The 106,999-nt window shown below is 42.7% G+C and overlaps 1 protein-coding gene across 1 annotated transcript; it reads right to left on the bottom strand.

The window, feature by feature from the left end:
- Window positions 1-12,105: 12,105 nt before the first annotated feature.
- On the bottom strand, window positions 12,106-100,534 carry COLEC12 (collectin subfamily member 12; the record flags this gene model as incomplete). The annotated part of the gene is made up of 10 exons (XM_082499220.1): window positions 12,106-12,589; window positions 13,857-14,002; window positions 15,696-15,805; window positions 16,570-16,706; window positions 17,154-17,642; window positions 19,066-20,112; window positions 22,681-22,779; window positions 29,494-29,616; window positions 99,483-99,533; window positions 100,426-100,534. 10 exons carry the CDS (start codon window positions 100,532-100,534, stop codon window positions 12,570-12,572), a joined length of 2,331 nt encoding a protein of 776 aa, XP_082355346.1. The 3' UTR covers window positions 12,106-12,569.
- Window positions 100,535-106,999: the final 6,465 nt, after the last annotated feature.

Below are 106,999 nucleotides of genomic sequence, written 5' to 3'. Positions count from 1 at the left end.
ACAGCAGCAGGGATGCGCAAGTAACGGTGTGGTTTCTAACCTGAAGATAAAATATCCAAATGACAAAAAAAATTATCTGACTACAGCTTTCTATCAATCACATCTTTTTGTGTTATATATAACTTACCTACTTAAATTTCACATGCAAATTACTTCTCTAGGGTACCCAGGGGAACAGTAATAATGAATCAAAGTGTTCACCTGAAGGTTCCTAAGATTATTCAGCTGTCTGTTAGGCTCTGGATAGATTAAATATAGCCACAGGGGAATCTTTCTTTAAAATCCAGTGCTGGAAGAGTAATTTCCGTTTCAGCTGCAGCCAGCAAGGCCACCCTCTTGCTGCATCTCTGGATCTAAAAATATTTTAAAACCTCTGTGTCTTCTTCACCTGAGAAAAGTGTAAATCAGGGAGAGAGGTGTTGCAAGAAAGTCCATCTTAAGCAGGACAAACAGTACACACAAGTCCTATCCCAGCTTTTTGAGCAGGGAGCATTTGGCACAAGGGAACTCAAAAGGCGCTGGTGAGATCACCCTTCCTGGAGTAGCAGTGATGCTGTTTGCAGCTAGTCAGTATTGCCATGTCTCACTACTCCTGTGGCCCTGTTTTCACAGGTAGAGGCTGGTAGACCTGGACTTTGTTCTACAGTATACATGGTAATAATGGAAGTTCATGGTTTTCTCGAGTTTTCTCTTTAGGTAGCATAATATTTGTGCTGCTTTTGCGAAAGGAGGGGTAAAGTCTACCTTAAAGAGTCCTTCTAAATCCAGCACCGTAACTTCTGTCTGCCCACTCAGGATAGGCTCTTCATTCATTGCCTTATTTAGGAAGACCTGTAATTGGTTTGGTCAGCTGCTGTCTGCTTGGCAAATAAGGCAAAGGGTAGTTTGAGTTAGTTGATTACAAATATCTGGTGAACTAGTGGAATTTTCTGGGTGTTTATATTTCTAGTCCATCTGCCAGCCAACTTTCTCAAAGTATTTTGTGGGTGTTCCTGCAGTAATACTCACAAAACCTTTCTTTGGTTGGCAAATTTCATCAGCATCTGTTGGGAATAGTGAGAGAAACTGGGCTGAAGAGTCATTTAGACATTGATCAATGGGACCAGTGATTTGTTTAAAGCCAAGCACAAATTTAAGTGATTTACTGCACCGGACCTTCAAATCGTTGCCAAGCGTCATCCACAAAATTGATGGTAGTAACCATATCTCCTACAGCTCTGCCAGGATCAGTCTTTAATTATTGTAGCAAACTACTGTTTAATTTAGTAAAAAAAAAAGAAAAATAATCTGATAAGATGGGAAGAAAAATGAACTGTTTTTTGATAGACCGCTGCACATGGAAATCTTGCATGACAGCAATACAAGGTAGGACTCAATCTGGTTGTCTCCCTTGGAGAAAGGACCGTAGAGATTGAGTGTGTTTGCAGAGAATCTGTGAAGTAGAGGGATGGATTTCTTCTGGGTAAATCCTCTGTTGTCAGGCTATAGAGTTTTTCAAATAAGAGGCAAATTTCACCTGATTTCCTGAAAGGCGAAAAACGTTCAGATATCTCTAGCTTCTGTTGCCTAAACCACAATGGCATTCAGTAATTCCCTATCAGGCATTGTTCAGTCTAATTTAAAACCAATACTTGGTTTCATTAAAGCATATTTTTTAATGCAAGGTTGCTCTACATTAGTTTGGAAGAAAGTAAAAGGTAAATGTCAATGAGCAGGACAAAAGAAGCCAATGTTCTTGGCAAGTTTTCTTTCCTGTGGCAGCCAGGGCTGTCCGCCCTACAAAGGGCAATGCAAACCTCAGAGTGGCCATGCTGCCTTCAGCTAGCTCAATCTGAATTAGTGCTAATGACGCCCTTAAATACCACAGTGCCTTTAGCTTTCTGAACGTGACTCTTGCCAGTTCAGGAGGCCCAGTCCTTGCTGTTAGGTTGGCTCGTCAAGAAACGATGGCCTAGGGGTCGGTCTGTGGGGTGTAAGTCTGGGTGCCTTTCCTTCCACGTACATCCCTCTAGTTACAAGGGTAACCTGGTCTCTCATTAATTAATAATAATTCTAATTAATAATTAATTAATTAATATATTTCATTAATTAATATAATTAATATAATTAATAAATAATTAATATAATTGATTAATATAATTCTCAATATAATTAATTATAATTCTTAATATAATTAATTAATATAATTAATTAATATAATTCTAAATCCTCCCTTTTTTCTTCTTTCTCAAAGGAAAAAAGGAACTTTCCCTGCTCACCCCATAGCACCTTTTAAGAGTACGGAGCACATTTTACCACTGTCATTTTTCCTGTACCGCTGCATGGTGGCACTCAGAATCACTCACAACCACAGTATGAGCAATACGAAAAACAACTGCTTCTCCCTTAAATTCAAGAGTTGAAGTTAAGTGTTACACTCATTGCAACGCTCTTCTCTATTTACATTTTTTTCTTCCCTCTCTGGTTGGCATGTAAATGACATAATTTGGCCTGTTATATTAATTGCAGGATCAGAAGCCAACTTGAAAATCCTTTAACTGATGTTTTTATTAATATTTTTTGAAGTGCCCACTTTTCATGCTCTAGAATTTAATCTATTTATGCTGTTATACTCTTATTATTATATGAACCGCACTAAACCAGGTCAAGGTTGTCTGTGGTGCTGCGTGGCCTCAGTGGCATGTTTGCTGAGCACCCCCTGATGTCACCTAACCACGGCTGCTGGATGCTGCAGGGTGGCTGAGAGGTTCACACAAGGGTGGCATATATGACACAGCCGGAGACCATACCCTTGGCAGCAGGAGAAGATGGCCCTGAGCACTAAGCACCTATGGGTAAGGGCCTGAGCAAATCCCTTGCTCTCTGGGTTTGTTTTCTCAAGCAGCGATCTCTTTTGAACAGAGGCAATGGGTCTGATTCTGCCCTCTCACAGGTATTATACCTTGTGACCCCTCAGACGTGTCATCTCATGTGGAGCAGAAGCGCATGGTGTGTGCTCCTTTCTAGTGCCTGTACAGCCCTGATCACACCAGCAATAAATAACAACAAATAATATATTTTCCTCAATAAATATTTTCCTTAAGTTCTACTTGTCACATATTTTGGCTAATGATTAAAGAATTGACCTGTTCTAGGGTTGGTTTTTTTTTTGCTGCAGAACTTAAGATCCTTCACCTGGTTTCTTCATCTTCCTTTTAATACATTCAAAAATTAGGGCTGAACCTTGCAAGCTGCTGCGTGTGCATTGCGAAATAGCTGACCCAGTGCTCTCTGGGGTCTCTGGGCATGGAAACACCTCTGGCTGCAGCATCAGCCATGGTGGGGGAGCTCCCCCCCAACAGTTGTGGTGCAAGAGCCATGCACTTCTCAGCCGGTGGTTAAACTGTCAAAAGAAGGCTCGCTTGGGCTCTGGGAAGCTTGTTCTTGGCTTTCCATGTGGAAGGACTGTCATCCCTCATCCTTTACCCATGAAGAGCACGGGGCCCAGAATGTGGCCAGAGTGCTGTGGGAGTCAGCTCCAGACAGGTTTGCGCAGCCTGTTACATAGCGTACGCTCTTTTTCACTCTCTCTGTGCTCGGAAAGAGAGCAGTATTCCTGGCTTTTTTTTGCCTGGTTTCACAGCCATATATTTGTACAGGGTTTTTACCCTGGCTGGTGTGATTACAAAGGAAATAGTGCAGTAGCCCCTCAAATTGAGGGAAAAGAGCAAATCAAAACACACATCAGTCTCCTTCGCCAGAGTGCCAACTACCACAGAGTTGGGGAAAATGCCGTGCACGTGATTTTGCTGCATGCGAAAGTGAAGGGAAGGGAAATGAAAAAATACACCACCATGTCATTTAAAAATGCGTACCTACAGAGTTGAAGCAACCACGAATGATGCTGTGCAGATGGTTTTTCTCTTGCCAGGGAGAAGTGTAGTGGGGCCAGAGTCTTTTAATCTGTCATATATATAACCTAAGATTTACAGTTGGAATCAGACTTGAAAATGTAAATGGATTTTCAATTGCAGAGTCTGCGCCATCATAATGGCTTTCATTCAGAGCTTTGTCTGGGTAGAACAACAGCTGTTCTGCCTGTGTTTTTTTTTCGTTTATTTTATTTTTAGCCTTTTCTCATATGTAAAATGCCAGGAGATGGACGCAGCCTGGGAGACCTCGTGGTGATGTCTGCTAAATAAATAAAGTGCTCCCAGTGATACTTGAGTGAAACTTATGTTGAAAATATTTTCTTCCTCATCTAACATTGCAAAACACACAGAAGGAGAGAGATGATTTCAGCTAGTGAAGAGCCCTGACCCAGACTTTTGACCACCTTCCCACTTCTAACATGGCTAATCTGGATAAAATAGGATGCAAAGATCTGATCTGACTTTGAAATTAGCTTTTTGCTTGAAATCACTAGCTAGTGACTGTTGAGAGTCCCCCGGAGGCTCCAGGTTTTGCCTCTTAAGGTTAAAAATTGGGGAAAGCTGGTGGTCACTCATTTAAAAATGCCACCTTTAAAATCCCTACCCAAGAAAAGCACTGGGGTATTTAAAGTTGAACTCTCCCTGTTCAAATTCAACAATTGTCTGTCTGGTTTTTTTAAACCAAATTACCTCCTTTTTGTTTCAATAAGTCCTCTTTTTCAACATCTGTATACTTCTGCTGCTGTTTATTACGATTATTTAAGATGCATGTTTGACTGTTCATAAAGTGCACCTGCTCAAATGCACATACCAATGAGAGTTCGGTACAGAAATAGGAATTACGAGTCCAAATACCGTTGTGGACCTATTTCCCATTGCAGACATTGTTTTGTTGCTTGGAGACCTGCTGTATGTTCTTGCTTTAATCTTTCTTCCAAAGTCGAGCTCTGTACTTCTAATACAGCTGGAAAACTTGAAAATATTCCGTGTTTCAAAACTTGTGTAGGAGGAAAAGGACATGTAGGAAAAAACAACCAACCACCAAAACAAAAGCCCCAACCCAGCTCCCTGGAGATCTGGAGCCACCAGGAATATTTGTTTGTGCTGGGAAAGTAGTGCATGACTTCAGGCACCAACTGAATGACATGCTTCTCTCGCAAGGCAAGGATGTATTCTTTTCACAACCGAGAATGGGATTTACGAGAACCACAACAGTGCCCTGTTATATTGTTTCTGAGAAGAGAGCTCCTCTGTGGTTGATCTTACTAGAAACCACAACGAGAACATCAGAGTTTATTTTCCTCCTCAGTCATTTTCCATCTATTTCTCTTCTCCTCCCTATCTATCCCTTTCTCTTTCTCTTTTTCTCTGTTCCCTTTCTGGCCTCAACTCTTCTCTCTTTACCTTTTTTGTCTCTTATCTCCCACAGTTTCTTTGAAACCCTGCAGGCATGCAGGGTTGCCCCTGTCCATCAGAAGATGGACCAGCGACAAGGCTGTACCTGCGGTTTAGTTGGCTTTCACAAGCAGATAGCACTAAGCTGTCTGGTGTTCAAATATCAGTTCATGCTGTTCTCACAGGCGTTAATCCAGGAACATTATTTGCCTGCTATAGTGGGATACTGCAATGCCAAGGGATATTTTGTCTGATTTCCACCTCCAGGCTTTTATTTTGACATTAAAAAAAAAGTGGACAAAAATATGTTGTTACCATTCAGAAAAATAATTCATCATCTGTTTTATATGAGTGTGGGTAATAGAGCTGGAATTAAGGAAATATCATCTTTGCAATATGCCCAGACTTCTGAATGAGAGGGATTCCCGAACAAACTTCTTCCAAAGTCACATTTCAGACTTGCAGCTTCCACCAGCAGGACCTCTGGCAAAGCTGGCAGGAGCACGACTGCGAATGCAGGGAGTTTGGAAGCAATTCTCAGAGTCTGGAACCACACTGATGCCTGAGCTGTGGATTTGTGCCTTGGCAGGACAGAGGGATCAGAAAAAGTAGAAGTCACATGCTAATCTGTGAATTGGAGATTTTAATGTCTTGAAGATCAAGGGCCTAAGTCTTACCTGCACGTAGATTCTGCTCTGGTGTAAAACCCGAATAAGTGTGCTTAAGCTCAAACCTACAGACTAATTTTTCAAATGCCTTATAAAACATGACACAACCTTACAAAAAGCCAAGCCCTTGTAACCTACTCTAATTCAGCAGGAAACCACCCTCTATACCCATTTTGTTGCTCCCTGTCCTCTAACAGTACTAACAAGAAAAGAGTATGGAAACTTCCACCGTTCAGCCAGAAGCCCGGCGTGTCCTCAGATAATCCCTTGTGGGGTTTGACACTGGGACCTGAGCCAGGCTTTGTCGTCAGGGCTCCCCGGCTGGTCAGATGGATGTGTTTGTTCCCAACCATCCCTTACTGTGTCTCAAGATGGATGGCTCCACACTGACCACTACAATTGCTTGATGGTCCCGGGAGAAATGCTTTTTAAGCTAAAGGACGGCACTGGAACAAGAACAAATCTAAACTGGATGTAATTGCATTCACGCTGATTATCAAAAGAAGGTTCCTAATAAAGTTTTTGAAGAGCAGCCAAAATGGTTAAAGGGGCAAAGAAACCCCTAATTATTTTTAAAGTAGAACTTGGTACGTATTTTTTTTGAAGATTTATTGAAGTTGGGCTGCAGAAGAGCCAATAGTCTCAGCAGGCCTTTAACCTTCTCTCTGATCAAGGGGTGTCCTGGTAATTTAGTGTCATTTGTTAACTCTTACCCGCACAATACATTTCTCTGAACTGGGCTGTTGATGCTCTGCTGTGATCAAACTGAGTTCCGCTCTCCAAAACAGCAGCAGAAACAGCCACCTCCCATACACATGGTGATGTGGGAGAGACACCATTCTGTTGAATTTAGTGTTGAAAGTCCACTCCCTTCACCAAGGTGTATGAAAGCTAATTTGCTCTACGCCAACGTTGGTTTCATTGGAAAAAATCACCTCCTCAACAGACGAAAACAAAATCCCCAAAACTGAGACCTTAAAATTAATCATATTCTTGAAAATCTCCTTTCTCCTCCAGTCACACAATGGGTCTGGCAATACTTACGTGCCTCCGGGAAGCCCTTTGGGTAAGAAAATCCTCATGGCATGCAAGATCTTCTCTAAAAAGAGCATTATTTGCCTAGTGATTTGCTTTTATTGTTCTGCTATTAAAAAAAAATATCTCTACACAAATTTTGGAGCGTTACACTGAGTTTATTTTGAAAAAGAAATCAAAGAATGTTTTTTTCATCTCTGAGCCAGATGGAAAGAAAAAACAAACGTATTCCACCCGAAGAAAGAAAACACATGAGAACTTTCAAAAATTTTTTTAGCCAAGTTTTTTTTTTTTTTTCTCCTTTTTCTTTTCACTGAACAGCGTGGAAAAAGTGTGGTGGAGATGATGAATGAACAAATGGGCTCTGGTTTTAGGAATGCCTGGTTTCTGGGGAACAAGGGTTTTGTCTCTACTTTCCCATCTATAGATACCCAACCTACCTAAAAGTGAGCGTGGGCAAGCACGGGAGCCCTACAGCTGCCTCCTCCTCCTCCCGCTCCTTCCCCGGGTGCTGGGAGGAGCGGGGTGTCCCAGTGCGGGGGAGTGCAAGGCATGGGTGGCTGTCCCGCTGCCAGTCCCTCGCCAGCACAGAGCCCGCTCCAGGGGTTGTTCACAGGGGAGAAAACATTTACAGGGAGCACAGAGACACCCCCAGAAGCAAAGGGGAAAAAAGCAAAGCAAGCCTGGAGGCTGGGGTTGGAGACATTTTGTTCCCTTTGGATGCTATGCCTGCATGAGCTGCTGTGCTTTTAACCAAGGAAGCTGCGCTGGGGAAAAGTGGGTTTGTTTTCTCACACGTGAATCGACTCGGCTGCCTTTCCCCTACTTGCTGGAGAGTGTTTTCCTTTGACAGCCAGCGGCCGCCCTCCGACCAGCTCCTCTCCTTGCCAGTGATCAGAGACCAGTTCCTGCTACTTGCTAAAAACAGAGGAGCTACTTGCCAGGAACAGAAAATTAAAAGAGGAGGTCAGCCATCTGAGAGAGAGAGAAATAGCAAGATCAGATTAGCCATTATAAACAGCCAATTTAAGCTCGATGCAATAATGGCTAAGCTAGGGACTGGTCCTGCTCTACTCGAGTCAAGACATCTTTCACTTGGGGGCCCTTCTGAGCTGCTTTGCGTGCTTCTGCTAGGGCAGAACTGCAAGAGGGAATTCTTGCTTCTTAAGACCTTAAAGGTCTTGTTCAGCTCAGACCTTTAAAACCAAGTTTCTAGTACCTAGGTGCTGCGAGAACAATACGCTAAAACTGCAATTAAGGGATAAAATAGCCACAATCATACTTAGAACTAGGATGGTGTAAGTGAGAAGAAAGGCTTCAATGAAAATAATTTTCATCAGTTTGATTTTTATTATCTACGAATGCTTCTGGCTCCACATGGCTCCACATGTCTCCAATATCCACATCTCTCTTGGTTACACAAGCACACACAGAGTAAACAACATTCACTTCCATGTCTCAGCTTAGTGCTTCCTTTATTGGAACATTTGCAGGTATCATGTATAGACATGAAAAGGGATGAGAGTTTGAGATTTATATGCTCTAATCAGCTGAAGGTATTTCCAAATAAATTAATGAAAGAAGTCAGAAATGACATTAAGAAACCCAGCACTGGATGTAAATCACAATGACTTTGCATCCCCTCTGCCTTCCCCTCCCCTTCCTGCAACAGTCCCAGTGCTTGCCGGGGTGTATGAACTTGCATTTAGTTTGATGTAAAACAAGAAAAAGGACGATGGAAATGTGTACTCGGTATGCCAAGTTACAGTATTTGTGCATAAGAAGGAAAGCCAAAACTTGAGCTGGGACAAAATAATTTCCTATCACTTAAAACTTTCCATACAACCTGTGTTATCACTCAAACCATACAGAAAGCAGATTTAACTGGGATGTTTTCCAGGCACCGTGTGGCAGCTCTGACTTTCATGACAATTTCTTGGCCCTTTCTTGGTGTCCTACTTGCATCCCTGCCAATCTCCTTTCTCTGACAGGTTCCTGAGCTGTCTTAACACTCTCCCGATCCTCCCAGTGATTTCAATCTTTGTTGCCATTTGACACCTCTGTTTCCCTCCTGCAGGAATACTGAAGGTCAGAAGGATGGTCTGTCTCAGCCCGCCTGGCTGCTCAGGCCAGATTTTAAGAATGACTGAACACACCAGGCACGCAACTACAGTATCCCTCTCCAGCCAGTTTTGCCTAACAGCTACACTCTTTGCTTCAAATGCGTGAACAGAGAGGTTGAGCCCAGGCACGTTTTGTTTCTCAGCTGAAAGTGGATTAACTAGAGCATCATTACAGAAAATTACAACCCAGCATTGAAATGCACTTTGAAATGCACATTTCATAGAATCATAGAATGGTGAGAGTTGGCAGGGACACCTTCCACTGGACCAGGCTGCTCAAAGCCCCATCCAACCTGGCCTTGAACACTTCCAGGGATGGGGCATCCACAACTTCCCTGAGCAACCCATTCCAGTGCCTTACCACCCTCACAGTAAAGAATTTCTTCCTAATATCTTGTCTAAATCTCCCCTCTTGCAGTCTGAAGCCATTCCGCCTCATCCTATCACTACATGCCCTTGTAAAAAGACCCTCTCCAGCTCTCCTGTAGGTCCCCTTTTGGTATTGGAAGGCTGCAATAAGGTCTCCCCAGAGCTTTCTCTTCTCCAGGATGAACAACTCCAGTTCTCTCAGCCTGTCTTCATAGGAGAGTTGCTCCAATTCATAAACATGGTGCATCCTTAAACTGCCCTAATTCAATGGTTATTTCCATGCTAAGGCCACCCAACTGCCCGTAGTTTAGCATAGCTGCTGCGCTTGTTTTCAACGAACTAAGCATCTATCACTGATAAACAGCCATTTCTGTAACCTTATACAGGCATAAGTGCAGCTATAGCTGTTGATCACCGCTGAGCTGAAAACCTCTTTAGAGGGACTGGAGGACACTAGATGACTCTTGGGTCATCTCATCTTGATATGTACCATTACTGCCGTCGCTGAAGGAAGAGAAGGATGAAATCGGGGCAAGAAAACAGTACGGCTGGGGATTACACAGAGGTTTCTCATTAACTTCTTTTGTCAACGGAAGTCTATCACATCAGCAAGAACAACTTCATTTAACGTGGCAGATGCTCAGAATGGGCTTATTTCACCTAAATAAGCCAACATCCAAAACAAAGGCAGCAGTGCTTCTCACTCAGTGTGGCTCTGCAAAGCTCCACTCACTAGGGTTTGTGAGGCTCTCTGGGTATGCAAAGGAATAGTTTTGTACCTCGTTATCCCAAATAAGCAGTTCAACATTATCTCCACAGATACCGTGTAAATATATATGTAAACACTACAGCGTGTCTCTACACACAACTCCTAGGTACAGCATGACAGGGAGTATGGCAGAATCATATTGTATTCAAAACCTAATGAAAAAGCCAAAAGAAAAGTCTGTGGAAATCCATCCAAGATGGCCACACATGGTTTCTGCAGCTGTAATACACAGACCTTTCACTTTAATTAAACACATGCAATTTTGATCTTGTTCCTGTCTCATCTCTAATATGCACCACAGGACAGATTCCCAAATGTAACATTTTGTGTATTTTCTCTAAGAAAATTATAGTCAAAATTAAAAGCCACCCTTCCCCCTGCCCCCAAATGAACACTGGAGGGAGTGTGGGATGTAGGAAAGCAGCAGGCTTTAATTGGTTGGTCTTAGGAGCAATATTTGAAAATCTGAAGTACAAGTTCTTGACTCTTTCCAACAGAGCTGGAGTATTTCAACAAACTTATCTGCGTTCAGCCAAGGTAAACGGCAGGTCAGGAGGCAACGGAAAAACAACTCTTCTTCCCAAGAAGCCAAAACAACTTACTCCGTGGTATAGCATGTGGCCATGGAGAGAGTACAGAAACTGGGAACTGAAACCAGGGTTTCTGCTAACAAACTTTAACTGGTTGCTAATTTTTTTTTAATTCCTGATAAGCAGCACTGCTGCCTAAACAATGGCTCATGGGACCGCAGAGGAAACTGGATGGGTGATGATATAATTTTATTAGCCACACTGCTTTCTGGTTTGCAGCATATTTTATTTTCTAGTTTGTTTGGGAGACAAGTACTGGTCCAAGAAAACAGATTGATTTACAAAGCACTTCGGAGAAGTGCAAATTGATTAGACTTTTCTGAGTATAGCATGTTTTTCTTACCAGATTTTGAAATGTATCTTAAAAAGAAACATATTTCAGCATGTGCAGCTCCTTCGTTTCTGTTTTCATAAAATCCTTCATCTGGGCTTGACTTGCAATGTGGGTAGCACCTACTGGGGTAGAATTCCTCATGAGAAGGGAGAAGGAATGAAAACATTTCAGAACTGTTCTAAAAATTCGGAGATTTACTTCTGTGGCATTTCTCATGAGTAGAAAGAAGGCAGGAAGGCAGGATGGCAGGCAGGCTGGAAAGAAGGAAGGTAGGCAGGCAGGAAGGCAGGCAGGCAGGCAAGAAGCCAGGCAGGCAGGCAAGAAGGAAGGCACGCAGGTAGGAAAGGAAGGAAGGAAGGAAGGAAGGAAGGAAGGAAGGAAGGAAGGAAGGAAGGAAGGAAGGAAGGAAGGAAGGAAGGAAGGAAGGAAGGAAGGAAGGAAGGAAGGAAGGAAGGAAGGAAGGAAGGAAGGAAGGAAGGAAGGAAGGAAGAAAAAGCTTTTATTAACATGGTCTTTGCATAGTACCCTGGTTGAACACTGGCTGTGATCAGAGCTATAATGAGTATCTAGTCCTTAGTCAACTTAATTGTTACACACGCAGACTAGACTGCATATAATAAGGAAAACACTATCTAAAATCGGCTTTAAAAGTTATTTAACCAGAACAAATCATCTGGGAAAGTACAAATATTTCTAACTGGAAAAATATTTCTCTATAGCTGAGCTAGGCCTGACAGCAAACCTTAATGAATTATTAGTACCTTTATTGTTTTCTTTGGCCCCTGTGCACTATATTTGTAAAAAAAGTCAGTAAAAAAGAGAACAATTGTAAAAAGCAAATATTTTGTACAAAAATACAAAGTTTTAAAAGCTCTTAAAAGTATATTCCATATTATTGATAAGAGTTGGACTATATATATATATTTATATAAAATCTATATATTCGTGTATCTGTATAATTTTCCTACATTTGGGATTTTAGCAAATGAAACATACTGTTTGCACAGTTGCTTTATATGTTTTTCTATATGAGTGACCAGCAGTCTTACTCAGATTGACAGAATGTCTTTTCTCAGAAGACAAAAGTTGCTTATGTATGTGGTTACTGGTTGGGAAGAAAATCTATAACAGAATTAGTCCAACAGTATTTCCTGATGTTGTGGGTTGAAAGGCCTCAAATAATTGCAGGATGCTGGAGAACAGTTGCTGCTGAATTCCTTTATGCATTTAAACCAGTTTTCAGTGCTTGCTTTTTTTTGTGTGTGGTTTTTTTTTTTTTCCCCAATTTTGGTAGGCAATGTTGCTCTCTCCCAGAATTTTCTTCTTTTTTAGGTAAATTTCCATAATAGGTAGGTATCTGTAAAGTCACAGCCTATTACACTCCAAATATTTGCCCTACAGTATGAGAGAAAAAAAGAAAAACAAAGAGAAAAAAATCATGTTAAAAACCTTGAAGATTAAATGCATTTCCAAAAAGAAAACTTACAGAGATCGAGGTATGTTAAAAATTTAAGTGGTTTCATATTCAGATCCTGTAAGTCCTGGAGGATAAATATTTGTAAACCATGAAGTTTTCCTAAAATAACAAATGTATGTATACAAATGTATGAAAACCAGGGCAAATTACATTGTTACTTACACATGGTCCTTTACTCTGGACACACAAACAGTTATACACACACAAAGCTTATTCCGCACTTTGGTTTGGTTTGGTTTAGGGGGGCATTTTTTATGGATGGGATGTAATTTTGGCTCTAGCTGACATTTCCAGCTGCCTTCACTGAAATTCAGCCTATATGCTTGCAGCTGGAACAGCCAAGCACCCTTGGCAAAGCCATGTTTAAATAAGTGGCGTTGAGGAGAGAATGTTTTGGGCAGAGCCCCACCATGAACACAAATACCGCCTAGCTCTGTGGTGATGGGGCCGGGCTCTAAGCAGCCATTAAGAATGACCTGCCCTCTGCCATTGCAGAAATGCCCATATAACCAGAAAGAAATGCCCCGTGGCGATCACCTGGGTGACTGCTCAGCCACTTTGGCATATGAGTCCTTCACACCAACTGCAACAGAAGAGTTGCTTATGGCCTGTGGACGCAGCTTCTCAGCCCTATGGGACATCTGGCAGGGGTGGAAATATTAAGACCTCCTTAGCAGTCACCAAGTGCCTCCTGTTGCACAAATGCTCAAAACATAGTCATTTTGGTTTTCAAAGGCTGGTCCCTGAGCTATCCTAAGGCCAGCTTTTCTCCCTGCAAGGCCATTGAGCCTATAAAAACAGCTTCTAGTGTGGCCAGGGTCTGGAGCACATGTGTCAAATCACGTTTGAAATTTTAGGCACGTTTGAAGTCTACAGGAGATGGTCAAGATGCAGAGCATGCTATGCCTACAACCAGCTTGAAGGCTGCTCTTTTCTTGTGGTGAAAGAGCACAAGGTTTATTGCAATAAATCCAGCATTTGCATTGTACAGTGTATTAGAAAAGCCCACACTGGGCTGGATCTGAGTAGAAGTGCTCCAAGTGTGATTCTCCTTCTTCCTCAACAAGGCACTGCTATAACATATAGCCTTATGCCTGGATCTTCTCCCCTATAGCTGTGGAAAATGTACTTGAATTTGTCCTCCTAGGGGTAGGGTGAAATAATCAAACCAAGTGCCTTGCTTACCTTTGTCCATGTCTTTTTCGCAAATGAAATTGTTAACATCTTCACAGTAAAAGTCATTCCAGAGCCCAGCATAGATTAACCCGGCACAATCCTCCCCTGGCCCGTGTCCATGGCTCCAGTTATCAGGTTGCCCAGTTTTCCAGTTTCTTTCAACCAAAAAGCAAGAGATACGATTGCACAACGCAGCACACATGACAGTTTTTCACCGCAAGAAATTAACGAAAACATCATGAGATCTGTTCTGAACGGGAAATACACGTTGAAACAAACAATACATGACTCTTGCTGAAAATGGAAAACAGATGTATTACAGAGAAGGGAATCTATTCGGCCTCAGGCTGCCAAAACTCAGAGACCTAAAATTAGACCGATGAACATTTTAGTTTCTGAATGTACATGCACATACAGTGGGAGTGCTCCAATCCTGCAAAGCCTGCGCGCTGCGTTCCTGCCGGCAGATGGGACTGAGAAGAGCCGGCAGGCTCACGATGGCTGCCCAGGATGGCAGCACCCTGCCATCGCTCACTGCAAAGGTGCTCAGCCCTTCAACAACACTGAGGCAGGCCTCTCGGGGGGCATAGTAAAGATTTATCTGTTTTACAGACCCACATTTGGATGGGAAGTGAATTTTTGGACTTATAAGGAATGTAAAAAGTGTATATATACGCATATCTTTTGAGATCATTAGCTTTGATGGTGAAACTTAATGCAGCATGTAAAAACCTTGCAGCAAGTGTTTCCTCGTCCTGTTTTTGTTTAACAAGTGAGAAACGCTTCCAACCTCGGGACTTAAAAGCTCCATTCTCCTGAAGAAACAGGTTGTTGAAGGGAGCTTGTGATTGCTGGCTGATACGGTCCGTGCTCAGCTAAAAAACATGCCTGCCTGACACAGAGCATCTGACCAGGCACCTGGGAGGACACACAGCTTTCCAGAAGTAATGAAATACTTTGAAAATCAGTAACTGACATCTCTGAGGTTACAACAGGGCACCTAAAACCACGGTGTAGTGAAAAACCTATTGAAAGCAGTGGCTGAAATGGGAATCAGTCACAGTGCTGCCATAAAGAGAAAGAAAGATGAAAACGGGGAGGGAGAAAAAGGGAAAAATATTACGGCTCATTTGAAATACATCTGACTTTTTCCATGTTTCTCATCAAAATGAACACCAATGAGATCACAGCTAATCATTTCGTAACATCTGACTGACTGTAGCCTGTTTTTCTGGAGCACAGCATGCTCAGCTCTATAAACTCTTCAGTCCACTCAGTATTAAAAATTTGGGTGGTTGCAATCTGTTCCATTTAGGACAAATTAGGTGTAGCCTTAGGATTCCTGGAGAGCTGCCAGTTCAGCTCTCAGCTGGCCAAAGCTTAGACACCCTCGTTTCATGCATTTTCCTTATGTTTAATGCTTTCCATTTGGATTTGGGCTTTATCTAAAGGCTGGTCATTTTTTATCAAAATGAGCGCTCTATTTATAGCCAGTTGTAATGCAAATAAGGAAAATTCAAACCAAGACAGCAAAACTGTCTGTGCTTTCTATCTCAACTTTGTAATAAAAGTCAGGAGCAAATGTTTTGGCAAGAAACACTGTGCTGTGTCGTTCTGGGATTCTTTCATTCAACATTCAGTTTTCTTCCTGGCAAGGAAAGAAAGCCTTGTGCATGGAGAAGGGAAAGAGAAAAAAACAGTTCAGCAGCACCCTCAGTAATGAATTATTTCATTGGCATCTACAACCCTCTGGATCCATTGGATAATTTCTAGATGCTGCTTTTAGAAGTGTCAGCAAGAGTGGTAGCATCTGCAGAAAATAAACACCATTGTTTTTTATTTACGTACGTGTAAACTGGTAAGGATCCATCCAGCCATCTCCATTCATTTTCCTTCTCTGAATCCGTTAGTCCAATCCAGAAGCTGCCTTTCCCCAAAATCTGCCTTTTTATCCATTGCTGTGGAAGAAAGATCATGGTCCATAGCAAACAAACACAACTGCCTGTGGAGCCAGTAAGCTACTCTGGTTTCATGAGTGTCTTTGTTATCAGAATAGGAAGGCCCAGAAATACTTTTCTAAGCTGAAGATACATTTCAGGAGTTGGTCTTGCAACCCCTTACCCACACTAGAATCCCCTGCAGTGTTTGCATGTGAGATAGAGAGCTAGGCATGACAATTAGGTTGATGTAAAGTCACAACCCACGTCTTATAGACACTAATTGAACAAAACCCAAAGAGTAAGCAGTTGTATGTTGACATCCCCACTGCTACGTAGCCATCAAATAATTATGTTGAACAGTAGTAAAAGTATAGCTAGATTTATAGTCAGATTAAAAATATTTTTGGGTCACCGTGGTCTTAGGCTGCATGTATTAAATCAGACAATTTAAAATTAAATTATATTCACCACTGCAAAAAATACATTCTGGATAATATGCAAGGCATAATGGACTCCATCGTTAAAGGTTCAAAACTCCTACAATTCTTGCCAGCCTTCCTGGCTGCTCTGTGCCCACCACCTGGCTGCTCACACTGCCCTTCTACACATGCAGAAGCTGATGAGCAGGCAGAGGGTAGACAAAATGCTAACTGGAGTCAGTCACTGTGTCCTCTTCACTATATGAATTCACGATGCTCTCAGCTTCCCACTTGCCTTGTGGCTTCCACATGTTAAATAACTTCAAACTCTCTCCTTGAAAAACAGAAAGAGAAGGTAATTACCTGCTCCTCTTTGTTGTTTATGATAACCAAACGTGATGCCTTCTCTTCACAGAATAACTTTGCCTCTTCAAAAATTTCTCTTTCAATTGAAAAGTAGTAGCACTTTTCTGTATAGTTCTTCCAATGAGGAGAACAACCTGTGATGTGAATTTTTTTGTGTTAAGTCAGTTACTGATAACTCAACAGGTCAGTGGTAGCTTTCTGCATAGAGCCAATAATAAAGTGGAGGATCCCTTACTCATCTACAGCATGCTGCCACCTAAATTACTTACAGTTTGGGAATTTACTTATTAGGATCCTGACTCTGTGAAACCAACGCTAAACTGTGTGGTCAAGGGGATTATTTATTACTCATACTACTGCTGCCTTTTCTTTAACTATAAACGTTAAGTTAAATCACTTTCCAGTCATCAGAAGGAAGACCAACAGGTATGGCTTCACATAACAGGGCTCTTGGTGATAAATCCCAGAGATTTAGTATAAGGTAGCAGAGGTTATTTGAACCAGTAACTAAGTGGTGAGCACCCTCCCCTACATATATTTGTATTTCAGTAAAAAATGCACATGGTATGTTGACAGCTTACCATTAGCCTCGGGCACCGACGTAGGTTCACTCTGTAATGCCATTGGCATCCCTGGACCTGGCGGCCCTGGTGGGCCAGGTGGGCCCTTTGGACCAGGCAGCCCAGGGACTCCAGGCAGCCCAGGTAGTCCTCGAGGTCCTGGTACCCCTGGCTCTCCCACAGTTCCTTGCAGGCCTTGAAATCCCGGTGGGCCTTGTGGCCCAGGTGGACCATCTTTGCCTTGTGGACCTGGTGGCCCTGGGTCTCCGCTTGGTCCAGGCAGACCCGTCTTGCCAGGAGAACCTCTCTGACCTTTGGAGCCAGGCGATCCTCTTGAACCTTTCCCTCCTTTTTCTCCTGGTGGCCCAGCTGGCCCAGGTGGGCCCTTTTCACCTGCAGGTCCTGGTGGTCCGGGCTCTCCTTTCTCTCCTTTTTGTCCTTTTAGGCCAGCGGGGCCAAGAGGACCTTGAGGGCCTCTGTCACCTTTAGGTCCTCTTGGACCAGGAGGGCCTGAAACAATGTAAGCATGCAAAGTGGGGATATGAACAGAAACCAAAACAAAGAGCCCATGTGGGGTCTTTGTTTAATATATCTCAGACCAGCAACACTGGATATTCAGCACTGTGAAAACCAGGCTAACAGCTACTTCGAGCAGTGCTTGTAAAAATATGTTTGCTTCTCAGGCACTATATACCGTTGCTCTTTCCTCAGCCCCCATGAAATACAGGATACAGAAGAAAATAATCTGATGCACCTTGTCCTGTGAACTGGACAGTGACACCATGCCTCAGGTGACCAGCCGAGGTGCCAGTCCCTGCAAGACACACTCCATGCTGCTGATGCACACTGTCCTGGGTGTTGATGCTCCCGTTCCCTCACTCTGCTATGCTCCCTTTTCCTTCTAGCCCCATCTCTCTGCTTTTAGACTACAGGACTCTTTCTCCTGCAATGACCCCGTTTGTTGCTCTGTCAATAATGGGTTGTCAAAAAGAGACAAAACAATGGATAGTGAGCAATAGGGCAACTGTGGGAAAGACCAGAAGTACTAGTTGCTAACTGGCCGGCTATAACAGGAAAGAGAACAATACCCACAACAGGAGACAGCAATATTGTGACAACAATAAACAAGAAAATAAATTTGGATTCTGATCGTGGATGAGCAAATGCCTTGCCAATACTCCCCCTCCCCATCCTGCATCATTTACATTCCTCCAGAGATAAATTCCTAACCTGGAGTCATTTAGGCCTGGCTGAAATGAGAAAGGTTAAGGTTGCTGACATATATCTTGGCTCTATATCAACCTTAGTTTATTTGGAGCAATGTATTTATATTTGTGATTAGAGTTTTAGGCCTGACTGGTTCACAGCAGGTTGGAAATATGAGCATTCTTTTCATTTGGGATAATACTTGGCTGGGATAAACCTCCTAAACTTGATGCTATTTATTTCTGGAGAAAATAAAATATCCCGGGATTAAAAACTAAGCAAAGTAGGATGTTTTCTGGCAGACTAACAACTGGCTTAAAGTGAAATAGCAACTTGTTTTTCAGTAAGGGTGGACCTTTCTGGGAATAGTCCAACGTATATTTTTTAGCCATTTCCTCCTTAGCAGGGATTGGTTTCTTGAGGTTCCACACCTTCACTAGCTTATTTTAGAAACTAAATCAAAAGCAGAACCAGTCAGTCAGTCACTCAGAATAAAATTTGCTAAGTCAGAACCTTCTTTCATAACATCCCCATTCTAGGTATGCAGAGAAGGCATAGCAAAAATAGTAAGGAACATCCAAGCTACATTTACATTTCCAAAGTTTAGGATTAGATAATGGAAAACTCTGTACCGGCATGCGCTAACTAACTTCCACAGAACAAAAGAAGTAATGCAAGCAGGCATTCAGCATAGACCATTATGGGCATCATTAGAGATGCTGCATACCTTGTAGGATAGTGAAGTTCTTGATGAGCTGGCCATGTTTGGAATCTACCAGCTTCATTTCTTCCATGATTACTGACAAATTGGCAACTTCAACATCTAACCTTGACCTCATCAAATCCTGTTGCACCTTGAGAGATGCAGAGTCTAAGCGAATATTGGCTAGTGTGCTGTTCATAAAAATCAGCTCATCTGAATGTTTACTTAAGGTGTCCGTACAAGTTGTCCTGACCTCATTGAGATTGCTAGTCAGTGTCCGTAGATGATGAGCAGTGTAGCTGATGTTGCTGATGATATTGACTATATCGGTTTCAAAGACTTGGAACCTCTCTTCTAGCTGGTTGAATTTGGCAGAAGTTCTGTTTTCATATTCTTTATGCTGTTCTTGGAGATCCTTTAGATTTTGTTCATTGGCTTGGGCAATTGTGGTGATATTCTCCATTTGCCCACTGAAGGAGCTGAGCTGATTGTTCATGTCTTCAAGTGTATCATTGTTAGCTTTTGCCAATGCTGAGTTGTTGGCAGCCAAAGTCTGCAAGTTTTGTACTTTCTCCTTAAGCCAGTCAGTGTCCTTCCGGGCTTGAAGGACAACCTGCTGCAGGTTTTGAAAGTCATTCTTGATTCTTAAAATAGCTAAGCTTGTATCTTCCATTGACTTCTGCAGGACACTGATAAGATTTCTTTGCTGTATTTGTGTCAGGTTTAAGTTGTTCAGGTTCATGATGACCACGTTATGAGAATGCACTTGGTTTTGCAAGTTTGTTTGAATATTACTTGTGTCTTGTTGAAGATTGTTGATATAGCCAGTATATGCCTGAAGAGTCTTATTGACACTGATGATCATGAAAGAGTTACTATCTAAGGCACTTCTCATTTGGCTCTGTCTATCATCTAATACATTTCCAGACTCTTGCAGCTTCTCCAGTGTATCTTTGTTTCTGGTAGTTTTCTCTGCAATGTCATGAAGCTGCTGACGAAGAGCCAGTATGTCAGATCTGAAGCTAGACAGTTCAGTGTTAGTATTCATGGCTTTTTGTCCAGCTTGGTCGTCTGTTGTACAGAAAAAAAAATTGAAAGGCTTTAGGATGATTTTTTTAAACCACAGTATAAAAAAGCATGGTCCATTTTAAATATAGTCAAAAAGTTCTGTCAAAAAAACTTCTATGCTATCTATTCTAGAAAAGAAAAACCGCTAAGGAAAGTTCTGACACTAGACAGAGAAAAAATCAGAGACGAAGACCTTCTGTCTTGTTGAGGAGGACAAAATGGTGATTCTGTTGTCATATACAGGAAAATCTGCCGTTAGAAACTGATGAATATACTCAGTCAAGTAGTGCTTGTATTCTCAGTGAAAACTGAATTGTAAGCAGAATTCAAAATATTAAAGAGGTATCAGTAAGTTATGTTTTGAAGTTACAACTGGCTATTGCTAAAAGCTCAGAGGTAAATTTTAGCTATTCATATTTTCTTCCTCCTTTTTTTGGCAGGTGGAATGTCTTCACTGTGATTTAGTACATATTGTTTTAATTTTTTTAAATCTTGTGTTTAGTTTTAAAAAGGTTCTATTACCTGTTTTAAAACAATCTGGCTTAGAGACAAAAGCTTTGCCAGCAGGCTAGTCCATATATGACAGGATATGATGTATTTCTGTTTCTCTCTCTAACATACTACTATTGCTTTTAATGTCATTTATTTTGCTATTATTGTTTCCTCATGTTCTGAGTTTCAGGAAGGCAAAACCTTTAATCTTAGAGGAACATCTCCGCTCTTGCTTACACTGCTCTACAGTATACTTCTGAGAGCTTGCCTGAGTGTGATTAAGCTTTTGAGGCTGCACAGCCTCATAGGACATAGAAATGTCCTATGGACATTTCTATGTCCTCACAGGACATAGAAACCAAGGAAATAAGCAGTCAACACTCACTCTCAGGGAAGATTCCCTTTCTTGACCTCAATCACTTCCCTCTCCTACACACGGTCCATATATTTTTGGCCTCATCTAAGTATAATAGCTATATTTATGAATTATGCAGTCTGAAGTCCATCAATTCTGATGACTCCAAGAGAGGGCAGAATGGCTTTCATAAACTACAGTGAATTACAGCTGTGTATGGAGCTTTCTTCCAGGGTATCTGAATGAGGCATGACGGCGACCATCAAATAGTGGCTTGTGAGACTTCAGTCTGAAGTGTTTATGTAGTCTTTCGTGAATGGACATCTTCCCAAGCACAGTTCCTCTCCCTGCCACTTGCCTTACTCCAGAATCTTCTCGGCTCAGACTCTGTTTACCTCTCGGTTATAGCTCAAATTATATTATGTTCCTCACACAGCTCTGACGACTGCCAGGTCCACATACAGCTAATCCCTGAAGGCCTGTCTTTCATTCACCACATGCTGTTACCCTTCTGGCCCTACAGCAGTTCTCTTACCTTTATGCCTCCCACACACATTGCCTCATAACGTTATTAACTTCCTCCATGGCACTTCCTCCACTTAAATGGGAACTGATGGTGCTGAGCATCTCACATCCATCCAGCAGCGTGCAAAAATGTGTGGGTTTGAATGACTCAAGGGTGCTCCAAGTTGTGAAAATTTAATCAGCATAATATAATAACCCAAATATAACCCAAAAGGTTGCATGTGCTTTCAAATGTAACATTTGCTTCTGTATATGTATCAGTAAAATACGTGCCACTGAATTACTCCATGTCCTTGAACTAAATGCAGTGTGAAAATACTTCAGAATCCAGCTATTTTTTTGAGGGGAAAAAGTTGTAAAAATGTATGATCAAGCTGCAAGCAAGTAAGTTTTCCTAGAAATGTACGTCTCAATATGTGGTTTATGAAGCTAAACAAAATTTATTTCAAGAAGCACATGCATGTATGTGCATATTAATATTTATCTAAGAACTAATTATATAAATTGTAAGTCTATGTATATATAAATTGATAATAAACAACTCTGGTTCCTTTCCAGACAAGGAACAAAGGTACAAATGTACACTTAGTAAGTAGAAGCCTTATCTATGATCTTTTTCCATCTTCCTGCAAATTGAGAATTGTGATAGCACTTGCGAGACGTGAACTCATAACAACTTTGTGTCCGGTATTGCCTGAGATAATTAAGAAACATTTTATGGAAGTAATCAACTTGCCTCAGGCATAAAAGTTTTGAACAGATGATTATTTGTGCATCCCTTAAAATGGCCTTCAGTTTTGAATCTTAATTGCTAAAACAGCATCAGGATGACTGGGTGACAGACTTTCATTTTATGCAGAATCTCTTGTGCTGTGGAACAGCTTCTGCTATGTTTTACATCTCTGCCTCACAGAAGACTCTCTCCCGAGGGCAATCTTTAAGTGTCTGTTTATTTTAATATAAATGATTTCAGAGTGACTTCAGTGGGAACTGTAAATACTGAAGTATGCTTAAAATGCTGTCCTAAGTAGAGGTGATCTTAACTATTTTTAAGTGCTTTCCCAAGCACTTGAGAAATTGGAATAGAAGTGCTGTATCTTGTCATAGCCAGAGATTTTTCAGACAAATTTCCTGCCGCTATCTGCCAGGAGAACACCCAAAGCCATAATACAAAGGGGCTTTGCTTGTGTGTAGATTACCTAATTTCTTCAGACCACTCTCCACCTCTGTGAGCTTTTCTGTATATCTTCTGTGGGATGTTTCCAGGCCACCTGTCACATTGTCCATTTTTTCTACAACTAGGGGAAAGAGAACAGTATGTTACAGAAAGAAGGAAAGTGAAATTATGAAAAAAGTCTAGTAAACAATAAAGCAAACCAAAAAACCAACACTACCATCAAACAAGAAAAAGAAACCACCTTGAAATTGCCTTGTTTGTCACTACGCTCTGCTATTGCTCTGTGACATGTTGGAAGGATGAGCTCCTCTCTGCTGGTGGGACCCAGAATTCCTCCAGTTCTTCAGTCTGCCAACTGTCCCCAAACATTTCTTTGCTTATGAGCAATCTCTCTCCTGAGTGAGGAAATCCCTTTTTGCGGGTTTTCCTCATGAACCAAGTCTTTTTCTTTTAATAGTATTTCCATGCTCCAAGCACAGTGCTGTGTGGCAAAGGCAGATTGATTGCTAAAGGTTCAGACGTATGAGAGAAGACTTCCTTTTATTTTGATATGAGCCATTTCTCCTTAAAATGAACATTTTTTTCCCTATGCCTTTTAATCATTAAAAATTGCCACCTGGCTAACAAACTTTGGTCTGAGATAGCACTTTGAAGATGCAATTACTAAATATTTTGGGGATCAGCTTTTAAACATCTTGATAATGGTACAGATCACTCAAAACGGTCTTGAAACCATTCTGCCTCATTAAGATTGAAAGGATGGTCATTCAGCAAGTGAAGATTTATGGCTGATGTGCTCTTTATTTTGTAATGTCTGAGTCATTTTCTTGTCACTGAGACAATCTGATTATTTGATGGAATTGATATGGAAACGGAAAAAGTGGAGCAACAAATAAAGAGCCTGGAGTGGCTTACAGTGATGAGAATCTGAAATGTTTACAAGGTTTTAGGCACCCTCCAGCTTCCACGCCAAACTTAGTCTAATGTGCTTTCACGTTCAAACCACAACCAGGGCAGAAATTTCTTCTCATCAGCAGATTATTTAGCCCTTTTGCTACACTGGGAGCAGAATGGATCTGCACCAACCCTGGGAGAGGCTACCTGAGTTATTGTGCCAGTTCCCCCTTTCAAAGAGAAGAAATAAGGCGTTTCCCATGTCTTGCGATAGTGAAGCCAATCCTGTAAACCTGTGTGGCGTAGGGGGTACAGCTAGCTCTTTCTGTCTGTGAGATAATCTGCAGCTAGGAAATAGCCTCATAGAAGTTGTTGCTACGTAAAGATTTGTTTTGTTACAAGAAGTGGAAATCTAGAGGATCTTTTGCTGCTTATGAGAAACCACAAGAATCCCAGAGCGTTAAAGCATAGTCCACGAAGTGCTCCTTCTTTATTAACTTTTGCCCTTCTTTTTCTGACTCTGGGTACCACAGTTACACAGCAGGCTTTCATTGCTTCCCCCAAACCAACAGGAGAAACAGCAGGCCAAGATTATCTTTGGTGCAACTGCACCGAGGTGAGTGGAGCTACGGCAGAGAAAAAGTTTTCAGAGGCCAGACACCTTTTGGTGAATTACCTGCCTGCTCCTTTCTACGCTGCTAACAAGCTAGTAAAACAGAGACTACTGTGTGCATAAAGATAGAGTCAGAGTGCATCTTTCTGTATTTGGGATGATGGCATATGGCTTGCTAAACACCACATCCAGCCTAAAATAATGGCTTTGCTTTTTCAGAGGGACCGTTGCTCAATACCTTCTGCTTTAGAAAGCACACCCCACCCCCAATATAGCACTAATGCTTCACTGGTTCTTCTGCCCATAAAAGTTATTTGTCAAAATGCTGTATGCCATTTTTCTTAAATGAAGCCAGTGTTGATTCTCTGTTTGTCCCTCTCAACTGTCTTGCCAGCTGCAGCCCAGATCAGCAAAGGTCTTTTAGTTGCTTCTCACACTCCACTGATGCATGCATACACCTATACATCACATGCAGTGTGCATGGGGACCATACTTGGCATTTCCTTCTGGCTAGCTCTAGGCGGCTCCTTGTTCAGTCTGTGGTGTTCTGCTTTGTTTCTGGGTAGTCACTGCGAAGGACATGGCTCACTGTCGGCATGTAGACAGGACCTCATGACAGCATCTGGATTTAAAAAGCAGGCCTATTCCAAGTGTTTCTGCTGGACTTGTGCCTTGACTAGCAATGTCACATCACCTATGGGTCTTGTTAATTCCGATTTAGTGCAATATTCACCTGTTTTCTCCAGTTATGCAATACACTTGAAGTTGGCAAATGAGTATATATTACCAATAATGAAAGGAAAATGTAGTTTCTTCCTTTTGCTGTTCAATCGAATGCCAGTTTGTACTTCAGATCTGCCTCTACTGGCAGTTAGATGAGATTGGATGCAATTAAAGATAAAACAATATATGGTATTTTGATTGCTAAAAGTAAAAAAAAAAACATTCCACACCAAAAAGACTGAAGCTAGTCTGTAGCTATGGACATTCTTTGTGTGGAACACCCCAAAAATTCATCAAAGCAGGACTTTAATTACAAGCCTTACTGGTATTATTGACAATTGGCCATGATATGTGGGTAAGACCATGCCTGGACTCTGCTCACTAATGAGCACTGTTAAAAAGTCTTTCAGTCCCCAGCAGTTTGCCTCCTACAGAAAGTAACAGCTTTTAATTCTAGTGTGTAACTGGATGTCAGACAGCAGCCCTGGATTGGGAGGGCTGACACGACACTTAGTGGGAAGATGCTGATTTAGAGAGGCTGGAAAGAGAAGGCTGTTTTCAAACACAGAAGGTATTGATTTTTGTCTATTTGACACTAAACTGGTGATGATTTACCCAGATTAACTGATGCAAAGTGCAGAATTAGCTATATCAGGCAAACCACTTCCTGTATTTTAATTCTGTTTCCCCTAAGCGGGCAAGTCAGTACTGTCGTGCGAAGTGTAGAGGAGAGAGGCCGGAGCCAAGTTCAAACCATGCAGCTCCAGCAGCAGAAACAGTAAAGGTCTCTGCAAATGTGAACTGCAGGGTTAGATCAAGGATTCCCTATGATGCAGTGATGCAGGCTAAGCTGAACTTTGTCATCCCGTAGACAAACCAAAGAATATATTTGCTTTATACAGGGGCAGGATCTTAGCCTCCGTGGTCAAACAAATGTTGGGCCTGGGGGACTTGATCTCATGCCCAAACTCTTTCCCCAAGCAAGTTGTAGCTTATTTATTTTCTTCCCTCTGCCCTGCGAGTGGAAAGGATGAAGTCTGGGGAGAACAAATAGAGAGCTGTGGCTAAAGTAAGTTTTGTTGCTCTTGCTGTCAAAAAGCGTCATATGGATGAATGTTCTATTATTGGGAATGCCTTTCCTTCTTCCCACCACCATCTCTGGATGGAGCCTTCAGTGGAAGGTGAGCATGTGGAGCACCCTCAGGATTGGAAGTCAACCTCTGGGAAGTGCCCCGGGCTTGAACAGCTGCTTCCCGTCTTCTCCAGAAACAGGCAAAGGCAAAACAGCCAGACCAGCTGTAACATCCCTTATGAAGATCGCTCTGCTCCTCCCAACAGTCTGCTGCTCTCAAAAATGAAAATTTGCCTTATTTTCTATTATGCCTATTGTCTATGCCTTAAGCTTGCTTTTGGATAGCTCCATCCTATTTCTCAGCTTGGTCAGATCTCTCTACATTACCATCTGACTTTCTGACAAGGTGACTGTGGAAAATATGGTAAAGACCCTCCAAAAGAAGCCAAACTTTCAAGTAGTTGCTGACTGGAACAGTAAGGACTGTCTGCATCTGAGCCACTATTTCAGAAGCAGGGACAAAATGTGCCATCTCACCAGGATGTGATGGCCCTAGGTAATGGCAGGCAAACTCTGTCTGGGAGACAGATAAAAGACGTAGAGGAAAGTCATGTTGGGCATTAGTCAAGAAACTTAAAAATAGGGACCTACCAGAGAATGAGTAGGCTAATCTGACACTGGCTGCTGCCAGTAAAATGATAACTTTGTATTTTGCATTTAATTTAAGAAAATATGCATAAAAAATTACAGATTGCTTTATTAATGTTTTAAACAATAACTTAGTATGTCTTCTTAAAGCAAACTAATAGTAAACTTGGCTTGTTATTCCTTCATGACCTTGATGTTTAATTCATGTTTTGGTGTCAGGTTTCTCCAGTCTACTATGTAATTTTTACCACCAGTTTGGACGTTTGTTCTATGTTGACTTTGCCTCCCATTGAGTTATTTTTTTGCCTACCATATTTAATCCACTGATTAGTAGTTTTAACATTTTAAATCACAAAGGATATCTAAATACCACGTAGGAAATGAAAGTTTTAAAAGTAGTTTGGGGCTTTATAAACAGAAGTGTGGGAGGCAAATTTAATGGAAACTTAGCTAAGAGACTGAAAGAATCCCTGATGCCAGCAGAATTCCTTCTTTCGGTGTAATATTGCAATAAAAAAGACAAGCCAAACTCTTATGCAGAGGGGAGAGTTCAAGAGCTCTATAAAATTTTATTTTGAGTTTTGTTCTTCCTTTAAGGCCTAATTCCTTCCCAATGATCAAAAATACTGCAGTAATTCCTTTGAATATGTACCACCAGCTGGGGTTTTGTCTAACTCATGTTTTCCCTGCAAATTAGTGCTCAGGCACTGTGGAGACGAAGCTCTTAAGCTGCAGGTAGAAAGGGCGAAAGTAATGCCTGATGTACAACCATTTGCTGTTTGGTGTTACGGAAGGGATACCTGGGATTAAAGAGGACTTTTCTCCAGCATATGTGTCTTTCCCTTGGCATTCAGGTGGAGCAGCCACCAAGTCCATGAGCGGCAGAGCAGTGCTAACCAAAATGTCTTAAGGTCTGTGAGGAAATGTGCATTATCCACCTTCCTATAATCGTTTTCCCTTTTTTTCTTTTTTTTTTTTTTTTTTTTTTTTTTTTCTGGGAGAGGAAATTCCTTTGTCCTCGCCCCAGATAGATGTGGCTTGGTACTGCTATGACAAAAAGACTAGTCCCTGGTCAGGCACCAATGACTACTTAGTACAAGAAGGAGGTTTAGAAATCAGAGTGAAGATGGGGCCTCAAAATGAGAGCAAAGTCTGGGGAAAAGATGGTGCTAGAGGCCCCCATAGAGAAAGAATCTTGAAAACTGTGGATTGAAACGAGGAAGAGAAACTCCTTGTCCCAAAGAGATCTTTTGGGCAGTTTCTGTATTGCTATTACTTCCTACACGCACATGAACAAACGTTTGGCAAGGCAAGATATAGAGCAATGGTCCCTCCAACTTCATATGCTGTTTCTGATGCCAAATGAGGTCTGTCTTCCAGTGAGCCCCACAACTGATGGCCTTGTATAAATCTCTCTTGAGGAAAATTCTGCTAAATCCCAGGCATTTAGTGGCTGGGTTATAGCCCAGAAGGATCCCATCCTCATCTTCTGTAAGCAGATCTCTGCAGATTTATATCTCCAAAAGGCCTAAGTTTGTCCTCCCCTAGTCCATATAACCAAATGATCTTATCTTTATAGATCAAGAACAAGTTTTTGGATGCTGGAAAAGCTTTTTTTTCCTCAGAATCTGACTTTCAGAGACCAGAACAATGTCTGACCAGCTATATATGTATTGCATTTCTTTACACTCGATTTTAATTTGCCACATTCTGTCTGCTTTATCATGAAAAAGGAACACCTATGTGTTTCTAGCTGTCCTTCACATTCTTTCATATCCCTGGCTAAATCTTCCATCTAAACCAAGAAGTTTTAATTTTCTTCCCACTCAAAACTGTACCAAATCCTCTTAAATAAGTATTTATCCCTTTCTATTTCTACAATTTCCTTTTCTTTCACTGGCAACAGACCAGAGGTGATGTCAGCTCTGCTATGAGTGCAGCTGTTGGAGGCACAGGACACACTGCATGCTAATCACATGAATATTTACCCAACTTCTTGGAGGGGTTTTGAAGCTACTCTCAGAGCCATACTCAAGCAGCTAGTTTAAAGCTAGCTTGGTTTTCTCCGCAACATGCTGCAATGTCCTGTTATAATACTCACAATGATGTTATCCACTTTCTTTTCCTTACCAGAAACTCAGGTTTTACTCATTTAACTTATTATAGCTGTGACTACACCTCAAGCAGACATTTACATCAAAACATTCATAAGAATACCTAAGTGGCTACAGTTAATTAGTGCTGAAGACCTATGGGAATTTTAAGCTGTGCTTTCCAATGTGCCCTACCCATGACTTGCACAAATGAAATTTTCTCCATTACGGGTTCGCCCAACTACCAGAACCTTTGAAATTACTGTCAAAAGCGTCTAAGCGTCTTTGTTCATCAAAATAACTGTAGATAACCCAATACATTGGCACCTCCTGAGTCAATCTTTCTTCCAGGTATTTCAAAGTAATACTGATCCTATATTTTGTTCCTGTGATAAATATTATTTAGTAAGACTATTCCTGACTCTCCCATTAAGAAGGACATTTATTCTGGAAAGGTGCAATGCACGTTAAAGAGCTCAGTGAAATCAAGGTATAGTACATGTTATAGAGCTTTGATTCTTCCAGTTAGTACTCCTTCATGGTGGAAGAATGATCATTTTGTTCTAACTTTTTTCTTTTCTTTCAAGTGTCTAATTTAGTTTCAAAACTTCCTAATTGTTTGAAAGTGAAAATCTAAGGTTGTAGTTTGTTGTTATATGTGTACAAAAAGCCACTGTTTTCAAGGTATTGATATTTAAGGTGAAATGTGATAAATTGCCTGTCTATCTAATATGTGAAAATGTGCTTGGATGCTTGGTTGAAAGTGAAATGTTGGGCTTGAAGCATACATACCTTTGTATCCCAGAATGGCTACTGTGATTGTTAACAGGGCACATAAAATATATAATAAGATGATGGAAAGCTTCAGTGCCCAGTTATTTTTACATTTGGTGCATTGAGTCCCCTCCTGAATACCTGCAAAAGAAGATTTTAAGAATTTTAAAACAACGGCAAAGAACACATTGCTGGTTTTATCTCCCCATTTCCTCTCCTCCATTTTCTAAAGAACAAATTATTTATGTGAGCAGGTGATATCTGGGTGCCTATTTGCCTATTCTGCCAGGATAGCCTCTACAGTGGTTAAAGCATCAGCTTAGTGATACAATCACTTTGAGATTTTAGCATGTGGAAGAGAGCAGGTTCTGCATCACTGGAAAACCCGTGGCTTTCCTTAGAGACAGGACTATTTTCTGATTGTGCTAACAAGACTATGGTGAGCTTTGGAAGTCAAATGTTTATTAGCATCCTCTTTGTTAGGCATCACACCGCAGCAGCTCGCTCTTAGTCTCCCTACAGGGGGAATAGGAGACAGTAAATGCTCCAGCAGAAGGACAATACAGAAACAAAACAGCACTGTGAAAACCTGGTAGGAGTACCGGTCCTGCTTTGCAATCATTACCACGAATGGTTACCATGTGAAGACTTTCTTTCCATAATGAGAGAGATTTTTTTTCTTATTTTTGGGGGGTTTGGAGAATACTGTTTCCACAGAAAAGAAGGGGTGCTATACTGGTAAAGCTAATGGTACATCTATACCAACAGAAATAGGCTGGTGAATTTCCCCTTGTGGACAAGTTTAAGAAGAAGGGCCTCAAGTTGATGAGAGAAAACAGGTCTTTACTATTTTGTATTTGAGCTTTTTGCAGAATGGTTTGGTATCACTGAGTCTATTAGGAAAGCAATATTCCTTTTCTCACTACGTGCCCCTTGGGAACAGCTCAACAATGTTGGAAGCATTGATTAAGTTACCAAGAAATTAATCGGAAACACAAACGCGCCAAAATGTGAAAACTGGACCACTGTGCTGGAATGAATGGGTGGGATTTATCCCTCCTGCCGATATGCAGGCCAGGATTAATGTAGCTTTCTGTGTCTGTCAGAAAATGCATTTCTTTGATATTTTACTTTATTTGTGTACTATTAGGGGAGTCCCACAGGAAAGCTTTAAGCTCTAATAAATTCTATGTACCAGATTACTTAACTAATCAAAACTTGCTCCCTTGCTTTTTATGAGTAACTTATATTTCCCCTGAGGCCTAACCCACAGCTGATTTTACTTTTCCCAACTCATGACCTTCTGCAGAGCTTTTTCATTTTTTAAGAGAAAAGCATGGGCCACTTCCCCTGGGTTCACAGAGGACGGGTGACCGACATATCAACTTATGTCAACTGTATTTCTCTCTCAAAGAACCGCATTTTGCAGTGAGATCCTTAAGCCCAGGGTAGTTAAAGGAGGGATTGCCATATTGGAGCAACTCAGGGAAAGGATTTATACAAAGTTTATTTGACAAGGCATTTTTTTCAATTCCCTCTGCACATATACTAGCTGTGGATGAGGCAGAAGTGCATCTCTCACAGGTCAGACCACTTTCCACATTATGTCATCTCATTTTTTTTCTGAAGTTTTCAGCTATGACATCACGTTCTGCTGATGAAAGTGATGTCATAGATTTGGTTTCCTTGGGGTTTAGGCATAATATCAGTCGGGAACATCCAGTTCTTTTTTCAGGAACAGGAACATTTGGGGAAAATGAGACAAACACTTGTAAGCATAGACCCGAGAACAGAAACTCCAGAGGGAAGAGGTTTCTCTCCTGCCTATGCAGGTGGGAGGGAAAGGAGCTGGCACAGAGATGAGCAGTTGCATAGCCCATTTATTGGTGACTTGAATTTGGAAGGCTGATACCTGCTACACCACAAAAGAAAAAGTGAAGAATCCACAATTCAATAGCTAAGTCTGCTTATGGATCCTGATGCATGGGCTGGTTTTCTTTGGTTGACAGTCTCAAGAAGTTTGCTAGAGGGGAAGCTCTGCTTGCTGAAAAAGCTGGAGAGGGAAAGTGCAGTTTTCTAAGGTTTTGCAGTAGGTATTCAGAGACTGAAATCATATCACAGGGGGAACTCATGGTATCTAGAGCACCATTTTGCTGCTCTTAGCTGGTACTAGCAGGTTCACTGAGCCCCTGTGTGCTGAATGCAAGGTTCCTCTGCCAAAGGGTTTAAAATTCGGATTCCGATCATGTAAGTCTTTGAACATCCCACATATCAAAAAACCTGAGAAGCCTGGGGCACAAAGCACATCACATTCACCTTCTAAATACACAGATAACAGAAAGCTTGATCTTATTTTAATGTTAATGGAAGCAGCGCCAGATCCATAACTGGGAAGACTGATAGACTGCAGAGATACAAAGCACAGAGAAAGGCAGAAATTAAAACAAAACCTTTGACAGCAACTGCACATAGAAAAGTTTCGCTTGATTATAGTCTCATATTAAGATTACTCATTTTATGACATGACCTGCTTTCTGTCACCATACTCCGGCTTCCTGTGTAGTGTAATGAGCTGAAACTTCGCTGATGTCACTGGATGTGCTGCAGTTCAGCATCCAGCATCATGTACATTCCAGTGCTTCATAAGGATCTTGTTTCACTTGCCTCAGTCCTCTCTATCACTGGTTCAATAAAACAGCACTTTGGCTTTTCGGAACTTTTACTTTCAGCCTATTTCAAACTGACATCAGAACCGCACCCCAACAAAAGCCAGACCTTTCTATCCTTTAACAGTCCACTGCTGTTGGTATCAATAACATAAACACAGCGTACTAAAGCGATCATACAGGCAGGAGTGATTCCATTAACTAAGCTGAGCTGGAACTGTGTATTGCATTGCCTGCTGGTGCTCTCTGCCTGTCAGCTTAAAACTGCATCTGACTGCCATCGAATCCCCGCTACCCTCATCTAACATGCCCCAGGTCCAGGGCTGGAGTAAAAACCCAGGGAGCTCTAACAGGCTCCTTTGTTTTCCTTTGCCTACAGATGGACACAATAAAAGCTTTTCAGAGGTATTACATTTACTCTTTATTGCAAATATGGCTGACTTTCTAGTTTACTAAACATATACAAATTACTAAAGATTACTAAAGAGATACCTTGAAGAAAAAATTTGGAAGACTCATTCTGATGTCTTTCTGTGCAGTTAAATAATCCAGGCTATGAGCAAAGGTAAAAGCCAGGAACACAGTCCTCTCTGTATAGGGATGAATTACAGCGTAACCAGGGCTCCACAACCTCCCCAAGCACAGAGTGGGGCTTCAGCTTGCCCTGTTGCTCTTCCCCGCTACCCTGATTAAGGACCAAGCCCAAATAAGATTGTTTTGATACAGGAGATGCATTTCGTCTATGCTGTGAGGACACTGGATTTTATTGAAGGGTTGCTCTGAAAAGACGTGATAGCCAAAACATGAAGCAACAACAGATGGGAGATGATTTCAAATGTTCACTGTGATTACAGAAAACCCAGCAGGTTGGCATAAAATTACACAGGTTTATCATAAACCTGGCACTCAAGACTTGGAAGCAGCCATGCTTGGGCTTTAATTTGACAAAAGTTCCCCAATTTTAGGCACTCGACTGCTTGCTTTCATGGCTTACACAAAATGCAGCGTTCTTCCAGGAGATGTGTAACCTCTCATCTGGAAAGCTGTAGAGTAAATGTACCGGGAAAGACCCTACACACGCATGCCATTGACAGAACATAGGTAAAACCTGCAAAAGGGGGTTCTTGGCTGAAGCCAACTCTTCTCCGTTTGTTGTTGTTGCTCCCAGTGCAGCACACTCCTCTCTGTGTCCTGTACACATGTTTTCAATGTTGGCCTGCTCCCAGACATTTGTCACTCACTTCCAAACCCAGGGAGCCAGGGTCACTTCCGCATGATGTGCATTTCTCACTGCTGATTCGATCAACGTTTAATAAATATCAGATGGGACACAATGTGCCTCGTTTCGCTGGACACATGCTTTTTTCCATTCCTTTCCCCGACTTATTTTAATAAGAGCTCTGGTTTTTCTATCTCACTGTTGGGAAGACATCTGGCCAAACAGACAGCAACCTAGTACAAAGGGATCCTGCTGGCTCACATGCTTTGGGGACCCCCTTCTCTGCAAACCAAGATGGTCACAAAAAAATATGCAAGTGAGACATCCCCCTGTTACCAGGCTTTGTAGTATTTGTTTTTATAGCATTGCATTCCAGTGACTGAAGACTTTGTTCTCAAGCAGGGGGTATACATCTGCAGATTCCTTTTGGGCTCCAGATAAGCAGAGGTTTTGCTGGAGGATGAGCTGGGTTTTTTGGTTGGTTTTTTGTTGTTGTTGTTGTTGTTATTTTTCCATGTTTCTTAATGGGAGACTAAGTATCTTTGCTCTTTGACATGGGGTAACCACCTTACAAAATGCCTGACTCCTCAACTATATTATGCTTCAGGAGCACATCTTTGAACACTTGAATATGATATGCACACACGTTTTTTTGCTGAATAATTCTTTTAGAAGTATTTGCCTCTGTGTCCTTTTCTTAGCCCTTGCTGCAGGATCTTAGGTGGCCTCATAATATTTCTGCTAGCAGATCAGTTTTGACAAAGATGCAAGGTTCGCTTTGTAACCCTGACAAAAATGTACTGATAAGATGATTGAAGAAATGTAGTGCAGGAAACGAAAGTACATACTTTAGTTAGGAGGGGTTTTCCACCGTGTGTTTCATTGAAAAGAGATAGCATCCCTTCAATTTCAGAAGGAAGACTGCAAGCCTAGTTTGCAGCCATCAAATGATAAGTTTCTCAAAGCTAATGTTTTCAAAACTGATGAGCAGTAGATCTAACAGTTATATTTAAAGGGACCTGAGCAAACTATGTACATCTAGTTCCAATCCCCCTGCCATGGGAAGGTATCCCTGCCGATGGCAGAGGGGTTGGAACTAGATGATCTTCAAGGTCCCCTCCAACCCAAACCATTCTATGATTCTATGATTCAACATGTAGGTAGGAATCAAATACTGAGAGGCACTTAACCATGCAGAATTGCAACAAGCTCCCAGTGGGTGCCTATCTCACTAGCAAAAGTAGATGATCCCATGAGGAACCCATCTCTAGGTTTAAATAACTAAATGCCTTGAAAACCCTGGCTGTAAGTGCTTGAATTCAGTCACCCAAGCGTAAAATGGTAGTTTTTTACTAATATGCATGACTAGCCATTAGGAAAGTAAGTCTGTCTCTTAGGACAGAGATGATTTTAAAATTCAGGTCTATAAGCATGTACATATATACATACATATATACACACATACATATTTATGTTCAGATATACATAAAATATATGTATGTATATGTTTTATACAGAGAAGCATTTGTACTGACACAAAAATAGCATATTACATTAGCACACGCAAATCAAAAGCAGACGCATCTTTGCCAGCAATAAACTTTGTATAGCTTTGAGATTTCTGGATCCATCCAGCCACAAAATTCAAAGTGAGATTTTTGTCTTCTCTTCTGTGTGGTGTTACAGGTTATTAATCTACCTTTCACAAAAACAGTTCCTGTGATCCTCCATGAATGGTTTTGTTGCAGTTAGCAAAACTGATGGTTCGACACCTCACTATGACTAACCTACCTGAGAAAGCAATCATTCTTTATAATGGTTATAAATAGCAAAAACTGAGACTGGTTTATGCTTTTTTAATTATTGTTTTGAGATAAATCACCTTCCTTCAGTTTAGAGTATGTTTTTACACTATAAAGGCTATAACTTGAGCTAGGTGTAAATAGACACCCTAAATTTTTCCTAGCTAATGTGTAAAGGTCCATTCCCACCCCCAAGTTACTGGATGGAAATTTATCATGAGGCTGCAGCCATAGGAAGCATAGCACGTACTGGGGCTCCTCCGCACAGCTGCCCCTCTAGCTGCTGCACGGTGTCCCAGCCCCTCTCCAGATCTGCGACTTAAATGCTGCTGGACAACCCCTCTTGGTAGGATAAGTGTGGCAAAAGAGCAGACATCATGGTTCTTGCGCTACTGGTCTGCAGGGGAGTGCCGAGCCCTTAGGTTGCAGTTATGAAGCACCTGGTTTGGGAGAGCCATGCTGCTGCCTTCATTCAAACTGAGCCATTCCTCACACTACAGCTCCCTCACATGTGCCAATCCATCCCCAGGGCTTGGTTGGGAAGAACTATCGACCAGGCAAACCAAGGCCCTTTCTTGTACATCTGTTGGGTTTGCATGGCTATGTTTTGGTAGCAGAGGGGCTACAGGGGTTGCTTCTGTGAGAAGCTACTAGAAGCTTCCCCCATGTCCAACAGAGCCAATGCCAGCCAGCTCCAAGACATACCCACTGCTAACCAAGGATGAGCCCATCAGCGATGGTGGTAGTGCCTCTGTGGGAACATATTTAAGAAGAGGAATAAAGTTGCACAAATGCAGCCAGAAAGAGAAGTGAGAATATGTGAGAGAAACCACTCTGCAGACACGAAGGTGAGTGAAGAAGGAAGGGGTGAAGGTGCTCAAGGCACCAGAGCAAAGGCTCCCCTGCAGCCCGTGGTGAAGACCATGGTGAGGCAGGCTGTCCCCCTGCAGCCAATGGAGGTTAATGGTGGAGCAGATATCCACCTGCAGCCCATGGAGGACTCCATGCCAGAGCAGGTGGATGCCTGAAAGAGGCTGTGGTCCCATGGAGAGCCCATGTTGGAGCAGGCTCCTGGCAGGACCTGGAACCCTGTGGAGAGAGGAACCCACACTGGAGCAGGTTTGCTGGCAGGACTTGTGACCCCGTGGGGGACTCCCACTGGAGCAGTCTGTTCCTGAAGGACTGCATGCTGTGGAAAGGACCCATGCTGGAGCAGTTTGTGAAGAACTGTAGCCCGTGGGAAGGACTCATGTTGGCAAAGTTCGTGGAGAACTGTCTCCCATGGGAGGGACCCCATGCTGGAGCAGGGGAAAGGTGAGGAGTCCTGCCCCTGAGGAGGAAGGACCAGCAGAGACAAGTGTAATGAACTGACCACAACGTGCATTCCCCATCCCCCTGTGCCGATCAGGGGAAGGAGGTAGAGAAAATTGGGAGTGAAGTTAAGCCCAGGAAGAAGGGAGGGGTGGGGAGAAGGTGTTTTAAGATTCAGTTTTTATTTCTCATTGCCCTACTCTGATTTGATTGGCAATAAATTAAATTAATTTCCCCGAGTCAAGTCTGTGTTGCCCATGACAGTAACTGGTGAGTGATCTCTCCCTGTCCTTATCTTGACCCATGAGCCTTTTGTTATATTTTCTCTCCCCTGTCCAGTTGAGGAGGGGAGTGATAGAGCGGCTTTGGTGGGCACCTGGCGTCCAGCCAGGGTCAACCCACCACAGGAACATCATAAACAGGGGTGATACTACCGAATTGTGTCCGCTGTCTGTTTCACTCCTCACTCAGCCTCTTGCCATGATTTCCTCTCCGCTTGGCCCTGAGGGGGCAAGTGAGTGCCAGCCTTCCTCCCACATCCACAGCCTCTGCAAACCCTGTCTCCACAATGGCAACGGTCCTGGTCACCCAGGTGGTGGAGTGCTGGCTTGTGGGCAGGTGGATTGCGACAGCCTGCTTAACTTCATTCTCAGATTTTTACAATGCCATTGGAAAAAATATTTAGCACAAAAATGCTGTCATTTGTTCCAGAATTTACTAGTTTTGCTTCTGGTTTTGTAATCAAATAGCGATTAATGCAAGCTATGCCTGTTTTGAAAAGGGTTCTAGTTATTTACTAGGAAGCAATTAAAGCAGCAAAGTTTGAAATCTAAGCAGTGGGTATGGACTCATCTAACTTGTGCCAGTTTTCCTATGCCAGGTGGAAAATCATGAAACATGGCAGCAAGACAGTGGCTGAAACAGCCACTCTGTATTTAAAGTAAACACTGCAAGACACAGAGCCTCTTTCTTCATAAATTAATAAATAAATGGCCCAACCCCAAACCACTCCATCCTCACAGGTTTCTACAGTGTCCTGCATAACCCGGTCGCCCTGTTACATAGCGGACAGCTTGCATGAGGAACCTCTGGAGAGGCAAAAACATACCTCAAAAGCCTGTTCTGAGAATTTTTGCCTCAAAAGAGCTGTGCAACTCCTGCTGGGGCCAGTAGTGGCAGTGCCCGTGATTTTACTCTGAGCTTCGCACTGTGGGACTTCTTTCCCACCCTGGTGCCCCTTTCTTGCAGCTACATCATGATGAGAGACTTTCAGCTTGCATTTTAGAACAGCACATGCCCAGACTGTTAAAAAAAAAGAACTGGGAGGAGGAGGCGTTCCTTAGGGCTGAAGGTCAGAAGACAATAGAATAATCCACCGTTGACTTTTTTTTTTCATAATCCTGCCCCTAAAGAGCCGCTGTCACCACTGAGGGGGCAATGCTGGGGCTGGAGCCAGCAGGGCTCACTATGTCCCTCGTCTCCTGAAACTGGAGGCAGACGCGAGGTGGGCACTTTTTCCTAAGAGCCCAGGGTACTTCAGTGGAAATGGGGGTTTTTCTTCTCTGGGACACCTTGGAAAAACCCTACCCTTGATGATCGTAGGTTGCAGCGTGAAGCAGGAGAGACCAGGAAAATTCTCCTCCACCAGACTGAGTCTGTCGGAGGCAGCGGCCACTTCTCGTAAATCCAAATCCCACATCTGACATAATAAAGAGCCTCAGAGGGCCAACACTGTTATCTCTGGAAAGCTTTCAGCCTAAGAAATACTTTATTCTATGCAATGTACACAAACCCTTTCATTAAAGGAGGGGAGAACCCTCATTTTCAGCCTGACCATCATCTCTCACTTATTTATATAACCCAGCCAGCATTTTCTCTCTGGCTTTGTTCTTCTTCACAGTAGACCAGAGATTCACAATGAATTGTCAGGAATCCTAATTATACACTTCAACAACCATCACCATTTAATTATATAGCATTACCAAACAATGGCCTACTGTGATTAAACACTAAATATCTTAATTGAAAGGATACAAAAAGCCCAACCACAACACAGGCTAAGCAAAGACTGCTGAGCATCTGAACTGTACGTTAGGCAAATATTATGAGCAGAACTGAAGGAGCAGCATGGTAAATTTTAAGAAAAAAATCATGGATTTGCAACAGTTTAAGGTCCAGCCGTAGCAATGCGGTAAGAATATCACACCACCAGAGGGTTCAACATCCCATAGACTATTAGATTTAAATACACGTCTAGAGCTTAACTCAAACCAGAACAAAAACCAGCAAGTGATGGTGCTTTTAAATAACTGTCTGGAACAAGAGAGATATGTCTGTCCTCAGTTACTGAAAATAAAGCAAGGGATCTCTCAGTGCACGTCTCTGGAACTAAACCCAAAAATCTAATTAGGATGCTCAGAAGATGAGAGAAAAACTAGAACAGTTAAAGGAAAATAAAAATCATATATGAAATTGAAGACCTGTTCAATGACAGGCAAGACTGCCATGATACATCACAGTAAAGAGCCTCTCGCAAACTGTATCCCAATCGAGAGGAATTTAGACTTACTCACAAGAAGATATATTAGCCAGATATATGGGGAGATCAAAGCCAGATCTTTAGTTTGTGCAACAGACCCCTAAGACAACCTGAGGATATTCCATCCAATGACTTAATTAAAACTAGACCGAACAAAGCATTAACAAAATCACAGAAGGGATCCCTCCTTCAGAGTTACGGCATTTGGCCGGATGGCAAAGTAATGCCATTTCCAAGTCCATGCCCTCCATTTTAAAATAAACAAGCTTTATAATGAAACATAGCTCCTAAATAAGATGGTATAATTCGATGATTAATGTACATGATTTTTAGTCTTAATTGAAATTACATTCAATTGAAAGGAGGAAAAAAGGTAACACACTCAAAGTGTGTATTTCCCCTAAAATTCTCTATTTTTACAACACAGATTTAGGTGTTAGTGACCATAGTAATGGTGTTACATCAACTGGTAGGTAGAAAAAAAAAAAGCTCTGCGCCTTGTGGCTTTTGAGATACATTTTGTTAAGAGGGCAACATGATCTTGTCTGGGGCTGAGTGTGGTAGTTGCCGATACTGTCAGCAGTGACACTTCTACTGCAGAGCGACTCACCGGGGACATGGTGAAGTAGTCCAGAGCCACTCTCTTCAGGGGAAAGTTTCACCTTCAGTTTTACTAACTTATTCTGGAACAAAGCTAAAAACATTGGATCACTGGTTTACAAACCAAAGAAAATCTCGCCCTTGCCAGATGAAGACTCCAGCCATGCACAACGAGGCAACATTTTGTATTCGCTGATGCTGCCACAAATGCTATTCCAGCTATCTACAGAAACAAATTTTTTTTTTGTGCCTGCACAGGTCTAACAGGAACACTCAGAGACCATCTGTTCTGTGGACATTTCCATGCAGGTACAGATGTGCACATCTAACATGGTTGAAGCAGGTTTTTCGTTTAAGGGTATTATAAAGTCCCATGTGTCTCTGTACAGTGTACTTTTAAACTCTTGTAACTCATATGAATCTACCCCAATTTTCACTAGGTAGTCAGAAGCACGCTGTATGCCCTTCTTGTTCATTTATTGTTTTTTTTTTTTTTCTCTCCTCCACTACATGGTGGAGTGGAACAAAGTAAAGTTTCAACCATATTTGATGGCATAAAAACTGTATTTCTCTTCTTCCGTTAAGGAAAAATACAAAGCTGCTTTTGATGAGGTTTTCAGCAGGAAAAAATAATTGCCTGCAGGCTATGAACAGGTATGCCCAACTTCATGCAGAAAAGCAAAAGTCTGAGGAAGTTACAAAGACTGTGATTTCTTAGCATTAAAAATACAGATGTATCTGTATCTACAGGCTTTATTACATTGTCCAGCTGGAATGCTGTGATGAAAAGATGACATTAACAGAACTGAAAAAGTTAGTCAATATTTGGTGCCTCAAATTAATATATAGACCTTTATCCACCATTTGCTGGACTTAGCGATAAGGCTTCTGTTGCCTTTTTTAGCAAGCATTCTAATATAAAAATTGCCTCTTTTCCAACTGAAAAGTATATCTGAGGATGTTACTTGGAATTTAAAAGACTTACATGCATGTAAAAGAAGAGGTGAAGTTGTTTCTGTTAGTGCCGGATACTTAAAAACAGGCACTTTATTTGGAACGTGACCATGTAAATGGTCTTACACCCAAAAAATGAAGAAGGCCATGAGGAAGAACACAGTAGGACCTCACTGAAAAAAAGTGAGGGCAGAAAACACAGCATGTCTACGGAAGCCCATTCTACTCATTTATTTAATTACGGCTGTGAATGCAAATTGTCACTTCTGACTGGCCTTGTCCATGATGATATCAAGAGTGCCTGGCTGAGGTACCATCATGGAACAGAGAAGAAAGGCTTCCTGCAGGCACTGCATCGAACGTAGCTTGTGGTCACAAATCCACAGGCTGTAAATTCACTCCTAATCTCCTGAGGCTACATGTTCAACTACAGGAGAGAAATTATGTCCAGGTATAAACACTGCTCCTCTGGAAATGTGCTGCCTTACTCCCCTCAGCCGAATCGAGACCACGGCTTTAAATCACCTCCAAAGGAGAGGGGCTGGCAGGGCTAGGATTTATTTCTCACCTCGCTGCCCTTCTAAAACCACTTTCTAAAGGTAGGGCTTTTTCTTAAGAAATATTGCAGGCTTGATGGCAGAGACAATAAATCCTGTTCCCATCCTCCAGCCTAACCAACCTCCCCCATCCCACCTCAGCCTCTGCTTCCTTTTCCTGAATATTATATTTTCAAAATAGATGTTTTCCCCTCTGAAGCTGGATTTCTAGGCTGAGAGGAAGAATTGTGACCCAGCACGGCTACCATCTTCCAGTTTTCTCATTTTGCTCTCCCCTTTTCCTTCTCTCCTGTCTTCTCTGTGTCCTGCAGTATCTCCATCTCCTGAGCTCTCCCCATACCCTGGCTCATACACAACTCACTCACGTCCAATTTCCTGGATAAAAAGCAGACTTAGAATGAATTCCTCAGGTAAGCAGAACGTTTTTCACACAGTTGTACCAATGTGCAATGGCTATACAATGTAAGCAGCAAACAGCCCTGTTAAATGGATTTTTTCCATCTAATAACATCATAATTTCTGTGATTTTTTGCTGCTTACTATTCACCTGTATCTAGAGAGGAAATTTTTATTCCATAAATTACTACAAGAAGTTTCCTTCACAGAGGTGGAAGTATGGTTGAGGAATGTAATTCATGTTTTCCCTCCTAATAAAGCAATACACAAATTTATACTGTCTTGATAAACACTGGAAACTGCTGAATTAAATCTGCTTGTTACAGGTGAGGAAAAGCAATGCAGAAGGGCATCCAAAGCACTGTAGTCCCAGACAAGATAAGCAACTAGCCAGGAGTACAACAAACACACTACCCATCGACATAGCACCTACCTGCTGCCTTCCTAATGGCAATACAATCATTGTGTTAAGTAGGTGAAAACTCTACTGCAACCACTGAAATAACAAAGTTGACAAAATGCATTAAAAGCATTAACCTACTAAATCTGTAGGGTCTACTTATGCCTTGTAACAACCTGCCATTCTTTAACATCACGGGAAATTTATGAGACCACTCCCTAACAAAGCATTGAACGTGTTGCTACAGTTACAACAATAATAGTAATAATAATATCTGCAACAATAATAATCTTCTTGAAACATATACCCCCTGCTGATTTTGCTAAAAATAATATCTATAATCCTTTGCCTGGTAGCTTATGAAATCATGTACAATCCTATATAATAAAAAAAACCAACAACAAATCTTAGCTTGTGTTTAAGTGAAAGCAATTCCAAGGTAACTGAAAACAATGTTTACTTCTTTGGAGGGCAACAGTTCAGGAAAAAAGGAAGAAGGGAACTGAGTGAACTCAGACAGCTGAGATGTGTAAAGTTTTTGATTTTGAAAACTTATTCTTCCTGAAGGTAGTGCCAAAGACTTTCAGAGTGCAAACCTAAATAACTGCCTTGTAACTTTTTCATTGGTTTCCAATGTTCTTTTAGACTTGTAAATTTATCATATCTTTAACTTTTTGAAGAATGTTGAAGTCCTCAAGTAATGTTTGCAATAATCAAGTTTCCCTATTTTGATATGACATACCCCTGAAAATACCAGAAAAATGGTCCTGTCTGTACTTATTGTAAAAGGTGACAAATGCTTAGGAGGTTAACAGAATTGCACACATTTGTGTCAAGCCTGAATTCGTTTTTTAATTCTTATTTTTTGCCAAATACCAAGATTTATTGGTCCTTGAAGCAATAAAATGACTGAAGCAAATCTGGGGTCAATATTTAACTTCAGGGTCAATACATCTTGCTTTTTCACTCTCAAAGAAGTCAATATCTGCTGTTATTTATGCCATACTCTGCAGCTGCTCTTTTGAACTCCAGCAGAGGAGAACATCACACCCTTGACCCACAGTCTTTCAACCTAAGTGTGGAGACATTATAATTTATTTGCTCTATGCAAGTGTCAAATGTTTTCAGCACTAAACTGCACTAAACGCTCTCGTATCTTATCACAGTTGCAGTTAGACGAGTGTAGCCTCTCTGCCTTCCACAGTGTTATGTGCAATTTATATCAGTGTAGGCGTATCACTCAACCAGGGAGCTGGAAAATGTCTTTTATTCCATGTCAAGCTAAAAGCACAGAACAGAAGAGCAGGTGAAGTGGCCAAAGTGGCAGCTCAGTGGAAACTTTGAATTAAAAGAATTAACACATAGCACTATAACTTATTTAAGTAAAATCCAATAAACTTCAAAATAACTCTTCCTTGTGTCTTCAGAGTCCACAGGCACTGAGTCCCTGTACTGCTCTAAGACTTATAAATAATAGGCTTAAAAATAATTTCCATGTATTAAGAGTAAAAATATTTTCTAAAAATGTCTGTTTCACAGCAGTTTTATTAGACTTAGAACACTTATTTCTTGGCTGGTTCCTTGTATGCCAAATTTCAGCCCAGGATGAATTTTTCCATGGCTGAACTATATACTCCTGAAAAGCAGAGTTGGAAATGTTGAAAGCCATAAACTATAGCTGAAGGCACGCACCACAAACAGGACCATGAAAAGCAGAGCTTTCAGTGTGAGCAGAACCTTCTTTTTTAATGAAACATGTATTTTGTTTGCTAAGCATACTTCAGACATCACCTCCTGGTACTCTGTCTGAATCTTACTCAAGCCTCCACAAGGAAGAAATGTTTGGACACATAGGATGTAGCCTTTTCACATAAGAGACTAGTGGTTTTCACTAGTTTGCATGCTCTTCTTGTTCTGTACCTCTGTCCTGATCCACAAGAAAAGTGGCATCTTGTTTGCTCATTTGAATGATGCATTACGCTATTTAAACACAGCTTAGACAAAACTTTCTTTAATGCTGTGAAACCAAAAACTTTCAAAAATGTTTTTAAGGTGAATGAATGGATTCAGCTCCTTCATATACTATTACATGAATACTATTTTTTACTGGCAAGATCAACGTCTGTACAATTTTAGATGTTGTTGCACAGTTGTGCACATGATACTAATGCAACCCTGAAATAGATTAAACTGCTTGATAAATGTACTGGTAGCTCTTTATTGAAAGATGAGGCAGGATAAGCCCAGTGAAAGTGTTACAGTCCTGTAGAAATAGTAAGGGTAGTATAGTTTGTTATGCAGGTTCTTCTCTCTTCCATTCCGTGTTTTGTCGAGAGCTTTGTTAAAGAAAAGTTAAAAGCACTTACGGAAATTTCCTCTAAGTGTTCTGCCAAGGTGCATGAGCAAACTCAGGTCAAATTTTTGCTGTACATGGACAGAAGCCAGAGGACAGAAGAGCACTTCATTTTTAATCATTATTTCATTAGTTACTAAACTGCTTAGCTGCTCCATAATATTTTGCACTGTCTGAAAATGGCATCCAGCTTTGTGGGAGATCCTTCCTTGGCCTCTCTCAGTCATGGACGCAAATTTTGTAAGGTTTCCAAAGGAACACAAAACTTAATGCGTAACTAATGTTGAGTACAGGGCAGCCATTCAAGTAAGCGGAATCACAGGATAAGTTGGGACCGCTTACAGAAAGTGAATGTCAACGTATCTAAGAGTATGGTGGGAACCAAACCCATAAACCCTGCATGCTGTGCTTGGAGAGCAGTGGCTCCAAAAAGGATAACAGGGGTGAGATGACAATAAAGCTACCAAAGAGTACATGTAAGAGCAAAAAGGGCAGATCCATTTTCCCATCTTGCTACCATAAGCTGTCAGTTGGAGAGGTCTTGGGCATTGCAGCACTGATGGGCACGCAGATTGACACAGGGATCCTGAAACCCCAGCCCACTGCTGTGGCTCTCCAGTCTTCTCATGCTGGAGACAGCACCAGGAACCTGGACAACCTTGGAGAGCAGATGAGAGCCAGGCTGGTCACGCAAAGGCCAAGAGAAAAGGTCTCCTGGGGCTGGTGAACAAGGGTAGCTCCTGGTGGGGTAAGAAGCTTCAAGGGCCACTGGCTGCAAGGTAGCGCATACAGGAGGGAGCTGCTATTGAGCTAACGATGCTCATGTCCATAGGGGGCAGGTTGCAAGTCTTACCAGGTGTTTCTTCCCCTATGAGTCTTATCAGGGGACTGGGGTTTACAGTGAGACACTTAAATTGAACCAAATGCTTTTCTTACTCAGAAGAAAACATTTTATTATTTTTTTTTTTTTTAAAAGAAGAACAGAAGACTTGGCTGCAGACCCTAGGAGCTTTAATGGAGCACTGGCACTAAAGGGCACCTTTATGAAGAGGCAGGAGTAACTTATGCCCCTGGCTACAAGTTGGAGGTAGAACAATGCCTTGTGGAAATGAAGCAAAAATTCAAGCAGTGGGGGTGATTACAACTGGAACAAATTACTATCACAGGGGATTCCCTGTGTTTTAATGTCTTTAGGTCAAGCCTGACTCCTCATTTAAAAGATATGCTTTAGCCAAAACCAAAGTCATTGGACTTCGTACAGGAGTAACTGGATATAATTGTATGGCCTATCATACACAAGAGGTCAGAGTAGTTAAGTGTGTTGGCTTTAATCCCTATGAATGGAAATAGGTGTGTCTCTGCGCTGGCCTGCTGCACAGAAAATATATGCCTTTAGGGGAAATTAATGGTGATGACAAGGCATCTTACTGCCCTGAGGGGGACGTGCCTTTTGGATCCAGCTGAGCTCAGAATTAAGCCAAGGAGTTAGCAGATAACCCTCCCAGATGTTTTATGGCACTGGCTGGGGACAGCAGATGATAAGGGTCAGTGTAGCTCTGTATGCTGGAACAAAGATTTTTTTTTCTTATACAGCATGTAGTAAGTCTGTTCAAAAAAACAAAATAGAGTGAAGCAAAATGAATAAAGTCTAGAGGCTAATTAAAAGCTTGTTTCTATTAATACAATGGAAGAAACTGCTCAGGGACAGTCCATTATGTTGAATCATGGCCCTGAAATACTGCCAGAAAATGCTAAAGAGCTTTGGTGACTTATCTTCAGTTCTGTTTGTTAAACACTGCTGCTGAGAAATTTCTCTGTTGCTTTCCCTGAGTGTGGGCAGTATGCTACCTGGCCATTCTCAGCCAGAGTCTCCTGTCATTTGGGTATCCATCTGGAGAGACAAGAACCAAGGCAAGTATATGTTTCTTACCTAGGGGTGAAAGGATATATTTCTCATCTTGGCCCTTTGGTTGTTTTTTTTTTTTTTTTTTTTTCCTTCTTTAAATAAACATACTGAATCAAAGTCCTAAAGAAGGTCTGAAGGACCTTCTTCAGAGCTACTCACCAAATTCTGGAGGTAAGCTCTTTTTGTCCAAGTGCAACTTTTTTCTTGAAGCATAGAGAAAGCACATGGAAAAGTATGAGGGAAGAACAATGTTTCAGTCAATTAATACAGATTGGGAAAAGATAATAGTACCAAACCTCACGTATCATGACTACACAAATCAACGAATGTTTGATGACAGTGCTAGTGACTACTAAAAGACACAGTATTGAAAGTAAAGATTTAGGACCAGGATGCGAAACAGGAACATTCCCTAGGACACTGGAAAGTGCTAACTTTGACAGGCTTGTAGAAGCTATTTAATGAAGTACTTTTTAAGATGGAGCTCACTTGTTTTTCATGGAAAACTACAGAGATCCAACTGAGTCCTACAGTCCCTCTTCTGAGCATACTTTCTGTTGTATTTGCACCTCTTACAGCAATAAAGTTAAATGATGTATTTCAGGATGATTTGATTACAACCAATGAAGTATAATGAATGATATAATAAATCAAATACTGGAAGATTGCTAGAAGTACTGGACAACTGTGCATGAAGGCTTGAGCATTAAAACCTGTTTTCTTGCAAACGTTCCTTTATCTGCATCTGTTGAGATGGTTCCCACAACTTGCAAGAGAACAGAGACAAAAATGTATTTTTTGGTCAGCTTTTCACGACATAACGGGTAATCAACACATCGGTCTTTTACAGCCAAGAAACCTGCCTCCCTGTGAGCTGTAACTTGAATCATTCACCACATTAGTCACAGCCGGGGGCGGCTGTGCTCGGCTTCCAGCCACGACTCTGCCGCATTGGGAGAAGGGGTAAGGGCGCTTTTGGGAATCTGCAGCACGGCAGCGACTCCATCATCGAAGGGGGACCGTCACTGCAGAGAGTATGTGGCCACCTCCACTTCAGGGCGAGATGCTGGAGGGACATTCACACTGATGCTGAGTGTTTCTACAGCCTGTAGGTCTATTACTGTTTTTTTCACCTTTTTCTTCTAGTAGGCAGCAGAATGCTGAAAGCTGATGGCCCAGACATACTATATTATCCAGTCTGACAACTATTAACAGATAAAATGCCATTGTAGTACTGAGGGTGCCTCTTAAATTAACAGTGTTGCATTTCAACAAGGATGCTTAATGTGTTGGAAAAAGAAAGACTGAGGCCCTGTGTCTTCCTAACTCATCTAAATAGTACCTGGCAGTCTTACAAAGTGAAAAACATTGCCTTGAATTTTCATTAAGGCTCAGCATTTGGATTCAGTGACAGTTCCCATTGCCTCACTCCGTCTTCAAGATAAGTCACAGATTAATTTATTTAACTTTCTTACAATAGCGAGGCCAAATTATCTTTGTACCTACTCCAGTGGAGCCTCACAGAGTTAATACCATCACACAGATAAAGCTCGAACCAAAATTTGGTGTGCTGATTGCTGTCCATTCCCTGCTTTTCAGCTCTTTTTCAAAAGAAAGAGGACAGCCCATCCTTCAATTATGTGGGACAACTACCAAAGACACTGTTTCTAAAATGTGTATTTTCACTTTGTTGATGAAGACTCTTTTTGGTGAATGTACGTTTATTTAAACAGATTGAATTTGCTTAGCAGCTATTACGGACTGAAACTCCACTCTAAAAGATTATTACCATGAATTAAGATAATTTTCTGCAGTGCAAATTAACCTCATAAATCAAGTCTGGTATTCATATGGCTGTGCAGATGTGCCAACTCACTTGTTCCTGTAGGCACTCAGAAATCGGCAGAATTTGTCCCTAAATCTGCAATTGTTTGATGACACAATGAATGTATTATGACTTTCAAGTGAGCAGATTATTTAAAGATGTTGTATAATACAGAGTTTCCAGATATCTAGCACAAAACACCACTGCTGGTAAAAATGAGGAGAAAGTGGAAATTAGTGTGTTTTTTTTTCTAGTTCTGCTCTCGCTACAGTTTTTCAAATATATCTTCCTCTGCTTCTGACACGCTGGTCAGCAGAGCAAGCATTTCTTCAGTATTGACACACTGTCTGACTCTACGTGGAATATGAAAAAGGGATGCTCTTGTGCCACAAGAATGTAAAGCACTTCCAGGTTCAGGGAAGTTACTAAATAAACAGCCTACATTTCAAAAGTACCTGGCAACTCCTATTGAAATTCATCAGAGAAACAGTTTAATATTAAATACATGAGTAGGAGGCTAATTGAAGTTGCTGGCGGTCAGCTCTTTTGAAATTTGGTCTATTATTACTATTTAGCAAGTGCCTTCATAGCCAAGGTTTTGAAGACCTTCATAGCCCTGTTTTGAAGACTTCAGGCTAATCCCACTTCCTTACTTATTTTTGTCAATCAAAAAGTGACTGGAGTTTCTGATTTTGGCCGAGCAGATAGAGTGAAACAAAAGCTCTAGAAAAAGAAACCTACATGTTTGATAAAAACACTGAATTAATGACAAAAGAAAATCTATGATTCAGCAACCACAGAACAGAAAACAGAAGAAATTATTTTTTTTCTATAACGTTGACATTTTTCCAACAGAAAATTCTTTACTGTAGTCACAAAGATTTTGCCTAAAATTTACATTTTTAGCATAACCCAATTTTCAACCCTAAAATATTCCACGTTCACCAGATCTACAGTATTCTGTTACATTTGCTGGAGAAATTATGACTATGCTTTTCTGTATTTACACCTTTGTCCTTTAAATACAGACTGCCGGTCATGCTGTCTACTTTAAATAGCACAGCAACAAAAACTGACTCCCAGCACACAGTATCTGGTCCCTCTACTGCTGAGATACACCAAAAAAAGTCATAATCGCAGGTTTTCCATGGAATTTGCTGCCTTCCTGAGCATATATTTTCTTCTAAACCAAATTCTCAACTCCTCCATCAATGCAAATCCAGGATAACACCAGGGTAGGAAGTCTGGGGTAGGAACTCTAGATCCCAATTGGTACAAGCGAAAACAGAACAGCACCTAAAGCATTTAAGATATTATTATTATTGAAATCATGTCCAAAACCTCTGGCTTTGTTGTTTTAAGATATTTTGTGGGATATCCAAAAGGACTTCCAAAGAGAGATTATCAATTCGGAACAAAAATTGTGTTCAAAATCAGCTTGTATCTTCCCAGGACCAAATCTTTATGCAGTCCTTCCTGGTTCCCTGTCAAGGCAGTGCTTCCAGGAACACCCTCAGGGACTCTGAAAACATGCAATATAAAGTCTGGGCTGTAGGGAATAATATCATTAGGAGAAACTAACGCAAAGTAGAGTCTCTTTGCAAGATCATCATGCATGGGTGTAACGCCTCCTGTACCTAAACTACCGTTGTCCTTTATGAACACTGTATGTGAGAAAAATGTAAAGGCTCATTTAACAGCTTTAGCAAGTGATCTGCATTCAGAATACCTCATAGTTAACAGCACATGATCTAGCCAGGTGAGTTCTTATAAAACAGGGAGGCTGAAGAATAATGTGATCGCAGTTCATATGTCTCCATCCTGATCCAGCTTCCTTGCTACTCCCAGGCCTCTCGTCTAATTTAGCTAGTCAATTCAGTAAATACCAGAGACATAGGAACCAGACTGGGATAAATTACCCCTCTAAAACCACACTTTGAATCTTAGCCAGATGAGGTAAAAATCGAGTGGCTCACATGTGGTGCAAGAAGTCACTATTCAGTTATCTTCAGTCTTCTTCACACATCCCCATCTTCCTGCTCATAAACATCCTGAGAGCTCTGCAGGTCTCTGACACTTTACTGACAGTACCTGTCACACAGCTAATTTCCCCTGTATGAACATATAGATAGCTAGATATTACACACCGCTTCTGCTGGTGTCCCGCTGCCTGCACAGGATGGTTCTCACCTGCTCAGCAATCCCAGCTCTCCGTGACAACTAAAGCCTTGTGCAACATGAGATTAAAACCACCAAACCCCCGTTCCTATAGGTGTTTACAACAACATGTTAATTTTCCGTGCGGTTTCAAAAGAGAGCATGTCAGTGGTTCATTCCTTGCTGGTTTATGAATAAATTTCAGATTTTTAACTTGGGATGAAGCTGTCACTAAATCTTACAGGTTCTTTCTTTAAAAGTTTCTACAACGAGCTTTCCCCACATTCTTTTTGTTAGAATTTTGTACCCTAGGTTGGCCACCTGTTGACTCAATGATTGAAATCCCCTTGCCACCGGATTCCTTGCATTTCTTTCTGACCTCCTCCAGAAGACCTCCGAGGTGGCTGCTACCTCCCTTTCCCCCATCCAACTCCTTCGTATTTCCTGCATCCCTCTACTACGTCCCCCTTCCCCATCTCCACAACACACACATGGGCCTGCCGGTCGCTCCAGAGGTCTGTTCCTAGCCATCCTCCCACTTCTAATGTCTCTCTTCTCACACCCTGGCCCTTTTCCCCCTCCCTTTCACTTGTAAAACTTTTGACACGCAGGTGGAAGTTGGGTCTCCTCTCCGTCTCCTGTGAGTGGAGCAGCACTCAGTCCTTGTGCATGGAGCCCCAGCCCTGCTTCATCACATTCTCCTCCCTCCTACTCCTCTGCAGAAGTCCCTGGTGCCCTCAAGATTCAGCGGCTGCATTGCACATGCGTCTGCCACCTGGTCACCTTCTGGGTTTGCTCATGTCATGTATGTCTCTGTCCTTAAGCAGGAAGCAATTCTGGGCAGGGACTCTACTGAATATGTTACAGTTTGAATGGTGCAACCTAAAGTGTATTATAAATGACTTGGTGAATATAGTATTATAGCTACTCCACCTGAAGCCTGACAGTGAGGGCTTTTGAAACATTACGGAACAAATTTGTTAAAAATAATGTTAAAAAATAAACCCTCTAACACAGTAACCCACCTGTTTCCATGGCAACCCCAGTTCAACAGAGGCTCAGAGGAATATTTGCTTTCCCCAAATCACATCATGTCATGTAAGGAGGATGCGACAGAAACAGATGTTCATGATATATCAGAAGATAGTTACCACTGTGCTGATAAACTTGTTTTCTGAAGGCTGAAGTTGTCACAAGGGCTTTTGTACTGACCTCAAGCCCACCTGGCTGTTGAAAGAAGACACACCAAAGAGACGCTGAGCCAGAAACAGCCTGACGTGAAGCCCGTATTTGCACCACATCCTTTCAAATGGCAACATAATCCCCAACAGGATACATAGAATATGTCTGTACAGCATAAAATATCTGGCAACTGCTGTGGATACTTAGCAGGGTTCACCACAGTCTGTGGGTGATGGCTGAAAACCCCACCAGAGGACAAAAACTTTGGAAAGTACAGATGAGTCAAATCTACAAAGCAGCTCGATTGTGAGGCAACTGACTTCATTCAGCCAATATTGTCCTTTTTTTTTTTTTTTTAAATATTGCCAACTAAATATAAAAAGCAAGAGCCAGGTCATGTAGGAGGGATAGGTGTCTGCAAGCGGTGAAGGCAGTGTGGGTGACCACAAGAGCCTGACAATAGGAAGCCCTGTTAACTGAAGAGAGAGTAAATGCAACGGCTGGGTGTATAAGCAAGATGAGAGATGTGGTAAAACTGTGTCTGGTAATGCTACTGGAATAGCGTATGCCATTTTTGCATCTACCCATTGAAAAACTGAAATGCAGCAATGGCTTGGATAGTACAGATGAAAGGGTGATAAAAACCTGCCTTAAAATGAGGGGCTAAAGAACCTCATTTTACTGCGTTTATCAAAGACGAGTCTAAGCTGACTTATTCATGTTTTGTTCATAAATGAAACCCTTGCTGATAATACAGGGCTTTCTAGTAAACAAAGTCATGATAAAAGCCAATGTAGTGGACAGTGAAGTTAAACATATTTCTAGAAGAAACAAGCTGATGATTTTTATCAGAGAAGATGATTAACAACGGGAAACATTGGAACAGACATTTAATGGATTCTCTCTGTCACATGAAGTTTTAAAATTAAGACTGGATGTCTTTTTAAAAGATATGTCTTAGCTCCAGAAAAAAATTTATGGGCATCATTCATCCATTACTCTGTCTTGTATTACACAAAAGGTCAGGTTGCACGATCATAATGGTCCCCTCTAGTTGTAGAGTTATGAGCCTATGCATTTTTAAAGCACTCTAAGCTCTTCAAAGCAGTTAATTGCACCAAACTATATGATTATAAAAATGAGTCACTGTCTAGATGGAGAGGCTGAAGAGGGTATCTCGTGACAGCTAGTAACCAGCTGCTATGCTTATAGGAAATCGACTAAACTGCAAAAAGCGAACATATAGATACCACATGGATGTCTGTGCAAAGGACTCCCTGAGGGCACAGAAGCTGCCTGAGCCATGTTGGGTCCTTCTTTGGGCTGAAGGAGATCAGAAGGAAAATATTAATAATATATCATGCTTGTTCCCTTCGTGCATTTGAAGAGCTTTTTATCTGAACTCCGTTTTCCTGTTGCACCAGTAGTCACCCTCGCTACCCTCTCTTGCTTGTAGTAACTGCCCTTGAATTGGGACTTGTGACTGCAAAGCCAGGTGGGTCAGGCTGGTCACGTTCAGACTGGCCGGGCACACAGGACTCAAGTGTCGCCACAGCCCCAGTGTGCTGTGGCTTCCCAGCCTGAAGACCTAGATGGTTCCTTCCACCCTCAAACAAGGGCGTAGGCAGTGTGTATCACCAGGGCACTTGGAGGTTCAGCCTTCAAACAGGGAGCTAGCATCAGAGCACAGACTGGCAGGCATTGCTCAGGAGAAAACAGTGCATTTCTGTTGGGAAATCTGGGACAAAGCAGAAACTGAAGAGGCACCAGACACATAGAATCATATAATCATAGAATGGTTTGCGTTGGAAGGGACATTCAAGATCATCTAGTTCGACCCCCGCTGCCACAGGCAGGGACACCTCCCACCAGACCAGGTTACTCAAAGCCCCATCCAGCCTGGCCTTGAACACCTCCAGGGATGGGGTATCTGCAACTTTCCTGGGCAACCTGTTTCAGTGCCTCACCACCCTCACAGTAAAGAATTTCTTTCTGATATCTAGTCTAAATCTGCCCTCTTCCAGTTTAAAGCCATTACCCCTCATCCAATCACTACACTCCCTGATAAAGAGTCCATTTCCACCTTTCCTGTAGGCTACAATAAGGTCTCCCTGGAGCCTTCCCTTCCCCAGGCTGAAAGACCCCAACTCTCTCAACCTGTCTGCATAGGACAGGTGCTCCAGCCCTCTGATAATCTTCATGGCCCTCCTCTGGACTTGCTTCAAGTGGTCCATGTCCTTCTTATGTTGGGGGCTCCAGAGCCACATGCAGTATTCTGGGTGGGGTCTCACAAGAGCGGAGTAGAGGCACAGAATCACCTCCATTGTCCTGCTGGCCACACTTCTTTTAATGCAGCCCAGGATACAGTTGGCTTTCTGGGCTGCAAGTGCACATTGCTGGCTCATGTTGACCTTCTCGTCCACCAACAGCCCCAAGTCCTCCTCAGGGCTGCTCTCAATCCTTTCTCCGCCCTGCCTGTATTTGTGCATGGGATTGCCCTGACCCACGTGCAGGACCTTGCACTTGGCTTTGTTGAACTTCATGAGGTTTGCACGGGCCCACCTCTCCAGCCCGTCCAGGCCCCTCTGGATGGCAACTGATGAGCCTCAATGTGGTTTGGTGATGTCTTTTCATTTCTCTCTCCCTCCAGCCCCTCTAAAAAGTGCAGGAAGAAACTTTTCCTCTTCCTTTGCTGTTTTAGGAAAAAGGTTTTTTAAAGTATTGTGAGGCATCAGGGTAAGCTGTTTAAAAGAGAACTCTTAAACAACATACAGATTTAATTTTTTTTTTTTTAAATCCGTCCCCACAACTATTCCATCATGTTTCAGAGGAGTCACTGTGGATAAGGGATGTCTGCAGTCACTTTTCTTACTAAATGGTGCACTCTCTCCTTGAACATCAAAACAGCTTTCACCTTACTTTTCAGTCTGCTGGTAACTCTTGTAATTGAGAAAAACATATTCTTCGGCTTTTTAAATAATTTATTTTACTCAACTTGTACAGTATTAGCGAAACTCAAAATCTCCCTGAGAAAGAATGGCTGACCTGTTGGTAAGAGCCTTTGGCTTGGGAGACCCCTCAAGATTTCCCAACAGATTTCCCAACAGAGACCCCCCAGCAGATTTCCTTTGGGACCTCGCAAATGCAACATACTACAGGACCGCTCGTGTATCTATCTTGCTAACGTGAAACATGGTGCTGACAGCCCCAGGTTACCACTGACCCTGTCCCTGGACTCACAGCACCATGGCATCACTGCAGCCATGCTGCTGAGCAGCGCTGCTGCACCTGTATGGGCACATAAGCTCAGCACCTTTGTTTTGTGTCCTGCTGCCTAGTATGATGAAATGCATCCTTCAACACTTAGGCACCGTTTAAATAAAAAAGGACTTACACATATGCCAGTTTTGAGAAAGCTTTTGGAAAGACACTGGCATAAGGTAACATGGATTTTGAAATCATACAACATTCCTAATCTTGCACAATGGAGTTCCACTTTTGTCTTCAGGTTCAAACACACAGAGTTTTGCCTACAGTATCTCACTAGCCCTCACAAGAACTGGTTTAAAACAGCATTACCTTCATCGGATACAACTGCAAAAAAAAAAAAAAAAAAAGGAAGCTTTAACGAGCTTCAAATATCAGGCTTTCTGAGAGGACCATAAGCCAAAATCTACTTGACTTTCCCCCTCAGCCTCCCTGTCTTGAAAAGCAAACTTCACATCTGCTTGTTATCAGTAGTTATCTCACAGCATGCTTCTGAACCATTTAGAAAACTCAAAGCACATGTTTATCCCTGCTGAGGAACCAGTCATTATGATGCTATTTACAGGCCCTTGGTGACCCAAGCTCACTACATGGTGTAGAAAACTGCCAAAGATTTTGTCTCAGGGGTTCTCACTGCTGCTAGGTTTAATTACTTACCATCAGCTCTTCAGCCATAAGGCTGCACTGCCTCCTTTCAAGCTGCATTGAGGCATGCCTGCGTGAGGACATGTGGGAAAGCTAAGATAAATCAATTAGACATATGAAGCACGTTGCATGTGAATTAAAGCAAGTTAAGTCCTCATGTGGTTACTCTTATTCAGGAGAATAAAAAGGCTTTCACTTTCCTGCACAGACAACTTCAAGGCTGCGCCATTTTACAATTGTAATGTGTCGTGAAAAGCTATGAGGGGCCAGGAAGAGATGCCAATGGTCTTGGGCAAATGCCTTCACACCTAAAAATGAAAAATGCTGATTGATTAGTGATGTGGAAGGATGATAAGTCCTCCTGAGATCAAAGTCTGCTCATCACAAAACACTGTGCACACAAAGTCCTCCAGCGCCTTTCTGCTTAGATGACCAGATGAGCCTCACATTCCTCTTAGCGCGAGGATACATAACTGCATCACTAAAGGATGCTCAAAGCTTTTTTTTTGTGGGACATGAAGGTTGATGCAGGACTAAGTGTCCACTGATATTCAGAGCCTCAGATCCAGCTCAGACCAAGTGATGACCGTGCTGAGACAGCAGCTTCACTCAGTATTTTCGATGCTCAGGAAAGCCATTTAAAGGTGTGATCTCACAGCCAGTATTCAGCTTGCAACTGCTCCATACTATACCAAAGTGAAAATTCCCAGTATCAAATCTAGACCTTTGCCATTCTGGAGCAAATGGCTAAGGATATTAGTTTCTCCTTGCACAAAGAGGGGAAATCTCTTCATGTTATTCTTCTTAACTCTCTTGAAAAATCTGTGCAGTGCTAGCCCTACACTTAATTTTTCATGATTTTGAGTCAAAACAGAGCCCTGTGTTTTTTGCTTTCCAATGAATACTTTCAGCAATGATCCATATCTAGCTATTTTTTTTTAACCTAAAAGTGTTTCAACAAGTTAAAAAGTTCTTTCAAAGTCTCTGTGAGACTTCAAGAAATATCGAGAATCCCAAAACTGACTCCTTGTCTTGTTCTGCTTAAGAGTATTTTGAAAAGGTAACAGTATCAGATGGGAGCCTTGAAGCTCTCACTGACTTCAGAGAATGTTTCTGTGAGGGGACCTAGAAAGCCAGACTCCAAGTCTTATGGTATGCATGTGAAAACTCATCTGAAGCTACTTACTGTAGCACATCTGTGTGATGTAGCAATTACAGACAGAGACATCTACTATAAATTCTATAGAGAAGTTATAAGGTGTCTGTCATCTTTTTAATTTAACTAAAAAGCAAAAAGAATGAAAAAAAAAACCCAAACCAAAATACTTCAGCTGATTGAAAACAGCTGAATGTCACCGAGATTTCCATTTCTTCATATGGAGAAGTATCTGTAGCTGACAACTTCAACCACACGTTCTGCACGCCGCCTCGTTTCACACCGTGGGGGGGGATGTTTATATAGCCACTCACAAGCGTTATATTCTTTAATAACATAATACAGAGAACTGGAAAAGCTTAGAGAGAAAGCACTTGGATACAGATAGGTCAAAACCAAAGCTAAATCTAATTTAACTATGCCTCAAGTCTCATGTTCCTATTACCAAATTAGTACAATATTTTACTTTTGGGCTTTATCTTGAGAAAACCATGGAAAAAAAAGTCTAGAGGCAGTAAGTATATACAAAATATCTGTTTTGCCATGTAAACAGATATTAAAAGTTTAGTTAACATTCCACACTGGTTTGACAGAACAGACTTTGAAGAAATTAAATGAGAAATGAAAAATGTGTATGCAATTTATTTCACTCATCCTAATGCCACCGGTCCAGTTCAGTAAGTGCTAGGGCGCTGCTGCATTACTCAGAGATGAAAAGTATATTTCAAGTCTGCCTTCACTAAAGCAGTGCAGTGCAGTACAGTTTTCTTTACTTCACTTTCTGGCTCACATAGGGACTTGGACTGGACTGATTCTTTTTGCTGAAACTCGGCTTGACCTGGGATGAAACTCCAGAGGTGTACATCACTGACGTACAGGAGGGAAAGACAGTGATGTACTGGAAGGGGTTGTTTCTGCTGCTGTTGAAGACTGTCATTCTCCTCTTACACAAAAAGCTCAAGATTTTGAAGTGACACCACCCTCCTGGTTATGTCCCCACATAGTTATTTGCTTCACAGAAGGCTTTACAACCCCTTTTTCAGGCCCAGGTCCTGCCAAACTGAACCGAAGTTTTCCACTTCCATTTAATTTTTCTTCAAGATGTAATTACTGCAATGCACTCAAGCTTGGAGCTACCCCTGAAGATCACTCAGAGGCAACAGCTGCCACACACTGTGGCTTCCCACTTGCTAGGAATTGCTCACCACAGGCGACATGTCACAACAACTCTTTCAACACACTGTACGGATTCGCATTTCTCATGTTCAAAGTTGCATTAATCTAGACGAGCTGAGACGCAGGGAAGCTGGCGTCTTTGCACTAGCTGGCTTAGGCTGGAAACCCAAGGGCTTGATCCACACACAGCTTCTCACTTTTGGGTATAGTGTATTCCCAAGCCTTTTAGAGCTGGACCTTACTGTTTCTGCCCTCTCCCCTACATCCCTCTACTTTGCTGTTTCTTTACTCCAGGATCATCCTGGTGCCTCCTTCCGCACAAACCCCATCGGCAGGCTCCTCCAGTGTCCCTCTGCCTTCACGCCATCTCCCCTGCGACACGAGGATGAAATGCAAGCTAATGCCACCTCCACTGTGCGCTGCTCTGTGTTGTGCCTCATTGGACTGAGCAGGAGCTGGCGATCCACAACTCAAGCTGCGTGTACGTCGCTCACCTTGGGAAATCAGGATATGACTCCGAGAAGGCACCAGGCTGAGCAGGGATGCGGGTGTGATTGTATTAAGTTACCGCCCTAAAAGGTGGAAGGTCTGTACCCGGCGGTGGTTATGTGGGAGGTGTTGTGGCTGACACCGGAGAGCCAAATCTGTGGCACAGCTCCCCAGCACTGTACCTCCAGTTCATCTAACTGCAGCTCCTAACAGTAAACACCACAATGGAAAGCCTGGCATAACTAAGCAGGGACAGGGTCTTTGAGACTACAAACCAACCCCTTTTGCATAAGAATGCAACCATAACTGTTTGAATTTAGCTAGCCCTTGTTTTGATCTGGATTCTGTCTGTTTATACTGCCCAGTTGTAGTCATTCCTGTGGCTTTGTTTGTCTGTTTGTTTACAACTGTACCCAGGAGTTTGGGAAAATGTTGCAAAAGATTCAAATAGCAAAAATGGCAATCATTCTTTAACCTAATGTTTGTAGTTTATAGGAGGGCTTTAAGATGCATTATAATATTGCAAAACTCCAGAATGTCTTTGCATGGTTTGTCGGTATAAATCTAAGACAATTTATGCGGTGCTGAGAAACAGCTTTCTGGTACAGCTGTGAGCTCTTGTAGTATCAGTCACAAAAGATAAATCACCTATTCAAAGATGAAGGCAACACTACCAAGAGATTCAAAGAAGTTCGCTATTAATGAACTTCTTCCATTGTGGAAAAAAAATGTATAAAAAGTTCTGAGATGAAGAAAAAGAAAAGGAGGTGGCACCACTCTCCCGGTGCCATCACTGAAGGTTTTACAGCAGTATAACTTATTTCCATTCTTTCCCAGAATCAAGTGGCCTTTCTGAAGATGTCCTCAGCTGAGTGTGTATGCTATATTTTCCATACTTTAGTATCACGGAATGACGGAGTTTTCAGAGTTGGAAGGGACCTCTAGAGATCATCTAGTCCAACTCCCCAGTATATATATTCCAAAATTGTCCTTTTTTCCCCCAGGATTTGTCAATCTTACTGATACATCACGTGAAAGAGTCTCAACCTTCTGACAGTTTGGTTGGAGATAGTACAGTTCACCTGAAGAAGCAAAGATCTGGCATCTTACTGAGCAAGAATCAATAGGAAAGTTCAGGAAGGGGGAGTTTGAAGACCTCTGTGATTGTTAGGAGCTGCAGTCCAGCAGACTTTTAAAGAGGATATTTTGCTTCTACATTCATTAGACATGCACTTGAAAATTTTCCTTGCCTTCCAATGCAGGGCCCTAAAACCTACAGTTCTGGTACCACGAGATTTAAACAGTTCTTGAAGTGGGACATGAACAGCCTTCTCTCTTTTAACAGCAGCTAAGTACTCTGACACATCCAAACCACAGGAGCTTGCTAGCTAACCTCCTTGTGGACACTTTCAGGTGAAATGCCCCTTTACTTCTCCTCCAGCCTACGTCTAAATTACCAGATTTCCACAGTGCAGTATAACATTTTGTTGTGACACTGATGACATTCACTTATTGTGCATGGTGTATTTTCTAGAAAGTATGAATATTTAATTCCAGATGTCTATTCTCCATTGCCTGAACCTTTAATTTCCACTCAGAATCACCCAGGGTTTTGCTTTGCCTCTTTTTGTCCTTTATTTTGTTGAACCTCAGTGTGTTGAGATTTGCAACCTCATGTTCCCCCTCAGTATTGAGGATTATTCTGGCTTGTGGTGAAACATCCATCTTACACTTTCGTCCCTCTTTGTTCACATCTGGAGCAAGGTATGATGTCATCAGTGTGGTATGTCATCTGCCTCATCTCCCCTGGTAAAAATGAGGAAATTTGCTTGATGCTCAGCATTCATTCAAGAGTCCTAAGGCAACATGAAGCCGCTCAGAGTGACTTACCTGCTCTGGCCGGTCTGATTTATCTGTGCCATCACACAGCTCTCTGGGAGGATTTTAACAGCCATTGCCTTGCTCTCAGAAAAAAATAACTCGTCTCATTCACAAATTCTCATTCCTCTCTGCCCTTCCCCTAGACTCGAATCCCATTTCTGTGCCTTTAAAGGTGAATTATTTTTTTGTTTGCCTTTCATTCCAGCAGAGAGATGGCCCCTTTTCTGTTTCAATGGGATCCGAGCCTTCCTGCCGCAGCTGCTCTCTCCTGGCCGGTGGCCGACTCATCCAAGCTCACTCTTAGTGTAGTTTATTTTTCTCTGTCTTACTTGTTTCATTCTCTGCCTTGTCTTCAGGCTGGACCTCTCTTAATCAGTCTCAGTCTTAGTCCTTTTCCCTTTCAATTCAGCCTTTTCTGCTCTGCTGGGTTTGAGGGTAAGGGAAACAAGGCTTCCTTGAAGTGATTTACTTACTCTCTTTTTTCCCCATTTCCTTACTCTTCTCTTCCTCTGCCAGGGAGGTCAGGCGAGCTCTGACCTTGGGTAGCAGCGCAAACTGGAACATTTGTGGTTGCAACAGAAACAATTCTTTAATTAATTAAATGATCCAGAAATTGCAGAATGAAGCCAGCAGAGCTCTCCTGCCCACTGAGACCTGCTGCGCTACATCTTACGCACCTTCCAGCCTGAAGCTCACTCTCAGCAAATAAAGTCAGGACTCTGATACCATCCTTCCTTGTCAATCAGCAGCAGTACAAGTCAGACATATTTATTTATGTACATTTATTTTTAGCTTTAAAAAAAATATTAAAAATTAACCCTTAAAACTCAAGATGTGTTGTTGTGAACCCTTATTTTGCTCATATTGTGGCTTTTGTTTATATGACTGAAGAGTCACAAAGTTGATTGATAGACTTGAAATACCTGAAGGAGTCTATAAAAAATGATGATATGAAATCTTTATTGGAAAGAAATGTTTGCTCCTATGGATGCAGGTAGGCACATACCATTGAGCCCCATGGAAACAGAATGCAGCCCTACAGTTTCCATCTGAAGTATTTTAAAACCATATTGGCCTGACTGGGGTCTGAGAATTTGTCCTATACGTAAGAGAAAGAAATACTCTAGGAGACTTTTGTGTCTGCTTAACATGTGTGCATAGAGATCGAGCCATGCTCTCTGGGAGTGCTGGGGTCACTCAACCAAATAAACGATTTAGGGAAAATACAGGGCAGCATCAAAACACCATTTGTTTGTATAGTGGAGGGTTATCTCACCAGCTTGTAAGCATCTAAGCTAACTGTTTTAGAAATGCCAGCTGGCATAAAATCTAGGGCTGACCATTCTGATAGAAAACCATGGTGACTGAAAATCATGAATAATCCACGTAGAAACTGTCCTTAATTAATAATCACATTTCTTTAGAGCCCCAAGTTTGCCATGTAGTGTGCAGTAGCCTCCTTTCATGAGTAGCCACACTTTACCATGCCATCTGCAGAAGAAAATAACTGCATCTAACAGAAGCCTCTCTTTATTTAGAGCTGCAGGGGGAACTAATTAAAGGTAACTGAAACCACAGCTGCTAAAATAATTATATGGCATCTAAACTATTTCGGAAAGCTCTCATTGCTTCTCAGTGTGACATATGGAGAATATGATTGGAAACCTACCATCACCTTAAACAACGTAATTGTGGCAAACGATGTACCTAGAACTCTACAGGATGCTACTTAACATAGATATGTGTAACACTCGTATGTTTTCTGTGTCTGTACACACAAACGCACACATTGTATACATGAACCTGTTTTAGTACTCCTGCTAACTGCATATAGTCTTCAAGACTAACAAGAGACAAAGAAGTACTTGCATTATAAAACTGTAATAAAGATATGCCCACTTTTTTTCAAAGCAAAGAGTTTTATAATCACACATGGAACTGATTGTTTGGAATTAAATACATTAAACATTATTCAACCAGTCTTCATTTAAGAAAAGTTTTCTTTCAATCATTTTCATGTAACAAAAAGGCTTGCACTTCATATACATACAAAGAATGGCAGCACTGAAGCTTGGAAAAAGAGTTTCAGATGAGGTTTGAATTATTCCAAACTCAGGGCTCAGTGGGGAGCTCAGATTTACATTTGCACAGGGATGCAGCTGTCAAAAAGAGGTAAAATCAATTGACAAAAAGCATCAGAAAACTAATCTGATTTTGTCCTTTGGATCTCATTCAAAATAAATTCTTTAAAATGAAGAAGAGGAAGGATGTGCATTTGAACTCCCTTCTACTTTAACAGTTTCTCTCCAAATGATGTTCATCATCGTGGCGTTTCAGTCTCTTTTAAAATTGATTAATACAATCAGGTCTGCAAAAGGCAGGCATTATCATAGACTGATCCAAAGTTGGATCTGGCTTTAATTTTATAAGCACGTTCCCCTCCTTATATCCGATCCAACGTTTGTTATTAATCATACAAAATGTTTTGGGGTAACAGTGTTTCCCCAATAAAGCCATCACAAACTTGTGTGGGAGCACAGGGCACTTGCCTGAGGGTGCACACCCTCCGTAGCCTTCCCAAGCCCAGCATCTTGGGCCTTTCCAGAGCAATATCCCCATATCCATCTCCATTAGTTGACTTGCACTTCTCTCTTGGGTGAAGAGTATTGTGGTGGTCTATAATACAGTTATTACAAAGTTTATCACCAGTAAGCTCAGTTTTGCTGATAGTCCTGCTCTTCTAAGTGACGGCCCAGCCAACAGGCAAATACCTAAGTAGCATTCAGCATCACAAAGGGTTAATATTTTGTTATTAAAAAAACCTGAGAGCCTTCCTGACATTTTACTATAAATACTACTTGGAAAGTAATTGATTGGAAAGTAATATTTGGATATTTAGTACAAATATTACTTGGATAAGGAACTGGCTGGACAGTCACACTCAGAGTTGCAGTTAACGGCTCGATATCCAAGTGGCGAGCAGTGATAAGTGGTGTTCCTCAGAGGCTTATACTGGGCCTGGTACTATTTAATATCCTTGTTGGTGACATGGATGTTGGGATGGAGTGCACCCTCAGCATGTTTGCTGATGACACCAAGCTGTGTGGAGCAGTTGACACATTCAAGGGAAGGGATGGCATCCAGAGGAGCCTGGACAGGCTGGAGAGGTGGGCCCGTGCAAACCTCATGAAGTTCAACAAAAGCCAAGTGCAAGGTCCTGCACGTGGGTCAGGGCAATCCCATGCACAAATACAGGCAGGGCCGAGAAAGGATTGAGAGCAGCCCTGAGGAGAAGGACTTGGGGCTGTTGGTGGATGAGAAGGTCAACATGAGCCGGCAATGTGCGCTTGCAGCCCAGAAAGCCAACTGTATCCTGGGCTGCATTAAAAGAAATGTGGCTTCAAACTAGAAAAGGGTAGATTTAGATTAGATATTAGGATGAAATTTTTCACTATGACAGTGCTGAGGTACTAGAACAGTTTGCCCAGGGAAGTTGTGGGTACCCCATCCCTGGAAGTGTTGAAGGCCAGGCTGGATGGGACTTTAAGCAATCAGGTCTAGTAGGAGGTGTCCTTGCCCATGGCAGGGCGGTTGGAACTAGATGATCTTTAAGGTCACTTCCAACCTAAACCATTCTATGATTCTATGATAAGAATGAATACCAGAAATTAAACCATTTCCATACCTTGGAAACAACATACAGTCCCACTGGAGATGGAGAAAAGGAGATGAGGCCGCAAATTGGCAGGACAATAGCTGCATTTGCCACTTGAAACAATATATGGTCAGCAAACATCTATTGCTAAAAGACTGAAGTACAAATCTCCAACTCAGATAATACTTTTGTCATCATATGTGGATGTGAAAGATGGAAATCTATCAAAGACATAGGCAGTCTGAATGCTTTTGAAAATAAAAACTACGGAAAAATAGTAGGCACTAAATGGACTTCAGGGATATACCAACATATAGCAGAGCATCCAACAACTCGTTATGTCTAAAGTGAACTAGAAAAAAACCCTAATGAACAGCGACAGGCAAATGGCGAGGAAATATGTAAAGAATGAAGCTGATTTGTTTGTCGTAACAGGCATTCAATAGGGCAATGGATAAACCCTCAGAAGGCCTGACTAAAAGAATACCCTCCTTCAAGCCTTTTGGGAGGAGGAGAGGGATAGCACTTAACAACATGCTCAGCATGAAAGCAGGAGTTCCAGTTAGTCAGGGACCACAATGCCTCTAAAGTGCCCCAAGAAATGCCAGGTCGCTTAAGGAAGGATTTAGACCCAGATGTGACAATTTTCACAAAGTAATTTGCCTCATTATTTTTTTTTTAAATAGTTTAATTTAAATTTTCCACATTGCCCTCTTGTAACTCACTTATTTTTCTTGGTACAGCCCAGGAAAACCAACCCAGAAGCCAGAATGTTGGCTTGGAAGGGACGATGTCCTTCTATTGGCTTCTACCAGGGCTCAGAGCAAGCCATGCAGGCACAGCCTCTTAAAAGCACTATATCATCTAAAGCTGCAGATGCAAACCTTCTGTGACTTTAAAAAGTGCCTCAACAACTAAATCCTACTGAAATCAAAGAAGCAAAAAACATCACCTTGCAACATTGAAAGCAAGCATGAATTAAAAATGCAAAATTTCTTCAGGATCGTCTAGTCAAATAGTCTGTCAAACCAAAATATATTCTGTATGGTTTCCATTTTTTTCCCCAAGTTGTTTCTCATTGCTGTTCTAATGGACCCTGTATGAAACCAGGAAGCAAACAGACCTAAAAGAGGTATATGGAAGCTATAGATAGTCTATATGAGGCCTGCTCTCAATTACAGCAGAGCTGGAAGGAGTGCAAATGAAAACCAGACTGACAGTCTGAGTATTTTATGTCTCAATGAGACCTGCAAATTTAGATAGTTTCAAGAATATCACATATGAAGTTTGATTGATAAAAGACTCAGAGACTGAATGGTCTCGACTTGTAGTCATCTTCATTTTGACTTGATTGAAAACATCATCCCCCGTCTTGGATGGTATGTGGGTCACATCAGTGGAAAGAGATGAAGTTCACCCTGTTGGTGGGTGCCTTTTCAGATCAAATGTGTTAAGAATGACCCTGACATGCCAGAAGCGTTGACTGACACTCTCTCTCCCTCAGATGCTGGAGAGCTTATGCAAATCATGGTGTTTATGAGCTGCTACACAAGTCCCGAGCCAAGTTTGGTAGAAACCACCCCTCCATTTCACTGGCTCATGAGCCCACCCAGAGAAGCTGGAAACCTCAGACAGTGTTCCTTTCTTAGGGAATGAGAAAATGCCGCACTGAATTTGAGAAACTAAAAAATAGATTGACTTGGACTTCTGTGCAAAGATATTTATGTTTCAATTGCCTTTTTAAAGTAACAACAGATAGTAGTTTCCATTTTCCTTGAAGCCATTTTCAAACAGGGGAAAGGTCTGAAGAGTGAGTTACAGCCTGTGCCAGCAGAGAGGATTAAGGTTGTCAAGATACTATGATAAGAATTATGGTACTTTCACATTAGGATTTGGGATTGGAAATATTGAAAAAGGGCCCTTACAGAGAAACTTGGAGGCTGTCCTCATTTTCCCCACTACAAACTGCTCATAGCTGCTCCTCTTCATACTGCAATAATCATTACAATAGAGAAGCTGTTGATTTTAGTTTGGAAACTTTTTAGTTTTGAAATCAGCTCTAAGGCAAAAAATATCAATAAAATACCAAGACGTAGTTGAATACATTCTCCAAAAATTTCCAAAAGAGTGATAGCACTGAAATGAATGCATGCCCTCTTCTGCAGAGGTAAATACTGGCACCGCTCAGAAAACAGCTGACAGAGCACACACGTTTGTCCTACAAAGTAAAGCCATATCTCATCACTGAGCTCTGCACTCTCTCCATCTCGTCTCGTCTTGTCTTGTCTCGTCTCATCTCATCCTTCCTTGTATTTCAGCTACAGCCATACCAATGCTGATCAGTGTAAAGTCTTACTTCAAGTGATAGAGCAATAGCCAACAGTCCTGTTTATGTGTCCACGCATGAGACCGAGGCAGTTCACTACAACCCTATGGAAATGTCTGGGCATCCTGCATGCTACATTAGCCATGAATACAGGGAAGGATTAATCTCTCCATCAGGCTCAGGGCAGCACTCTATGAAGAGCAATGTTCCTATTCTGGAAGTTCTGACCCACTAGCTCCCATGCATCTGCAAATATGTTAAATATTGAAACGCATAACCACAAAGAGGAGGTAAGAGGAAGACAAACCGCACTTAGGTTATTCAAGGCTGCATCTTTACAGCAAAGAAAAATAAGCATAAATAAGGCAGGCTGAACTTGCCCCCACATGGGCAGTCTGTGGGTTGCTTGTAGGCCCTATGTGAAGAGTGTGTTGGAGTGTGTTGGTCAGCACCTAGCTGGCTCCACAAACAGGGACACTGCAACAGACTTTGTCCTCAACCAAACTCAAACCCTATGAATTACTGTAGGCAAGGATGATGCTCCAAAATTTTCATCTACATTAAAAAAACAACATTCTAAGTCTTCAGAAAATCATCTACAAACAAAAGCACGTTCTCCTGTTGAATGTCCAACTGTGAAGCTGGGACCCCGCATGTGTGGGTAAATTATGAAAACAATCAAAAGAATTGACCAATTCAACTATGAAGTCAGTCATATAGCTGGTTGAGTAATGAACATGTTCAGAGAGAAATATTTCTGAATAAAGAGTAAAAGTATTGCCAATATTTCTGAGAAAAGGGTTTCTATGACTAACTTGACCTGTAAATTAATTCCATAAAAAAAAGTGATTTGGATAATCTTGGAAGTCAAAGGAAGTAAAAGAAGCACGCAAAAGTTTGGCATTTAAACAGACTCATAAATAGAAGACACGTGGTCATAGATGAACAACAAACTCTAATGTGTCGATTTTCTAAAGAGAAAATAGCTGGAGATATTTTAGATGTTTTCAGGACAGGCTGCTGTGGTTGGGGTCTTCATTTTTGCCAATTAAAAAAAAAGCATGACATTGTCTGGAAACGCGGCATTATGCAGATAAAGCAGATTTAAGAGTGGAAATTCCTCTTGCTATTGAAATTACTAGTGTCTTGTGCACTGAAGAGAATATAGTCTTGAAAAGGCTAACCTCCCTGCAATGCACCAAGTGTAAAACAGCTGGCACGATGCGCCAGCCTTATTTGCCCTGGCTCGTCTCCCCTGGGCCCTCCAGCCCACACCCTCACCCATGGGTCAGAAGCATTAATAAGCCGAGTCCTGGGACCCCCATCGTGGCCAGGGCTACGGCATCGCCTCACACCCAGCACGGAACGATGACTTACAGGCCGGGTGCTCCCAGCACCTGGTCTGTAGCCGTGGGCTTGCTGGAGCACACAGAGTCGGTACATATGTGCCCCGCACACATGCTGCGCCTCATGGGCATGAGGGAGCATGGTCTTGCCCACCCAGATAAGTGTTAGGGCAAGAAAGGGTCTCTTGGAAACTTGGCACTTCCCAGCTTAAGTGAGAAAGCTAATAAAGAAAGCAAAAGAGACACTAATATAGGATAATAATTAAACCATATTCAGATGGTGACAAATGAAAAGGGATGTTGAAGGTTAGAGAAGCAGCATAATTGTGAGGCAGTAGCTGAGCTTCCACTTCTTACAAAAACAAGAGAGACACTATGAAGGATGCCATATTGCACTTGGCTCCTGTCCTAAAATAATTCCACATTATAAATATTTGACGCAGCACTTAAGACTATTGCCTCCACAGGATTTAATGTAGTATAATGTAATACATCTGTTTGCTACCCACATGGTATGAAGAAAGTGAATGGGTAAGATATGAACAAAAAATGCAAAACCACATCATATACTATTACTTCTGTGTAGATCATGCTGTGCTCATTACCTATGGAATTAAGACCACGGAAAATGTTTCATAATACCTGAACAGCATGTTTTTTGATGGATGAGACTACATCAACCCTGATCCTACCTTGATTTTCTGTATTCGTGAAAAGTACGATGAGAAGTTGTGGCTTGCACAGGCACTGCATTTAACGTGAAAAGTTGGAGTACCTGTATGAAAATGCAGCAGCATAAAACAGGTACAGTCAAGTAACTTAGGGAAATATGCCTGCTTTTGTGTCTTCAATTTAAGTACTAAAAATCTATTGTCACCAGCTTACACTACCTGAAACCTTGTATATTGAAGATACATGTGTTAACCAAGTTAGTAAACCTTTACATCAACCCCATTGCAGCTAAGTGACACGTTCTTACTCTACTTTGAAGACTTGCAGGATTGGTCTACTTTGACAGCTGTCTCCTGCGTGAGTTCCTCTGCTCAGCATCCTCACTGCTTACAGGGGAATCTTTCTTAAGGTATCTTTCTTAAGAAAATCTTACAGTGTACCTTTCTTAAATCATAAGTGCTATATTCAGAGAAAAATGCTAAAAGCCACAAGTCACATTAACAAGTAAACTAATGTGTGGACAACACATAGGGGATAACACACTCTTTCATCCCTGCAGGTCTGTCAGCCTCGTGATGACAAACTCCATGCTGGCTTTTTATTCTTCTGGTAGCAGCTTGGATTGGTTCGAAAAGAAAGCTACACTGAGAAGCTAATTACAGCACAAATGTTTGCTTTTCACATGGTGCCATGACCAAAGTGTGCCAATCTGTGCTGCTCCCAAGCTTGAGAGTTAAAAAAAAAAAAGAATTAATTCTTACTGTGGGACAGAGTAAAACCTTTCCAGCCCCAGAAGATGGAGTGTCCCTTCATGTTTTACTTTAGTCAAAGCATTTTCATGTGGTGGTAGACCCAACCAGGATTTTCAAAGGTGCAAACCAGCTTAGATGTCCTTCGTCCCTTTGTAAATGTCGGCTCTGAGCTCCAGAGAGACCACACACGGTTTGGGAAGGGGCACAGCTCTATGCGTGTGTGCTCCAGCACTACCTGCCTGGGCAGCCAGAAAGCAGGAGGTGGTCAGGAGACACAGTTCAGCCAAGAGCTACAGCTGTGCCAGACTAGGAGACGTGGTTCAGCCAAGAGCTACAGCTGTGCCAGGCTCCCAGGTCCCACCAACACTGACTGACCTGATACTGAGGGTTCTGGGAATTCATTACAATGGATGCACTTTGGTAAGCTCAGTATCTCTGTGACAAGCTTTTCCTATGTCTGAACCACAACGTTTTGTTTTCTTTGAAAGCTGCCGATGAAGCAAACACTAGGGGTTTTTTGGGAAATTGCTTTGGCATCTCTCAGAATATCAAAATGAGTAAATTATTTAGCAGAGAAAAACAGATTTAGGCACAGTTTGGCATGCCATTATCTTGACTCCTTTACTATATAACTTTTCATAACTGTGCCTCATCTGGAAAAAGACACAAATCCGTCCTTTGTGGGCAGCTAGACAATTACTTACTCTAAATAACAACTTATGAACTACAGTTAAAAACTAACCAGACTGGTAAACAGGAATTGCAAGACTGTGATTTTTGCTTCTTTACCCAGAGTTTCACACAGATTAAATAAATGCTTAATTCAGCCCTTCTCTAGCAGCATTTCACAAACCAGGGGTGGTTCGTGAAACCACACAGCTTGCTCATGGAGCTGTATTAAATTGTAACATTTCTCAGGTCTGTTTGCCTGCACTGGTCGTCCCCCCTCAAATTTGGTATTTACCAGTTTATTTGTCCACAGCTTGGAGATCTATAGGTTTCAGTCAGGTGAACCTAATGACCAGAAATGTGGCCGGTTGTTCATAAACAATTTTCCACTCAAATGCACAAGAGCCTGATTTAGCAGCCCTTTAAGTCAACAGCGCTCCTCCTGCAAAAGCCGAGAAAATAAGGTAACAGCATCTTGAATAAAGTATTAATTTTTTTACACTGAACAATGTTTACATTCTTCCTTAGCAAATAACCCATCCATATGTACTTGGTTATGGATGAATTTCTGATTTCACACACACTGTGGGCAAACACCGTGGTCAGAGGTTGCTAGGAGCATTTATATGTATAGCTGTTAGTCATCACGTTCTCCTATCTTTGGAGAGGACATAATTAAGAGTGTATCATTCACCTCTTTTGTTTGCATTATGGATGGACCTGGCTGAGAGCAGCGGGAATGAACTTGAAACCTGGGTCATGAATGTGGATGATTACAAGAAGGATCTCAGCTAACGTATTCGATCTCTTGAGCTTGGAGGACAATTAGAGCAAAACGGAACAGCTTAGGTTTTTCTTTAATTAGCCTCCAGTCTGCAATGTATGGGGGTTCAGAGCTTAAATCAGTTCTTACATAACTCAGTCCTCTTTTCTTTTTCCATGAATATTACTATTTCCATTGAAAAATATTTAGTTTTTAGAAAGGAGGGAAATGTGATAGTCATTTATTGCCCCCACACTGCTAAGAAATTCCATGCTTTTATGTGCAGGAAGCATTGTGTTGATTTTGGCTTCCCCATGGGTTAAAAATCTTGTTTAAATGTTGCAGAATCTAAATGCTCTTTGAGGTTTTTCTGTGTTGTTTTATGGAAAGGCTTCTGCCTGATTATTTACAGATGCTGTCTCTGAGAAAGCCCAAAATAGTCCTTCACTAATTTGAAATTTAAACTAGCATTTTTATTATTTTATTGTGTAACCGAGAAATTCTGCTCTGGGGTCCTCAGTTCAAAGAGGAAAACAGAGTCCTTCGGCTCTCTGTTGGCATCACAGGCAGCGACGTTCCCATTTAGCTAACGGCAGCGCCAAGCCTTGGCAGACTGTAGGGTCCTCCCCAGCAGAAGTGCAGCCTCCAAAGCATCTTGCAGCACAAACTCCCCAGGTTACACGACCATGAAGGACTTGCATTGTTTCAAAAGTTACTTCTCCCACAGTAGCTCAGGGTGTTTAAAACAATTTTAGGAATTATGACAGCCCTTCAAGCCATGCTGCTTTTCTATGGCCACCTTGGCTGAGCGTCAGTAAGGGATTTTTTTCAACAGTTCATGAAATGCTGAGATATATCTTGAGCTCAACAAGCAACAAATGCTGCTCAGCCAGCTCAGCAAGCAAGCGTTTCATCAGAGGGAACACTCCTCCAAAGTTTCTCTTTGCTTCTCCAAGGTTAAGGAGAGTCATGAGCACTAACAAACAGAAAGACTACTCTTGTCAAAGGTGAGCCAAAGAGCTTGGATCTCATCCTTACCAGTCTAAAGACAGATTTTTTACTCTTTATTTTCTCAGCAACCAGCAGCAGAAGAGTTGCGCTTTCCTTCCTGACTCAAGCGACTGCTTTTCTATCCTAGGTCCTGTATATACCTGGCTTGGGGGTTGTTCCACTGATCTGGAGACCGTGCGTTAGACTAATCCCATCCGATGGATATGGCAGCTCCAGTGATCCCAGGTAGGGGCTGGTGAACAGACTAGCACAAACTAGTAATATGGGAGGTGTGTTACCAGACATTATTTCTGCCTCACCAATAGCTGCAGTAAGTGCATGGGTCAAAAAAGCCTTCCTGACCCAGGTGAATGCATTAGGCTCTCCAAATTCCAGCATTGTGCGATGATTAAGAGGGAGAGCGATGTATCAGCATTGCAGGAAACAAGATGATACATTGCTGTTATCATTACAAAAAGTTCTGCATAAACTATTGTTGATAAAACATTTGCAAATGTAATTTTCTGCCTGTCAGCAGGTACTAATACCAGCTGAAAGCTGCTACTGACTCAGTCTGCACAAACACTTCACTTGCCTGCTACAACGTGGCTTGGAAACAAAACAGGAGCTGTTTATCACAGAATCACAGAATCACAGAATGGTCAGGGTTGCAAGGGACCTCTGGAGATCATCTAGTCCAATCCTCCTGCCAGAGCAGGGTCATCTACAGCAAGTTGCACAGGACGGCGTCCAGGTGGGTTTTGAATGTCTCCAGAGTGGGAAACTCCACCACCTCTCTGGGCAGCCTGTGCCAGTGCTCTGCCACCCTCAAAGGAAAGAAGTTCCTCCTCATGTTAAGATGAAACTTCCTATGTTCAAGTTTGTGCCCATCACCTCTTGTCCTATCACTGGGCACCAGTGAGAAAAGACTGGTCCCATCCCCCTGGCACCCTCCCTTTAAGTATTTGTAAGCATTAATAAGATCCCCCCTCAATCTTCTTTTCTCTAGACTACAAAGACCCAAGTCCCTCAGTTTTTCCTCATAAGAGAGATGTTCCAATCCCCTAATCATCTTTATAGCCCTTTGCTGGACCTCTCCAGCAGATCCCTGTCTTTCTTGAACCGGGGAGCCCAGAACTGAACACAGTATTCCAGATGTGGCCTCACCAGGGCAGAGTAGAGGGGGAGGATGACCTCCCTGGACCTGCTGGCCACACTCTTCTTGATGCACCCCAGGATGCCATTGGCCTTCTTGGCCACCAGGGCACATTGCTGGGTCATGGTCATCCTGTTGTCCACCAGGACTCCCAGGTCCCTTTCCACAGAGCTGCTCTCCAGGAGGTCAGCCCCCAACCTGTACTGATGCATTCCTCCCCAGGTCCAGTACCCTACACTTGCCCTTGTTGAATTTCATAAGGTTTCTCTCTGCCCAACTCTCCAGCCTGTCTATGTCACGTTGAACCACCATCCATCTCAACCCACAAGGGAAGTACCACACAGGTACAGGACAAAGTCTGAGGGCCTACATGGTAGACCAAATTGTCTTCTAACAGACTGGCCTACAATCTGCATGATATCTTTCAAACATAGGGCTTGGGACGTTTGTGTTTTATTTCCTACAGTTTAGCATCTTATCTGAAAACAGCCTTATGGATTTTCTGAAAGTAACAGCAAACCCCTCTTAGGTGATTTCTTCAGACTTTTTTTAGTTGGTACAGAATGTGTAGTTGTTCTGCAGTTTCATTAAAAAAAAAAAAAAAAGAAAACGGGGCTATGCTTACTTCCTGCAGTTGAAAATTTCCTTTACCTCAGATAGACACAGTTACCACAGATGATCAGAGAAGTTGGTACATTGACAAATAAATTAGGTTCTTATTTGGATGCAACAAAATATTATCACTTATTTTGAATGGCAGAAACCTCTCTAGAACAATCAGCATTTTAAGGTTTTAACTTTTTGCGAACTATAGATTTCTCCCAGATATGAAACCACTTGAGAACCGAGATCACAAAGTCAAATTTGATCTAAAACTGAGCTCTGATCTTTCCTTCCTGAAACACAGTGGAGCTTGGATTCCTACAGGTTCTGGCTGGACGCAACTCATCTCTAGCACTGGTAACACTGGCATCTGCTCCTTCTGCATGTGCCATCAGCTGAGACGTGGGGCTGGACTTACAGATTAAATACAATATGGTGAAGAAGGAAGAATTCCTAAAGGATGCATTCCAGACAAGCTGTTATATATTTAGTTAAAATACATTGTTCTGCGTGATATAATTAAAGTACAACCAAGAAACTCTGCTCTGGGGCTTAGGACCTTTTGGGGAGTCTGACTAAAGATCATATACACTGGAAAGACCTGTATGATATGTTTAGTCCTGTAAAGTTCCTTAGCCACAGCACAAGCTGACCATATAGTTGCTTCTCTTATTTCTTATAACTACGTTTTGAAAGATAACGTACATGAAAGATAATTTGCACTGCTATGCTACTTTTCATCGAAGGATGAAAATACCTATAAATTTTTCTGTGCTGTTCCCCACCATTGCTGCAATTTAAGGACCTCCCACAGTGACACTAAACTTCAAGTAAGTGTCCCCAAACATCTGGCGCTTATCTCTTGGGTTACAAATTACTTCTTCAACCTGTTTTGTGTTTTGTTTCTGTGCTGGGATCATGAATCTGAGATATATTTGGGTAAAGTTAAATAGATGCCCTTCACCAGCCTTGCTTTGTCTCCAGCTCCCTCACTTTCTCATGAGCTCCGCGGTCTGCTGTTCTCAGAGGCAGAGAACCAACAAATGCTGTAAAGTATGCTTTCTCCTCCTTACCTTTTCAGATGGACATTAACTGAATTTCCCAACACAACACAGGCATTCCCACTAGAGCTAGAAGACAACCAGGATGTCCCGACTCTCCTCCTGCCCTGTATCAGAGCTCAAATTAATTGCTAACTGCTCCATGGGTTCCTCAGGAACATGTATCTGCCATGTCTGCAAGCAAATTCCTTGCCGCGGTTTCAGTCTCCCCTCCTGTACCAAAAGGATGATGACACATATTTCCCTTGTTGAAAAGAGCAATGATCACTGTGAGACAACCAGTGAATTCCTGTTGTTGTTGAGGGAAATATTTTAATAAAAACTCTTCATCTCTCCTCACCTTGTTGATGGATATGCAGTTTATCAATGACATGACACAGAAGAAACTGAAAAACTTTTGCTGAAGACAGAGTGATTTCTCCTCTTCTAGTAAAAAAAGGGGAGTGGATAGCAAAAATTTTCTTTGGCTTCAGATGTCTTTAATAAGTCAAATGGATGTCCAAGATGTAACTGAGCATCTTCCTCTGTAAATATGTGCTGTGAGAATGGCATTTTCTGAAGTATGGCTGGGTAAAGAAAATCCCTTAATCAATTTTGAAATCCGGTTCTGAAAGAAAAGTTGTAGGATAATGGCCTCTGATGAAACAATAATAACAAAAATAATAATAATCAGGGTATTTCCCTAATTCTACTGGCATTATTTTCATCATCATTGCATTCAGTACTTGAGCCTGTTGGCCCTAATTCCTACCTTCTTTCACTGTGTTGGAACACGTGAGGTATAAACCAAGCTCCACAGCTACTTTGTTTCTTGCTTCATTTAACAACCATATCAACAAGGAAAGCTTGCACAATTGACTGAAAATTATACCCTTTTTATCATACTTATGGTGGAATAAAACTGCTACAGTTGGCCCACAGTATTGCACTGGCATCAAGAACACTAAGTGGGAAATCAAGTGCCTCACTTTTGAGGGATTTTCTCCCCTAACCTTTCAACTTACACATTTATAGGTTTGCAAGTGCAAAGAGAAAATCTGTGCAAAATTAAGTAGTTGAGCACAGTTACACTGGCAAGACTCGCATCTAGCCGGAGCCTAAAACTGATCCCTTGTAAGACCATCTCAGCGGACTGAATTTATTAGCAATCTGAGCTGGGGTGCAAACCACACATTGGATGCAAGTCAGTCAGAAAACAGGCTCAGTGCTTGATAGGCTTGGGGATTAGCCAGTCTGTCTTGGACACTACTGCAGAAACTGAACAGCACTACCTTGGATGCCACCTGCATGATGAGGAGACCCTGCTGGGGTCTGCTGACCGCGGCCTGGCTGGCTCCTACTGTTGTGTTACATGGGGCCAGAGGATTCCCCAAGACCTTCACACCCATTCCTGTGATATTGCAGAGGCACCAGCTGAAATATTTTCTGTCTTCTCTTATTTTGGGCATGTGCTCACTATAAACTACAAAAGTCTCCTGTTCTCCTGTGCCAGGCCAGGTTTTGTTTGTCATTAGTCATCTCCTGTGTAATCTCAGTGTTTCTCGCTCATACCTGGAGAGACCGTTAAGCCAAAATCAAGGACCCATGGTAACATGCATCATGGCTAATATGTCGTCAGGACTGTATCTCCGCAAGCAGCACTCTCTGCTGAGCATCAGTCCTTGTCTTCCTGACTCTGCCATACTCCTCTGTGTAGCTTACTAACTCGGATTACGTGTAACATCTTTTGTTGTTTAACACTAATAGGATCCAGTTGAACTATGCATAATTACATCCAGGTCTCCTTCAACGGATGGCTTGTTCCCTCTGTCAATGATCTAATAAGTACAGAGACAAACCATAAAATGGAGAATGAGTAATGCACACGGAGGTGATTATTATGCCGTGGTGCTCATGCTAACAGCTGGAAGAGATCATGGATTACTGAAGCTACACGGGCTTTAGGATGGCCCTTGCAAAACATTTTCAAGAATCCAGAGTTTCTTTCAGTGCCCAGGTTAACATGACTTTCCAGGCTGCTTTATCCTTCTTCCAAATGACTGCTTCCTTCACCCCATTTCCCACATCCTGAGGAAGGTTATTTAATCTCATCACGGAGATATCCTTGTGAAAAGTGGGGAAAAGTGGAAAAAGTCTGCAGCTCACAGCCATCCCTAACTAATAATTAATGGATGATCCAGGACACAAGATTCTCTCCCATCAATACCTACCTAGTTCAGTTAGCCATGATAGAAGTCATTGATAGGCATAATCACCTGACGCTGGACAAGTTGGATGGGTGAGATGGATCAAGTGAAAATTCCCCAGTTTGACAGGGTTAGAGGTCAAATATGAGGGCAGATCCAGACATGCTGCTCCAGGACCCCTACCACTGACTGCAGGCATGGGGAGGTGGCCAATCTGCCACCCACCCTGTCAGCACGTTCACCAGAGCTGGAGATGGTGGATCAAAGGAGAGGTCCATGCACTGAATGCTGCTTGGGATATGCACTGTGCAAGTCTCAGAATTGTTATGACCACCCCGAAAGTGCTCTAAATAGAAAATGGCACATGCTACCCCCAGTCCCCTCCACATGGGGAGGCAACAACAGTTTAATTTACATGGAATTGGCCCATAGGCTAAATAACTCTGTATTAGCCTCCAAAAGAGACGGAGTAATCACAGCAACAGGGTCATTCCAGACACGCTCTGCTGGCCACAGGAGTCAGGAAATTGGGTTTCCATGAAAAAGCCTATTGTGGCTTGGGGAAGAGATGGAAGGGGGTGAGAGGAGCAGGCCCTCAGGGCCCGAGTGAGCTGGGAGTGCTCATGCTGGGTAGGGAGGTTTCTTACCCACTGGCACAAACCCACAGCATGTTTGCTGGCAGAAACCAGGGTGCAAATGCTGAAGCAGCCCTGTCACCCTAGAGTAGCTCTTGTTCCCTGAAGAGTTCCATCCCCTCAAATTATCCAAGGGTGAATCAGCCCCTCTTTTACTACGACATGCTTCGCCAAGGACAGCTACACTTCATTAGGCCTCAGCAGCGAGTACACCCTAAACCAACTCTAAAACCTTTCCTCGCAATTTAATCCCTGACGCCCCTGGCTGTTCCCTACTTCCTCTGAGTCATCCAAAAGCTTTTGGAGAGGAACACAGCAGGTCAGCCAGACTGCTTCCAGATTTCACCAGAAAAAGGAAAATACTCATCCTGTTCACGTTACGTGTTTTGGGACCCGGGGTGCACAACACCTCAGCCATAACACTGCAGCTCACCAAAGATTTGCAGCTGATTCCTGAACCGCTCCATAATGTGCCATGGGAGCCCTTGATGCTGTCCTCCCTCTGTGGAGCTGAAGCTCTCACAGCAGCCTCTCCAAGAAAGCATCCACCTACAAACATCCAGCAGGATGGGCTGCAAGTCTCCAAGAAACTGTTGAATATCATTATCATAAACTGTGCATCATACAGAAGCACAGTCTGTCCAGCTTGCTTTACTATACCTGGCTACATCATGTTCAACCTAATTCAGACAAAAAAACAGGCAGAGCTGATGGACTCAGCTGCCTGATTAATCCAAGGGAAGACTTTCACCAGGTTCAGCAAGCACCTTGACTGTCTCCACAGTCGCTGAACGAAGATCTAATTGAATATCATGGATTTCTGTCAGGAAGAACTGCATGAGAGTCAGATCTCACTTGCTGCTCTATTCATTCATAATAAAATTCAGTTTGTTTATTTCGGCTGAAAATGGTCTAACCACCTGAAAGTTGGTTCTTTGATGTGAACACATACTACAGTAATAAAAAGTGGCCTGTGCCATCATTTCAGATGACGAAGAGAATAAATTAAATTATCAGAAAATGCGGTAACTTGAAGGTTGTTTTTTCATCAGAGTAAAAATGTGTTTTCAGCAGGTTCCATCTTCTCTGCCTTTAGACCCTTTCAGGAAAAACACTGTCCCTCTGTTCCAGACAGGTTACGCTCCTGCTTTGCCACAGCTGCGAGTACTGGTACCACCCCTGGAATTTGTACAACCTGAACTGGTTTGTTTATATTTGCTTATAAAGAGCCGAGTTAGCTCTCACAAACGCTGATGTGGAAGCACAGTGATACCACAGAAGCCTCAAACTTGCCTAACCCCTGCCAGAGACACGCTGAATTAGCTGTAATACCTTCTGTGCTGCTGCTGCAGCAAGGAGTCTGTCAACAAGTTCTCTTGCAGCATACAACGCTCGGGGCAAATACAGCCCTGATCCGTGTGGGAAGCTGAGCAGTTTTGTAGCCACAACCACATCACTTGATGCTAAACCTTTGCTGAACTGATCAGCAGAAATGGGAAAGCTATATCCCTCCCCAACCTCCGTCCCCCTGCTCTGTTCTTCAAGCTTTTGGAGAGGTTTTTAACCTCCAAGGCATATTTTGGATGCATCTAGAAACCATACTTTGAGTTCTACTACATATTCTCTTGGTGATTGTGTCACTGTGCATGATAAACTCACATTGTATTCTGATACTCAAGCTGCAAAAAAAAAAAGTCCCTGGAAACCTCTTAGCAAAATGTCCCTCTGTTGATTATGATTATGAAGTTTAGATGAGATGAAGATAATCAACAGATAAAGACCCTCCTTGGCCTGTACCAACAGACCTAGATGTGTTGGATGAAACAAACCAAACAAGTGAAAAAAGCCTTTATGAATCTGCTTGGATAATATTTAGACATCCTGTTTACTAGCTGTTTGCAAACAGGCCTAGAAGCAATTGACTGTTCACAATAATTTTTGTGGAAAGCAATATAGATGAAAATATGTTTTTATATGACAGCAAATAGCAGAACTAATTTATTTATTGCTCATAAAGGGTTGAGGACTCAGTCACTCAGTGGGGAGGCTCCCCTGGAATCATGGATGCTCCTAAAATGCTGCCTCAACTTTCACTGAACTCTACTGCCTTTTATTTCTGCTCTGTTTAGATCTCAAGACTAGAAGCCAGCAGAGTCAACGTGCTAATTGCTGGTATCACATCCTTCCCTTGGCTTGCAGGTTATTACCCACTCTTTGCTTACCTCAACTGCTGAGACCATAATCTCTTTGGTATCTGCACTGTTTTTAGCATGAATTTGGGCTAGCAGCAGACGCTACTGAAATAAGCACCATGAGTAACAGCAACAGCCCATCTTTTAGACACTGGAGAGTGGACAGTTGTTCACTGCAAGCATGAAACATTTTAGTCACTTCTCAGCTTTTCTGCACATATGAAATACATTGTTTCTATAAATGGAGGGACAGTCTGTAATGTTTTTTAGAGCAGGGTGCCGCTAATGAAACCATAGTGAAGAATTTGACACTTTTTTAAAAAAAAAAATTAAACGCAGTGGAAGTTTTTACTAGAATATCGTGTCTATGGAATAAAGCAATTCCATTTGAAAGATTTAATTTTACAAACATTTTCAGATTTTTCTTTCAGGAAAGCTAAAATAAACTGTGAAACTGAAAAACTACATTACTCAATTGAAATGTTGGGTTTTTTGAGGTAATGAAAAGAAGAAACAACTGGGCAGTATTTCTAACTGAATCACTGTGATACTCCATGCAGCTCTGCCTAGGGAGCCCAACCTCCTGGTGAAAACTCAGACATAATTTATCAAATCTGTTTTTCACATTAAACAAAGAAACAAAATTTAAAATTAAACCAGAATAAAGGAGAATATCTCAGTCAGTCAGGAATTCTAAAATTGCATGTCAACTGAAGGTCTCAAAATAAAGCAGGCTTTTCCAAGATCATCCTTTCTACAACGGCCCCTTACTGGTGGGGGAAGAGGGAGGAAAATTATATGTTGTCTTTATTCAGGGCAACAAAACAAAAAGTTAAAATACCAGAGTTTTCTCCGGGACAAAACAGTCAAAATTTTTTGACATGGTCTAATATTAGAGCAATATGTCAGCATTGCATTGTCTTTGAACAACGGTATTTCTGTATGAAAGCAAACTAATATACTTGGAATTTAAGATTAAATTCAGCCCCGTGCAATGCAGTCATATTTGCAGCATGTAATCCCCAAAATGAAATCTAAATAATAGTGCTTAGAAACTGGTGCTTAGAAACTTCCATATCACAAATATATGGACCATTAATCATGGTGAAAATAGACTGAAAAAATACCTTTTCCACCCAGTCTTTCATTAAGTTCCTGAATTCACTGATAAAAATGATGATGTACCCCGAAAAAAAAAAGTCTACAGGTGAAGCACCTACTTGTAACAACCAGTGTGAAATTCTAGATCTTCATCCTTTTGCGTTGAGGCCAATATCTAAATCATGGCAGCCCAAAGAAGGGTCAAGTTATTTCATGTTTTGCTGATGCAAAGTATTTTACACCTTATTGCACTTGGTCACTTGGTGAAAGCGGCACTCAGTGAAAGGATGCTCCCCTAGATGGACAGGCTTTGGTCTGCTTTGGCAACTCTTGCACTGAGCTGGACGAGGGGAGCGGCACCCACAGAGTAAAGCCCATGCGTCAGCACTTTGTGGATTGGCATGAAAGAAGTGTAGAAGAAAATGTGCCTTCCCTGGAGAAATAAGACAGGAGAACTAGTGACAACCAACATGGAGAAGGCTGAGGTACTCAACAATTATTTTGCTTCAGTTTTCAATAGTAATTACTGTTCCCACCTCTCTCAAGTCACTGAACCTCAAGGCAGCGACTGGGAGAATGAAATCTTTCCCATTGTAAAAGAAGATCATGTTCAAGACTACCCGAGGAACGTGAACACACACAAGTCCATGGGACCCGATGAGACGCATCCCAGTGTCCTGAGGGAATTGGCTAATGTAGTTGCTAAGCCACTCTCCATCATATTTAAAAATCATGGCAGTCAGGCGAAGTCCTAAAGGCTGACTGAGTTGCGGTTGTTCAGGCTGGAGAAGAGAAGGCTCAGGGGGGACCTTATTGCGGCCTTCCAGTACTTCAAAGGGCCTTATAAGAAAGATGGAGAGAGACTTTTTACCAGGGCCTGTAGTGACACGACAAGGGACAACAGCTTTAAACTGAAAGAAGGTAGATTTAGATTGGATGTAAGGAATAAATTTTTTATGATGAGGGTGGTGAGACACCGGGATAGGTTGCCTGGATAAGTTGTAGATTCCCCATTATTGGAATTGTTCAAAGTCAGGCTTTAAGCAACCTGATCTAGTGAAAGACGTCCCTGCCGGTGGCAGAGGGGTTGGACTGATGATCTTTAAAGGTCCCTTCCAACCCAAACCATTCTGTGATTCTATGTTTCTATGATTTTAGATACCCATAAAGGTACTCAAGCGCTGAGAGAGGGGGGAATCCAGTGGGGTTCCCGTTACTTAGATGTTCTGTTCCATCATGGCTACAGGTTTAGCTTTTGGGCACAGACTTACTTTAAACCATCCATTACTGTCCAGTTAAAACTTTCCTCATGTATTTGATATGTCAGCAAAGGAGAATATCTGATTTTTCCAGTTTTAGAGGGAGCCACAGGGCTGGATTAATCAGGTTCTGGAAAAATCAAACTCAGAGCATGTAATGAACGTGTACGCAAAGATGAGGTTTACTGCACAGATGACAGAAATGATGCACATCAACATCTGCGTGAGACAGGTGGTGCATAAGAAGGAAGAACATGACAGTTTATTATTTAAACATGAAAACTGCACTTTGAGACAGTATTTTCAAAGTAGTAGCTAATCACAGGTGAAGACCTTTGATTCTATTTGCTTTGTCTAGAAGCTGTAATAAATACATATGTATTTTGTTTACAGATAGACCGAGAGTATACAGACCCTCCAAAACAATACCTAAATTGCCTGGTGGGTGTCTGATGAAGACACCAGCCTATGAGCCTTTATTTGTAAAGCTTTGATGTCAAGAAAGTGAAAAATGCAAATCTTCTAGGAGAACTGTGGTAAACTAGAAGAATTTATCAGCAGCTGCCTCCTTCTTGTATCTGAAAAGCTTATGCATTTACTAGTACAATTTTCCCAACAATTTTCCCCTTTGTTACGGTACTGTCCACCACAGCTCATCACTGACCCCAAGTTATGCTAGAATGGCTTGATTGTAAAAAATGTTTGGTGTTTAAGAGGAGAACTTGGTAGAGGATTCACCATTTTAGTTGCGCTTTATGAACAGAGGTTATTGAGGACCCCAGTTGGTAGGTATGCATGAATATGAAGATCTGCCCACGGGTATGGTGTGGCAAGGGCACCCTCAGACCACAGGGCATGAGGAGCTCTCTGCTCTGCAGGCAGCAGGACGAGCAGTTAGCGTGGATCCTTCTTTGCTCCCTCTCACCAACCATTTTCAATTCTTGCTCTGGGGTCCTGAATCTAGGCCAAAACAAATGGAGAGGGGAAAAAAAATCCACATTTTGGGACAGGGGCATAAGAGAGAAATATTTCTGTGGACACTTTTTCTTTTCATTGGCAGGCACTGGACACTGCTCACAGGTTTGGTATGTCAGACGTGGTCCCCGTGGAGACCGCCCAGCACACAGGCTGCAGGTGAGGCAGCTGTTCAACCACAAACGTGTTTCACCTTTGCAATGTATTTGGTATTTATTTGTCCTCATTATGCTAAACACAGACAATATTATAAAACAAACAAACAAACAAACAAAATCATATTATTAATATGTTTTCAAAGCCAGTGATATATTGTGATCAGAAGTCTGTGACAAGTATCCTGTTTGGCCAGTCCTGCCTTCACAGTTCCGTTAATTGCAGTATCACGAGAGGAAAGTACATCACGCTTCCTATTATCTTGACTTCTATAATAATAGAGGAAAACAAGCTTGGGCTCAAAATAACCCAAGAACCCTGTAACAAGACAAAAAAAAAAAAAAACAACCCTGAAAAATTAACATTCCACATGTTTAAAGAATGTAAACAAAAATCTCACCACACAGACATGCAGAAAACTGGTGTTACTCAAACCGAGCCCTGCCAATTCTCCATCTAATGAGTTGTTGAATCCCGAGACAATCAGAAACGGCTCGTGAGAGCTTAGTGAACAACAGCATTTGTTTTTCCTTCTGATTTCTCCTTATTAAAACCTACAGGGAAATCACTGATCTAGAAAGGCTACCTCAATTACTCTTAATTGCTGTCGGTTCTGATTAGCCCAGACCAGGGTGATCCTGCAACGAGCAGCACAGGGGACAAAGCAGGTGCCCTTTGCCTTCACAGCGCACTCCCTCCGCCTGCAATGGCAATGCCATCGCGGGAATGGGCATCAGCTCACGGTTCACAGAGGCTGGTGATACTCATGACCACAGTTCGTGTTAAAAGCAAGGCTTAGCCTTCCTGTTTTGCTCAACTCTCCATTTTTTGCCTATGTATTTTGGGCAGCGCTCCAAGTAATCTTCCGAGTGAAACCCCAGGTCCGCCGCGTGGTGCTGGCAGCCCACCCTTGCAGAGCGAGAAGGATGCTGCCGCTCGGATGGAAGCACGAACGTGGCGGCAGCAGCTCATCTACCAAGCAGGGACATGCTCACGGCCCGGCAGGCTGCTTACATAAAAGCAGCAATAAACATTTTTCTAAAATCAAGATGAGGACAGAGGACTGCCTCAAGGGAGCTGAGTGAATATTGATGCTTTTTTTGAGCAAAACAGAGGAAGTAAGATAAACCTGATCCTTGCTATTTCTCCTTTGCTATATATTCGCAAGTCAGCTGGCGCATAACAAGAAGTAACTAATGTGGTTCCTCGACACACAGCAAGAAATAAAGCTTGTCAGAGAACAGAGCAAGGTGGCAAACTCTGAGTTATCCAGCTGGTTTCTTTTAACCTTTTCCCCAATAAAGAAAATATACAGAGTGGGATAATATATACTATCAAATACAGATGAAGATGGATATTGTTTTGAAGCATAAAATACAAAACCAAGTTTATCCGTTAGCCCATTTTTCACCCAGTCATCTAGGGCCACACTCAACATCTCTTTTAGTCATTAAAAATTAATAATACAACAATGAGAATGTAGGAATGTCCATCTCAAATCAGCTTGCAGTAAATACGAAGTTGTTAGGTAAGTAAAGGGAAACAGACTCTCTTAATACTATTGATCAGTGAGAAGATACAGTACTGGATTTTAAACAAAACATTATTTATTTTTATAAATCCCATAATGACCTGATGCAAAACTCCATGACAGGATTCACTTTTAGTTTTTTATTGTAAAACTTCACATCAGTCACAGTGAGATGCAATAACACTTTGACACTGTTCAGGTCTTAGCAAACTCTTGCCTATGCATTTATATCATGTTCTTGAACTAAAGGGTAGGGACAGAGGACCCTATGTGACTTACTAGATATAATACCATAATAATGTAAACTATCCTCATTTTTACAATATGTAGAACAAAATACAAGGGTGCAACATTAAAATGCCCAGGTACAGATCCACAAAGGTATTTAGGATCTTAAAACATGCTTGCATGCCTTAGTTTCTGCAGGAGGCACCCTGAACTCCTCTGGCAGGTACTAATGGATGGCACGGCACGTGCAATTACAGAGGAAACCAGTCCTGTTCGCCGAGAGCCGGGCTCTAATTCGCTAAATACAATGAAAATAAATGATGAATCTTACTGTGATTATTTAGGCCTTTCAGCTGGCTGCACAAGTGTCATTTAACTCCCTGCCCTCCAACAGTGGGATGACATAAACCCAGTCACACTTCAACACCGGTAGGGACAACACTGCTTTAATCAGTGGAGTTGTACCTATTTACAGCACATTTGTCTGTGACCTAGGAATGTAATTTGTGAGAAATAGTCGGAAAATTCTCTGCTCTCCTCAGATTTCTAAACCCCATTTAAAATTATTATGAGAAAATGATGTTACAGACAGCTCCTGAGAATTTAAAAAAGAGCCTGAAGCAAGAAATCCCAGAAAAAAAACCACATTTCTTTGCCTACTGCACTATGGCTGAAAGGTATAATAGTATTTTAAGGCCTGGGAAATCAGTATGCAAAATCCCAAATCCTCATAACAAACAGTAACCTGAAGAGAATGATGGTCTGCTGTGTGTATCTCACCTGCACCAGGCAGAGCTGCATCTAAATTACAGATTGTCCTCCCCTCCACCCCATCGTTCACCGAAACCTTGCCCACGCCACTGTTCAAATATTTCAAAGAAGCCACTTTGACTTAAATGTCTAGTTTACTGGAAATCTGCTGGCAACGTCCTTAGGAATTGGTTGAAAAACAAGCAATGTAATCTGCAAAGCTTTAAACCAGCGCGCTTTTAAACAGGGAAGTTTGCTGACTGCTTTTTCTCTCTCTTAGTAGTGGTCAGCTCTGGCAGCGAAACGCTTTAAAAAACACACAGGCCGTGCTAGAAAAAGATCAAAAGCAGATCAGATGGCAGGGCCAGCTCACATCGGTCTCGCAAGAAAGAGGGGAAAACAAACAAAACGAGAAGAGTTTTTCTTGCCGGGCGTCCCCCCGCGCTACCCACCCGCACGCGAGGGCTCCCGGGCACAGCGCAGCATCTCTGCCATGGGGCCCGGACCCACAGATCGAGGGGGACTGTCCACCTCTGCCCCATCCCTCTCCCCACATCGATTCATGGGGCTTTATTCTGGCAGCAGCCAGGCTTTTCCTCGCAGCGCTCCTCCTCGCCGCGTTGCCACTCCTGGGGGCGGGAAGCAAGCCTGGGCCCTGGGTCACCTCGACTATCGAACAGCGATAGGGTTCGGGGTGACGGTGGCCCTCCATGGAAACAGGTAACCGATGTACACGTAGGGCTTGGCTGTCTCTGAGGGTCGGAGGTGAAACACCGCGGGGCGGCGCTGAGTGCAAGCGCCGTCCTGTCACGGCACAGCCCTCCAACCCTGCTCTCGCTGCACCACGTGCCGTTTTATTAATTTGCGATTGTGAGACTTCATGGACTGCACCGTGCTAAAAATGTGCAAAAGCGTGTGGATAATGCTCTTTTTCCTTTAAGAACACGAAGCCTTCCAAGAGCCTTGGAGGTGAACGTGGAAAAAAAGAGTCCCCACCCAGTCTTAAATGCCATACTCATTTTCTATGGGATATTCCTAAAGGGCCGTGTGGGGACCCATATAAAAAGCAATGAGTTATGTTTATAGCCCTGTATATCCCTTCTAGACCGGCACACAACTGTGGCTGACCAGCGAGCATCCCCTCCACCATCCGCTCTCCCCCTTCCCGCTCCGCTTTCCCATGCACGCGGGCGAAGGCAGCGAGTGCCTACCGATTTCAGGGACAGACCCGGCATGGCTTAACCTGCAAATTATCAAACTCTCCGCTGGGATTTCGGAGGTTGGCCGTGCCGACGTGAGCGGCGGCGGCAGCATCGGTCTGTGCCCTGCTGACACAGCTGGGCCGGGCTGGGGCTGGTTCGCGGGCGAGATTGGGTTACAGGGCAGAAATCATAACAAAGGCAGGAAACAGATCAGCACTCCCTGGGTTTAACACCCTCTCCGGGGACCCTGCTGGCTTCCAGACTGCAGATGGTTTTAACCCTGTCCTGAATTGCGACCGCCTCTGCCCGCTCTGCTCTGATGAAGTCCAGCCCAGTACATAAAATAAAAGCAATTCAAGGCAGCGCAGGGACAGCCCAGGCAGACGCCGGTCGGAGCCGTCCGGAGGGTTTTACATGGCTTTCTATGAATGGGCTTGGAAATATGAACCCTGCTGAACGGCGGCCAAATAATAGTAGACAAACTCTCGCGACGGAGTCCCTCGGCTGAGCTTCGGGACGACCTTCTCCCCGTTGATCCCTGCCTGCTCTGCGTGGTTTTGCCACCCTGCCACCGGGGCCTGAGCCCCCCCGCAGCCGCAGAACGTCGCCGTCGCCTTGCAGCCTGTCCCTCCATTTTTTTGCTGCTCTCAGCACTGCGCTTCCAGCATGGGGCAGGAGGAAAACCCCGGCTGATCTCATTCAGATTTATTGACTCGACTTTAGTGCCCTCGACTGCATAGTTTTGGCAGCTGAGTTAATGCAATCTGTCCATCGGACAGTGGACAGGTAGTCTTTTGTAAAAAAATAGATCAGCTGTGCAGGACTGGGAGTGTATTTTTTTAAATAGCTTGAGGGAAGTTGTGCAAACACATCACCAATTCCCCCAAGTACTGATTTGCCTCTCGGTGCTGTTTTTTTCACTTTGCAGCAGACTGCTTCAGGAACAAGTCCTGCCTGTGATGCGAAGTGGTGTTGCCCAGCATGGGGAAGAAGAAGAGCAAGCTACGCCATCTCCAAACTGAAGGTGTTTGGGGAAAAGAGGACATTTCTCACACGACTGTAATAAGCACAGCACTATCCTCGGTCCCCGCTGGGAGCTCTGACATTCTGGAAACAGCAATCTTAAAAGGGGAAACGCGGTCGCTTAGAGGTTACAAATCCATTTCATGTACAAATCTGATAGCAAAAGGGGAGACAAGCGCCTGCCAAAAAATCCTTGCTGTTAATTTGACCGAGTGAAGGCTGCAGGACTAGAGTGGGATCACGGCTTCCACCCAGCAGAACTTTCCTAAGGGCACATCTGCAATGGTGGTGATAGTCCTATAACACATCACCCTGCAAAGCTCCCATAACTGGTGGAATCTGGAGGAGTTTCTTAATTCAATGGCCACTGTATTAAAAGCATATGAAAACTATTAAAAAAAAAAAAAGACATAGGAGTAAAGTAGGAGTAAAAAACCCAAACAAACCTCAAAACACACCCACCCTGGAAATGCCTCCCATTGACAGCCTCACTGAGTATTTTCTTTTAAGTCACCACAAGCCTTCCCAGAAGAACAACCGAAAAGACATTAAAGATTATTTATTTTCCTTTCTAAAATATTGTTTTAAAATTATTATAGGGCCACATCAGCGCAATCAGCAAGCTCAACATGAAGAGGACTACAATGACATAAGTATTCCTTTGACGTAATATGCCTTTTAATTTCATAGTCAGCTCTTCTGCTTCCTTTTACAAAGACACTTCCACTTAATCTCTTCTGGGCCACCTCGAACACTCACTGGACATGTACATATTCTTGGTAGCTCTTTTGGTTATTTTGTGGGGTTTTTTTGGTAATCTGGTTTCATGTCTGTGAAATTCATGCATGTGAGATTCATTCTCTGCAGTAAATGAAAGGCTTTCACAAGGGGTCGTCTTTCCACTGGGGACGTGACTAGAGGCTCAACAGCTATTAAAACCAAGTGTAATAAAAAAGGCCTTGTTGTGGAGAATCCAGTTCCACTTCTCTGTATTAAAGCACAAAACTACTCACAGTAACCTCTCACACAGAAGACTGAGAATAAAACCAGTCCCACCATGCCGTATTTCACAAAGCAGCTTGCCAAGAATACGAGGTTCTCAGGAGCTTGGGATGCAGAGCTGCAGCAGAGGAGCAGATGTGGCTATTGCTGCAAAGGTGGGCCCCAGCTAACACCCTCCCACCCTGCGGGTCAGCACGCCCGGCGGTAACACGCTGGGCAGTACAACTCGTGCCGCCTCTTCATCTGTTCCTGGCCCAGAGTCAAGGTTTGCTGAAGCCAAGAGGTGAGCTGTGAAGTTTACGGGGTTTATGGGGTGCCGATCGCCCTCTGACAATGGCAAGCATTTCCTGCAGCTACCACATTTCCCTGCTGCCTCCCCTTGGTGGGCTCAGTACTGAGCCTGAGGCTGAGACGTGCTTTTGGCCTTCTTCTGGACTACTCCAGACCTAACCTGTATGGGCTGAGGGAACGGAGGGAATAAGGGACAGACTTCCACCTAAACAGAAGAAGGACAGGAGCCACCTCTGCTTTGCTCCTGCTTAAAAAGAAAAAGCAGAACATGGGGTTCCCTTATGGCACCACAGACCACAATCTCCACAAAGCACATCATTGTTTTCTGCACCTCGATGAACTAAAACTTGAACTGTGAATGCTACACAAAGCAGAGGGAACTTCCACAGATGTAGTTTCATGCACTCTTTCGGATCCTGTATAAAGGACGTGTCTGATCTGTAGGGATGGAGCTAAGAGGGCTGAATTACAGGTCTGTGAAAAATGGTCTTTATTTTGGTTCTGTTTGGTGACCCCAGAGAAAGACAATAAAGCCATATATATTCCTCCTCCTTTGCCAGCAGTATTTCAGCTGGTTCAGCCCCTCACCCACCCCAAATTCATTACTTTGACACTTCAAAGTTTTCTCCTACTTTTAGCTAACCTTGGCTATCTATTTAAAAAAAAAAAAAAGGCACCAGTTTTAAAGTTTTCAATATTTGGGAAAGCTTTTTCAGCTCCTCTGCAGTGAGCAGAAGAACCAGATGTTGGTTTGTTTGCTTCCCTTTAAAACCGAGCCACGCTGTGTATTCTCCAGTCCTCGCCTCTGCTGCTTTCTGCAAGGCACTTAGTAAAGAAATTTTGCCTAACATTGAAAAATGCAGGCAGTCATATTTACAAATTTGTAAAAGAGGTTAAGCATGTACTATCATTAATCAAGCAGAAACCTGTTTTCCTAAGGAGACAAATAAGTTCGGGAGCAATGATTAGTTGGCCATTTTAGGAAAGTGTCACTGTTTAGGGTAGCAAGAGGACTTGTGGCAGGGGACTTGGAACAAGGTGAAGACGAGAACCACCTCTCTGAATTTTGGCTTTCCAGACCTGGGGAACAACACGCTCAGGAACACACTTGGAGCAAAAATTTCCAGATGGATCCTACATGCAATCTAAATGTCCATGGGTCTGTTTTTTGTATATTTGAAGTCATGCTGTTAGGTAGTCCAACACCCTGACCCAAATCCAATTTGGATGAATTCGTACGAAACCAAGCACATAGGTTTAAATATAAACATCTGCGCATACAAGCAGTAACATGCAATAACTTTTGGGGACAAGTGCATTTAGCTGTGCACAGATGCTGTGTTGAAACTTTGACAGCGGGTGTTCAGATTATTCTGGCTTCAGACTGTTCAAAATGTTAATTAAGGACAAGAGCTCTCCCACTCCAAACTGGAGTCTTACAGGGCATTATATGCCCTGTTTCCACCTGAAGCAATTCGTTTCTAGGGAGAAGGGAGTGAGGAAGAAAAATATCCCTTGGCTCTACATACTATTTTTTTTTGTAACCAGATTGTCCTCCATTATATGATAAAGCAGAAATGTATGTAAGGAATCTTTCAGTTACCAGTTGTCACTACATACACAGATGGTCTGAAATCATACCTTAACCTCTTAGCAAAATATAAAAGGCAAGGATTTTTTCTGTCATTGAGCACTACCGAATGCAGGGTATATTGACCTTAACAAGCCTGGCAAGTAAAAGCATCCTTGCCCATTCCTGGGCTAATTCAAAATATTATGGTAGAATATGGTAGAATTTTCCATTTTTCCTGGCCAAGACCTTGGTAACAAGCACACAGAAACATGTTATGTAAAAAAATCAATAAGCATTTTCCAAACTTTTAAAATTTTGGATTTAGAAAGATATGCAGCGAAACCCTGTTTAGCAGACCCTAGTGCCCAGGCATCCTTAAAAGAAAATCAATCTGCCCTGCATCTTCGTAGCATTATGAAATGGCTGTCAGAAACGATGCTACAAAGTCCTGTTACACTAGGCTTGAATGTCTGCGCAAGACTTTTAATACAAAAACGTCCTTACGTCCCTTAGCTGGGCTGAAGAGAAGTGGATCCCTGTGTCTTGCACTCCATCTCTTACAAAACCTCCAGCTGCCTCCATTTAGAGTCACAAGCTGAACCACAAAAAAACACATTCACGTTTTATTTATTTAAGGCATCGATCTCTCTCTCTGGCTGGGTGGATTTTCCAGATGCATTCCTGACTGAGCTGAAGAGTATCTGCAGGACACAAACCTCTCCACGCACCCATTGCACAACACTTGTCCGTGCCGGCTCCGGGCACCAAGCAAGACTCCTTCCCGCCCACGCCTCCCTCCTGACCCCTCTCCGCTTTCCAGAATATCAGCCCACTCACTTAACCCAGGCTGAAACAGGACAAATGGAAATTTCTTGGCTGCTTCACTTAGGTTTACCCATATGCAGAAGGTTAATCCAGACTGGATAAGGTTTTATTCCAGCTTTCCTTTGGATAATCTGTTGTACTGCAGCACAGTGGAGCTTGAATTGGTTTTGATTTAGCAAAGCAACATACTGTTCCTTGTTAGTGTCTGCAACAGGCAAAACCAGCCTAAAATACTTACAGATTCTTTATTTGTGCTGTCCCCGTTATTCCTTCTCACAGGCTTCTTTAGGCATTTATATGCTTTCCTCAGCATTTATATTGGACACGATACAGAGGTCTGGAGTTGAAGATCTCTATGTAGTAACTCAAAATGATCAGGAACGCAAAGCTCTTGCTGAGCCTGGAAGTCCCCCCATGCAGCATGAGCTGCTACTGCCATTTTAAGGATGGCTGTCTTTAAAGAGGCTCCCTAAAAGTCGGTGAAACGACTCCCACCCTAAGCCCTATATTCAGATTTCTCAGGGAAGTCAATCTTCAGATGTAAAATTTTCTCTCTGAAAATCGCCAAGAAATTTGCCAAGTACAACACCGTGATGTACTGCATTCGTGGTGTCACCTCTCCCAGGGCACTGGCTGGGCTCAGGGCTGCTGAGTGTGATGGTGGGGGACAGCAGAAACATCCAGGTCTGGGTCCGGGTCTGGGTTCAGGTCCCAGTTCGGCTCCAGGGCAGGCTGGTGAGGTTTCGCACCTCCCTCGCAGCGGTTCCCCCGGGACCGTGGGAGACCAGGCACCAGCCACGCAGAGGGAGGGAAGCCTGATGGAGTATTAAACCACATCTAACACCAAAACATTGTGGCACTTTTGTTCTAATGCTTCTGAGAGTTCAGCGGACAAAACACCGTCCTACCAATTTAATCAGATCTTTTCTTCTTCCCTGGAACACTGCTGAAGTGGACAGCAGGAGACACGACTGCTCCTTTAACTGTAGCAAGCAGGAATGACTACAGGGGCTTCTGAGCAAAGGTGGCCAAAGGAGGAGAAGCTTCCTAAGCTGACAGCTGGGAGCTTATTGTATGACCAGTGCATGTGCCTATCAACACGTCTGTCAAGCCAGCGTGTGCCAACTATTTGTCTTGGTAGCCGTTAATTAAAACACGCAGCTCTTCGCTGTTAGCGTACTCGTTGTTCATAAATCCCCAACGGAGTAATGGCAGCAGCACCGCTTCACGCAGACTGCACGTCCAGGGGTCTGACTCAACGGGATGCTGAGCCACGTCTGCAAAGGGCTCCGTGCCCTGCAGAATCAGGCGTGGGGATGTCACCTCTGCCACGTCACTTAACATCGGTGCTAGAGCTCCGGGATGTTTTGAGGAAATTCCCAAGGAATAAAAGGAATCTAAGATAGCAGTGTAAGCAGCACCTGACAGGTATGTGTTTTATTTTTGGGTGTTGTTAGGTATATCTAACAACGTACTCTCAAGGGAAAATAGCACCTCCTTTCTCATGAGACACCAGTGTGTCTCTTTCAAAACTGTGTCGCCAGCAGTAAGCACAGCACGGCAACTTTCTGATGGGGAATGACTCTGAAGTAGGTCCAGAAAATCCAAGGACCAATTAGACACATTTGAGCACTTGCAACATTACAGTTAATAGCATGCAGTAAAGAGCAGAGTATAGTGGCAGCTGGGTACAGATGCAGACTTGTATTTTGAATAAAGTTGCAGGGGAGCTCAGGAGTAATGCTGGTGTGTGCCACACTCCCACAGCAGTGCTGAGGGAATCCACTAACAGGTAATTCCAAGTATTTTTCCTTCCTTCTTGTGACGGCTTCTTATCTGAAACGTTTATTTCTCCCACGGTTTTCCTGTGTTACTCCTTTGCATGGAAACACAACAGTGGTAAGCACCGAAACTACAATGCTTAGTTTCCTTCCAAGCCATTAATTTCACAGGTGATTTCATTATGAAGTTAAACAGCCCATAATGGAGCCTAGGTGTTTTGGCAGCAAACTGATGTTACCAAACAACATTATTTGTCCAGCTAGTTTACATGGAAATAAATACAAAATCCCCAGGTGTTGCTTACAGTGTAGCCAATGTTTTTCATTCCATTTGTAAATACAACCTGCTGTTTAGCCCACACACCTATTTTATAGCTCTAATGAAGAACAGAGAGCGAAATTCACACATAATGGTGACCCCACCACCTTTCAACACACCTCTGTAAAAGACAGAGATTGATCACACAGGTATTGCTCCTAGCATGCAAATGAAATATATGAAGAAACATGTCAAGAATTTTAATTGTACTAGCTAGGAAAAAACCGTAACTAAGAGAAAATAGATTGCCTACATAAGAGCACGCAGCTGGAACAACTTTAGTCCCCGTGGCACTGCTAAGAGGCCTCTTTATGGGTTTGGATTAGAAGGAGAAGTGCCTGTAGCCAGGCACAGCGGGACAGGTTGGAGACGGGCGGCTCCAAACCCATAGACCTGAATGGCTCTCACAGCTCCTAAGTAAGTTAGCACGGACACGCAGATCTGATAACTTTTGGATCTCGCTATTACTGCCTGACACTGATGGATTTATCAGGGTGCACCAACTATTTTCCATCTTTAGGAAAACTGGTGGTTTTAAACTCGTGGTTTGGATATACCAGCAAGTAATCCATTTATCACCTACGCCTTTTATATCTCAAGAGACAGAAGCTACTGGCAGAGAAGGGACACGCTGGCGGCACGCAGGCACCTTGACAGCTCGTGAGCACCTTGACATTCCTCCGCAATGGCAATGCTGCACACACGTCAGTGTTTATTTATTTACTGAGACTTCAATTCCCTGCCAGCTGCCCCAGTACTCTAAGTAGGTACTGGAAAAGAAAAGAACGAAAAAGAAACCGTTACACAGGTGGTCCCTCCGCACGCAGCCCCTGCTGCATGGGACTGACGCCCCAACACAAACCCAGGACCCCCGAGGGCGCTGGGCTCACCCCAGGAGAGGGCAGGCTCAGCCCTCTTCCACCTTACTGGCCATGGCAATTAAAAGGGTCGCTCCAAATGAAATTTCTTGGCCTAAAATTAACAGCCACACCGGCGCTGGCATTCAGTGTGGATTTAATTACCCCAGGACGCATGCAGACAAAATCCTCATCTGATAAATACGGCCAGATCAGTCAACTGGAAGCAACGTGCCCGACTTTCCTCCGGCTTTGTGAGTATTGGTGACCCCGTGACTTTTTATTAAGCCATATGATTACATGCTGCAGGCGTACATGTGAAAGAATGCCCATGGAGGGATGTGGTTTGTGGCACCTGAAATCCCTCACTGGTCGTTTACAAACCATAAAGAAAAGTTGACAAATTCCTAAAGCTTAGAAGTCTTTTTTTTTTTTTTTGTTAGGGGCTTAAGGTTTGTGTGGATGTAGCACACCACCAGATCAATGCCAGACATTTTTTTTGTGTATGTTATTATAGATGTGAACAATGGCCTGGATTTATCCAGAGATAAAGACTAATATTATTCCATCTGTGCAGTGTTAATGAATAAACACTATTCCTGAACTATCATAGAATTCCAAGCCATGAGTTTTGTGATCCTGTTTGAACTGTTATTTATGGACAGAAAAAAATTGTATTTTTAAACCCTTTCTAAAAAGGTTTTCTATTTCAAAGTTTTCATTTTTCACTGTAAACCATTCATAAGGCTTTTATCAATTGTTACACTCCTAAAACTCCCCAGCTGTATCCTATCAAAGATGGAGAAATAATATATAGCTTCTCACTGTATAAAATACTATAAACGATATATAGCGAGAAAACAGTTATTAAATGGATCTAGTTCAGCTGCTCCCAAGCCACTCATCAGGGGAAAAAAATTATATTTTCCAAATATGTTTTAAAAATTTTTTTTTTCCCCCTTCACCTCTTTTTAGTATAGCAGATTTCATTACTGCATAGCAGGATAATTCATCCATTGCCGGTCCAGAAATTCCTAGATGTAATTCTTACAGCTGGAATGATGCTCAGGAGCTAAATTGCTATAACCACACAGAAGGGACATCCTGACCCAGTCATCTCTTGCATATTCCATGGAAGGTACCTAAAAAAGTACCTACCTTACTTGAGGGCCCCCCAAGTAATTTTTGTCCCTCCTTTCCTGCCAGCTGTTGACTGGGTGTGGGGAAGACCAGAGGACCAGTGCCAGATACCTGGGGACATGAGGGTAGGTCTCCTACTGATGGCTCAGCTCCATGGCAGGGGAGGGGGAAGGTGAAGGTGGGGAGGATCCCGACTCACGTTCTAGAGCCTGGGGGTGACCAAGACGGGTCCTACCACGGAGGACAGACTTACAGCTTCAGATTCTGGCTCTGCTGCCCAAGGGCAAAGGGTAATTATCTTACACAAGCTGTTTAGTCTTCCACTTATCTACAGTGTACTGGCCCTATCTCTTGATTCCTTGGGAGGTTTCTCTTCATCAGCAAAGGCTTTCAGCTCATTTCTTCGAAGCCTGTTTTCTAAAACATTACAAATGTGCTCTGCAAAAGTTCAAAGACCATCCCTGTTGACAGTTCAAAGACCATCCCCTTTGCTTTCAGCTGTTCCACATTGTAGGGTAGCTTCTAGCTTCAAACTATGCAATGAATAACTTCACATTGAATTTTCTACATTAAATACTCTGTTTGGTAAAGTGCAGGCTTTAAGTTCTAAACCATTAACACAAAGAAACAAAATTCACAATTATGTCTATATCTATCACCTGAGAATGCCACAAGTTAGGAAGATCAGATCTGCCACCTCAGAGTCCATTAGTTCCCTTCAATTCCCTTGCCTGCAGCTACAGCCAGAGCCTGAATCTCAGAGAAATGAGTCAAAACCCTACTTTAAAGAGATCTCACCCTGCTACCTACCATCTAGAAACACTAGTCTGAGCTCTCAAGCCTGAGATTTAGCATCCCAAAAGTGTTTAATATTGAAAAGCAAGTTTTGCCCTTTCCTCGTTCATTCCTTCCCAAAGTGGGGTGCGCATGGGGTTGTGCAAACCAGTGATGCTGAATGATGAAAGAGTTAACATCGGTAGCAATCTGGTAGAGGAAAACTAGTGGAGAGGCATAGCTTGTTATCTGGAGCAGATAACTTCAAAGCAGCCTAAGCAATGACGGATGATGAAGTAACAGTGATAAGAAACACACTTCTTCACGTGCTTTCTCACTGCAGCAATCTGGAGGCATTGCAGCTGAGCATCAAACCTCTGGCAGCGTCCCTTCACATCTGTAGCATCCACTGAGAAGAAGTAAACAGCATCAGTCAGCTGGAAAGAGCACTTTCCTCCACCTCCCTGACCCCCTGCAGCAAATTTGTCCCAAGCTTAAAAGGGAAAAAAAGCTGGTGTGTATTTTCCTAGCATCTTGGAGTTGTCTGCATCTGTATTCATTGTTATATAATATGTTAATATTTAATAACTTAATATTTAATATGATCAGTTAATGTTCTGCTGACTGAAAAATAAAGTAGCATGACAAATTCTCTGAAATTAGCTCATCGGAGGAGGAGTGACAGAAAGATTCAGAAAAAGGGGAAGCGGTGCAGGACAGCGTGTATTCAGTCCTCTTTTCAAAAGCTTCTTCCCCAAAATAAGAACTGTTGGAGAATCCCTCCCTCCTTCCCTCCGCAGATCTCTTCCTTCCTTGAACCAAACTACAGGCTTTAGCAACAAAGCAGCTAATAATAAACTCTTCAGCTGAACTCTAGGAAAGCAGTTTGGTCAAGGCTTTGCCTGCCAAGTGCTGACCAACACATATTCCCAGCTGCCAGCAGTGACTCACCGCAAGCCATGTTTTTACAAACTAGTCGTGCTTTAGCCATCTCCCCCTCGGAGCACGTTTCCCTCCAAACAAGGCCTCCCTCTTCCAAATGATGGAGTCAAAGGCACTCAAGTCACGGTCCTCCTACCACGTCTCACGTCAACGGGGCACAGAAGGACTATTCTGGTCACAATATATTCCACAACTGCTCTTACACTGTGGCTCCTGAAACACAAAACCCACCACTGCTGCTATCGCCGCCTACTCCAGCAGGCTGTACACGAACAGACCTGGGATTCCTACAGCGCCAGCCAGCAGACAGGACTGGGCTCCTTTCAAAATGACCTTTTATCAAGGTTTTATATAATAAAACTTGGTTCTTGCCTTGGGCTTCCCCCATATTGCCTTCTCTCACCAGTGAGGACACAGAGCAAAGAGGGACCACCAGTTGGGACAGCAGGCGTAACATGTCCTACTGGTTAGGTGGGAGCTTCAACTACTTGGCTGCATTTCGGCCCCAAGAGCAATCTCTGGTCCTTCACTGGAAACGCTGACTCAGCTGGTCAGTGAATTTGGAGTTTTATTTAAAAGATCTGTATGTCTTGTGCCTGAATGGAGGAGCCTGGTGCCAGATGAAGCAGTCAGTGTTCCTGATGGCACGTGTCTCCCACCCCCTCCAGAGGTTGCTCAAAGGCTGCCTGGAAATGCAGTGAGGACTGTAGAAATGGGAATGCACCGAGTGAGGTTTTCTGAGGGAGGGGAAATAACCCCTTTAAGGGCCACTGAAGCATAAGCACTTGCAGGCAAACAGCACGCAGGCTGGTGCTGGGAGGTATGGAAACCAGCCTAACTTCTCCCTCTGCTGCCCCATGACGCTGGGAAAGATGAGGAAGGGGGTATGGAAGGAAATTTGGGCTCAAAAATAGTATGGAGAAAGAAGGCTTCTTGGATCACGGCACTACTGAATTACACAACTTGCACCAGTGCCCAGGCTGTGGCTTCATGACCCCGCTCCCCCTTTAGTCAAGGCTCTTCTTCTGTACTGCAGACATCTGGGACACCTCCCTGACCACAGTGATGTCGTTTTCATGAAGGAGAAGTGGGTTATGGTTGTTTCCTAAGGGTGGAACTACCCTGTCTCCTCCTTTTGTGGTGAAATCTCCTTCTCCTGCCACTGCGAGACTGCTGTCCCTCTCCTCCCTCCTTGCTGCCCCACCAAGCCCAACAGCACAAGCATTTCTGGAAATGCTGAGATAAACCTTGCGTTTCTAAGGCCAGAAATAACTCACAAGTTAACACACAAAAATCCCGTCATGTCACAACAGTGTCCTTACTGTTGGATTAGTAAGGATAGTGGGGTACCCACTCCTTGCTAAAAACTTTCACGGTTCACTGCAAAAGCATGCTGACCAGGAATAGATTGGTAGTGGGCAACACGGAGGGAAGCTATTTTTATAGGTGTTAATGAATCCTAATATTTTTTACTCAGCTGGAGGTGACAGAAATGAACAGTTAACATTTCTTCCCATTTCTCAAGATTTTTTTTCTTTTTTGCTATTCCAGGGCCTAATCCAGGAAAAAAAAAAAGTAAAAAAAAGAGAATAGGAAAAAACCCTATGTGCAGCCTTATGGCAGGACTTTCCAAGCCACAAATGCTGGCTCTGTGGTTGGCTGATCTATCCAAAATAAAGCTCAACAGCAGGGAGCGGTGGAGTAGTTCAAGGGGTAGAAGAGGTCATGCGAATGTGATCCCCACCTCCCAAATGCCGCATCTCCTTATGCTGTCCCCCCCCCGCTCCTTTTGGAGGGAATTGGAGGGAATTGTTGACTTTTTTTTTTATTTTCAGTGTGTCTTTCCTATCCGTTTGCCAAGTGGGGTTGTTGAAAGTGACTCTTGTTGCAGCCACTTTCCCAGGAGAGAAAAAACAAGGTGAACTTTTATCCTAATGGTTTGAAGTTGAAAAGGCAGCTTGGATGATGAGCCCCTTTGGTTGCTTCAAGACAAGAGCTGGCACTGGGGGAGCTCAGAGGCTACCATGTCACCTCCCCATGGCCGGAGGGACAGGAGTCATCCTACCTCGGGAAAAGCTGTCAGCTGCAGAGAATGAAACGTTTCCCCGAGGGAAAGGGAGCACAAGAGCCTTGAAAAGAGGAGCCGTGAAGGCTGCTGAGCCCTGCGCAGAGATGCCTGGCACTGCCTTCTCCACACGAGAAGGCTATTTTCAGTGAACAAACATTGAAAAAAGGAAAGAAAGTGGAAGAAAGGAAAGAAAGTGACAAAGTGTCTTAATTATTTTTGACATCATACTGTATACTTTCACTTCTTTTTTGAGAGGAGTGCACAGCATATGTCCTGGCTCAGCTGCCAATACAACTTCCATGAGCCTGCAGGAGGTCCCACGCCACCACTCTTGGGAACACCTACAAACCTCACTGTACATCAGTCTGTGGGCTGAAGGAATGCCCAGCTGGGCAGAGGACATGTAAGAGGCATGGACCCTTTTTTACAGCCAGCACATTCATTTCTGTTCAGGTATCAGCTTCATTTTCATGACACTAATGAGCAAATAATGGAATCAACCACTTCTTGTTTCTAATCAGGGGTATTTCTGAAGCGTTACGCTTGCCAAGAAAATAAACCAAGTCTAAAAATGACACTTTGCTCTGGGCATATAGAGTGAAGTCGATGACAGGACTCTACCTATATGTTTTGATGCTGCCAGCAAGGGAGGTTTACATAGCAAGTGTTTCACTTACCCAAAGCACTACGCAATAGCGAGCTGAAAGACCTGCTGCCACTTACCAAACCTCTTGTAGCCAAAGGACTGCACCTCCTCCTCCTCTGCAAAATCGTCTAGAGAAAGAAAGAAAGACACAGCAACAGATTATTACTACTACCACTGGAAAAAGATGGGAAGAAGTTTTTACAGGTGCACATTCATAAATTAATGTACTCAGAAGTTTAATCGATTCATAAGGCATGTTACTGATCTTCCCCTCTGCTGCTCATATCCTACATCTGTCCCTGGGTAGAAAAGGAAGTTCAGAGTGAACTTTCCCCCAACCAGTATCATCAGAAGAAACCCAGACTACAAACGGTTTATCACCTGGCAGCTATCCTGAGGCCTACTTGGCCACCTAAGTATAGATCACGGCAGACATGTCCCTCATCATGATGATGGCCACAATTGTCACCGGTGTGCCACGTGGGCAGGCTTGCCCGCACCATGGCAACTCGCTCCAGCCCACTGCCAGCACTGTCCGGGTGGTTGGGCTCAGGTTATACATACACGAGCTGGGCCGTTTGCACAAATTGCTACGCATAGCTATACCAAGTAACGAGAGAGGAGTCAGAGGTGATGGCTGTTGGTCCATCCACCACCTCCCACAGGCACTAGCTTGGCCTGAAGAGGCAATATCCGATAAAAAATGGGAAATAGAACTGACAAACTCAAACAGGTGAGAAAAATAAAAACCATCTAAGCCCTTTTGTTCTCATCTTCACCAGCTAGCAAGCAGTAAAATGCTAATGATCACAATTTTATTTTGTCAGAAGCTTAATTTCTCTCCACTTCCTTCCAGCAACAAAGCAAAAGGCTGGCATCAGCAGAATAAATACACCCACAACTTCTTTTTAAAAAAAAAAAAAAAAAAAGAAAGATATGTTTGTGTTCATGTGTTCAGCCGCCTCCTACCACCACAACCCCTCTTTCTGCTGAGTCGGGAAGGCGAGCGCCCTGCCTTACCACCAGCACCAGCCTCTGCACCAGGCGACCCACTGCCAGGGAGGGTAGCACAGCCCAGGCTGATCATCTCCCGCTTCCCTACTTCCCGGGGAGAGCAGAGGAGACCCATTCCCCCTCCCACGAGCACCGTTTCACGCAGCAGAGGAGCCTCTGTGGGATGGGGGACACGGCTTCCCAAGCGGCGGCCGGCGGTTTGAGCCCACCGCTGTGCTGGGGAACCACATCGCCTTTGCTGCTTTTCCCAGCAGGCTTGCCAAGCCTGCCTCCATGCGAAAAATGCCGTCAAGGACCAATGGCAATCCCTGCTTTCCAAAACCTGGGTACTCCCAGGCTATCGTTTGCATCACCATGGTGGGGAAGCAGACTCAGCATCCAGGGGAGCTTCAGTGGCTGCTTGCCACCTTGTGCCACCCTCAGCTCAGGGGATGCTGAGGAAGCTCACTCACTTGCAACCTCTCCACCCAGACCTTTCCCTGACGTGAGGGGAGAAGGAAACAGAAGCTTACAGGCCAGTCAAGGGATTCACCAGAAGGGAACATTTAACGAGCAGCGGTGGAAAAGCAGGCTTAAAGCAGAAAAACAGACGTGATGGAGTGAGAGGTCTGTGCTCAGTTAGAACTTCATTGTCCACAGACTTACTGCATATGAACAGGCTGCTCTGCATCATGAAACTGGGCTGACTGGTGCCTGAGGTAACTCAGGTCACAACAGAGCCTTGGGGGGATGAATTCAAAGGCAAAGTAAAGATACAGTCCTCATCCAGGCTCAACGATGTCTAAATCGTTTGAGTGTTCTTCCAGCAACAGATGTGACTTGCGCCTCCTTCTGACCTGCAAGGTGCCATGCACTGAAGTCTGAGGGAGATGTTGCCTGAAGCAGTGGAGTCCATGAAATGCATCATTTTGCAGAACGTCACCCTTTACTCAGACAGCACTTTTGATAAAACAACTCAAAACTCAGTCTTCACCAGGCAACACATATTTTGCTCACTGCCAGAGGTGCTCCTGTCCGTATCTTAAGTTAGACCCCCAATTCAGAGGTGCATTTAAGAAATGCAAGAACCAGTGGACACTCCTGAGGCAAAACAAACACATCCTGGTTTTGCAGGCAGAAAGAATCCTTTAAAAAAACAAACCCAATGAACCCTCACAATTGTACCAAATGTTATCTAAAGACAAGGTCACCCGACAAAACACGACAAATGCTAATAAACCATAAACCAAGCTTCTCATCCCAGCAGTGAACTACTCAGGAAAACTCTTCCCCTCTTGCACAAAAGATAAACGCTGCACAAAAAAAAAAAAAAAAGATATCAGCTCCAGAGCCCTTAGTTTCCTGCTCTCTCCTGCTATCGGGCCATAACACAATCGCCTCCTTTGTTTCTCAGGAGCGTAACCTGGCTTATCCGATGCGTATCTGATGTATGCAGCCAGGCTGCGTGTAAATCCTGTGGCTTCATCCTACACCACATCTCCAAGACCTTCCTCCCAGGTTGCCAGCCTCTTCCCTAGTCACTTGGTGTTCCACGCTTAGCCCAACAGCATTGCCCTCTGGCCACGCATTTATAATCATATTTTTGTTTCTCTGGATTGTTTTATATTTGCAATGTATGTATATGTTTTATATACATATATTGTATATATCTATTTATATACACATTTATATACTTTTAAAAAATATATATACTTTTTAATATTTGCAACACTGTGTGCTGTGCTTGCTAGGGATGAGTTAGTTTTTTCAAGCTTTTAATACTTTCTAATCATTCATTAATCTTCCAATTTTGAAGAGCACTTGTGGCATTTGAAACAAAGAAGTGGAGAGGGGCAAGGACAGTTTTGTCAACAGGTGACCTGACTCCGTGCTCACTAAAATCTAAAACGTCAGATAAAACCTTTTTTAATCCCTGTGAGTTGATCTTGCAACAGGCAGCGATGTATTTTAGGAGAAATCTATTAAAATTATTTAACAAACTAAGATCAGCGGTCTTTCAGTCACAACTGCCACTAGGTACTTTGCTCAAATCATGTGCAAATATAGTATTTTACAATATTAACTGTAATGGAACAAGTTGGAGGCAAATAAAGATGGGAGGACTAAAGGAATAAAACAAAGTTAGACTAAATGTTCAGAAACGAACAGCACTGCATCCCTTGGAAAAAGAGACGAGGATGGGTGGAAGGTCCTACTTCAGAAGAAATCTGTGTTTGAAATATTAAAAATGAAGTTGGCAAACAAGACTCTAAATTTAAGTCCCGAGGCAAAGCCACGTGCCCCATCCTGCTCCTCCCGTGCTTCTCGGGCAGTATTGCACTCACTGGAGGTGGCAGAAACTTGGCCCTCAGCTCCCTGTTCCAGCACTGAAAATATTAAAGTTTTGTCACAAGTTTTGTAAAAAATCTTAAAACTTTGTGATATCTTTGAATCAGGGAAATACAAGAGAACCAAAGTTTTCACTGAAAAGGGAATAGCTTTCCTAGAGAAAACTATGAAAATGTGATCTGTGATGAATTACAGAGGTTAAGAAAATACACGCCGAGTAGGAAAACAAATAGTAAGAAAACCTCCAGCATGTTTTTGTGCCGTATGCTTTTAAAGGCAGTATCAGAAATCAGAGTGGAAGAAATTCATGAGTTTTGAGCACTGGTGGCTGATACTACAAAAGGAAATGTTGTGCTTTTACGTCAGTGGTGCCCATACCCTTGAGTGGGGCTGCAGCTGGTGCAAGAGAGTTTTGTTTGACATCGTGAAAGCCGTAAGTTAGAAATATTTTACTTTAGTTTAAATCCAACTCTTCTCGGTTACAAAGAGAACTGGAATGAAGAATGTAGTATTTCCGTTACATGCATATACATTTATCTATAGGCAAGGCTTATTTTCCTGGGTGAAAAATATGAATGGCATACTTCTCCTTGAAGCAGACATTAAAGTAGAATCTGTTGTTATGTCCCAGTCAGAAGAATTAACTCTTTAGTGCTGGAAAGACCAGCCATTATTTCCTTATAAACTGGTCTACTGAGCTCTCAGCTGTGAGCCGAAAGAGAGGGAATCTAGAGTAAGGCGAAGAAACATGAAAAGCCAGTTACAATGTGATTTCTTATTCCACTGACTTCTGCTGAGCTCTGGCAGATGGAAGGTCCATAAAAAAGGTGAACTTTGGACAGAACAGAAACACATGTGAGCAACCAATTGTATTTAACTGTGTAGGGGAAGGACCACCGGAGATCTCCTGTTTCATCAGGTTTACAAGAGTCTCCTTGGAGGCTACAAAACAGATTGTCATGCAGAGCTTACAGCAAACCGCTAAAAATGAGTGGCTAGCTGTAGCTGAGCAGCAGTACATCAAATATTTTAGGGAGACAGTACAAAGCAAGAGCTCTGGTCCCCCCCAAAAAAGGCTTTGAGATATTTTTGGCAATATCCGCACCCACCAAGTACCAATGCCAAATTCTGCTTGCTCTCCAGCTATAAATTATTACTGCAACACCTCTAATAAATACAGTTGTAGAGTTAAATAAGTTACAGTACAATGCTTCAAGGGAGTGGAAATTATAAAAAGGCAGTTCAGCAGGGGATTAACACAGCAAACAGAGGGAACTCATTTAATCTAAAACAAATTAGACTCTCATTTGATTAATTTGCTAGAGGCAAAGCAAAAATCTGTGGAGTAGAACTGTGTAATTTCTAGTTCTTGTTCTTAAATGTTAAATAAATTAATCATGGACCACTTATGAGTCACTCAGAGGTCAAGTAAGAGAAAGCTGGCCTGGAGCCAAAAAGGATGCCAAATCTGCCCAGGGACTATATAGGGTTTATAACCACTGCACCGCTCGGTCCCTGCGCTGGAACAGCACCAGATCTGAAGAGAGCCTTTGGTGCAAGGTGATTTTAGGGAAATTGTTTCCATTTTCTCCCCTTCCTTTTCGGGGCATCATTGTTGGCATATGGAAGGTGTTACAGAAAGCTGCTAATGTACATGTCCAGCCGTCACCTTTTAAGAGTACACCCTGCTCAGCCATCTAAACATAATTAACTAATGAAGCAAACTAGACCTCAGAACCGTTAGAGATGCTGGGTTGTATGGTGGCTGCAGACACGTGGTATCCAAACATTTCTGTGTGCAGTAAACAGGGGTTTAAAGTTGTTTGAAGTCTTGAATTGAGAAAAAGACACCCATGTTCTACACTGCGTTTCAAAATCTAGGGGAATCTATTTCAGGAGAGAATGAGGCATCTGGGCTGAAAATTGTCATGCCAAGTTTCAGCTCAGTTTTTAGAAGTTCCTTTATAGTCCCCTGAAAACTCGATTTCCAATATATTAGAACTTACCCCTAAATACCATGCTGGGAACTCAGGACTATAAAATTAATTTGTAGTAACAATGACATCCAGTGTAAGAGTTTCCTTTAAAATAAATCTCTCTCTCAAACTTAGGGCCCTGCCTTTCCCACTGACTTAATGGGAACTATATAGTTATATCCCAGTGCAACTCTGTAAAATTCATTTTAATATTATCAATAACAGATTTTTTTTTGTACCATTTGGAAAGAAGCTATGCCCATTAGTTAAAAATTATGATATTCCTCTCTTTAACCCATAAACCAGCATGGATGCAGCGCACTGCTCAGAACTGTGCAACAAGTGCATCTCCTTCATGAGGGATGGCTTGCGGTGTCAAAAAGCTACTTTGCCCACTCTCTCCATCTCAGCCCTCTCACGGAAAGGCAAAACTTGTCTACTTGTGAGGTTTCTGTAATATTAACAACTGTTCAGACAGACGAGAACAGTGAACACCAATATCTTTCTCATATCGCATTTCAAAAGCTTTTTGAGCAGCCACCAGATTTATATGCATTTCTGGTCACTATTAACCGGGTGTACATTCAAAGTGCTGACCTAGAGGTGAAACTGAGCCAGCAGAAGCACAGCGAGCAGCTGCGGCCTTCAGATGTTGATGACTTCATCAGTCTAATTGGTTTCCACTGGTTTTCATAGCTGGACAGTCTCCTGCTTGTGCTAACAGGCTGCTTGTTCCCTTCTCTCTTCACAGATGCTTCGTTTCACTTGTCCTCTTCTTCTGTCTTTCTCCGCTACTTTTTCCTTATAGTCCCTTTTCAGATTCAAGTCTTTCTCTCTGCTTCTATTTTGATAAACTCTCCCTCATAAAAAACCTACTCCACGCTTAAAACCGTTCCCTATTGATGAGGTCCCAAGCTGACACGTCACACTCAGAATGTCACTGTTGTTGGCTGTGTGTGTTGTGGCCGTATTTTCCACCCGGTCCTTTGTCCGACTTGTCACGCAGTAGACTCCTTCAGATGGGGATTACACGGATTCTGCATTTGCAGCATACCTGGTCTTTAGGGGAGCTGTGGCAGAGGTTCAGTTGAGGCAGCCCTGGAAGACAGCCCACCTCCCTGCATTCCAAAGCATCCTTTGGGATGTCGTTTGAGCCTGGATTCTGGCAACGAGACCGAGGCTTTTCCCCACCTCTGTCCTTCAGGCTGCTGATCTGGGAATTTATCTGCTTTCAGTATCGCAAGAAAGCAAGAGGCAAGGTCCCAGACCAGAGATCCTCTCTTGACACATAACCTAAGACTTGGATTGTGTCTCTCATCACCTAACACTTGCATAAAAGAAACAAACCAAAGAATCATGACAAATGGGTGCATTTTAATATTCTGGTCTCGACCTATTCCCCCACTGCTATGCCTGAAAGATGGGAGTGCTCACATGAAGAATGCAAAAAAAAAGTCAGAAGATTAAGAAATTCAGAACGACGGCTCTAGTTTTGCTTTTTAGGCACAGCATGAAGGCAGTAAATAGGAGTGTTTCTCAAACAAAACCTGTTAGCCCGTAAGTGCCACAGAGCATTGCTACAGTACTGGGGTCAGGACCAGCTGCACAGTGCGGAGGGTCGACCTTAGAAGTTAAAAGTTTAAATCATATCGTATTTCAGTATAATGATTTAAGAGCAAAACAGATCTGCTCTCATTAGTGCACTGAAAAATTGTGCCTCCCTGTCTCTATGTTAGAGGAGGCAATTAACAACAGCATTAAAATGGCATACACATTCCTAACAACACACGTCTCTATTACCTCCCATAACTCATTCACTTTGTTCCCCAGCGACATCCCAGTCTTCACCTCAAATTTATGCACCGAAAGGGACTTCAGTTTTAGGTGGAAATAGTCAAACTCCAAAGACAATTCATCTTAGATTGCTCCCTCACTCATAGAGACCACGCTCGCATTCTTAGGAGGATCAGGTTCACTTTCGGTGCCTGGTAAAAAGCATCTTTATTTTGCTTTCCAAGAGGGAGGGCTGGAAGGGGGGAATCTCTGTTCTGACACACAGAACCTCAGGATAAGGAACGTTTTGTGAAGCTGAAGATAACTGGGCACACATCTTTCGCAGCACTGAACTGCCTTCACCCTTGACATTTCTTCCAGCTCTCTTTCTTTATTTTACTCTGGTTTTGCTCTGCAGGGCCTGATCAGCTCGCTCTCTCCGCAAGATTACCTTTCCCTCCTCATCCCAGCAGGCAAAGGTGTTTGAACCTCTGGGCACAATG

The sequence above is a fragment of the Vanellus vanellus genome (assembly GCF_965231255.1).
Source record: "Vanellus vanellus genome assembly, chromosome: 2".
Taxonomy (NCBI): Eukaryota; Metazoa; Chordata; class Aves; order Charadriiformes; family Charadriidae; genus Vanellus; species Vanellus vanellus.
The sequence above is the reverse complement of the archived record's forward strand: the minus strand, read 5'-3'. Positions and strand labels throughout refer to the sequence as shown.